Here is a 144179-nt window from a genome sequence, read left to right as displayed (position 1 = left end):
ACCTTAAAGGCCCAAATAAAGCCTGACAAAGTGTATTTGGAACCATCGCCACGCAAACTTTTGCAGTCATCAAAGGTAGACGACAACTTATTCCAGGTAGCCTTCCATAGATACGAACCCCACAGAAACATGTTCATTGCATTTAGGTCATCTACCAATAATATTAGGTCCTTAGGAATAGGTTGTCTGGCCTCTCTGCCTAAAAAGTCGGCATGCAAAAGTACTAAAAGGCATACTCGGACAACATCGACGTCATCCATCCGAGTAAAATCATCTTTCTTATTCAATAATATAGTCAAGTCGTCGACATGTAAATTCGGCTTCTCCATTGACAGCTCAGGAAAAACCCGGGATAACCATGATGGGCGGGTAATATGACTAGTGTATCGACCTACATCATCGTGTCCGAAGCGTAGACCAGTGATTAAGCAAAACTCCTCTCGCCAAAAAAATGTATACGCCGGTGGAAAATGAAACCATATCTCTTCATTACCACGTTTTATACTCTCGGGTAGATCGCTAGTCATGGTCTGAAGCTACAAATGGGTCAACATAGCATCTCCACCCGGATGTTGTACTTTCAGCCATGGCCCGAAGCAAGTATTTTCAAACAATTTTCTTTGTACAGGTGAAAGCTTCGACACAATTGTAGTGACTAGGCTTATTTTATTCCTTAAGGTCAATTGAGCCGAAAAAAAAGTTCTACAAAAACAATAAACATACCAAGTTAGATATACCAAAAACTACATTTTGAAGATATACCAAAAACAATAATAAACATAAAGAGTAATAGTAGTTTATTCTTTAAACTTAAATTTGCAACACTGTGAATTTCGTATTTGTCTTTGTTTTTTGGTTGAAGTAATGCAATTCATTCAAGTTTCAATTTGCAGAAGAATAATAGTTTCTGAAACTTAAAATCGCAACACGAAAATGACTATCGCAACGCGAATTTGACTATCGCAACGCGAAATAAAAATCGCAACGAGAAAATCACAACGTGAAACTAAAATCGCGTTGCGATTTTGTCGTTGCGATTTTCATTTCGTGTTGCGATCATCGGTTTCAAATAGTCATTGTCTAAAATTAAAACTTGAATGAATTGCATTACTTCAACCAAAAGACAAAACAAAGACAAATACTAACTTTACAGGGTTAAAGACTAAACAGTTTAGCAGTATTGGCAGCTATCGAATGAATTTAATAAGCAATCTAAGTGAAATGGTTAATCTATTATTGAAATTACCAATAAACTTATCATCAATTTTAATATGAAAAACTTAATAATAATGCAAAAATTTCAAAATAAAAATAATTAAAAAAACTAACCCTCGGTGGTTGATTTGGTTGGTTTTTCATTTCTGATCGTGAATGATTGTGAGGGTGGCTCTGAGAGATGGAGATAGACGGTTTTCATTGGAGTTGGGGACGGATTTTGTCAGAGATGGGGACGAATGTCGTCGTAGAGAGTGAGAGATGGAGATAGGACTGAGTTGTGATTTAGGGTTTTAGGTTAAGAGTTACGATTACGGGATATATTAATATTTGTGTTTAGAATTTAAAAATAAAATACGCGTTACGATACTAATGACGCTAATATTCTTAGAAATAATAATTTTACCTTGTAGAAATTGTGGAGTAGACAAAGTTAATGCAGTGACGAAGAAAGTGAGAATCTCTAATCGCATAAATGTTTTGACGTTTCAAATTTTACCAAATACCAGTAACCAATCTCAATCAAACATAGCAGTCAGCAGCCGTACCCTTTGATTACATTTTTAATGATTTAACTCATTTGAAATATACGATTGAGTAAGTCAAATAATTGATTATAATTTAGCTGTGCCTGTTATTAGGGATGGGCATGCATGAGTTTGGGTCGGATTTCGATCAACTCGATTCGATTTGAAAATTTTATATTTTTTATCCGACCTGAATTTGATTTGAATTTTTTAAGATAAAATTTAAATCTGACTCGACTAGAAATAATAATAAAATATTATTTTTATTCAATAAATACAATGATTTAATTAAAAAAATATATAGAGGGGTATTATTATAATTATTTTTAAATATATAAGGTAAAATTATATTTTTTTCTGAGTCGGGTATGATTGAATATTTTTCACTCTAAACTCGAATACAACCCGATTACTTTGCAGATATTAATTTTGAACGGATAAATTATTCACCTAATCGATATATTAGGTGAATGAAAATCTTGTCAGATTCTTTTTTCCCCCATTGTTTATTAAAATCACTTAGGGTGTGTTTGGTTGGGGGAATGTGAGATTTTCATGGGAATGAAATCCACATTCCCTTGTTTGGTTGGCCGGTAATGTCATTTCCGGTAATCTTATATTATCAATAGTAGATTTTTTGGGGTATATTATCGGGAATGTAATTACCTCCCTTTCTTTAGGTATTGTTGGATTACCGGCGTTTTGGACTAAAATGCCCTTAAAAAAATTTCTTTCAAAAATATCATTACTCTGTCATTGAATAATAAAAATTCTACGAAGGTTAAATTACGAATTTATCCTTAAACTATTTTAGATTTACAAAAAAAAATCTATAATTAAAATTTTATATGAAGTTCAGTGGTAAAATAAAATTTTACCAATTCATTAAACATTTTTATATTTTTAATTTTGTAAAAATTTATATAAATTTTATGAATTTAAATTTTTTAAAGAAAATATATAAATATTTTTCAACTTGTTAAAAAACAAATATATAACAATGACAATTTGGTCAAGTATACATTCTAATAATCTTTTATTCTTTTAACCAAACAAGGTAATCTTACATTCCTACTAAACCAATCAAACACAAAATACAACATTCTCAGTAATCCTATTCCCTGATAATCTTTTATTCCTACTGGTAATCTTACATTCCGTGAACCAAACGCACCCTTATATATTACATCATTTTATATATATTAAAACAATATTATTCTCTTTTGACGTAATTTACTTCAAATATTTTTTATATATTTACTTTTTAAAAAAGTTTTTTTAATTCTTTCTCGTAATTTATTGTATATTTAAAATTTAAAATCATCTTTGTTGCGCGATTTAATAAATTAAAGGGTAAATTATATCGTTCATCACTAAACTTCATTTTTTTCTCTTATTTTTCTCACCCAACTTTCAATTTACTCATTGAACTTTACAGATTGAATTATTTTGCTCACTCTGTCTCTAAATAGCTAACAGCATTATGACATGACAAGAGCATCAAAACGACGTCGTTTTGAATCCTATATTGAAAGTACGCTGAGTAAAATAGGAGAGAGAGAGAGAGTTAAGTTTAGTGAGGAATTATATAATTTACCCTTTTTCCTTCTCTTCTTCATTTTATCTCAGCCGTCCACCACGTCATTTTCATTCCAGCCATCGTCCACTGTCGTTGAAGGTGATCGTTCTGTCTCAAATTTCATGGGTCGGTTTGTCTCGACCCCTGAGTCTGAATCTGGTGGTTGTTTCACCGAAAAATATCCTAAAACCCGTGAATTTGGACTGAAATGTTTTGACTTCCTCATTTTTAATCCCAAATTCGTGGACTCTGGAGCAAATTCTGACAAAATATAGGTTGGATTCGGACTCAAGGTGTTGAGGCGAAGCGACCCATAAAATTTGGGTAAGGAAAATAGGAGAGAGAATATAGTTTATTGTGAAATGGTGTAATTTACCCTAAATTAAAAGATAAAGTATATAAATGATCCACTGACTATATGATGTTGCTTTGTTGATTCCCTCAACTATTAAAAGTTATAAAATGGTCCTCTGACTATTCATATGTTCTAAACTCGTCATTTTCTGTTAAAAAATTAACGACAATCTGAGGTGGACTTTAACTTGCTAACTATGATATGATAAAATTTGATCCCAAAATCTTAAATGACTATCATATCGCAGTCAACATGTTAACGTCCAACTTAAATTGTCATCATTTTTAATGACAATGTCGGGTTTGAAACATGTGAATAGTTAGAGGATCATTTTGTATCTTTTAACATTCAAATGACTCAACAAAGCAAGACCCTATAGTCAAGGGACTATTTTATAATTTTTAATAACAATAAAACTCAACAAAGCAATACCCTGTAATCGGAGACTATTTGTATACTTTACCTTAAATTAAAATTATTCTCGTTATACTATACATATAAACCTATAATATCATCAATTTAGTTTATAATTGAGGATCCAAATGAGATATTTTTTATTAATTTAATATATTACATTATCATTTTAATGATAATTAAAGATGTAATATTTATTTTGTAAAACAGTTAAGTGGTCAAATGAGATATGATGCAATTTTTAAAACTTTAATGTTCAAAATGATTATTTTAATACTTAAATTATTAATTTTGGTCTATTTTAGTACTTAATTTTTATTTTTTCAAAATCATACCTAACATATAATTTTTGTTTAATTTTAGTATTTCTCCGTTAAAAATTAATACGTTTAGTACCTAAACTATCAATTTTTTTATGTTTTAGTACCTAAACTTTAAATTCATTTCAAAACTTAATGTTAAATTTTTAACGGGTACTAAAATAAAATAAAAACTAAATATTAAATATAATTTTGGAAAAAAATAAAAATTTATAACTAAAATGGACCAAAAAGTAGTAGTTTGAGTACTAAACTCGTAGTTTACCTTAATAATTAATTAATTCAAAAGTCGGTTATCTTCTGGTTTTATTAGTGTGTATATTGGAGTTTGTTTGGACTGTATTCTGTAAGATCCGTATTCTACTGTCTGTTTTCGAGTGATTATCATTGTACTGCTTAGAAAAGAAGGCAAAAACCAAGCCGCCTTGGCCACCATGGATGTTGTCAATCAGTTGCGGAGACAGTTTGTCGACTACTCTACATCATTACACCGTGAGGTCGATTTAGTTTCTGCTTTTGCCTTTTTTTGCTTAGATTTGACCACTATATTTTGTATTTGCAGTAAAATCTCATGATGGGTCTTTGTTTTTTAAGCCTATGATTGTTTCCCGGGGAAAAAAGGTGGAATTTTTGTTATAACAAAAGCCAAATGTAGTGGGGACTTATCATGTTGGTTTCCCCCGGGATAATAGATCTGTTCCCTTGAAAAAGGAGGAACCTTTGTTTTTTTTATCATTACTTTTAACTGTTCTTTTATTCCTTTTTTGTATTTTCTAGAGGGATTTGGGGAGGTTTTGTGATCATGGGTTGCTGTTGTTTTTTGAGCAGGGAATTTTGGATGACCAGTTTACTCAGCTCCAAAAACTGCAAGATGAAAACAGCCCTGATTTTGTGGTTGAGGTTGCTTCTCTCTTCTTTGAAGATTGTGAGAAGCTTATTAACAATATGGGCAGAGCTTTGTGAGTTTTTTTTTGGGGTCCTTTTTCATATTTAGTTTCTTGATTTCCTACCAAAAGTATGAAAATAGTTAGTAACTGGGATAATTTCCATCTCTCTTCAGAGAGCAACAACAAGGGGTTGATTTCAAGCAAGTAGATGCTAGTGTCCATCAGCTAAAGGGTAGTAGTTCCAGGTATTCATATATGCATATTTTATATATGTATTCCCTTGATTTGTTAGCATATAATTGGGACATTTCCATCTCGAGTATTCCAATGATCGATGTAGAAAACCAAAGAATTGTTTATTGATTTAGCTATATATACTCATTAGTTTGAAAGTTTATGATCAGTGTTTATGTTTCAATGGTAATAGCATAGGTGCAATGCGAGTTAAAAACGTGTGCATCACCTTCAGAAGTTTTTGCGAGGCCCAAAACCGAGAAGGGTGAGTTTTGCTTTCCATTTATATCTTCTTATAATCACGTATGGTGCTTTGTTATATTGACGAATTGAAGGTTTTCAAATCTTTTAATGATACTTGGCTAAACCTGATCATTCCAGAAAGCTTTTCTTTCCCCTTTAGCACAAGCAATGTTTGGAATTCAGATTTTTTGGCTTAGTGTGTTGTTAGCACCATGAGCATTACGCTTTGCAGAATATTAAAATAGCATCTTACTGGTCTTTTTGGGAGACCCACACTAATTTGTATGTCTGGCAAGAATGATTAGATGAAGAAATATGCATTTTTTGATAAGAATAGGGGGCCTCATTAAAAACCTCCCTCATAGTTGGCTCTTGTGAAGAAGCAACTAGCGAAGGAGGAAAAGAGTACCCCAATATATTAATAAACAATACTTACATAAGATTACAGTTTACAAAATAACCACCCGAAATAAACATAACATAACCACTATAACACTAAAAACATTCAACCTATCCCCTCCTTGGCTAACTTGTTTGCCTCCCAATTACATGTCCTAGGAATCAGCCTAACTATAATGTCTCTAGCAGAAACTGAAGCCCCAATTTCCCCAACCAAAGAACTGAAAAACGAAGGGGCAGCAACAGGCCTCAAAATCCAATCCACTGCTGTTTTACAATCACTCTCTAAAATTAGTCTTCCCTTCAACACCCATTCAGAAGAAAGAAATAAATCAATGCCTTGTTTAATAGCTTTCAACTCAGCAAACACAGGAGGACCTGGTCCCACAGCATTAGAAAAAGTGATTAAAGTAATGCCATTCGAATCTTTCAACAATCCACCAATTCCACCCTGCAAACCATCACCTCTAACCGCCCCATCCACATTGAATTTATAAAATTCAGGTGGAGGTGGAAGCCAGCACTGATCCTTCTGCTTTTTAGGAGGCTTAACTGAAATCTTTTCTGCAAGCAGTGGATCCCCTATTAATAGATCAACCTGAATATTAGCCTTAGGGAATTTAGCTAAAAACCATTTGGCCAGCCTAAACCTGCAAATGAAGAACAGTGTAGAACTATCGAATTTCCAGTTTTCAAACACCACTGAGTAATTTGCATGAATATGGATAAAATAGGCACTATGTGCAACAGTGTACATTCAACCATTTCACCTGGGTAGTTTGGTTGTGAGTGAGGATGAAAATAAGATTCTTAGGGAGGGATACCTTTTTTTTTTTGTGAAAAATCAAGCTGCCGTGCTTGGAAAAGAGAAAGCAAACTAATTTCAGCACTGTTCTTGAGTGCAAGTTGCATTTCCTGTTTTCCTTAGCCAAGTATTCAAGTTTCTATCAATCACATATGGTAATTTTGCAAGTTGTCACACTTGAACCCTTTTGTAAAATTGAAAAAAGATGATAACTTTCACACCTTGCTGATATGATTTGTAAGTTTTTGCTTCTTGCTCCCTTAAATCGTACGATGAATGGGTGAGGAGCCTTGCTAGACTTTTTGCTTAACTCAATAATGTTGGGATAGGTGCTTGAGATGCCTGCAGCAGGTGATTCACGAATTCTCCCTACTGAAGAACAAGCTTCAAACCTTATTCAGGGTAAGTATAAGAAAATGCTGGTAATATAACCAAGTATCTTCCTGCATGGCTTCGATTATGCAAGAAGAGATTCCCAGTTTACATGAAAGTGCTTATTCTTTCAAGTCAACCAGATTCCATCTCCAACAGTACATTTAACTGGATTCCTTCCTGCTGTTTTTCTTTTCAGCTGGAGCAACAAATTCTTACAGCAGGCGGTTCAATTCCGGTGATTGAATAAAACATCATTCATATCATTCCTTGTAGTAGAACAAAGGAAAAGTAAACAGTTTATATTGCAGATACTGAAGGGTTTAGATTTGTCTGTAAATCCTGTATGAGGTTATGGTAATGCTGTGAATCAACTGCAAAAACATATATGTGATAGTTTTCTTTGTTGGCTAATGTCGAGATTTCGAACACAGTAGGATGTGCTCTTAGTTTGTTTATTTTAGTTAATTCCTCCAGAAAATCTTCACAATTGGTTTGTTTGGACATATTGATGGAATAATAGTTGGTGATTAAGTTAGAATTACAATGAACTCCTTGTGGGGTTGATATCTTTCTATACTACTTGTAGTGACACATACTCGTGTGTGTGCGGTATTGGCTACACAAAGATTGCGCCTACTTTTAGAACTGTCAAAGCTTAGAGTGAATGTTCATTTTTTTTGAACTGTTGATCAATTCTGTCAATTAACCTCGTCTTCGATTTCACCGTTCTTCACCAATCATGACTTTAGCGTAATGCCACTCATTCGTCACAGGAAATCCTCATCGTTTAAGTAAGCTTTTCCTCTCCTGACCTATTTGACTTCAACCTAAACCAAAGCATAATAGTAATCTTCACTGGACCAATTCCATCTTGGATACTCTTGATCGCACTTCGAACAAATTGGAGCCACGCCTCTACATTTTATCTTATTTTTGAATGATTTGAACTCCAACAGTCCACTGCACATCACGTTTGGCCTGAGCATGCATGTACCCTCTCTGACTGAATTCAAACTCCCACATCGTGTAACCACCAATTAGACCCCTTTGGAACTCCAAACTGAAATCCTCACACCTGAAAAGCATTGAAACCTCGAATTGTTTTTGAGGACCAAGATTAAAACTATAATAATTAGAGGTAAAAGACAGAATGTGTAAGTATTTTAGGACTAAAATTGTTGTTATACTACGTCATATCATTATTTTTCTTAAGTCAATAATTAAATCTAACACGAGTAATCTAACAAAACGTAATATTATATATGATTTAAGATACACATATAATTAGATGACTAAAACTGATATACACAAATAGATGGGTGACAAAATAGTGAAATAAAATATTCGAATCTAAATTTTAAAAAATTTATTATGTATTTTATTATATACAAACATTCTAAAAAAGTGAAATAAAATACATGGAGTATAAAAGAAGGGAAATCCTAGCATCAAAAGAAAAATTACTTAAGGTTAAGAGCAGCAAATATTTTCACTGATTTTCTTTTTTCCTTAAAAATTTGGGTAGTTATGTCGTATGGAAGTCTAATATACGGCTAAGAAAAAGGCGCTACCGGAAATGTTATTATTTTTTAATATTTTCGGTAAAACGGTACCTAAAACATTATTTGTTCTACCAGAAATATTAATTTTACTAGCTAATTTTCGGTAGAAAAATTAATGTTTTAGGTAGTGTCCGATATTAACATTTTCGGTAGAAAAAATAATGTTTAGGTAGCGCCCAATATTAACATTTTCGATATAACAAATAATATTTTAAGTAGAGCTTTACTGAAAGTATTAAAAAATAATATATTTGATAATGTCTTTTTTTAACCGTATATTAGGCTACCGAGACTTTCCTAAAAATTTATGTTCAGTTGAAAAAAATAAGAGAGGATGGAAGGTGATGATGTAGATGTTGATGTAGACATGGCTGTCGGATTTAAAACTAAATTTGTTCTAAATGTTCTTACTTTCTTTTTCTTTTTTCACTAAATCTTCTTAAATGATATGCATAATATTAAAATTATATTAATATTCATAACAATAATATATCATTTAAAAGTTAAAAACAAAATTAAGATATAATATTACTTAATTAAAAATTAAAATATTTATTTATTTACTATATTTTCTCCTTCTACTTCCTCATTCTCCTTCTTTCACAATTTTTCCTAAGATTTTTTTCTTACAATTTTAACTTCAATTCCTCCTATTTAACACAAATTTTAAATTTTAACCACATATTTGTTCATCTATCCAAAGCCATTCATTTCAGAAACTTTTAAATTTCTAATGACCGTCTCCCGCTGCCCTTACCGCCCCTGCTGCTGTTCCCCTACAAAGTTATTTTTTTATATCAGTATTAGTGAATAGTAAAAATGAACAGTATCAGTAACAGTGAACAACAATGAACAGTAAATAAGCAATAATTTTTTCTTAAAAATTTGAACAGTTAAGGCGGCTTGTAAGCAAACCGATTGAATTGTAACAAAGAATTTTTTATTGAATAGTGAAGACTCGTAAACAGATCGTCTCTAATTTTTATTCGAAAAGAATAAAATGAGCAGTGATGGCATCTTGTAAGCAAGACAGTTGTAGCAGCAAAGAGATTTTCTTTATTGCACGTCATGAAATAGGGTAGCGAAAAAAATATAATAAAATATACCAAATGATGGTAAAAAACTTAATTGTACAAATATAAAAAATAATAGAATTATAGTTTATGGAGTATAATTGATTGACATGACATTCAAGTGTTGCTATGGGACCAGCCGGCAGGACATGACAGGACAGGATAACCCAATAAAAAAACACTCCAAATCATCACAGACTTCGTCATTTCCAAAGGATCAGGGACATGGATTCGGAAACTTGGCATGAACTTTGTTAATCTCAGCAATAATCTCAGATGTGAGCTCCACATTGCATGCACTAATAACCTCTTGAAGCTGCCATGGTTTTGTCACTCCAAACACAGCACTTGCCACCAGAGGATGATTCAGAACAAATGCTGCCACAAAAATACATATATTAATAGGTTACATAAAACAGGAATTCCAACCTTATGGCTAACTAGTTTTAGAGCATGGTATGCTCGCCGATAAATGGATACATGTGATTTGATGGATGTAATTACTCAGACAACTATTGTGCGTGCGTGTGTACATAACTACATACTGATTGCAAGTGATACAGGATGAACACCGTATTTTTCTGCAATATCAATGTATTCCTGCAAAGACGGGGAATCGGAAATAAAACCTTGATCAATCAAAAATTCAGAAGAATTAAGCTTAAGAAAGAGGTATCGGGCATAAAAGTGAAATTGAACTCTAAAGAAGACTATATGCTGCCATGCAGAAAGCTTTCCACGTCAAACAATAAGCTTATACGTCAAACACTTCATATCATGAATCTACACACCCACCAACCAAATACACCAATATGCCAGCACGTTCACATTCCTTCAATATTCATCCATTTAACCCATTTGAATTAATGATCATACAATAACTCGTTACAGATCGTATAAACATATTCCATTTTTCCATTCTAACATAGAGTGCCGTAGAATAATCTCTAGGATCAAATTGCAGAATAACATAGTTACCATTGTAGCTAATCTTAATGTCTTTCTGGTCAGATTGTACCGGGATTCACCTTCTGAATACCTCCCTAGAAAGCAGAAATGAGATTAAGAGAAGATAAAAAAAAAAAAAAAAACTCGATGGTAATATTAAAGAATCCTTGGTAGTCAACCTTTGAAAAGATTTAGCCGAGCATCAGGAGGCGCACCATCTAAAGCAAAATACTTCCCTGAAAGTATGCCCATAGCAAGTGGACTGTACCCCAACAAGTTGATCCTGTAAAATATTGAGTAGGTATAAGAAAGGAAAAAAGAAACACGCAAATCCACTAATCTAGATGAGTAAAACTGACTAGAGAATTAACAAAGGTAACTTCCATTTGAATGTTCAGAACCGATTTTTTTTTGCAAAGAACAATTATACACGTGTTTTGCATGATGAGCAGCAAAAGAGCAATCTACAGCAAGCCAAGGAGTTACATTCTGGCATTTGTAATCATACATTGGTAATTTAATTATAGAAAAAAAGGCATATGATGCAAGAACATAGGATTCGTAACTTATCCATATCAATCCTACTTTTTCCAAAGATTGGTAATTGTATGATAATGAACTTTTCATTGAGATCCTATACATACATGCAATTAAAAAACATAATTTTTAATTTAGAAAACAAAAAATTCACAAAGTATACCTCTCATGATGACAGCACTCAGCCATTCCAGAATCAAAAGTTCGGCAGAGCAAGCTATATGAATTCTAGAAAATATAAGCTTATCAGCTCCATCCATAGAAAGTAGTGAGAGATACAGAGGACATATTGCTTTTAACCACAATTGCACAGACAACCTGCACGCATATAATCTTAGGGTAGCAAGCATTGTTTTCTGCAAAATGAAGGAACTTCATGACACCATATGGTGTTTCATTACTGAGTCCAATATATCTGATCTGCAACTCAAAACAATGGTTTACTAAATTCCAATGGTGAGATTTTAAAAAGGCAAAACACATAACATATCACTTACCTTACCAGCATCAACAGCTCTACTGAGAGCATCAAGTTGTTCCTCAATTGGGACAGAAGAGAATTGTCGAACCGGATCATACTCAGTTTCTCCAAACATGGGAACATAGCTGGAGACGCAACTTTGAATCACATTAAAATGATGGTTCTTGTATTATAGAGGAAAGAACTAACAAGGAAGATAAACTGTAGTTTGTATTAAATTTGACAACTCCACAAACCCAAACTGTCCCCCAGGGAAATAAACAAAGGATAGGATTTATATACAAACCGATCAGGCCAGTGGATTTGATAAAGATCAATGTAGTCCATCTGCAGACGCTTTAAACTGCGAAACTCAAACATGAAGCTGTTAGAGCATAAAGGAATACAAAATCACCCATACACAGGCACTCACAGCATTATTCTCCTAGAAATCAATTGCAGCAGTTATAGGTAGTGCACATGCATACACAAAATATGATGTCGGTTAAGTTAGATAACAATGCTCAAGTAACTACAGCTGCAGTAGATACTATCCAATCCACAAAAACCAAGTAATACAGTTTCCAGACTTCTAATCAGGTACTGAAGAAAACCAATTAAGATAGGTATATTTGCAAATTGCAACTGTAATAAACTATATCTATTACTAAGATAACATTCAGTCACGAAAATTTTGACCATCGGGAGTACCGAAAGCTATTGATTTCAAGTTCTTGCTAGAAAAAGCCAAGAAAAAGAAAACCAGATTCAGTGACGCAATAATTATAAATTAATCATAAGTTGCAGATTCAGCAAATAAAAAGCTGACCAGATTATAAAAAGATCTTTTTCAAGGTAACAAAATTATATACTTTTGAATTACATTATTTGGACTTGTGAGTGAGTGTCAGATATGAGTATGTTTCCAACACAAGTATGCTCAATTGTTCCAAGTTATATTTGAAGAGTTGTACTTCTATACTTATCTTCAAATATGTGTAGGACATTGGTACTTGAAGGAAAAAGAAGAATCAGCAAAATAGCTTTTAAGATTGGTCCTAAAACAAAACATAACATGCAAGGATGGCAAGGAACTGGAAAGAGAGTCCCCTTGCTACAAGTGATAATGAAATTCTACACAGCATAGTAGCATAAAACGTAACAATTAATGCAAAAAAATTTCAAAGAGGGACCAACCCAGAGTCATTTCCAGTGCAATTTATGACACAGAAACTGTGACGTCACATGGGACTAACCTTCCATCTATTGCCTCAGTGATATTGTTGGCATCTAAACACTTTGGCCCATCTCTAATCCAACTCATTTGACCAGATGGTCCGGCAACCTGTGTCATAACCACTTCTATGATCAATATTCAATGCAAAAACATTCAAATGTGTGGCAACGAATAATAGAGTGATCAATGCATCTTTAAGAGAATACCCATTTTGAGATTTTCCCCGCACAACGAAAACCATCATAAGTCCACACAGAAATTGCTATAAACTTCAAAACTACATCATTGTGCTGAGGATTCTATCCTGCTGTCTGTGGAAATCCCCCAACAACCAGAAGATTTTGTGTTCTCGGGGTGTCTCTGTGTGGTCAACTATTTTGCCTCCTGACCCTTAGGAGGGTTCCGGGAGAGCCTTGTGTGGCCCACTCTTGGTAGATTTGGGGCAGAGTGCAATGGGCCCAATGGTACCATTTCTTAGGGAGAATGGTAGCTGGGCCGTGGCTCTCCACCCAAATCTACCAGGGATTTGGGGAACTATTGTGGCTCTCTGCCTAACTCCCAAGGCTAAAACCACGTCTAGACACCCCGAGAACAGAGTTCCTTCCTATTGTAGGGAGTTCGACCAACAATATGGGAGATATGTGAACACACTGCATTCCTTGTGGAAGCTCAGGTCAACAGATAAAAAGATCTATTGTGAGGTAAAGGGGTGCCAATCATAAAAATGAATCTCATTTCAATTTAAACTTATTCAATCCTGGATTGAAATGCGCATATAACTCTGGTTCAAATGGAATTTCTTACTACTATTGTAATGAAGTCAAAACGAACTTTTTTCAAGGCAAAGATGGTTCAAATATCGAATGGGCAATAATTATTAAGAAGACATCAACCACTAGCACCTGATAAGGGAAGAAAAAGAGGTAACCTTAGTAGAAATGACAACACGATCACGGGAGATATTCCTCTTTCTAACCCACCGACCAAAGTATTCCTCACTTTTCCCTCGAGTCTCAGCACGCTGAGGAACTGGGTACCTACACTTACAAAACAGAATACAACATAAATACATCAACGTTTAGAAGCCAAAAATCCAATATGGGTTTGAAATGAAGCGTGAAAGAAAGTGTACATTTCGGCAGAGTCGAAGAAGTTGATTCCAGCTTCAAAAGCTTGATCGAGAAGACGAAATGACTGAGGAAGAGAGTTCTGCTCCCCAAAAGTCATTGTTCCTGAGTATAAAACCAAGAGGGAATTAGAGACTTCCAATTTGTTAGTTCCTTGATGGCGGCCGAAGAGAATAATCATGGACAAACCGAAACAGAGCCTTGAAACTGTCAAATTGGGAGCAAGGTTGAAGAGAGGAACGGACATTGCTCCTAATGAAAAGAAAACCACTAGAAAAATGGCGGCAAATTTCTCCGTTTCACAGAATATACGAGAGGATAAGGAGGTTCCCAGCGAACTTCCGTGCTGTGATTTTTTTTCTTCTCCTTTAATAGTAAGTAGGGTCTTACCGAGAATTTAAACATAGAGATGTGCTTTAAAACCATTTTAGATATTTATTGTCAAAATCAAATATCATATTTAAATATTTATTATTACAATTAATTAAATAATTTTGTTTTATATTTACATATTAAATTAATTAGACACACTTGATTTAAATTTCTAAAATTGAATTAAATTATCCATCAAAACTATGTAAACTTATAAAATAAATTTAATTATATCAACGATCCCTTTTATCTCTGGCATGCAATCTCCATCTATCACTCGCTTCAAGACAATAGTTTTATCTATTCCATAGATCAAAGAAAAGTTGATTTGAAGGAAAAAAACAACCGTTACCAACACATGTTTGGTCAGGTACAACAGAGATTATAACTTTAATTTAATTTTAAATATAATCGAAATCTAATATAATTATCCAACATCGAATTGCCTTTTTAACGTTGTCCCCTCAAAATCTTGTTTTTTCCCCCCACGAAATAGTAAACTTCATGATGAGAGAAGCACTTCACCTTTATGTGAAGTTATTTCTCTTATTTAATGTGTAATTGAACTTTATGAAGCTAATCAACCATGTTCGTGTTTGTCGTTCTCCTAATTGATTCCCCAATTGGAATGACATAACATAATGCATTGGTTTAGATCAGAGCACTGTATTCTCTATTTTCTCAACTTCGTTTAATACTCCAATGAATGTGGATCGGGCAGAGTCGGCCTTTGGACAGACCTTGCTTTGCTTTGATGTGCATGCATATAAACCCGACTATTATAATCACTTGAGCTGAACTCCACCAGCAATTAGCATTTAGCAATCGCAATAACCTAAAAGTATAAGGCATCCTACATAACATTTCTAACACAAACTGACATTTGAGGACTATATGTATCCGAATCCCTAAGTTATGATGTCATACATAATTCCAAAAAAGGATATATTAGATACTAGATGCTTCTCATGTATGCGACCTGCATTTTCTAGTTTCCACGGGTGACTTGGTGTTTGGTCTTTTGGCTGAAGATACGAATTTTACTGTGTTTATTAAAACGCAATCTAAATTCTTCTCTTTGGCCAAAAAATCATTCTCCAAGACAGTCATGGAAACTATAAAATGCATTCCATACCTCGCATATTTGAAGGGTTCATTATCAGTAGCCCTTCCAGAAGATCCAGTCCTTTACTTGTCTCAGTTTTCCTGTCTCGAGACTCGTAATGACCTCAACTTAGCAGAGGACTTGAGCGAATGTATCAGAGGAGCATTATCATCTTCCTCGTCATCTTCCACCTGAGCATCTTCTTGATCGGATGTGTTAATTGAATCCTCCTCTTCACTTGAATTATGCTCATCAAAAAGTCTCCTACCCTCAATATTTCGCCGCTTCCTAGGACGACCCCTCTTTCTTGCAGTAATACGTTCCTTCTCATCTGCAAAACAGCAGCATGATTAGCTTTTAACTTTAAATTCCAAAGAACAAACTCATTGCTCCACAATGATGATATTATCGAAAAATATATATGTTATTAGAAGAAAACGTCAATTGCTTGTTTGCACATGTTAAGTGATGTTATACCACATTTTTTGAGTATTTTGTTTTTTCTTGTGGACTTACAATAAAGTTAGATACCTCCACCTATGGGCAAATTTATACTTCACATGAGAGAGACCAGAGAATAATTGAAATGAGACTCGTTAGTACCTTGAACCCCGTCATTCTTTGCACACTTCTCCTGCAAACTATCATGAAATGTATTATAGGGGCGCCACCAGCTTGGATCCTCTTCTGTATTTACATTTTCTGTCCTCTTCTGGACATCTCTCAGACTATAATAATAAAGTATTAAGTATGCACAATGGTTGGTCCCTGCTTAAAGAATGAATATAACGTTTTACATTAGATCAGAGAAATTCTTACATGTCTCTGATGTCAGGCGGAGGAAGTCGAGATGCAAAATGTAGAACAGAAGCTTCCAGAAAAGACAGCTGTTTTGGAGCATTTTGAAAGGCATACTCAATGCCTTCCTAAACGATCTTTAAAATCTCGGGCCTGTGCTTGTTCCGAGCAGCACCAATGAATGTTCCAGCAAGCCGAGATGCCAGGTTCTTGCACTCCTGGAAAGACTCGCTTTTCAAGGATTCATCATCACTTTCGGAGAGTTCTAAATGTCGACAGTGGACCTGGTGAAAAAAAGTGAACCATTAAAAGGGATACACAAACAGAGACAGAAACATAACAACGTTTCCATCATATTTCAATTTTAGGATGGTCAAAGAAAATGCTCCTACCCCTCTATAATCAGTATACCACTCCTACAAATTCTGAAGAATAGATCTTTGATTTAAGTGAACAACACTGAAAACTCCAAAGAATAGCTTAACTAGTTTCATTCCACTTTAATTATTTAAAATAAGTATGCCAACCGTATCCTTAAAATAGAGCAAATAAGGAGATTTCAATGGCAAATATTTTGCACTTTTTTCCAATAACTAGTCTCAAACAACCTATCTTAAAAGCCCTTCAGATCATTACACCCAACAAGTAGCAGGCCTTTGATTTTTGCCTCATGTCTATGAACCTAAGAAATAGCTTTACTTGTCTGTTTTGATGCTGAACCCCAGGGCCATCAGGCACATAAGGTACTGCGTAACTGGTGATGGAAAAAAAACAAAAGCCCAGCGGAAAAACAGCATGAAAGTAAATGTTTTTCAAAAGACATGTTGAAATTAACCCAGGCAGAAAAAAAAAAAGAAATCGTAGTTTAACACATGAGATGTGTGGTCATTGACTAAATTTCACCAAAATATTTGAAGCAGAGAATTCTACCCTCTTCAAAGCTTCTAGAAAAACTCCAGAGACATCACTTTTTTTCTTTAGAACTGTGATCAGATTCTTTACGATCTCTGCAATGCCAGCTCCATGCATTACAAAATGAGAAATTATCGCACGAGCAAGATAATCCTGCAGTAAGATCCGACACTTCTCTAAATTAAGAAAATATATTATTGCGAGCAAAATTTTAAGCAGGCTTTAAGAAATCATAAAAATAATTTAAAGCAACAAAAAGTTTGCCCAGAATGCAAGAAACAGGTGTCAAATTCTGCAGCATACTGTTACCTTTGGGACTGTATCACTAGCAATCAACTTTGCAGCAACAAGCATGACTTTGTCTCCTCAATATACTCTTTGTTAACATCTTCATCTTCTGCATCATCTGAATATATGCATGCAAGGTTTAACCAAAATTAGTAAATAAACATCAGTGTGAAGTTTGAACAAGTTCTTATCAAAGTATGCAACCAACATCTAAAGGGTGCAGCAAATAACAAGCAGAAAGCAAATAAGAATTACTTGCTCCAATTGGTTTCACCTTAATGGTGACTGCCCCATTAGCAGCAAGTATTTCAAAGATTGAGCTCAGAAAAGGAAATGAAAGAACCGCCACCTGAAATTTTGAGCCACTTCTCACAAAGGGTCCAAAACTTACGAAGAGTAGGAACATCAGGACAATATCCTAATCTTTCAAGCATTGTTGACGAAAAAACCGTCTTCCTAAACAGAAACCAGATATCTGCTAGTATAATACAAACCTGGGTCATTACATAAACTTCATTAGATAAATCCGGATTTTTTAAATTCATATATTAAGGCAAAAGGATTACCCAGCAGGCTAGCTGATTTCCTGAATTGCTCCCTTCCCTGACTTCAGGAGGAGAAATAAGAAAATACTCAAGTTCCTCCAACAACGTATCACGTTTAGACAGGAGAGAGGATAAGATTCCTTCAGAGACAGATTCACGGTTTATAATAGAGTGAAAAGTCCAGGCTACATCCATTGACATATTCAGCAGCAGAAAACTAACAACCTAAACAACAATGTGCAGTCATCAGGAACAAATGCAAAGGACACAAAAAAGAAAAACAATTTTTAGAATTTGCTCATTTAACTTACTTCATCGTCCAAGTTTCTGAAGCTGTGCAAGATTGTAATACAATCTCCATAAATTTGCTCAATTGATGCAGGCCTTAACAATTGAAGCTCATACAACCTTTTTAAATTCACCAGAAGAGAATATGTGATGGTTGCAAGATATTGGAAATATAGAGAAGAGATTTCAGGAAGAAGAAGCAGAAGAGATATGAGAAATCAAGAATTCATTCAGAAAATATGCATAATCTCCCTTTACAGGTAAGGGTTATTTTTATACAATTTTACTAGAGAATCTAACTAGCCAACTGTCTGTCCTTTTTTAACTAATTTGGTTACTTCAGCATGACTTGGGCTTCACATTTGGGCTGCTCTGCTGATGGATTAATGAACCCGTGCCTCTCACGTGCCATTGCCAGGTATCAATTCTCAATTCTGCTTTCAATCCCTAACCCTTGACTCTCACTTTCCCCAATTTCCTCTTCGCTTTCTCTTCCTTCTCCCCCGACTATGACAATACCCGTCGCTGGAGAAGATCCTTGTCCCCAAGGATCAAAGTTTGGAAACTGTCCGCTGAGAACGGTATAGTCTTCCCAGGTATCATTCGTTTCATCAAGGTTTGTCCATCGCACCAGTAACTGCGTGACAAGTTTGTTTTGTCGATTCACTACTCTTCTGCCCAATATCTTATATGGCTCGATTCGAAATTGACCCTTTTCATCTACTGTAGGAGGATTTGTTGATGAAATTATTGAGTCCCCAATGTGTTTCTTCAAGAGACTCACTTGAAAAACCGGATGCAAACGCGATGTATCAGGTAAGTCCAAACGGTATACGACCTCTCCAATTTTCTCCTTGATTTTGTAAGGTCCATAATATCGGGCTGCTAATTTCAAATTTTTTTCGTAGAGCCAGAGATGTTTGTCGATAGGGTTGTAATTTCAGGTAAACGTCATCCCCGACTTGAAAAACCCTCTCATTTCTTTTCTTATCTGCTTGTTGTTTCATGCGATTGCTAGCATTTTCTAACTGTAATTTCACTAATTGTCTAATGTCTTCTCTGGTACGCATTAGATCACTGACAGAATGCTCTTGTGTTTCTGTTTGCCAAACCAGTGTAGGGGGTTTGTAGCCATATAAAGCTTGAAATGGTGTTAGTTTTAGGGCAGTATGGTAGGTGGTATTATACCACCACTCTGCATGAGACAACCATTTAACCCACTGCTTTGGTTGAAAAAAACATAAGCCTCTTAGATATTGTTCAAGACACTGGTTAAACCGTTCTGTTTGACCAACAGTCTCTGGATGTTAAGCAGTACTAAATAGAGTATTAGTATCCAGCTGCTTCATTAGTTCTCTCCAAAAGAGGCTAGTGAAGGTCTTATCTCTATCTGAAATGACCATTTTAGGCTGGCCATGAAGCTTATAAATATTATCCAAATACAATTTAGTTACCTCAACAGTAGAATAAGGGTATAACAATGCCAAAAAATGAATGTACTTAGTAAATTTGTCAACCACCACCAAGATACAATTCTTCTTCAATGAAGTAGGTAAACCTTCTATAAAGTCCATAGTAATTACCTCCCAAGCTTGTTGAGGAATAGGCAATGGTTGTAGTAGTCCAGGCTTAGCAACATGCTCCACTTTAGTTTGTTGACATACTGCACAAGCTCTTACATAAGTGGCCACCATAGCTTTAAGTCTAGGCCTATAAAAATAAGCTTTAATCCTTTGATAGGTAGCTTGAGTTCCTGAATGACCTCCATGAGGTGAATCATGTAAGGTTTGAAGAATCTGTAATCTAAGAGACCCAACAGTACCAATATAGACCTTATCCTTAAATCTAAGGATCCCCTTTGAATATTTTCACTTAGGATTAGCAGTGGGACTGACAGTTAAAATGGAAATCCATTCAGTAGTCAGTTGATCATCCTTATAACTTTCCTCCACTTCCTGAACCCTACTAGGAATGATTAAAGTAGTTCCCATAGCAAGACAGTGACCTTGATCTTCCCATTGTCTAGATAAGGCATCTACTACTACATTTGATTTGCCTTTTTTTGTATTGAATAGTGTAATCCAATCCCAATAGTTTAGTCAATCATTTCTTTTGAATTGCAATAGTTAATTTCTGCTCCAATAGGTATTTCAGAGGTTCATGATCTGTTTTGATAACAGAAGGATTGCTCTCTAAGTAATGTCTCCACTTAGAAACTGCTAATAGAATAACAAGATATTCCCTTTTATAAATGGAGAGGGCAACATGTCTAGGACTAAGAGTCTTACTAAGATATGCTAAAGGTCTGCCATCTTGAGATAAAACAATACCTATGTCTCCTAAGCTGGCATCTGTTTCCAAGTAAAAAATTTTGCCAAAAATCTGGTAGAGCTAAAACAGGGGCAACTCACATAGCTCTTTTTAGATCTTCAAAAGCAGTTAAGGCTGCACTGTCCCATTTAAAACTGTCTTTTTTAAGCATCTGGGTCAAGAGTTTGTTGATAGTGCCATAATCTTTTATAAACCTTCTGTAGTAGACTGTTAAACCCAAAAATCCTCTCAAAGATTTTAAGGATTTAGGCAGAGGCCAATTCCTCATTGCTTCCACCTTACTAGGATCAGTAGCTACACCTGCAGCTGAAATAATATGTCCCAAATACTCCACTTGAGTCTGTCCAAAGAAACATTTGGACAGTTGAAAATGAAGAATATGGTCTATCATAGAACTGCTGTAGACTAATATGTCATCAAAAAAACACCAAGACAAACTTTCTAAGAAATGAACTAAAAAAGTCATTCATTAATGCCTGAAATGTAGCAGGAGCATTAGTGAGACCAAAGGGCATTACCTTAAATTCATAATGGCCATGGTGAGTTTTGAATGATGTTTTGTAAATGTCTTCATTTTTAATTCTGATATGCCAATAACCTGATATTAGATCAATCTTTGAAAAATAGACAAAACCATGTAATTCATCCAATAAATCTTCCACAACAGGAATAGGAAATTTATCCTTGCTTGTCATACTATTCAACTGTCTGTAATCAACACAAAACCTCTAAGTACCATCCTTCTTTTTAATGAGAAGACATGGAGAAGCAAATGGACTTTTGCTAGGTTGTATAATAGAGGAGGATAGCATAGTAGCAATTTGTCTTTCCACTTCAACTTTCTGGTTATGGGAAAATCTATAGGGTCTTAAATTAACAGGCATAGAGTCAGGCTTAAGAGGAATAACATGATCATGGTTTCTTGTAGGGGGCAGACCTGTAGGTTCAGCAAAAATAGAGTTGTACTGCAGGAATGAGTTTTGAACTTTCTGTCATAGTCACCAGTACTACATGCCCCAATACAGCAGAGTCTGAAGTTGTCATTTTCAATAGTGTAGCCCTTGAAATTTGTTGCAAAAAATTTGAGGGTTGTTGACCATGCATAACAATTTGTTCATCCTGATGTACAAAACTTAGTGTCATTTTGTTAAAATCTATCAAGATGGGATTGAATAACTTCATCCAATCAACACCTAACATCATATCACTTCCCCAATTGAAGAAGTCTAAAATCATGAATAAAAGAATGTCCCTCCATCTACCATTCTACCTGATTACATCTTGTGGAGCTGTAGAGTTGTTGTCCATTAGCCAATGTAATAGCTAAAGGGTAAGGTGTATTCACTTGAATACTTGCATCAGCCCATTGTGGTGTTAAAAAAACTGTGGGTACTACCACTGTCAATTAAGATGTTTAATGGTCTGCCTTGAATAGTGCCCTGAATTCTAAATGTATTATGACTAATACATCCAGTGATAGCATTCATAGATATTTCTAGGCTCTCCTCTTCTTGCAACACTTTCTGATCTGCATCATTTGGTAAGGTTTCTAAAGGTATAGTAGTTTCATCTTCAGTCATCATGTTTAATTGTTGTCTTACATTGATGCCCTGGAGAAAATTTCTCACCACACTTAAAACATAAGTTATTCTGTCTTCTGTAGTCTAGAAGATTTTGTTTTGGAGGTATAAGGCCTGAACTCTTCTGTTGTGATGATGGAAAATTTGGTTTAGTAATAGGTACTGGGTTTGGGTAGGGTGGGTTTCTAAAAGATGTTTGCACTCGTTCGTTCTCAAATTCAACAAAAAGCTCATACAGTTTAGCTTGCCTGCAAGATTTAGAAAGTGCCTTAGGTTTTAGAGTCTTAACTCTGTGCTTAATATCTTCTCTTAATCCATTGTTAAAAAGAGAGACAAAGAACTCTTCACCAAGAGTAGGGTTTTGTAAGAGCATGTGGGGTTGTAATTCCTCAAATCTGTCCTGGTACTCCTCCACTGACCCTTTCTGCACTAATTTTGTAAACTCCTCAACTATATCAGCAAATGACCTATCACTGAACCTATGGCAAAGGTCTGCCTCAAACTCATGCCATGTCACATGATGCTTCTGCATTATGTAACCATCAAACCAAATTTCTACCTTTGCCATTAAATACATTGTGGCCACCTCCACTCTTTGTTCCTCCGCAATACTACATAGAGAAAAGTACTTAAGGCATTTTTGTATCCACCCTCATGGATTAATTCCTTCAAAAAAAAAAAGGCAGCTCAATCTTGGGTCTATGCCACATCAACCCTAAAGTATTAAAAGACCCTCTCATACCTCTTTTATCCTCCTCTAGGCCAACTATATTATTTCTAACAGCACTGCTCTCACCCATTTGGTTATCATTTTTAAAACTAGACAAATCTTCCGGTTTAGATCTTAAAATCCCAGGTTCATCAGGTTTATAAGTAAACTTGGTCTTATCATTAATCACTGTAACCTTTACAGGTTGTTTTCCATCTGGTTTAGAAGTGTTAGGGGTCTGTACCTGATCATTAGCAGACTGGTTCTGATCCCCGTTTCTGCCAATTAAAATCTTCAAAAATTCCTCCACGTACCCCTGATTTGTGACCATCCTAAATTCCAAAGAAGTCATACGATTCTCTTGGTTCTCCCATCATTTATGAATTTTATTATCATCTTGGGATTGTTTGACCAAGGTTGCTAATTCTTCAAGTTGTTTTTGTAATGCAACAAAATTAGGTATTTTACCTGGTTTGGGTTTTCTTTGGCATTCCAACGATGATTGTCAGGAAAATTTGGCTTTGGATAGCAAATTGTGATGGTTGCAAGATATTAGAAATATAGAGGAGATTTCAGGAAGAAGCAGAAGAGATATGAGAAATCAAGAATTCATTCAGAAAATATGCATAATCTCCCTTTACAGGTAACGGTTATTTTTATACAATTATACTAGAGAATCTAGCTAGCCAACTGTCTGTCCTTTCTTAACTAATTTAGTTACTTCAGCATGACTTGGGCTGCTCTGCTGATGGATTAATGAACCCGTGCCTCTCACGTGCCATTGCCAGGTATCAATTCCCAATTCTGCTTTCAATCCCTAACCCTTGACTCTCACTTTTCCCAATTTCCTCTTCGCTTTCTCGTCCTTCTCCCCCGACTATGACAGAATACTCATCCTCTCCATCCTGAAATTTAAAACTTGTTAACCTTATGATGATCAAGACCCACAATCAAGGGCAAAAGGCTTGGAGGAAACATACAATCACTTCTTTAGTTGCAGATTTAAGCTTATCAAGAAGCTCATCTTCTAGCTCCTTTAGTTTGTTACGAGCAAAATCTTGCAGCTCTCCTTGACTTTCAGTGGAGCAGAATGTGATAGCCTTAACACAAGATCTCCATGCAACCTTCTCACCATGCTTGAAAAATGCATCTTTGATGAGAAGAAGAGTATTTCTGAAATTCTGAAAGGGAAAACACATCAGTTAGTACTTGATTATTTACACTAACAAGCAACTTTATTCCCTACCTGTTCTTGTCTCTTCAGAGAATAAAGCTCAAGGTTCATATATACAATAATCTCGACCAATGATGAAATTTTAGCCTTGTCAGCCATGAATTTACGAAGAAGTAATGGGTAGTTCTTCATCATGGCAACAGTTATATCCCGCCTATTGTTTTCAAACATTTCCTGACATTTAAGAAAATGACAATTTGAGCTTTAGTCTTCGTTGTGAGTGGCACTACAGAGCAGAGAAATCATCAAAGAGTAATTCAAAATAAAACATAATATTGTAAATAAATCCTTGTATGTGCTGAGGAATCAGAATAAGAAATTAGATACTCTTTGAGCTTTATTGAAATATTGCTTTCGATTATCAGAAGCAGGCACAATCTTCTCTCCAACAGCCTTTCTAACAGAAGCAAAAAGAAGCCTAGTCAGGTTTGTTGCATCTTCATCAGTAAGTTCTATTAATGGATTCTCATCCAAAAGCATGGAAATGATACACTTCCAATCCTGTAAGGAAAAAGCAAATTACAAAATTGGCATAGATGGTATATAATTACGGCATATCAATTTGTTTAAAGATTTACTAATAATGAGGTAAATGTTACTCAGAAGAAAGAAGGCCAGATTATTCAGGTGGGGGCGAAAGCAAAATCTGTAAGTTCACTCCCAGGACAATCCATCTAATTAGTTTTATCCGTAATGAAACTTAAGTGACCATTGGGATTTTAAAAGATCAAAATAGAATACCTCAAATATTCGCATGCACCACAAGCCCGAAAAATGTCCTTCAAACATATAACTTTGTACAAATGAAACTTTCTAGAACTTGACTAATTAGTTTGCTAAATCATAAGAGCTACTTTCACTTTTCTTCCCCGTGAACTTGTATGAAACAAATACTCTACCCGACAGGCCTTATTGCCTCTCAACCCCAACCTTAGGATGGCAATACTTTCCGATATGTGTCTATTGCCCCCACTCCCCAGCCCGTCATCAATCAGATTGGGTAGGTTTGAACCTACGTCGCTCTTAATATTCATTTTTCTCAAAGCGTCCATGTTTGATATCCATGTTAAGACACATTCAGGATATGAATATGATGATATGACCCTCCAAGGACCCTCCAAACACATGGAAAAACTAGGAAGAAATTGAACATACCGGTTTCTAACATGTAAATTAGGCTAATACCTCAGTTTACCTATTCCAGAATTTTAGGAAAATTACAATATACCTTCATGGCCCTCATGTACTCCCAGACATCATCGATAACATATGCACTTAAAATAGGATCTGTTGAAAACTCCCGCAATATCTGCAACATCCTGCCAAGATGAACCTCACTCTCATTGCCTGGAAGACAAACATTTAGGAATGAACAGTGACTGATACAATCATTTGTGAACAATGGATAATTAAGTCTAAAGAAGAAGAAAACCTTTTGAGTCAGATTGGGAACTGTTGAATTTTTGAGCAATTAAGTGGTCATATACTAATTCTCCTATAGCACGCCTGATTTCTGGTGGATCATCAATAAGTAGATCATACAAAGAACCCAAGTCGTCATCAGGTATAAGCTGATGCCTGCAAAAAGCAGAAAGATGCAACTTCAGTGAGTGGGCATCTCCATAACAAAATTAACAATAAAACACAGGAAATACACACATATATAAGGAGGGGCTACCTAAGTAATTGTTTTACGAGCCCTATTGCGCATACAGCCACAGAAACATCAACGTCATCAGCAAGCTCAATCATCCGGTTAGAAAACCTTTCAGTAAAGAGACTAAGAGTGGGCACGTTATCCTCCACCTCATAGAGATTTTGCAAAGCAAGGACAGCAGCTTTTCTTACACCAGCACTCTTCAAAAGAATAAGATGAGAGCAAAAAATAAAAGCACTTTGGTTTATGGAGCATTCAGTGAGACTAGAAATCAAATATTAACCCAACTCAAGTAGCAAAATTTACTCTGTCATTTAGAGTCCATCCGAGGTACTTCAAGTATAGATCCTGCAAGAACAATGTAGGATATGACAAAATCCAAACACCCAGCGACTGTATGCATGACATTCGGATATTAGGATCAACATCTCTATATCGATGCACAAACAACCTTCAGAAAGCATAATGTGGAACGTTAGATACAAACAAAACTTGTTACCATACAGGAATTTATCAAGTGATACTTAAATTGATTAAAAATAAATAAATAAATAAATAAATAACTTACCCAGTGAAGATTTTGCGCATCATCTCATCTATTACAAGTTTCTGCTCATGTGTTGTTGACAACCTGCTATTTAGTGATTCCACGCGAGGTCCATCAGCTATTTTCTTCCTTTCAGCATTTAACTGTCTTTGAGTAGTATCACGCTGTACAGCGAGCCTTTTTGCGACAGATATGAAAGATGTGACTAGATGGAGACCCATCATGGAAGCAGCTTGACGGTAAACTCTTGGAGGCGTGCTGCTCCGTGTCAATAACAGGCAAAAATAAATCATAATAAGCCACCTTATAAATGCAGCACAAAAATATGAAGTAATGTGGACATACAATTGTGCATAATCAAAAGTTCAATCAAAAGGAGGAAAAATCGATTTTTTGAATTTCAAACCTAGTGAGAGTGGTTGAAGGTGATTTTATTTTTCATCCATCATTTCATCTTTACCATCGCCGTCCGCCAACGTTAATCATCACCGTCCGCCGTCCGTCAACCACCGTCCGCAGTCCGCCGCCACACTCCGTCATCCGTTCGCCGCCGTTTTGCCTCAGGATGTTCGTTTCCTCACTCTGATTCCATTTTAGAGGTTAGTTTTTAGAGAAAGTCAGCCTATCGGCGTAGATCTAAACGCCGGTTTTCACCGATTTTCGCCGCCGTCCGTCGCCAGTTCTCCGGTTTACCACTGGGCTCGCCGTACACGTGAATAAATCCCTTCTATACGAACATCCAGACCCGTGGCCAATCTCTGTGAATCAGTCTTCGATTGTTTTGTCAAAACAAAACAAGTCATGGGTCTGTCAAGTTGTTCTCCTGATCTAATCCATTTATGAGGGTTTGGTTGAAAGACAACTACGTAGTTTCATCTTTCCTCAGGTTCAAGTTTCTACCTGTTGGACTCTTTTCATCATCTCTACCCTTCTCTTCTTTGCCGGTAGTCACTACATTCATCATCGCCGGGCGCGCGCCATGAACTCTGTCATGTACCGAGTTGGTTAAAGCATGGTTGTTTTGATGTGTTTAACCTTGACTCTCATTCTGGTTTAAGGAAAATTCAGACCTAAGTTTTTCCGGAAGTTCAAGGACCGTCCCATTCAAGAATTGAAACATTCGAAATTCCAGTTGCCTAAGAGATTTTTCAGAAGGTGCAGAAAAAACAATTTATATTCTCATGTCGGGTACTGAACTTTTTCTCCAGCAGAGACCTTCGGTCCAAGCTCTTCCGCCCTCTGCAGCTGCGCCTTCTCCGTCATCTCACCCTCCTCATCATGACGTGGTTCGTACGATCTTCATTATGGGTCTGCCTGAAGATGTCAAAGAGAGAGAGTTGCAGAATCTATTGAGATGGCTTCCAGGTTTTGAAGCTTCGCAAGTGAGCTACAAGGGAGAAAAGCCTAAGGGTTTCGCTCTATTCTCAAATGCAGAATTTGCAGTTGCTGCCAAGGATGCCCTTCAGAAAATGGTTTTTGATGCTAAGTTGAAGTCTTTTCTGCACATTGAAATGGCAAGTAAGAATCTTGTTGTTAAAAGTGGATTAGTTACAGCATCTGATGGTTTAGACAAGTATGGATGTGATCCTGTTCCTCCATTACTGTCAATGCCAAATTCAGCTTCTGTAGCATCTCCTAGTTTTCATGTGTCTGGTAAAAATGGGTGTTGCAATGGAAAATCTGCAGTAGATGGTGTCCTCGAGGGAACCAAGGAGTCCATCACAAAGGGCTTCAGTAATGACAAGTATGGATGCTACACGTTATTTGTTGAAAATTTACCAGAAAAGATCTATTGGAAGAGGTTTGGATCTTTATTTTGCTCCCACGGTCAGGTACTTGATGCTTTTATTCCAAATAAAAGAAATTCAAAAGGAGTTCGCTTTGGTTTCATTCGCTTCGCTTCTATCGAAGAAGCAAGGAGAGTGACCTCAAAAATGAATGGCTCTTACATCGACGGTAGCAAAATTGGTGTTTTTTTGGCTAAATTCAAGCCTCGTCATTCCTATTGGAGAAAGTCTTCGACAGGGGTTCTCCGCAAGTCCGAGATAGAAGATGATTCGAGTAAGAATCATTATAAAGTTGAAGGCGTTATAGATGAAGAAAAACTTCAGGTGTTGAGCAATTGTCTAGTGGGGTGGTGCAAAGACTTTATCAAAATTGGTCATCTCGCTAGACAAATGCATGCAAAGGGCCTCAATGGCTTCTCCTTAATGAGAGCTGCTGGAAATGCGGTATTAATGATTTTCGAAGACTCTGCTTCATTGAGAAGTGTGAAGAACGATAAATCAGAGACTCTCGTAGAGTGGTTCTCCATAGTAGAAGCTTGGTCAGAGAGTTTGGTTTTGGAGTGTCGCCGAGTTTGGTTAGTCTGCGAGGGTGTTCTGTTTCACGCATGGAATTGGGATACTTTCAAGAACATTGCTGATAGTTGGGGTCAGTTGCTAGTAATCGATGAAAGCTGTCAGTCACCATTATCCTTTGATCGGGCAAAAATTCAAGTCCTCCCAAAGGTTGGAGCGAGAATTGATGCGACGTTGGAATTGAAGGTTGGTTACAACTCCTTCAAGATCATGGTGCATGAGATTGAGCCTTCATTCAAGCCAAACTCTTGGGCTCCTGAAGAAGACGAATCCCAATAGATCTCGTCTCTCCAATTGTGGTTTGATTTAGTTTATATGGTTGTAGGTGTTGCTTCTCTTTTTATTTATTATGTTCTCTTGCGTTGTTTTAATCCTATTGATGGAGGTGTAATTAGAAATAGGTGATTCAACTGTGATTTTGGAAGAGGTTATATGAGGTTAAGGTGTTTTGTTGTAATGGTGTATATCACCATAGGAGGATAATCCGGTGTTATCTTTTGTATTGGGTATTATTATTAATAAACTTTGAGGTACTCTTTTTTTCCTTCCAATGTTCGTTAACATACTTCTTAGTATGTGAACGAATACGAAGGGAGTTTTTAATGAGACCTCCAACTTCTATAAAAAAAAAATGCAGCACAAAAAATAACACTCACAATGGTACAATACTAACCATGACAAGGCAATTATATAGTCTATGAACTTGTCAAACAAATCCTTATCAAACAATGGCCCATTCTGGCACTCAATAACCAAAGTGTCCCAGAATGAAACAAGATTCTCCTTGAAATTCTTGAATTCCTTTTTTGAACTCTGATAATCTTCAACTTCCCCCTGAAGTTTCATAGTTAAGCCAACGCATTTCATTGAAGGTTCACATGCTTGAACTTAAAATGGGTTATTAATTCTTAGAAAAAGATGGCTATGAATTATTAGCAGCATTAATTAATGCAGAGAGCAGAGTTAAAGAAACAATGGAATAAGGATATGCTTTTAAAACTGAAAATGAGATATTTTGGAAAATGTTAAACCTAGAGAAAAATATTAATGTCATAAAAATTTCTGGGTGCAGAGCACTTAATACGTGCATTTTTAAGCAGATTACCATTACAGAAAATATATTGTGACTATATTACCCTTGTTATCAGTGAAACTCCACAATAACCCAACCACCCTCCCTCCAACAAGAAAAATGGGAATCATCACATAAAGCAAAGTAAACATGAATAGGATACTTTTCTAGCAAGGTTGACAAGAGCAACCACAACATCATCAACATCAGTCTCATCAAGAAACTCTTCCTTGATGTAATACTTTGCCCCGCATGCCTGTGGAATCATACTCATACATATTTAGTTTCAGTCATAAACTCCAAACTGCAAAAAAGGCATGAAGTCAAGAAAACCGAATTATGAGGAGCAGTGATTCAGAGAATTAAGAATGCATCAGGGATAGGTGGGAAGTTTACAATAAAGTTATAGATTAATATTGTGCGTACTGGGTACTCTGTCAGAAGTTCAATATTTACTTGTTTTCACTCCCTAATGAGTAGCATTACTCATGATTTCACAAAAATTACCTCAAAAAGCATCATTAAGAGTTCAACCATAGCAGGTTTCGGATTCCTCTCATATCGCTCAACCCAGTGCTTGACAGCTCGAGAAATATGTTTGCCATCACCTTTGATAACCTCTGATGACAATCACATCCGAACAAAAAGATTAATAGGCCAAATTCCAAAATCAACTATCTTAGTAACATCCCTAAATGAAATAGGCACAAGGAAAATACTCTTCATAAGATAACACTAAACTACAATACAGTACTTTAAAGGAATTTTATGAAAAGAGTAAAAAGTGCAAAACATGTAGAGCCAGCAGAAACTAAGATAATAAAGCTTCATTCACCCGTATACGTATCCAAAATGAACATAAAATTGAAACACTCAAAAACAAAAGAATATTTGAAGCCAGTTACCGATTAATCTCTCTTCAGATCTGTTCGGGATATCAGACGTCCCCTCAGCAGTTCGATGTCGCTTAGTTTTGGGACGAATTTCTTCAAAATCATCTGGTGATCCCTCCCATTCTCCTGGGTCGGGACTTCCGTCGCTGTTCCTTTCTTGATTCTCCGCGTTGTCACCGTTTGCCTCGTCGGGCTCGTCTCCGGCAACTCGAGCACCAACCCTAGATCGTTTCTATGCACACATAAATTTCACCAAAATTAGGTTTGCTGATATACTACAGCAATGGAGTTTACACAGCGGAGAAAGAGAGAGAGGGAGGGGAGTAGAGAATTACAGGGTGGCGAGTGGTGAGTTCGGAAGGTAGAGGCGCGTCGTCATTCATGGCCTGTAATTTTGAATAACTATTAAGAGAAGTTGACCGGAAATTTTGAGTGCGGAAAGAGAAAATTTTAGGGGACAATCGGAAATAGTAAGAATTTCCAGATTCTGTGATATATGATTTAGAGAGGAAAATTCAGTAAGATTTTCTCGTTTTATATGGAGGGAGGGATGTGCTTCTGGATTGCACAATACTGAAAACCCTAAAAATACAACTCGTATATACTACTATTTCACATCTCAGGTAAAGATTTAAAAAAATGTTGAGAATATTACACGTTTAGTTCCTAAACTATTAGTATTATTTCGTTTTAGTACTTAAACTATTATTCGTTTCAAAATTATACTTAATATATACTTTTTGTTTCATTTTGTATCTATTGTTAAAAACTGCACTGTATTTTTTGTAGGTAAATTATATTATTAATCATTCAAATATCTTTTCACTCATATTTTGATCATTAAAGTTAAAAAAATTCAATTTAAATACTCATCTTTCAAATTACTCATGTTTTAATCACTCTAATTTATTTTATCAATAATTTTTATAACATTATATTTTTATTATTATTTTATTAATATATAGTTAAAATAAAAAATTAAATTTAAAAGTTAGAATGATTAAATTAAGAATAATTTGAAAGTTAAACAATTAAATTAAAGAAATTAATCTTCAGTGATTAAAATAGAAGTGAGGAGATAGTTGAAGTTTTTGGTACAATATCAGTTAGCACCCTTATTCCCGAGAGTACTCAAGCCTCTCTTATCAGCCTCCAAGACGGATCTAATTTCCCCCGGTAGATTTTCTAGAAGAATTACATTCTCTGATTGGGTAGTGGCCAGGTTTGCTAAGCGATTTGCGTATTTGTTCCCCGCGCGCCATATATGTCAGATCTCACTAACTCATCCTCCTCTCATGAGTTCTCGGCAATCATTGATAAGAATATATTCTGGTTCCTCTTCCGTGTTTGCTCCGTTCAACGCCTCAATGACCCACTTAGCGTCAAGTTCTACGATTAAGCTTGGTATCTCCAATGATTTAGCTAACATAAGTCTTTGTCTTAACCCCCTGGTTCAATAGTCCCACTGTTAGTTCTTCTAATTTTTAACATGAATCCTCTCATCCAATCACCATTTTCATCCATGATTAAACCACATATTGTTGCTAAGCCCGTCATAGTTTTACAAGCTCCGTCCGAGTTCAGAATCTTTTGTCCCGCTGGTGGTCTCCTTCATTTGACCCAGAAAGGCTCCCTCATTACTGTATCCAGTTTTAGGGTTAATGTCGTTTTTATCTCCTTAGCTATTTTCCCTACGTAGGAAATCACACGACTATGATTCTCGAGTTTCTCTTCAAAAGTTCTTTCATTCCTATGTTTTCATAACCCCTATATAACTGTTGAGAAGATAGTACCCCGGCTAACACCCTCGTTGTTTTCCTTCCTCGAGCAGCAGTTTCCTTTCATCCATTCCTTGAAAGATTCGCTTTGCTCTTCATATCTTCCCAGACTTGGTTTGCTATTTGACACTTTCTTAGAATGTGATCAACGGATTCAATTACATCCTGGCAGACTTTATAGTTTTGGTCCTGGGTCATTTTCTTCTTTGCGTGAACCTCGTTTGTGTTCAATCTATCTAGCATGCACAACCAAATGAAGAAGCGTATCATTTCCGTTGTAGCTATTTTCTATACCCATCTTAAGGTTATCTCTGGTGATTCCATTAAGGTGATGGCTTTGGCAGTGGAGGCCACCGTGAACTTACCCTCCTTGGATAGGCCCCAACACGTTTTGTCTTGCCTGTTTTCACTATTTTTCAATGGCAAGGGATTCCTCGTATCTTCTCATTGGTTTCCTCCTAAATGATTCCTTGTAAATTTTGTTGGTTTCCCGAGTGAATCTGCCATTTGCATCCTCATTTTACAATTTCCTTCGTGCTAAGAATCCCTCTCCAAACAGAAGACTTATTAGTGTGATTCTAGGTTTCAACAAATTTGGCATCAGGTTGATGTTTGAAAAAAAGTTAACTACATTGATGGATTTAATATTTATATGAAACTCAGTGTCCTTTTAAATATTATAAATTAAGATAATATTTATTTAATTTGAATAATAAAAGGAGGAAATACAGGTTTAATACTTAAATTTATAAGATATTATTATCTGATTAAATTTATATATTAAAAGAGTTTTGGTTTGAGTACAACTTTCAGGTTTAATATTTTAAATTTAAAAGATATGATTATCTGTCTAAATTTCGATTTTAAAAGAGTTTTGGTTAGAGTAAAAAACTTATGTTTAATATTTTAAATTTAAAAGATAATATTATATGTTTAAATTTAGATAGTTTTAGTTAGAGTAAAACTCTTTCGAAATTCCCCTATAAATATGCAATCCTATCAATTTTTCATATCTCATAATTCAAGAAGTTTTCTTCTCTTTAAAATATTTTCTATCATTCTTAGAAAATATTTATTTTCTCTCTTAATTTTTTCGGTGATCGTCGAAGGCAAGGAAAGTTCGTGATCTGTGTTGTTCCTCTACTGTAGTAGATCATCAAGTTGTTGTATCTTGGGAAATAGATGATCAAAAGATCTCGAGCACCAAGGAGTGGCCGAAAATCTGTCTTAAGAAAACTGTGTAGCGATAGACCTCAACTGATTCCGATCACAATATCAAATATAAAAGAGTATTTTTATTTAATTTTTAATTCTCTTTTTTTTTATAAAGAATTTAATTTCTTTCTTGTACTTTTTCTCATGTTCCATTTTTGTCTCGGCTTGTTACTTCAATCAACAGTTAATTTTGCAGGCTCCAACTGTTCTTAGTCATCAAAGTTAAGTTCATGGCTCTCATTTTACGTATCCCAAGTCCACCATGTGTTTTTGGTTTGCATACTTTCTCCAAACTTACCAAGTGGTTACGAGTGTAGTCTGTTCCTCTTCCCCACAGGAAGTTCCGTTCTAGGCTGTCGATTTTGTCACAAACGGTCCTAGGTAGAATTGTTGTTTGCATTGTATGCACCAAAATAGCCTCCATAACAGATTGAATTAGCGTTTTGTGTCCAGCCATCGATAAAACTCTCCCCTTCCAACTAGCAAGTTTCTTCATCACCTTATCGAGTAATTGAGCATATGTATATATGTTGTGTCTCTTGTGGATGATAGGTACTCCTAAGTATATTCCTAGTTCGTTCGATAAAGGAATACGACAAAGAGAATTAGTGTAAGTTGCCATATCGTGGTTTATATTAGGTGAAACGAATAGCTTAGATTTTTGAAAATTTACCTTCATACCTGAAACCTTACTAAACTTATCCAAAAATTAGCTGACCCTTATTTTCATATGTAATGGGGTAAGGGAAGATAGGATAGTAGGCTGCCCCCAACGCTAGGTTGAGAGCAGTTTGTGGAAACCTTGCTAAACTTATCCAAGCTTTTCCTAATTTGTTCCACCTGTCTGTCTAGTATTTACCTCGACAAACAAGAGTAAATCATCGGTAAAAAAAAACATGGCTAATCTCTGGACCACCCCTCGAAGCTTTAATTTCTTTCCATGTATTGTCTTCGACCTTTTCTAGGATAATGTGCGACAATCTTTCCATAATAAATAAGTATGGGGATAACTAGTCCCCTTGGCTCCATAGTGATCGAGGAATGATTTTTTTTAGTAGTCTCTTCATTCCAAAGTGGCTCCATAGTGCTAGCTTTGATGCAAAACATTATGGTCTCAACCAGTTTCTCGGGGAAGTTGAGTTCTTGTAAGAATTGTTCAAAGAACCTCTAGTTAACGTTACCATAGGCCTTTTTAAGGTCAATTATCATGGTAAGCAAACCTTTTCTTCCCTTGGTTCTCATCATGGTATGCACTAGTTCTTGCACAACAATGACATTATCGGTGAAGCTCCTCCCTGTAAGAAACCTGTTTTGGTAAGACCCAACGATGCATTGAAAGATTGGTTGAAGTCTTTGGATGAGGATCTTAGAAAAAATCTTGTAAGACATATTTAGCAAGCTTATGGGCCGAAATTGGGATATGTCATTTGCTGTGGTTGACTTGGGAATTAAGACCAGGTAAGCCTTCCAGTAAACTATTTTCCATTTTGCCCGAGCTCAAAGTCGAGTTAGCAAAATTCAAAAGGGTGCCTTTAACAACGTCTCAATTCCGTTTATAGAAGATCGGTTGGATGCCGTCAGGTCCCGACGCTTTCAAGCCTTTCATGGAGAATAGGTCGTCTCGGACTTCATCCATGTATACGACTCTCACTAAACCAGTTTTTTCCTCCTCGCTAAGTTTGGGTCTGAAGTTATCATATGGTTTATGAAGGTTCTTGTGAGGCTTTGCTTCGAAGAGTCTCATGTAGTAATCAACAACGTGATTCTATAGTTGTTGATCGTCCGTTACCCAAGAATTCTCCATGAATAGTTCCTGGATTCTTTTATTTTTCCTTCTTATCATCGTTGATAGGTGAAAAAATCGGGTGTTGCGTTCCACTTATATAATCCAGTCAAGTCTGAATTTTTGTAACCAGAGTACTTCTTCTTGCCCAAGCACCAGCTGATACTCCTCAATTAAAGTTTTCTCTAGGCTCTGAAGATGACTATAGTGAAGGTAATTGAGAGCTTTTTAGACGCCATCTAGTCTCCTGCTTAATGAATGTTTACGTTTGAATATGTTTACAAACGTGTTCTTTCATTCGGCAATGTCCTTTTTTTCCTCGATAGCTTCAACAAGGGAAGTTTCCTTTCTTTTCCAAGCATTTTGGAAAATCATACTGAAATCTTCTTAAGTGAGTCACACTGCTTCAAAACGAAAGGTCTCATTTTTCTATCACCTCGATACTCTATATTTGTATTGATCATGATGGGGTTATGATCCGAATACAACCTTGTGCAGTTAATGACAAGCATATTAGGGAATTGGGAAATCATCTCAAATTTATAATGCATTCCAAGCGTTCCCAAGGGCCAAGGCCAAGGCTACTTCGAATTTTACAGCAACCTTTGACAACCTGAATTTCTAACCTCGACCACACTTGAATAGCCAAAATGTTTTATGATACTTGATGAATCATTAACTGTATCACATCTATTATATGTAAAAGTCCTAGCAATACTTCTCCTTGTTGAACACACCTTTGCAACTCCACCTTTCCATGGGAACACTTAACAATAACCTCTATTGCTAGCACTTATCACCTTATAAGTTAGTTTCTTCTTCACATATATGCAAACTTCATATACAGCATTACAATAATGAACACAACCACAATTAGTAATCATACAAGCAAAATTTACATGAATTGATATTTTTTCAAAGTCATACCTAAAATTTAGTTTTTGTTTCATTTTAGTGTATTGTTCAAAATTTATCATCAAGTTTTGAAAAACTTGAAAGTGTAGGTACTAAAATGAACCAAAATTGATAGTTTAGATACTAAATGCGTTAAGATTTTAACTGCGGGGTACTTAAAAGAAATGAAACTAAACGTAAGGCATGATTTTGAAAAAAAATGAAAGTTTAGGTATTAAAATAGATCAAAACTGATAGTTTAGATACTAAATACGTAATTTACCTATAAATTAAAACAATATCGGTTGAGATCTTCAATTAGGCTACTTATCCGCGATTTGATGGCGAGTTAAGTAATGCACCATTCGTATTGATTAACATAATTTTTGTATGACTTAACTCGTTGTTTGTTAAGTTTGATAAATTTTTTATTTAATTTGTGTTCGTTAAAAAAATTTATTCGACTATATTTGTTACTTGTTAAACATACCAATATTTTTATTTTTAACTATATGTAAAATCTAGTGAATTAATAGTTTAGAATTTTTTTTACTTATTAAAAATTTAAAAATAGTAATAATTTATAATTTATAATATTTTTATTATCTATTAATAAATTAATATTAATTAATTTTTTAATTAAATAACTTTTAAGGTATACAAAATATTGAATTGCTTGTAATTTATCAAGTCGAACTAAATTTTATTCGATTCAACTCATTAAAGTATCAAATTAAATTTAATTTTAAGTTAAATCAAAATCCTGCACTTAGAAATGCCTCTATCATGATTTAGTGGGAATATTAAACTCTTATACATTCATTAATCTTTTATTAAGTGAAAGTAAGTCTGTTGATTATGTTACATTACTAATTAGTTAAAAGGATTTTGAATATAAATTATAATCTGTCCCTGAAAAGTTTGCGCAATAGTTACATTTATTACTGTTGATTATGTTACATTACTAATTAGTTAAAAGGATTTTGAATATAAATTGATTTATTAGTAGGGATAGACGTAAAATTTTATATTAGAAGATGAAATTCTAAAATCTTAATGATAGACGAATTTATAAAATTTCAGAAAGATGAAAATATATTTTTAATAGAAAAAATATATAAAAGATCTAAAACATAAAACAATTTTAAAATTCTAGGGGATGCCCACACCTGCTCTACTCATTCCATCAACTTATAATTATTTCGTATTAGGAATATAATTGGATAAACTATGCATTTAGTTCTTAAACTATTAATTTTGATCCGTTTTAGTATTTCAAATTTCATTTTTTTTAAATCATATTTAATATTTAGTTTTTGTTTCATTTTAATACACCCGTTAAAAACTTAATGTTAATTTTTTTTAAAAAAAATTGAAAGTATATGTACTAAAACAGACCAACATTAATAATTTAGGTAATTTTTAATAACAAAATATTAAAATAAAATAAAAATTAAATGTTATATATGATTTTAAAAAAATATTAAAAGTTTAAAAATTAAAACAGATAAAACCGATAATTTATATATTAAATACTTTGGTAATAGTTTTAAAAATGAAGGGTGATAGACGGTGACTATTGAATTGATGAATAGGAAGATTTGAAATTCGAATGAGTAGAATCTTGTTGGAGAGAGGGAGGGAGGGGTTTGTCCTAAAATGGACGTGGGAGGAGATGGGACCCATCTTATGATCTCTTGTCTTGTCTCCCGAAAATTTTACCATCTTTGGCGGTGTCAGATCAATACAGTCGTAAACGAACTGGATTAAGTTTGAGTATAATTTGATTCAGAAAATTTAAAAATATTAAATTTCACCCAAATTTTAAATTAAAAATTAAAATTTGAACTCACTTTAAAAAATTTAATTTCAAAATATTCTTAAACCTAAATCAATTAAAATTCTAATTTAAATTTGATTAAAATTCGAACTCAAATTTGAGATTTGAAAATATGAAAACTTTATATTATATTTTAAAAAATATAAAATATAAATTTTAGTATTATTATTAATTTAAATTTTTAGTATATTATTTTAAAATTATTCGTAAGCTTTTTGAATAAGATATTAAATATTTTTTTAAATGTTAGAAATTTAAGTTATACACGTATAAATTATCTTAGTGGTTAAATAAATTGTTGTTATTCCTAGATATCTCGGGTTTAAACACTAGCAATTGCACCAAAAGTAATTAAACGTTTATTATCAATAAATACTTGAGAATATTTAGAATATACATATTTTGTAATCACATTAACTTAATAAAAAATTCAAATTAAATTTAAAATCGAATCTCTTTAATTTAAATATTAACTAAATCATACCAAATAACTGATAATCTCAAATTATACAGAGGCGGACCCAGAACAAAAATTTAAGAGTTGTACAAAAACCTCTTATAATATTAATTTTTTCTATAATAAAGAGCATCAATTATATGTAATATTAGAGGTGATATTTGTATTAATTAAAAAAATTTAAAAAAATTAATATTAAGGCTTTGTTTGATTCAGGTCATGTTTAATTCCTGTTGGTAATTTTTTTTCCGGGTAAACATACCCAAGTGCAGGGAAATAATAATTACCAACAGTGATTTTTTTTCTTACTTTCCCAGGAATGTTATACCCTTCTCTGTTAGGTATTTGCTTATTCCCGGTTCTTTGTCTCACCCTTCTCCTTCTTGGTTATGACCGAGCATAGTTTGGCCCTGTCTCTTCTTCTCAGATTGTTTTCCTCAGTTTTCTCCAAGAGAAAAATGGTTATGGTTCTCTCTTATTTTTTTTAAGCTCATGTGAAAATCTGGAGGCCAACAAATGGTAATGGTCAAAGTGAAAATCAAAGTGAAAATCATTTTAGTGAAGCCAAGTTCTAGAGTTATCCAGAATATCGGTTCGGGCTGGGTTGAATCGGAGACTGTTTAGTTGTTGATTTGGTTGAAAGATGGCTATTTTGAAGAGCTATTGCGTATGCTTGAGGGAATCTACGCCCAAGTTTCTCCGTCCCAATCTCTGCGATAATTACAGGAGGTTTTGACGCTCTATTTACGATAACATATTCTTTTTTTAACCAATTTGTTTTAACCATTTTGTTGGCTGATTTGGGTATTAACTGGAATCTCGTTAATGCTTCGAAGAACTAGGTTTGAAATGACCTATTTGGCTGTTTATGTCTTTGTATTTGCTTGATTTTTTTTCTGAGTTTTAACCAGAAGCAAGGTTAGTCTCTATTTGCATATTCCATAATCCGCTCAACATCTTATTTGTTTGCTTTGTTTCAGAAGGAATGCAAAATGGAAATCTCCACAAGCAGCTGTTATTCCTTATATCCATCTCCCAATGCGTAGTTTCGAGGTTAAAAATAGGTAACTAATACCTTTGTACTAGTATCCGAATCTGATTGCGGTTTAAATCGGTAAAATCTCTTGTTTGTTATCGATCTTGGTTATGTCTTCGTGTCTCTTTGTCAAATGTTCTGTTTCTTCTTATTGCTTCTGTAATGAATTTGCTTTGGATGTGCCGAGACTTTTTTCTGTTATTCATACCTTTATCAACAGTTTTAGTTTAATACTCTTAGAGTGCATCTGTGCTTGAATCTCGAATATGTGTTTTATGCAAAGATAAAATAATTGAACACTTTGGTTTTGATCTGTGATTATGGTATAGTTCTAATGCATATGCTTGGAGGATGTATATGATTTTCACTTTGATAAAATTGTGGTAAATGTTTAATTTGTTGGCCTCCAAACTACGCTCTAATGTGAGAAGAAGGAAAACACTTTGGTTTTGATCTGTGATTATGGTTTAGTTTTCTCCAAGAGAAAAATGGTTATAGTCACTAAAATCTGGCTCACTTAATAGCCTGAGCTGCTCAAGCTCTAATGTGATCGAGTTTGATAATCCATTTTTTTCGTTTATTGTAATTATTGTTATCGTTTCTGATATGTGTTTTCTTTCTCCTGATCTTCTTCTTCATTTCTTTTTCTTCTTTAATTAGATTTGTTTGGGATTCAACTACCAAGACCCTGAACAGAGGTATCTCGGAGTTCGTTGTGATGGCTGCGAATACTGAGCCCCTTCAGATTCTGCTCCACCTTCCTTTGCTTGCTGAAGATAAAGTAATTGTTCTATGGAATATGCATATTTTTGTTTTTGTTTTTTCTGGTATAGACTTTTTGATTGCTTAATTATTGTTTAATATGTGGGTTTACACTAGGAAAAGTTATTGCTAAGTGGTATTTTAGTTGTTTTAAAATTTATGTGGATGCAAAGTTAGGCAGGTTAAAATTGCTTGATTGAATGGGATATAATATAAGTTTATGCTTTGCCTGTACTATTTGAACTGTGTACCTCACATAATAATGTGGGAAAACTACCATATCAAGCTGCAAACTTGCTTCTAGTTGCCAAACTCAACTGTAATTTACAAGTTGGGTGACTATATGAAGACATGATCTTCAGCAGTTTTGGAGTTTTCTCCTCTTTTGTTTAGTACTTATGAGTGGTATATGTATTTGTTGTCGATGTGCTTATGGTTGTGTATGTGCTGTTATGTTCCCCAACTTTAACGTTTTAATTAGTCGTATCACTGCTGTAATATTTAGCTTTGGGTTTAGGGTGTGACTAATTGTTTTCTGGGGTGTCTGATTTTATTGCTTCAAATCAATGGTGTACTCACTAGCTGTGAATTTGAAGCATCTTTGACTTAATGTTATACACTTTGTTTAATGTAAATTGTTTCCCACTTTTGAGCTTGGAAGCATTCCTATAACACATCATCTTGACTTCTCAATTTAAAGTAGTTCATCATAGAAGCAAAATCTTAGCTACAACACCTTGATTCATTACCTAGATTTTGAGCACAATAGTTTACTTTGTATTTGATTTTTTGCATAATGTCCCCTATGTATTTGTTCCTTCAAAGCAAGCACTTGGACGAGCATGTGGGGTCACAAGACCTGTAATTTCCTGTTCTGTCACAACAAACGAAGGAAGCCAATTGAAATCCCAAATACAACAACTCAAGGTACTTTTGTTACCTTGTAAAATTAATGATATTTTGCACCCTTTTTGGTTGAATCTACTTCTGCATCTGCATCTTCTGTTTCCATTTGTGAAATGTAGGATGCTATTGAGAAGCCCTTGATCTAGAATCTTATGAAACTCATTTTCGGTGTGACGGGCCTCTCGGATTGTGGTGGTCAGTCCTTTATAGGCTTTGACTGATGAAGTTGTGCCACAATTGAACAACTCTTTTATAATTTGACCTTAAATGCGATTGTTATGTCGTTTATGTTTTCCTATGAATTGAGAAAACAAAGGATAATCTTGAATCGATATTACGGCAGCTTAGTATGAATGATGCTATTGCTTAAATGTAGCCTGTTCAATATGCATTTGAATTTCTGTTATAGCTTATATACACACACAAGCAATTGCATTACAATTTTGATAATAAAAAAATTATTGTTATTTATTAAAGTATTAAATTTAAACACTAGAAATATTAGAGGTATAAGTTTTAAGTTTGAGCATAAAAAATATTAAAGGTGTAAGTGTTTAATATCAACTGGTTGAGTTATTTTTTAATAGATATTGTCTTGTACTTATTTTAGATTAATCAAACTGAATATAAAAAATAGGATAAATTTTGCATTTAATACCTAAACGATCGATTTTGATTCATTTTAATATCTAAACTTTCAATTTTTTCAAAATCATAAATAAAGTTTAATTTTTATTTTGTTTTAGTGTTTCGCTGTTAAAAACTTTAATTTTTGTTTCATTTAATATCATGTTTGAAATTTAATGTTAAATTTTGAAAACATTAAAAATTTAGATACTAAAACGGATAAAAATTGATAGTTTATATATTAAATACGTTAAGTTTCTAACGAAGGGGTATTAAAATAAAATGAAAACCCGAACATTAGGTATGATTTTGAAAAAAATGAAAGTTTAGAGACTAAAGTATATCAAAAAGTAATACTTTAGTTATTAAATACGCAATTTACCCTATAAAATAAGATAAAAAAATTGGATATCATTATTCGTCCAGTTCTTCACCAATTAAAATATAATTATATTTTAATTAATGATTAATTGACCCTCAACACATATATTAATGGGGTACGATAAATCGACTGATTTGAATAGATGGCATTCTCGTAATATTATTTCAAAAAGAATGTAGATAAGAAATTTCACAATATAAAGTTAAAAAGAAGGATGGAATTTTGAAAAACAAGTGTCCGTTAGCTAGCAGGAAAAAAAAGAAGAAAGAGAGACTTCAAAATAATAATATTTGCAAAGGCTAAACTCTCTTGAATGCAAGTGCAACATAAGAAGAGAACTCCCACACAAAATTTAAAGAATCGTGACATTCCAAGAGAGAGAAACCAACGGCGATACTTTAAATGACCGGTCTAGTAATGGTGACCAAAGGGGGTGTCTGTGGCGGCGGGAAGGGAGGAGCTAAAGGAGCAGTCAAGAGCTGCGAGGAAGAGCAGCAGAATCAGATATCTGTTCTGGCGTTGCTCTTGGCTGCTTTGAGGAAATCTATGGTGCCTTGTCGCGTCGATAGACAAGAGGATGTAATGTCTTCCACCACCGTTCATCATATGGAAATCGGCTGGCCAACCAACGTAAGACACGTCACCCATGTTACCTTCGATCGTTTCAATGGCTTCTTGGGCCTTCCCGTTGAGTTCCAAGTTGAAATCCCGAGTCGGGTTCCAAGTGCCAGGTTAATTCCCTTTTCTTCTTCTTCTTCTTCTTTTTTTTCTTTTTTGGGTCAAAGATTTCTGGTGCGTTTTGGTCCTCCTTTTAAATTGTTTAAGTTGAAATGTTTGTGTTATTGTGCAGTTTAGATCTAGTAGAGTAGATGAGTAGATTTTTAGTTAAAAAATGATTTTTTTTGCTTCATTATAGCCGAAATGAAGGTCTTTTAAGAGATTTTTGAAAGATTTAAGCTCTGGAGAACTATAACCCAGAAAACTAGAAAGCTTTTATTTTCTTCAAATTTTCCATTGCAAAGCGGTAAAAAATGGAACTTTAGAGTTCTAACCGGAGCTCTTTTGGCTGTAAATGATATTATTTTCTGAAGAAAATAACATTATGTTTTTCACTGTTTTATTTCCAAAATCTTATTGCCAAGATATTTGGATTTTTGTAGGAATTTTCCTCTGATAGTGTCATTTTACTATATGCGCATTGGATTCTGTCCTTTTTGTTGAACTGATACAAATTTCCTGTTTATCATCTTCTTTGATTTATACAATGTGGTCCTTAATTGCACGTCTTTTGTATTACAGTGCTAGTGTTTTTGGGGTCTCAGCGGAATCAATGCAATGTTCCTTCGATTCCAATGGGAACAGCGTCCCCACTATACTGTTGCTGATGCAGGAGCGGCTTTATTTGCAAGGAGGATTAAAGGTTTTAATTTTGATATGTACATGATCTGCCGAATCCGGTTAACATCATAGTGTATCCGATATATCTTATTCTCCGGTGATCTGTTTTGTAGGCAGAGGGGATTTTCCGGATAAATCCGGATAACGGCCAAGAGGAGCATGTAAGAGATCAACTGAACAAGGGCATCGTGCCTGATAATATTGACGTCCACTGTCTTGCAGGCCTTATAAAAGCCTGGTTCCGAGAGCTTCCTTCGGGGGTTCTCGATGGACTTTCCCCCGAAGAGGTTCTCAAATGCAATACCGAAGAAGAATCCGTCCACCTAGTGAAGCAGTTAAAGCCTACTGAAGCTGCACTGCTCGATTGGGCTGTTGGTCTTATGGCGGACGTCGTCGAGGAAGAGGAATCGAACAAAATGAATGCGAGGAACATTGCTATGGTTTTTGCTCCGAATATGACTCAGGTATGAAGGCACTACTTTCCTCAAATTTGTAAGAATTTTATGATGTGTTAGTTCCGGTAGAGATGCATTCAACTCTGGTTTTCTATTGAGCAGATGTCTGATCCATTGACGGCTCTGATGCATGCTGTTCAAGTGATGAACTTGCTCAAGACATTGATCATCAAAACGCTACGGAAACGTGAAGAGATGGCAATGGGAGGGTATTCGCCGATGTCAGCTCATTCTTGCAATGGCCCTACAGATGAGGAGTTTGATAGTCAGCGTGAGACGGATACGAGTTGTGAACTGAGAGGACCGACATCTGATTATGATAATGGCTTTCACAATAACTGCAGCGGAGATGAAGATGCTGATGTCGAGTCATTGTGTGAAATAGAGGAGTGTGTCTCAAGTCAACCGGATGCAAACGAGAATGTCACGCATAGTTTCTTGGAGGAAACTGCGGAGGAGTCGCAGAGAGACCACGCAAGTCCAAGAAGTTACACGGGATCGGGTGTTTCCTTTACACATAGTAATGGGGAGAAGAACACTGGCGACGGGGATAAGATAGACAAACTCGATGATGAGTCTACGACATCGGACGCGTCGTCTATGTCTACTGCCGACTGACTGATGATTGGGCCCTCAGATTATTTAGAGCAACACTTGCACATTTTGGGTTGTCTCTCTTCTTGTAAATTGACAAAGTAGGCTTTGGTTGAGCATCGACTTTTGTGTGGTTCAGCAAGGGCTGAACCTGAAAGCAAAACTGATCTTGGTGTTTTTTTTGTATGCTTATTTAGGACCTCGAAACTGTTGTAACATCGACCAGCCTTGGCTTCAGCTTTCATTGTATGAAAGCTGTGATTTTTAAGTACGGTTGACGCTGAACTAATATACATCCCTAAACTTTTGAATATGTTAATTGGATTCCTAAATTATGATTCCAATTCTAAATTGGTCCCCAAAATATTGAAGATTCAAAACTCATCTTCAAACTATGATCCTTATTCTAAATTAATCCCCCAAACTTTTAAACATTCCAATAATATCCCCTTAAATCATTCAAAGCTTCAGAGCTGAAATTAGAATATTTAAAAGTTTGGGGATCAATATAGAATGAGGGTTATCGTTTGGGGATGAATTTGGCATGTTCAAAAGTCTGGGGACTAATTTAAAATGAAAGCATAGTTTCAAATATTCAAAAGTTTAGAGTCCAATTTAAAATGAGAATCATAGTTTAGGAATATATGATGCAATTAACTCTTTTTAATATATAAATACTTTTAATAATAAATGCTCAAATGGATTTTGAAAACCATCCGGACATGGACATAAAATCAATGAATGTGACTTGAAGAATAAACTTAAAGAAATGTATATATTAAAGAAAAATAATAATGACTCGTGACACACATCACGACATACAATATAATTCACCTTTCGTCAGAAAAATACAAATCCTAAGGTATACATATAAATATTGACGAGAAAAATAATTGAATGGCTGAAAACAAATTGTAAACAGTACATTTAGGGATCATGGAATGTCCCCAAAAAATTATACTATGAACAGATAAATCTCAAGGAAAAATCAATAAATTAATAATTAGTGCTTAAAATGGAATTTTATGATACATGCGGTACAAATGGTGCAAGGCACGGTTGCGCCATGAATTAGTTTCTGGGATTTTGATCCCATGAATCAATTACAAGGATGGGTTGAAACCTATAACCACAGGTTATCCTTAACCCAAAGTGATGATGCTGGCAGTCGGTCGATAAATCCGAGTCCCTTGCGGCCATGCGTATGGACATATTATCGGCTTTATTCCATGACTCGGCTCTGCGTCAATAAGGTATTTTCTGTTTGTTGTCCCTCTTAAGCTGGACCTTCAGTTTATTGCCACCTAATTGGCATACGTTCACCGTGTTTATCGCATTTTTGAGCGGCTGCCGGAGAGTCGTAACTTACGAATCCTGCAAAGATGGGGTTCTTTGTTGGATCATAAACTTGATTCCATTATGGGAGCCTAAACACAAACTCAAACTAAATTGATGTCATTGCTTACATCATTTAAGTAAAGATGTCATTGCTTACATCGTTTAAGTAATGATATCATTGCTTACATCAATTTAGTTAGGTGAGAATTATGTATTTGTAGACTTTAATGGTTTAAATTAGTTTATTTGTGTGGTGTATGATTGTTCTTGAGTAGTATAAATACCCCTCCCCATTTTAGTTTTAAGCATCAAGAAAAGTTAAGAGCTTCTGAGTGAGTGAAGAAGCAAAGTCTTATAAGAGTGAGTTGTAGTTCTTGTTTTTGAGTGAGAGTGCTCTTATAATATTTGTTTGAGTTTCAATAAAAGTTATTTGTGTGAGTTTTTTATTTCCAACAAAGTAGCATCAGAGCGAGTTGGAAAGATCGAAGGTCTCGACAAGAGGAATCCGACGCCACCAGAATTTTCTCAATCTGAGTTCTGACGCACCGCCACGCATCGCCGGAAGACTGCTGCCAAAAAATCGAGTTGACTCACCAAATTTAGCCGAGTCAGCCGAGTTGGAGCCCTTGACCGAGTTTTCCAAGTCCCTCCCAAGGGTTTTTCGGCGTTCCGGATTCATTCGTGCAATCGGATTTTTACAAAATCTCATTATATTGAGAGATATGGCAAATGGTATGGCACCATTCCAAGTTCCGACACTCAACAACAACAACTACGACAATTGGAGTATCAAAATGAAGGCACTTCTTGGATCACAAGATGTGTGAGATATCATAGAGAAAGGCTATAATGAGATTATGGATGATGATGTTTTTGTTACTCTTACACCAGATCAAAAGACAACTTTGAAGGATTCAAGAAATAGAGACAAGAAGGCTCTCTACCTCATCTACCAAGCATTAGATGATTATGGTTTTGAAAAGATTTCAAGTGCAAGCTCTAGCAAGGAAGCATGAGAGAAGCTGCAAACCTCTTACAAAGGATCCGAGCAAGTGAAGAAGGTTCGTCTCCAAACATTAAGAGGTGAATTCGAATCCTTACACATGAAAGCATCTGAGTCTATTTCAGATTATTTCTCAAGAGTAGTAGCTGTTTCTAATCAATTAAAAAGAAATGGTGAAAAGTTAGAAGATGTGAGGATAATAGAGAAGATACTCCGTTCGTTGGATCCCAAATTTGAACACATCGTCGTGACGATTGAAGAAACTAAAGACTTGGAAGAAATGAAGATCGAGCAGCTCCAAGGATTATTGTAAGCATACGAAGAGAAGCATAAGAAGAAGCATGAGTTTACTGAGCAACTCCTCAAGCTGCAACTCAAGGATATGCATGAGAGCCAACGCAATGATAGAAACCAACGTGGCCAAGGCAGAGGTAGAGGCCATGGACGAGGTGGAAGTCGAGGTCGTGGACGAGGCTGGAATTAAGACAATAACAATTCCAACAACAACTATGAGAAAGGAGAAAGCTCAACACGAGGCCGTGGAAGAATTAATCCAAACTCAAAGTATGACAAATCTCAAATCCGATGTTATAATTGTCAAAAATTTGGGCATTATGCTTCAGAATGTAGAACTCCCAACAACAAAATTGAGGAGAAGGCCAATTACGTGGAGGAAAAGACAGATGGCAAAGAAACTCTTCTTCTAGCACGAAAGGAAACTGATGGTGGCCAAGCAAATTCCTGGTATCTTGACAGCGGTGCAAGCAATCACATGTGTGGAAGGAAAGACATGTTTGTGGAGCTAGACGAGTCAGTAAGCGGAAATGTTTCGTTTGGAGATGATTCCACAATAGCAGTGAAAGGGAGAGGTAACATTCTTATCCGTTTGAAAGATGGGAGACATTAATTTATTTCAAATGTCTACTATGTGCCCAATATGAAAAGTAACATCTTAAGTTTAGGGCAACTGGTAGAGAAAGGTTATGATATTCATATGAATAATTATAATCTTTCTATAAAAGATGATAAGAATAACTCCATTGCTAAAGTGTCGATGTCAAAGAATAGAATGTTCTTGATCAACATACAAAATGATGTTGCAAAGTGCATGAAAGCTTGCTATAAAGATGCATCATGGCTTTGGCATCTTCGATTTGGGCATCTCAATTTTGGAGGTCTAGAGCTGCTATCTAAGAAGGAGATGGTGAAGGGACTACCTCGCATCAACCATCCTGATAAGCTTTGTGAAGGATGTCTAGCTAGGAAACAATTCAGGAAAAGCTTTCCAAAGGAGTCAGAGACAAGAGCCAAGAAGCCACTCGAGCTCATCCATACCGATGTGTGTGGACCGATTAAGCCGAGCTATCTCAGTAACAGTAACTATTTTATTCTCTTTATTGATGATTTTTCAAGAAAAACATGGGTATATTTCTTGAAACAGAAGTAAGAAGTTTTCGAAGTCTTCAAGAAGTTCAAAGCAGCAGTGGAAAGAGAAAGCGGTAGAAAGATCAAAGCCATGAGATCCGACCGAGGTGGAGAATTTACTTCCAAGGAGTTTCAAGAGTTTTGTGAAGCAAATGAAATTCGTCGACCAATGACAGTTCCTAGATCCCCCAGCAAAATGGTGTGACAGAAAGAAAGAATAGAACAATCCTCGACATGGCACGAAGCATGCTCAAAAGCAAGAAACTACCCAAAGAATTTTGGGCGGAAGCAGTATCGTGTGCAGTTTACTTGTCAAATCGATCTCCAACAAGAAGTGTATGGGGAAAGACACCACAAGAGGCATGGAGTGGAAGAAAGCCTGGCATTTCTCACTTGAGAACCTTTGGAAGTATAGCCCATGTTCACGTACCAGACGAGAGAAGAACGAAGCTTGATGATAAAAGCGAGAGTTTTATCTTCATCGGCTATGATGCTAATTCGAAGGGCTACAAGTTGTACAATCCAGACAATAAGAAGTTTGTGATTAGTCGAGATGTGGTCTTCAACGAAGAAGGAGAATGGGATTTTAACTCTCATACAGATGACTTCAATTTCTTTCCTCAGTTTGAAGAAGATGAGCAGACAATGAGGGAGCAACTAGATGAATCTCAACAGGAGCTTGCAACTCCACCCACTTCACCAACATCAACCACTCAAGGAGACTCATCACCTTCATCATCGTCAAGTGGGAGTCAAAGTGAAAGAGTTGTGCAATGCACAAGAAGCCTTAGAGATCTCTATGAGGTAACTGAACGACAAGATAATCTTACATTATTTTGTCTGTTTGCCGATTGTGAACCAGTGAGCTTTCAAGAAGCGGTACAAGAAAAGAATGGAGAGATGCGATGGATGAAGAAATCAAGGCCATCGATAAGAATGACACATGGGAACTTACACTCACTTCCCAAGGGACATAACATAGTATAGGTGTCAAATGGGTGTACAAAACAAAGCAAAACGCCAAAGGAGATATTGAAAGGCACAAGGCGAGGCTAGTTGCTAAAGGCTATAGTCAAAAGGATGGAATTGACTATGATGAGGTATTTGATCATGTTGCTCGATTGGAGACTATCAGACTAATCATTTCTTTGGCAGCTCAAAACAAGTGGAAGATACAACAGATGGATGTAAAGTTCACCTTCCTAAATGGAGTTCTTGAAGTGGAAGTTTACATTCAGCAACCACCAGGTTATGAAGTCAAAGGGAACGAAGACAAGGTGTTGAAGTTGAAGAAGACTCTTTACGGGCTAAAACAAGCACCAAGGGCATGGAATATCCGAATCGACAAGTACTTTCAAGAGAATGTCTTCAACAAATGTCCCTACGAGCATGCTCTATATATCAAGATCAAAGATGGAGATATTTTGATCGTGTGCCTCTACGTGGACGATTTGATCTTCACTGGAAGTAACCCAAGCATGTTTAATGAATTCAAGGATGTGATGATGAAAGAATTCGAGATGACAGACATGGGGCTCATGGCGTACTACATTGGCATTGAAGTTAAGCAACAAAATGATGGAATTTTCATTTCACAGGAAAGCTATGTAAATGAGATACTGAAGAAGTTCAAGATGGAGAACTGTAAGACAATAAGCACACCGGCAGAATACGGGATCAAGATAACCAAACATGAAGAAGGCGAAAGTGTAGATCCAACATTCTTCAAAAGTTTGATAGGAAGTCTACGCTATCTAACTTGCACGAGACCCGATATTCTTCATGCAGTTGGATTGGTTAGTCACTACATGGAATCTCCAACAACCATCCATTTTAAAGCCGCGAAGAGAATTCTTCGCTATCTGAAAGGTACAATTGACTTTGGCTTGTTCTATTCAGTTTCTAATTATTACAAGCTTGTTGGATATAGCGACAGTGATTGGGGTGGAGACATAGATAATCAAAGAAGCACTACTGGATTCGTATTTTTCATGGGAGATATTGCGTTCACATGGATGTCAAAGAAACAACCGATTGTCACATTGTCCACTTGTGAAGCGGAATATGTTGCTGCTACCTCATGTGTTTTGTCATGCAATTTGGCTTAGAAATCTATTGAAGGAGATAGGTTTGATACAAGAAGAGCCTACCAAGGTTTGTGTCGACAACAAATCAACCATTGCCTTATCAAAGAATCCAGTATTCCATGATCGAAGCAAGCACATCGACATTCGCTACCACTATATAAGGGAGTGTGTTGCAAGAAACGATGTGGAAGTTGAATACGTGAAGTCACAAGATCAAGTTGCCGATATTTTTACCAAGCCACTGAAAAGTGAAAACTTCATAAGATTACGGAACCTACTAGGGGTCACGAGGTTTAAGGGGGGGTGTTGGATCATAAACTTGATCCATTATGGGAGCCTAAACACAAACCCAAACTAAATTGATGTCATTGCTTACATCATTTAAGTAAAGATGTCATTGCTTACATCATTTAAGTAATGATGTCATTGCTTACATCAATTTAGTTAGGTGAGAGTTAGGTATTTGTAGACTTTAATGGTTTAAATTAGTTTATTTGTGTGGTGTATGATTGTTCTTGAGTAGTATAAATACCCCTCCCCATTTTAGTTTTAAGCATCAAGAAAAATTAAGAGCTTCTAAGTGAGTGAAGAAGCAAAGTCTTATAAGAGTGAGTTGTAGTTCTTGTTTTTTGAGTGAGAGTGCTCTTGTAATATTTGTTTGAGTTTCAATAAAAGTTGTTTGTGTGAGTGTTTTATTTCCAACATTCTTGAGAGAGAGACAACTCTTTACTAGCATCAGATTGGGAAGTAAAATGAAATGCACTCACCAAAACATTTACTATCCCCCGTAGCTTTGTCGACGAAGACCTTTGCACTTAAAACCCTGCCGAAACCTTGAAAAGCATTAGCCAATTCTTGATCACCAAACTCCCGAGGTATGTGATATATAAATAGATTTGCACCAGGTGGACCTAGGGCAGAGCATAGACTAATAAATCAATAACATGCCACCACAAAGAACCTATTTTTAGAGAAGACAACAAAACTTAGATGAAAATAGATAGCAAACCTTCGATCTAACCTCCCGAACTTGTACCACGCTGGAAGATGATGAAGAATTACTGCTTGTATTTGCTTGTGGCATTGAACCAGGTGAACCGGTCAATGGACGGTGGCCCGTGACTCCTCCAGGATACGCCAGACTGGCGCCAATAACTGCTCTTCTTCCTTCCAAAAGCACTGCACGTGTGTTCCGCTAGCAACTTGCACGCCGAGTAAAATATTTTTACAGCTAGTGAGAACTGTAAAGTTCAATTCTAGTTTTCTTACACTACGCTGAACCAGTAGATTCGGACAAAGGACAGACAGAATGTGCAAAAGCATCGGTGAGATAATGACTTAAATTTATTGAAAATAAGTATATTTAGTATATTTGTGGAGGGAGACAGGATTTTATTTTATGATATATGAACTTATAAAATTTTATGTGAACGAAAATAAATTTTTAGTAAAAAGATATAACAAAAATTGTAAAAGTTTAAAATATTCAAAGTACAACTGCTTTCATATATCCCTTTAATCTATCTCTAATTATATTTTTGTCGCCACTCCTAGGTCAAAATGTCGAAGTATTGAAATTCTTTCTATTAGTTCAACGGTTTTGTACTATCATTACACTTCTATATTTAGCTGAATTTTTGGTAGATTTTGATTGTAAATTGCAACGCTGTTGGAAGTTGCTGACAGAGTATGTGCTATTTGTGAAGAAATGAAATACTAGAAGCTGCCGTTTGATGATTTCTCATTTATGCATCATAATATGATACATATGCTTAAGGACTCTTTTGAGTAGCCTTATTTGTTGCATCTATTTGCAATTGCAAGTACGTTCCATCACGGGCATCTCTCATTCGTTTGCATTTAGAGACCATTTCATTCTCAATGGCTCAATAGAAAAGCTTATATATCAAAGTGTTGAGTTAATCGATCGACAAATATATCCAAGAGGGGGGTGAATTGACAATTAAAATTTTAGTGGAAGCTTTTGCAGAAAATTGAAAAATATTTGCACAACGATTTAGAGTGGTTCGACTTTCTCAACCAAAGTCTACGTCCACTACCTTAGCTATCCACACTAAGGATTTTCCACAAATTCACTATTTTGTCTTTCTTTTGACGACAAAGAGTAACCTTACAAATCCCTCAAGAATTATACCCCAAATTCTTGAGAACACTCTCTCCCAAAGAGAACAGTACAAATTTTGCAAACTTACAAGAAAATCCTCACAAGGAAAGATGTTTGCACAATCACTACAGCAAAATGGGTTAATAGCGACATTTGTAGCGGCATTTCTAGAACAAACGCCGGTAAAGACTCGTACTATAGCGGCGTTTTTATAAAGACGTCGCTAAAGACTAATTTAGTGGCGTTTTTGTACAAACGCCGCTATAGTACGAGTCTTTACCGGCATTTTTTTATACAAACGCCGCTATAGACTCATTCTATAGCGGCATTTTTACAGAAACGCCGCTAAATAATTTACTTTAGTGGCGTTTTTATACAAACGCCGCGAAAGACTATAATTTAGTGGCATTTTTAGAACAAACGCCACTGTAGACTTGTGATTTAGTGGCGTTTTTTATACAAACGCCGCTAAATACTCGTACTATAGTGGTGTTTTTATATAAATGCCTCAAAATAATGTACTTTAGTGGCGTTTTAAGCATAAACGCCGCCAGATACTCGTACTTTAGTGGCGTTTTAAGCACAAACACCACTAAATACTCGTACTTTTTAATCCGTACAAATGAAACTTTTTAATAAGAATTTTTTAATCCTCTCCTCAACAATGCAACATTTGCATACTCCATCCCAAAACCCTAACGCTCCGAGACTAACAGACCCATTCACTGATTTAGTGGCGAAAAGAAATGCCCGGCGTCTCGTCAGATTCTGGCAGAGGTGCTTTAGTTCCGATTTGTACAGATACCCAGGGTTCGGCGGTGTATCCCCTCCGTCATTGTCTCAAGTCTCCAATATCTAGGCTCTCCGTCTCATGGTCACGCGGCCACTACCTTCGGGTCTCGGTTTTCGCCGCTCCTTCCTCCGTTGAAGACGATGCAGAAGGAAAAATAGTGGAAGTGAAGCTCAGTGGCGGAGACGGCGAAGTCAGTGTTGCTCATTGGTGGAGGGTCGCATACGGTTCGGTCTCTCCTTTTGCTCTACTCCAAAACAGAAAAACGCCGTCTCCAGCTTGTTGAAAATATCAATGAATTCCTCACCTTACGATGCTGATTGGTAATTAGTTTTCAAATTTTCATTTTTATTAAAATATATTTGGAGTTTATTTTCTTTTGTTCTGAAAAATATTGAATTTGTTGTGTTCAGGTGGGATTACATAATGAATGATTCTTTAAAGGACGTGAAGGTTTGGCGGATTAACGCTATAAAACAACTGTCTTTCTTTGCCTTTCCTACTTTTTTTCTTCTCAACAGTAGTAAAGCACTTAAGCCTTTGAGTTTTTCTTTTGCATGGGAATTGAAACATTTTTGTTCATGTATGTTTCTGGTTGAATTTTTGAGGTGGGTTTTGCTTGAATTTTGAATTAAGAGAGTCAAAGAACAATGGAGAGAGATTTCCTGGGTTTGAATTCAGAAGAACCGTGGGTTATGGTTAAGGAAGAGCTTAACACTGATGGGTACAAACAAATAGGTGCATGTGCTCTTCTTTTTTCTCTTTTCCTGGAAACTCTTTAAAAGATTGGTTCTTTTGTTATGATGATTATCTATAAATCTATTACTGAATTGGAATCATGTAAGCAATTGTTTGTGAAAGAAAAAAGCACAAGAAGATATATTTAGTTAGTGGTGATTGTTTATAAACAAAAAGAGTTGTGCCTGTTATAGCTATGCATTTATCTAATTTTACTGGTGTTTTTATTTTCCTTTTTTATCTGGGATTTTAAGGTTTTACTAAAAGCTCAGGGATACAATGGCCCTTTTCAAACAAGGTTTCTACTGTTCCACGGCTGATGAACTTTAATTTTGCTAAAGGGGATAAAGCTAAAAAGGTTGGATATGATCCAAAAGAATCCCCTATGTTCATGCCCACCTCAACAATGAATGCTACTGAACTTCAGGTTTGCCACTATCCCCTTGCTTTCACTGTTGTGGATTAGGCTGATTGATTTTCATTTCAATCAAGTCTGTTAGGAATTTGTAAGTGGAAAACAAACAATGTGAGATGAAATAGAAATAAGACACCATTTCACTATGAAGAGAGAGATGCACCTTAATTTACATGTTTTTTTGTTGGAATGCTTTTTTTATTTTATTGGCTTCTGATGTATCGAATTGATATTGTTTTCGTATTTACTATCCAGAAATCATTCTACCATTATAGGATAGGAGGGAATTATTTTTCATCGACACCTTCTTATGTTCAACATAATGGTAAGATGTTTTTGTCCTCAAACCATGCACCGTTTATGGAGAATCATTATGCTACTACCGGTTAAAATTTTCCTGCCAATAGCATGAGACCACAATTACTCGGAGGGATTCCGGTCATGAGCCCACGTACGATTCTTCCCACACTTGGTTCTGTTGGTGGAAGTGTTGAACCATGGTAAACTTGAAAATTCGTATGCTTTAGTTCAGTTACTGCAGCAGTATTGTTGACAATGAGATATTGAGACTTGGTCCTAAATTTTATTTTTATTTTATAATTAGGAAAAGCATCAAGACCTCTGGATCACCTGCTCAACTGACGATCTTTTATGGGGGTGAAGTGAATGTCTTTGATGATATTACACCTGAGAAGGTGCTCTTCTTTCTTTCCCAAAATTACTTTGTTTTAACGACCTTTAAGTCAGTGGAAAGCTTCGAAAGTTAACTTCATTTAATCATTTTTGTATCTTTATCCAGGCTCAGGCTATAATGTTCTTGGCTGGATCTAGTTCGGCTTATCCAAAACCCCAAGCCCAGACACATATTTTGAAGCCAGTTCAAGTTGAAAGTGTTCCTGCAAACCAGATCATAAATACACAATTAAACTCTGGTGCATCGAACCCTCACGCCGTTGCTGCTCAGTCCGGGAGTGGCTCCACTAGTACCGAAGATCAGATGATATGCAAAACCTCGGGAAACCGAACTCCATCTACCCCTATTAGCAAATTTGAGCCTCCGAAATTACTGAATACCATGGGATCTGTTGCTGCTACTGGCATGATGCCTTCTAGTACACTCTCTCATGCTCTTACAAGATTTTTCCGTTCTTGCATGCATATTTTTAGCTAATTTTTTCTGAATACCGTGGGATCTGTTGCTGCTACTGGCATGATGCATTCTAGTACACTCTCTCATTCTCTTATAAGATTTTTTTGTTCTTGCATGCATATTTTTAGCTAATTTTGTTTACAACTTACTTTGAATTGTTTGCCCCTAGTTCCACAGGCTCGCAAAGCTTCCTTGGCTCGGTTTTTGGAGAAGCGCAAGGAAAGGTTAGTTCGTAGGCAAGATACTTTTGTTCTTGAAACTATTTCAAACTGCTAGTTGACCATGTTTAGATTGCATTGTCGTAGAAAGCCAAAAAAAACCGCTAGATATGTGGGATGCGATATAATAGTCCTTGTGAGAAACTAAGAGAGAGACTTCAGGGTAGCGTGAAAACTATTGCTATATCGATTGCATATGCAATAATGGTTAAGTACAATAGATCAAAGCTCGATGTCTCGAATAAATCTCTGTTATTTGCTGTTGTAGGGTAATGAATGCAGCATCACCATACAATTTTATCAAGAAGTCTATAGATTATGCAACTACCTTGGAATCAAGCGCATGAACGATGCCACAATCCTATTCACTCCAAGGTTTATGATTTGGCATTAGAAGGAAATGAATGGCATGAACTTTGACTATGCTTAATTGCCATCAACTGCAGTTTATTCAGTAATTGGTGTAAGTTTATATTATTAATATGGATGCTTTAACTACTTTGCAACCTCGTTCAATTGTTGTTACATGGTAGAAATAATGCATTAGTAAGAGTATGGATATATAAACCATATTTTATATATATTCAGCTCGGTGCTTTTTTGATTTTATGTGTTTTTTATTAAGAAAATTTTAAATAGATATTATATTATAATTATTTCATACTAATAAATAAATAGCCCATTACGTGGCACACATGCAGTGTGTTAATTTTATTACGTTTTTTTAATTTACAATCTCTGTTAAATTCTCCTTTTCCTTCCTTATCTTTAAGTTAGATTGTGCTTTTGTCTGTTCTCGGGTTGTTTTAGCAGAATGCTTGAAAGGATTTGGTCCTTGGTAAGCTGTCATATTTCCATCTTTATATCTTTCTGTTTGTTAGGAATGCAGTTTTGGAGCCTTTTTTTGGGTGCTATTGATTTAAAATATGTTTGGTCCGATAAGCTGTTAGAAGTTATCATGAAATTCAAGCTTGGATGTTTATGCACAATTATTAAGATCTATCTCTATATTTTGCTTATCATCATGATGGTTGCCCATGCCATAGAGTTGTTGACTGCTGGGACTGACCATGCAGAAATGTGTTGTTAACTTTTTTAACGTAAGATATAATGGATTTTCATATAAACTGATGATTTATTTGGATATGAAACTAGAGATCGGGTTTTCATTGCCATGGATGGGGCCTTTTCAAGTGGCATGCCAATTGGAGTAAGACCTCATGAAGCAAAATATATGTGCAAGAAATGACAGGACGATACTAGCTCTGCATCATTGTTTTCCCATATAAACTGGATTTATCTCTTTGAATTTAAGCGCCTCATTGTGACGAAGAGTTTTGAAGAATGTGTAAGATTAGAAGCAAAATATCTTAGATATTATTATTTATTATAGTTAATAATGTTGAACTATATTATATTTTACGTTAATGTAAACTTTGATTTATTATTATGGATTTCATTTTTCTTGTTATGGATTTTAAGTTTGTTGTTATGGATGTCAAGTTTATTGGAAAATGATACAGGTTAAATTTGGGTAATAAAAGAGTAGAAAACAACATTTGACAAATTAGTTTTAATTTGCAAAATCAATTTCTTTTAGCTATAGAGAGGTAATTAGCGGCGTTTGTATTTTTTGAAATGCCGCTATAGATATGACATTTTGCGGTGTTTTTTTAAAAAAACGCCGCTATATACCAGATCTTTTGCGGTGTTTGTGGGAAAAACGCCGCTAAATATCAACACCTATTTCGGCGTTTGTTGGAAAATGCTGCTAAATCTCAACACCTATTCCGACGTTTGTTGGAAAAATGCCGCCAAATATCAACACCTATTGCGGTGTTTGTTGGACAAACGCCGCTAAATATCAATACCTATTGCAGCGTTTGTTGGAAAAACGCCGCTATATATCGTTACCTATTGCGGCGTTTTTTGTTACCAAACGCCGCGAACTTTAGTGACGCTATTTGCAGCGGCGCTTTTTGCGGCGTTTGTCTTAGCGTCGCAGGTATTTTTTGCGGTGCTTAAAAACACCGATATAGGTAAAAAAAACGCCGGAAATGTACAGTTTTGCTATAGTGAATTCTAGAACAAAGAAAGAACACTCAAGAATAATACAATTGAGTACAATAAGTGTTCTTGAAAGCAAAGATGAATATTGAATGAAATAGGCTTGAAAATACTCAAACTTAAGGTTTGATGCTTTCTCTTTGATTCTCTCTTGATTCTTGATAATTGTTGTTGATCAATGCTTCTAAGCTTGTTTAAGTACTCTTTGGGTCATTTCTGAACGTTGGGGATCATTAGTGGAGTTAATAGAGCCGTTAGTGTGTGAAAATAATTAATAAAATCAGTTGGGAGCGTGTGTGCATCGATGCATAGTTAAGGTGCATCGATGCATAGTTAAGGTGCATCGATGCATCAAGTGTAAAATTCAAATATTTCGACTGTTGAAACACTTAGTGTATCAGTGCACTAAGGGTGCATCGATGCATAAAATGCATTCGATGTTTCAAACAAGCCTGGAGTGCATCGATGCATGGTTTGTGCATCGATGCATAAAATGCATTCGATGTTTCCATTAAATCCTGAGTGCATCGACGCATAAAATGCATTCGAAATGGTGTGTGCATCGATGCATCCCTTCACAAATTTGATTTTTGGCTCGTTTTTTGTTCGAAATACTTTGTGAAAAATGTTTCAAAAATATTTTAAGTATAAAACACAATTTACACTTTAGTAAGGATTGAAATTAAACTTTGAAAGACTTGGGGTAATATTTTGATATTCAAATAATTGTATCGAATATACTTAGAAAATCATTTGTAAAATCTTAAAATTTATTTAACTTACTTTGTTATATCGAAACTTCAAAATGTTTTCAACAATCTCCCCCTTTTTGATATAATAACACATTTGAGTAAATTTAAGATTTTATATGAAAATTTTATTTTTGAAATCAATTTTAAAATTACTCCCCCTTACTGTAATACATCTTAATCTTCTCCCCCTTTTTGTTAAATAAAAAAGACTCAATAAAATGTTTATAAAGAAGAATTTTGAAAAACATAGCCAATTGATTAAATATAGCGTAAGCTGCTAAGATCACAATCAAGAGAAGACGTTAGCATTAGTTTTATAATTCAATATTCAAAAATAATGTAAAATGGCAAAATTGGTCATATATCTAAAATGATGTAAATGATGCACAAAATGAAATTTAAGCCAAACCAAATAAGTTTAAATATCTAAAACAAATTTAAAAATTCACAAATTCAAACATCCATAAGCATCAAAATGTTAAAGCAATAAGTTTGAAGTTGTATCTAATAAAGCTAAGCAAGAAACAAGGCCTAATCGTCCATCGATGGATCAGTAGGAGATAAATGGGTCCAAATGTTGGCCACATCACATGAAAGTGCATCGACCCTTTCGTCCAAATAGTCGAAACAATGATTCATCGTTTCGTTGTTAGCAGTCAGATGTGATTCTATGGATGCAAACCTCATATCAAGATTCTCCATAAATGATCGAAAGTATGGAGGCACTTGATCTTCTTGTTGTGCTTGTTCCTCGTGCTGCTCCGGCTCATCGTTGGGAACGTCATCAATATCTTGCATCAGCTGTTTAAGTTCAAGATCATCATCCTCAGCCTGTGCCGGTGGAGCTCGTGAAGAACTAGCTCCCGGAGTTTGCTCACTGGTACGAACCCATTGACCAATATCTTCATTTATCTTCCATCCCGATTTAGTTAAGGATAAGAGATTGATTTGATTTTTTAGAGGAAAAGAGGCATCAAGGTCAACCCTAAGCTCAGCTTTAGAAAAAAGATTACTCAGAATACAACCGTAAACTAGAGATGAACAAAGTTTCTTATTAGGAACAAGGTTTACGATTTTGATAAAGATAATATGGGGTATGTTTATTTTAAGATTATTTTGGATACAATGTATCCACCAAAGATCCAAGGCTCGAAGAGTGAAGTATCTACCTCCGGATGGTTGAAACCACCAAGAGATCATTAAATGAAGGAAACGTTCATGGAGATCTAATACACTCGCACTATCCCTTCTTTTATAATGAGAACCTACCATTTGTTTTTCATTGTCAAAGCCTTCATTATCTAATCCTAATGCGTTGGCCATGTATTCCGAGTCAATATAAAAGAAATTTCCTAGAAGATATGATCGAATTCCTATGGTTGCAATTTTAGCTCGATTTTGAATGCAAACGACATTAGAAGAGAAAATTCGAACGAGTTGATGATAAACTATTAGTTCGAGTTCAAAGAGTTTATCAAATTTCCACTCTCGTAGGGTAGGAAGATATCTAAAATTTATGTCTAACATAGCTTGAAGAGATAAGATTCGTTCTTCCCTAATTTTGTATAACTCAAAGTATAGAGAAAACCTAAAGAAGAGATTTTGTCTACGATCCGGTTCATTGAAGCATGAATTAAGAATGATCATATTTGGATCATCGGGATTGGGATTAGGAATTTGTTGGATAAGACGTGGATTTGGAGGTGGGTTTGGTGGTTGGTTTGATCGACTAGAGGATGACCTAGGGCGTTTGTGAGACATGACTTAGGGGAATCGGAATAGAAAGAGTAACCTGCAATTTTAAACACATGTATGCAATATAATCAATCCCAAAACTCAATTGAGCCCGCAATATTTCAAGGTTCTCTAAAATAATCCTAATGGGTAATTTTGAAAACTAAGTTTGAAAACAAGGTTTAAAAATCAATATACGTATAGTTTTCATAATAATAACATAATTAAATCAAAACACATCAATTTGATTTTTTTATTTCGAAAATTTTAAAAAAATTGACAAAATTTGTGTTTTTGATGAAATTAGTTGTAGATTATAGTTCTAAACCAAAATCTAAGCAATGCCCAATATCTATTTTGACCTAGAACTAATTAAAACTAGTCCTATGTTTAAAATTAATAAAATAGTGGGTTTAGAAAAATTACCTTGAAAGATGAAGATTGCGTGGATTTTAATGTTGTTTGCACTAATTTAATGATGCTAGCAGGTTTAGGAGATGAAAAATGATTGAAAATGTAACACCCCAACCCGTACCCGACCCGAATACGAGTCCGAGGTGTCACATTGACTTTTAAAACCTTGACACTTAAAGAAAATCCCCGGGAATTTAAGAAAAAACTTTGTTTAAAACAAAATACTTTAATTTACATAGAAGAGACTACAAAATACAAACTCGATCAGAGTGCTCATAATTAACGACTTATTACATGCCAACACTCTATACACAACAAAATACATTCATTTTATCGATTACTTCTGATCTGATCTTCTAGTAGTGATACTGTCGTTGCCACATCTATTACTGCTCTTCTTGTTTCTTGGTACCTACGTGTAAATCACTTACACGCTAAGTCATAGACTTAGTGAGACAATAAACGAACATATAACAATAGATTCATAAATATGCATTCTTACCATTTGATCATGACATTTCAATATGCATATATATATATTTCATGACATATATATAATCATGTCATGCACACATGAAACTTACCTTCTTGTATCACTTTCACTTTAATTTATCTTTCAATTGTATTGCCCATGTATATATTATTGAGAATAGAGGTATGTGAGTACATTGAGGTTGTGCACCAATGCTGTCACCACAGCTCGTATAAATTCCCTCATGGGGCACCGAACATTTGTTCAGTATTCGTCCCGAAGGACTGCTATATATGTCCTGTAGGACCACTACGTCCCGAAGGACTACGTCCCGAAAGACTACAATACCCTCGACTCTTGGCATGCCAACTATACCTATAGCTCTCGTATCATATACTATGGGCATTTACGATGAATACTTTTCTCATCACTTGTTCTTTCTTTTCTGTCACATACCACATGTATGTGTAACCATGTATTTCATATCATATCACATGTATCACATATTGCATATTCATATATCATTTCATATATTCACATAACTTATCTCATTTCACATTGGTCATGTCTCATAGCATATATCACATATGCATATAATCATGTATATCATATCATATATCTTATGTTTTATGCTCTTATGTTTATGCATATCATGTAACATATATAATAACCTATACTCATTTCATGTATTCATGCACATATAAGAATCACAAATTAAATAACATTTTAGGAGTCACTTCTTACCATAGTAACTCCATCACTGGCTCATCGCAAGTCAATGTCCGTTCAATAATATAAGTACAATTAAAATTGTACTCACCTTAGCCTTGTTTTCTTTGAATCGATCATAATCCTTTTATTATTCCGGAACTTGTTTAGACTCAATATCTACATAAATATAACATTTCAAAACAACTATCAGAAGCCTAAACCTTAAACTTGATGTTAACAACTTAAGCCAGATTAAAGAACCAAATTTCATTTTTCATTTAGGGGGGAATCGATACCCCCCCCAGGGGGAATCGATACCCCCTGGACATTCTGGAAATTTTCGTCCAAGAGGGGAATCGATTCCCATTCATAGGGTATCGGTTCCCTCTACCCAGAAATTGTACTTTAACACCGAAAATCATCAATTCTTCACTTAATTCTTCTATTTTAAACCCCTATCATGTCATTAAACTCAACTACCATTACTTAAACCAACTTATATCCATGAAAATCATCTATGACTTCAAAATCCTATCATTCCTATGAAATTCAAGAATCATACTCAAATTTCAATATGTTCTAAATACAATTCTAACACTTCATATTCCTTAATTATCATGATGACAAGTCAAATTTAACTTCAAATTCAACTTATCAACTATTTTCCATGATTTCATATAAAAACTCGTTTTCTTAAATCTCTTATAACTTCTTCATCTTTTGATTATAAGACAACTTAAGCTTTCCTTAAGCTTAGTTATTATCTAATGATCAAAACCTAACCTTTAATTTAACAAATAACCAACAAATAAGAAAACCCTTACCTTTGCCTAGCTTTCACGGTTGGGAGAAGAAGAAAGGAAGAAGAAAGAGTTTTCAGATAACTCTTTCCCCCATCCCACGTGATTCATTCATATAATTGGGAGAAAAATATCTTTCATGCTAAATGACCATTTTGCCCTTTAATTCTTTGGATAATTACTATAAACTTTTAGGAAATATTTTTGAACCAATCATTGAACTATTCAAATATCCAATTTAAATCACCAAAATCTGAAGTTTTATAATTTAGTCACTAGCCCGTATTTTGGGATGTTACAATTCTCTCCCCCTTAAGAAAATTCGTCCTCGAATTTTCACTGTACAAATAGATGGATAACTATATACTCATTCTTATTTTCACTTCTCTGTTATATTACGAATCCACCTCTTTTAAAGATCCATAAGGTCCAATGAATGTAGGACTGAGCTATACTAAACAGAAAATCTTATTCAGAACAAGATATTAAGAAATAATTTATCACTTATCTAGAAATTCCATTTTTTTTAAATAAGTGTAGAACTTCTGTTAACTATCCATTATGTAATTTTTTTCCCCACTTTTCTTCAACTTTTTTTTCTCCAATCTGTCCATACCAAATCTCAATATTTCTATTCAACTAACTTAATAGGGTCCATCATTTCTTTTACACAACTTCACAAAAAGCTATTTTGATATATTTCTTTACTTGCGGACCTACTACTCATTAAACAAACTCAATAATAACTCTTTCTATGACATGATAACATTCATCCGACTTTAAGTCTTTAACTTTCCCTTCGTGGTTGCCATTACTAAACTTATTTTCAATCAACAAGGAATTACATTCATTCATATCTTTTCACTCATTCGATTCTACACCTTTTAATCTTTATAAATTCGTATAAATATAATGTCGCTCATCATTTGAAATAATAAGGTTCCATCCATACGGTAATCTCAATCTTTGTCACTCAACATCATGAGTCCACTGATTTCTTTCATCCATCTCTAATGACTTACAACATAAACCAAACATTTATTCTTATACCATCTTCATTCAAATTACTATACACATTTCTTTCTAAATTTTACTCATATTAATCTTGAAATTGATGTCAATACTCTTTTTATCATCTCAAAATTAACATACTTATCTTTAACAACTTGATTAGAGAGAATACTATCATTCAAATATATCTCAAGTTTCCTTCATACATATAAATAAATCCTTATCTCTTTGACTATATTTACATGGCTAAGAAACACAACCTTAAACCAATACATGTTACACTTGGTTAACTGAGTCTGACATTCTTTTTCCGATCTTTTAAACTCTATTATACTCTCCCCTTTGCATAATAATTTTTTTTCTAATACGATACTTTAAGAAAAACTTTATCGTCTTCATGAAATTCAATTTATTTATGCCTCAAGTCTGCCTAATACTTTTGTCGATCAGATGTCATCTTGAGATTATATTGAATTATCTTTACCTTATCTTCAACCACTTTCAATAAATCCTGGCAAATAAAATTCTAATATTTTAACTTGAACCAAATTAATGGTGTCCGACAATTTTTCCCATATAAAACTTCATAACTCTTTATCCTTTCCACTTAGAATTGAAAAATTTCTTACTTTTATACCAAACTTATACTTTACACCTCATTCTAACCCTTTTTAATAAATCTTTCGTGCTATCATATCCTTCATTTCATTACTTTAATTCTTTCATTACCTTTCTCCTCTTATGCTTTTACCTTCTTTTCATATCATTTATACTTATCCCTCTTTATCATTTTAACTTTTCTATCAATCCTTTGTTTCCATCAAACATACAAATCCTTTAACTTAATACATTCACTATCACATTACTTTATTAATCAACTTATTTCTTTCCATCAAAACGTAAACCTTCATCGAACTATCCATATGTGTATATTTTTTTTAGTAAAAATAATTCATTCTCTATTTCCTTCACTTATCAAACATTCATTCTCACTCATCCATAATACGATTCCTTTGGTTCAAAATTAACTATTCCATTTACCTTTTTATAATTAGTATTATCTTATACATAACTAAATCATATCATGTCCTTTATACTCACATGCTCTTGTATATCACATATATTTATCCTTAACTATCACTCTTTATCACATTTTCCTGACTTTGATAGTCATATCTACTAGCACAGAACTTTATTCTTTATTATTCTTATACTTGTATCTTTATTCCTCAAAGCGCATTTTAAAACATGTAAATACTCTTCTCATTGTCTTAATATATATATATATATAGGATCTAAATACCTAACCATATTCAAATCCATATCATACTTGATTAATTCACTTTATCTTTTCTTCTAATCTTTTAACTCTATCACCTTTACTCTTACGGATAATCAATAACAACTGTTTAATCTAGTGCACAAGTCCCAATTAATTAATCATATACTCCTTTTCCAATCAGAATTATCTCAACAATAATTTACTTAACTTATCAAATCCACATTCATTCTCATGTATCATGAAATTTTATTTGTCACTCTCAACATTTCAACATCTTTCATCTTATAAAATAATTACTGACATACCTATTTCTTAAATTTTTTTTCCGAAACAATATTCACATCAATTAATCTTCCATTATTCCCATTATAACATTTATTTACCATATTTTATCTCAACCGCATAGCAACTAAATTATCTCATCTAAATTCTCCACTTTAGAATAGTGGATATCCTTTAACATTATTTAATAGCACATTCAATTTTTTAAACGAAATCTTTAACTTTTAATCTAGGGTACAACCCTTATCCACTCAATCATATACCATATTTTCAATCAATTTTTTTTTATATCTTACTTATCTTTTCAAACTCGGACTTTTACTCACACGCAATATTATTTTTCTGTTTAAAAAAATCAAACGTTATAACTTTCTTTATCTTATAAATTGTTCACCCACTTACTCATTCTCAAACTTTTCTATTACTCTATATCTTCTCTTGAACATTCAAATCCTTATCTCATATACACATACTTAAACTCATTATATTCCTTTAAAATAATTTTTTTTCCTGCTTCAATTTTCATAACTTCTAACAGAGCTTTTAACCTAATTCACAAAGGTTGTCTTTAACCCTGACTTATTATCAATTAACTCCTTGTTTAATCTTTCAAGATCAAACCCTAATGCTTGAGTTTGTCGGACTCTCATATGATTTGATTTTCTAACGGAGAATAAAACTAATTCATATCTGGTTTAAAGTTGAAAACCAAAATCTCTATTTTTCTTTGATAGTACTTAACTCTATAAAGCACTAATTCTCTTAATCATCTGAGATTTTTGTTGTCCAATCCTTTTATTCTTAACTCTCCCTAGAGCTTTAACACGATTAACCATTTCTAGAAATGAGAACAATTTCAAAACCAATAACATTTTTTTTAATTTAAGGCGCAAGCCCTAAACAACCAATCACATGTTCTTTCTTATCCTTCTTAATCAAAATCAACTCAAGAATAAATCTGTTTAATTTATTAAACTTATATTCATACACATGCATGTGTAATTTCCTTGTTTCAATCTCATATATTTGAGTTTCATTTATTTTTATGAAATGATCATTCATGTACTTATTCATGAACTCTTCTATAAATGATAACCACATCACTTGATATTTTAACATTCTTATGGTAACATTTGTTCACCATACTTCTAACTTATCTATGTAGTAACAAAACTACTCAATTTAACTTCTCCACTTTGGAGAAATGAAAATTTTCTAATATTATCTTCCTATCATTTAATCAAATTTTCATAACAATGAAACATTTCTCAAATTCACCCTTGAACTCGGGTGTTCTCAACTCTTTTCAATACATTCATTTTATGAATTATAGAAGTATAAAAGTAAAACACATCATAATATCATTCTTTAATCTTATTCAGGCATTCCCTGAGGTTTTCGCTCTTCTCCCTGCCTGTCCAGGGCAGGTGAATGCTATTACCTTCAGGTCTATCACCTTGTATTTCACTTTAGAAACTCTTATGATCATATATCTAATATAACATAATATTTTAATTCTATTAGCAAGACAGTACACTTACTATTCCATCAGATCAGAAGTTTTCACTATTTTGTTGGCATGTATACCTTATAAAACACTCTAGACTCCGGTTTATGCCGAGAATCGACTAAACCTTAGCTCTGATGCCATTAACTATAACACCCCAACCCGTACCCGACCCGAATACGAGTCTGAGGTGTCACATTGACTTTTAAAACCTTGACACTTAAAGAAAATCCCCGAGAATTTAAGAAAAAACTTTGTTTAAAACAAAATACTTTAATTTACATAGAAGAGACTACAAAATACAAACTCGATCAGAGTGCTCATAATTAACGACTTATTACATGCCAACACTCTATACACAACAAAATACATTCATTTATCGATTACTTCTGATCTGATCTTCTAGTAGTGATACTGTCGTTTCCACTTCTATTACTGCTCTTCTTGTTTCTTGGTACCTACGTGTAAATCACTTACACGCTAAGTCATAGACTTAGTGAGACAATAAATGAACATGTAACAATAGATTCATAAATATGCATTCTTACCATTTGATCATGACATTTCAATATGCATATATATATATATTTCATGACATATATATATAATCATGTCATGCACACATGAAACTTACCTTCTTGTATCACTTTCACTTTAATTTATCTTTCAATTGTATTGCCCATGTATATTATTGAGAATAGAGGTATGTGAGTACATTGAGGTTGTGCACCAATGCTGTCACCACAGCTCGTATAAATTCCCTCATGGGGCACCGAACATTTGTTCAGTATTCGTCCAGAAGGACTACTATATATGTCCCATAGGACCACTACGTCCCGAAGGACTACGTCCCGAAGGACTACGTCCCGAAGGACTACAATACCCTCGACTCTTGGCATGCCAACTATACCTATAGCTCTCGTATCATATACTATGGGCATTTACGATGAATACTTTTCTCATCACTTGTTCTTTCTTTTCTGTCACATACCACATGTATGTGTAACCATGTATTTCATATCATATCACATGTATCACGTATTGCATATTCATATATCATTTCATATATTCACATAACTTATCTCATTTCACATTGGTCATGTCTCATAGCATATATCACATATGCATATAATCATGTATATCATATCATATATCTTATGTTTTATGCTCTTATGTTTATGTATATCATGTAACATATAAAATAACCTATACTCATTTCATGTATTCATGCACATATAAGAATCACAAATTAAATAACATTTTAGGAGTCACTTCTTACCATAGTAGCTCCATCACTGGCTCATCGCAAGTCAATGTTCGTTCAATAATATAAGTACAATTAAAATTGCACTCACCTTAGCCTTGTTTTCTTTGATTCGATCCTAATCCTTTGATTATTCCGGAACTTGTTTAGACTCAATATCTACATAAATATAACATTTCAAAACAACTATCAGAAGCCTAAACCTTAAACTTGATGTTAACAACTTAAGCCAGATTAAAGAACCAAATTCTATTTTTCATTTAGGGGGGAATCGATACCCCCCCAGGGGGAATTGATACCCCCTGGACATTCTGGAAATTTTCGTCCAAGAGGGGAATCGATTCCCATTCATAGGGTATCGGTTCCCTCTACCCAGAAATTGTACTTTAACCCCGAAAATCATCAATTCTTCACTTAATTCTTCTATTTTAAACCCCTATCATGTCATTAAACTCAACTACCATTACTTAAACCAACTTATATCCATGAAAATCATCTATGACTTCAAAATCCTATCCTTCTTATGAAATTCAAGAATCATACTCAAATTTCAATATGTTCTAAATACAATTCTAACACTTCATATTCCTTAATTATCATGATGACAAGTCAAATTTAACTTATCAACTATTTTCCATGATTTCATATAAAAACTCGTTTTCTTAAATCTCTTATAACTTCTTCATCTTTTGATTATAAGACAACTTAAGCTTTCCTTAAGCTTAGTTATTATCTAATGATCAAAACCTAACCTTTAATTTAACAAATAACCAACAAATCAGAAAACTCTTACCTTTGCCTAGCTTCCACGGTTGGGAGAAGAAGAAAGGAAGAAGAAAGAGTTTTCATATAACTCTTTCCCCCATCCCACGTGATTCATTCATATAATTGGGAGAAAAATATCTTTCATGCTAAATGACCATTTTGCCCTTTAATTCTTTGGATAATTACTATAAACTTTTAGGAAATATTTCTGAACCAATCATTGAACTATTCAAATATCCAATTTAAATCACCAAAATCTGAAGTTTTATAATTTAGTCACTAACCCGTATTTTGGGATGTTACAGAAAACCGACTAGAAATCGTTGTTTTTAAGTGAATAGAAGATTTAGGGATGATAGAGAGTGAACGACATGAGTATAAAGAAGAGAGAGTTTGAGAATAAGGGTTCATTTGGGCGTATATCAACCAGACCCCATAGAGGGTATCGATTCCCTAAAGGGGGAATCGGTTCCCATTCAAAGGGGGAATCTGTTCCCCTACAAGGGGGTATCGATTCCTCATGCACTAAAATTCAAAAATTTGTGTATAAACACTCATAAAGCTAAATTAATCAGCTTTAGTGGTATTGACAACTCATATTACGAAAATTAACAATGTTCAATCAATGTAAATCTATCCTTAAACATTATTTGAACATATAATTATTTCTCACTAAGAATCATAAACTCCCCCTAACTAATAGCAAAGAATGCAAACAAAAGTGTTATTTTTATAAGCATTTTCCAAAACTAATTAAAAGTGTTAAACTTATTTTAAACACTAAGTCAAGGTAGGTTGGTCAAACCTAATTCTCTCCTAAGTGTCCACAAACGTTCTTTATCTAAGGGTTTTCTAAAAATATCCGCTAATTGATGCCAAGTATCAACAAATTCTAGAACTACATCTTTCTTAGTGACATGGTCTCTAATGAAGTGATGTCTAATTTAAATGTGCTTAGTTATAGAGTGTTGGATGAGATTTTTAGTGAGACAAATAACACTAGTATTGTCACACTTGATAGGTATGGTACCTACTTCAATTCTATAATCAAAAAGTTGTTGTTTAATCCATAAAACTTGTGCACAACAACTATCGGCTAAAATGTATTCCGCTTCAGTGGTAGATAATGCAACACAATTTTGTTTCTTTGAAAACCAAAAATCAACATATTTCCTAGGAATTGGCAAGTACCAGAGGTGCTTTTCCTATCTATTTTGCATCCTCCATAATCCGCATCAGAGAAAGCATGCAAGCTAAAACTATAGTCTCTAGGATACCAAAGTCCTAAACTAGGAGTGTCCTTAAGGTATCTAAAGATCCTCTTAACAGCTAGTAAATGTGATTCCTTAGGGCATGATTGAAATCTAGCACATAAGCAAACACTAAACATAATGTCTGGTCTACTTGCGGTTAAATAGAGCAAAGAGCCAATCATAGACCTATAAAATTTAACATCCACACATTTACCTCCTTCATATTTGTCAAGCTTTGATGATGAGCTCATTGGAGTGGCATGAGGTTTCCCATTTTCCAGTCCAAACTTCTTGAGCATATCCTTGACGTACTTAGCTTGATTGATGAAGATGCCATCTTTTGTTTGCTTGATTTGGAGTCCCAAGAAAAATGAGAGCTCCCCCATCATGCTCATCTCGAATTCACTTTGCATTAGCTTAGAAAAATCTTGGCAAAGAACATCATTAGTAGAACCAAATATTATATCATCAACATAAATTTGTACTACTAATAAATCTTTACCTTTATGCTTTAAAAACAATGTAGTGTCAACCTTCCCTTTTGAAAAGCTTTTTTCAATTAAAAAATTTGACAATCTTTTATACTAAGATCTAGGAGCTTTTTTTAAACCATAAAGAGTTTTTGTCAATTTAAAAACATGATCCGGAAATTTTGAATCTTCAAAACCTGGAGGTTGTTCCACATACATTTTTTCTTTTATGAAACCATTTAAAAATGCACTTTTAACATCCATTTGATATAATTTAAATTCATTAAAACGTGCAAATGCTAATAATATTCCAATTGTTTCCATCCTAGCTATGGGAGCATATGTTTCATCAAAATCTATGCCTTCTTCTTGAGTATACCCTTGAGCAACAAGTCTAGCCTTGTTCCTCACTATGTTACCACTTTTGTCAAGCTTATTCCTAAATACCCATCTAGTACATACAGTAGATTTATTACTAGGTCTTTCAACTAATGTTCATACTCTATTTCTCTCAAATTGATTTAATTCTTCTTGCATAGCCATTATCCAATTTTCATCATTTAATGCTTCTTTAATATTCTTAGGCTCTATGCATGAAATAAATGCAACATAATTACATATATTTCTAAGAGAAGATCGAGTTGTTACCCCTTTGGATGGATCACCTATAATTTCACCATCCTTGACATAGTTGTACTCTCTTGGGAAATATATCTCCCTTTCTTCAATGGTTGGATTCTCGAGGGGATCGTGAGTTTCCTCATCATTCATTTCTTCAGTTGATGATGGTTCTCCAACGTCATTTGAATTTACTATACCTAAATCATCATTTACACAAGAATCCTTCTCGGAATGGGATTATCATCGAAAACAACATGTATAGATTCTTCTATTACTAAAGTTCTTTTATTAAATACCCGATAAGCCTTAGAATTTAAGGAATAACCCAGAAAAATTCCTTCACACTTTTAGCATCAAATTTGCCAAGATTATCTTTATCGTTGTTTAAAACAAAACATTTACATCCAAAAGGATGAAAATAGCTAATGTTAGGCTTTTTATTTTTGAAAATTTCATATGGAGTTTCTTTAAAATTGGCCTAATCATTACTCGATTTATAACATAACAAGCGGTATTTGCGGCTTCCGCCCAAAAATATTTTGGCAAATTGTTTTCACAAAACATAGTTCTAGCCATTTCTTCTAAAGTTCGATTTTTCCTCTCAACAACTCCATTTTGTTGAGGGGTTCTATGTGCTGAAATTATGACTAAAACCATTAGAATTACAAAAATCGGTAAATCCAAGATTTTCAAATTCAGTGTCATTATCACTCCTAACACTAGTGATGGAGTAACCTTTTTCATTTTGGATTACTTTTGAAAACGTGATGAAATTTTCTAATGCTTCATCTTTAGTACTTAAGAATAGAACCCAAGTATATCTAGAATAGTCATCTACCAAGACAAATGCATATTGTTTTCCACCCAAGCTAGTAGTTCTAGTTGGCCCAAAAAGATCTATATGGATCAATTGTAATACTCTACTAGTTGATACATCATTAATGGACTTAAAGGAAGCTCTAACTTGTTTTCCTTTAGCACAAGCATCACATATTTTATCTTTATCAAATTTTAGCTTTGACAACCCTCTTACTAAGTCTCCTTGAATTAGTCGTTGCAAAACACTCATACTAGTATGCCCTAGTCTCCTATGTCATAACCAACTATCATGTTCATCCTTAGCAACTAGACATAAATTTGTCATATCAATGGAATCTAAATGCACCATGTAAATGGTTCCTATTCTATGACCAATAAGCATAATCCGATTAGATGCAATGTCGATTACTTTACAACCATTAATTTCAAATATGACATTGAATCCCTTATTGCATAATTGACTAATACTCAATAGATTATGCTTTAATCCATTCACATTTAACACATTTTTAATTTGTATAGAAAATGTATTACCTATAATACATATACCTTCAATGTAACCTTCTGAGTTATCACCAAAGGTCACCACTCCTCAATTTTTGGCGTTAACCGGCTCTTGTCTCCGGTTATGTGTCTTGAGCATCCACTATCAAGGTACCATGAGTTTGAATTTGTTTCCCGTCCCTTGTAGCAATGCTCATTTCCCTACAAACATAGATTAATTTCTAATTTTTGGTACCCAAAGTCTTTTGGGTCCATATTCATTAGTACTTAAAATCCTAGTCCCCTAGGGTATCCATTGATGTATGATATTCTTATCTTTAGTAGTAATGAGTTCTTTAGGAACCCATATACTCCTAACAATTTTACCATTTAAGGTTCGTTGAGAACTTCTATGGCTGTAGTTTCTAAAACGTTTTCTAGCAAAGTTGGATTTTGAATTTTCTCTTTTTTTCAAAACGTTTTGTACCAACTTTATTAAAAGAAGTTTTAAGGTCATCAATTTCTTTTTTTATGATCATCATGAACTTTTGAAAGTAAGTTATGCAAATCATTATTTTTCTTTTCAAAATCATCAAGTTTGATTTGCAATTCTTTAATTTTACTTTCAAGCTCATTGTTGGTCTTGGACATAAGACTATTTTCGTTTTTCAATTTTGAAATATCATTTTTGTATTTTGAAAATAAAGTCTTATAATCTGAAGTCAAACCATTATAATCCTCTAATAACTCATCATAAGATAAATCATCTGAATCAAATGAGTTAGAGGTTATCTTAGAGCTATCCCCGATGGCCATCAAGAACAAGTTTACAACTTCTTGTTCCTCTTCATCGGAACCTTCCTCATTACTCCATATAGCCACATGAGCCTTGTGTTTCTTCTTGGATTGACCATTTTTCTTTAATTGAGGGTAATCATATTTGACATGCCCCGACTTTTTGCATTCATAGCAAATAATGGGGTTTTTCTCCTTCGGTTCATTTTTGAAGCCTTCATTCCTTTTGAATTTTCTTCCTCAGTTGGGCCTCATCAATTTTCTGAACCTTTTGGCAAATAATGTCATTTCTTCATCATCGTTATCTTCATCCGAATCACTCTCATCTCTTGTAGATTTGAGAGCAACTCCAACATTCTTCTTCTCCTCCTTCTCTTTTGGTGTCTCGTCAATCTTATCGAGGTCTACCTCATCTTCAAGCATCATTTCATGAGTGAGGAGGGAACCTATTAGTTCTTCAAGGGTTAAGGAATTCAAGTTCTTAGCCTCGATGATTGCCGACTTCTTTGATTGGCACGATTTTGGAAGTGAGTAAACTAATTTCCTCACGAGCTTTTCATTTGGAATGATCTCTCCATATGATTTGAGATCATTTACAATCGTTGAAAATCTATCCGTCATAGCTTTGATATCTTCATTCGGTTTCATCTTGAAATTTTCATAGCTATGAGTTAGAAGACTAATTTTAGATTCTTTTACCTCGTCCGTGCCTTCATGAGTGACTTGTAGTTTATCCCATATCTCCTTGGCGGTTGTACACGATGAAACACTTCCATATTCATCCGGTCCAAGTGCGCAAAATATGATATGGATGGCTTTGGAGTTGAGCTGGAACATTCTTGTCTCTTCTTCACTCCACAATCTTAGGTGAGTGGAAGGTTTGATGTATCCATATTCTATGATATTCCATGCTCCCATGTCACTTGCTTGAATGAAGTACATCATTCTATTCTTCCATAAGCATAGTTAGCTTCATTGAAGAAAGGAGGCTTGTTGACGGGCATTGAATCGAGAACAAAGTCGGAGTTTGAAGCGTCGGTCATTGATGACTTGAATATTGATGTAACTCTTCCCAGATCTACTCAAGAGGCGATTAAACCTTCAAATCAGTCAAGCTCTGATACTATTTATTGAGTTAATCGATCGACGAATATATCCAAGAGGGGGTGAATTGGTAATTAACATTTCAGTGGAAGCTTTTGCAGAAAATTGAAAAATATTTGCACAGCGATTTAGAGTGGTTCGACTTTCTCAACCAAAGTCTACGTCCACTACCTCAGCTATACACACTAAGGATTTTCCACAAATTCACTAATTTATCTTTCTTTTGAGGACAAAAAGTAACCTTACAAATCCCTCAATAATTATACCTCAAATTCTTGAGAACACCCAAGGAGAACAATACAAATTTTGCAAACTTACAAGAAAATCCTCACAAGGAAAGATATTTGCACAATTCTAGAACAAAGAAAGAACACTCAAGAATAATACAATTGAGTACAATAAGTGTTCTTGAAACCAAAGATGAATATTGAATGAAATAGGCTTGAAAATGCTCAAACTTGAGGTTTGATGCTTTCTCTTTGATTCTCTCTTGATTCTTGATAATTGTTGTTGATCAATGACTTCTAAGCTTGTTTAAATACTCTTTGGGTCATTTCTGAACGTTGGGGATCATTAGTGGAATTAATAGAGCCGTTAGTGTGTGAAAACAATTAATAAAATTAGTTGGGAACGTGTGTGCATTGATGCATAGTTAAGGTGCATCGATGCATCAAGTGTAAAATTCAAATATTTCAACCGTTGAAACACTTAGTGCATCGGTGCACTAAGGGTGCATCGATGCATAAAATGCATTCGATGTTTCAAACAAGCCTGGAGTGCATCGATGCATGGTTTGTGCATCAATGCATAAAATGCATTCGATGTTTCCATAAAATCCTGACTGCATCGATGCATAAAATGCATTCGAAATGGTGTGTGCATCGATGCATCCCTTCACAAATTTGATTTTTGGCTCGTTTTTTGTTCGAAATACTTTGTAAAAATTGTTTTAAAAATATTTTACATATAAAACACAATTTTACACTTTAATAAGGATTGAAATTAAACTTTGAAAGACTTGGAGTAATATTTTGATATTCGAATAATTGTATCGAATATACTTAGAAAATCATTTGTAGAATCTTAAAATTCATTTAACTTACTTTGTTATATCAAAACATTAAAATGTTTTTAACACAAAGTTCTAGGCGAGAAAGCAGTTTACAAAGCGAGCTTCTAGCTTAAAAGTTAAGACTCACAAGGCTTTGTTTTATACAATAAAATAACAAGAATTTAATAAGTATTTAAATTTTGAAAATTTAAAAAAATAAAAAGTACTTTTGACTAATATTTAAATTAAAAAATGACCTAAAAATATTATTATACTAAAAATCACCTTTTCAATGGATTCATCCTTAAACCTTGAGATGTACTACCAGATTTAGAATATATAAAGTGCATGCTGTTAATATCGACATCGAATGTGACCGAAATATTATTTATAGTACCACTAATTTCAAATTTATGTCAAGATAATTGTCTTATTAAAAGAGTTAATCCATTCATAACTTATATAGAGCCTCCGTTAATATTACACTCGAACGATGAAAAATGATCATACGTTGAAAATATTATTGTTTAAAGGGTAATCTATGTTAAATACCACTCACCTTTAGGCTCGGGCTCGTTTATGCTAGCAACGTTTTAATTTTGCCAATTTTAACACTAATGTTTAAGTTTAATTGCAATTATGCCACTCCACCGTTAATGGCGTAACGACGCGATGACATGGCACATCCGCCCCGTGACGTTGTTGACGTGGCTCCCTCATCAAAACGACGTCGTTTTGGCATAACTGTGTTGGTGCTAAAAAAACCTCGAAACAACGTAGTTTTGTTTGAGAAAAATTAGTAAATAATGCATTTGAAGGGATTTGAACCCATAACCTTTTGAAATAAAGATCACTATGCCAACTTAGATTTTTTAATATAATTCTATAAACATAATATACATAACATGAGTCAGCATTCGAAAAGTTATTTTCTAAAAAACCCATAAAATTATTAAAATTCCAAAAAAAAACCTTAAATTCCATAAAATTTCAAAAAAAATCCTAAATTCCTAAAAATTCCAAAAAAAAATTAGGGAGTCAATAACATAATATATTTGAACAGTTTGATACATTGAACTTGTATTATTGATTTAATTCCCTACGAAGCATGTTCTAAATGCTCATTTGGAGTCAATAACAGAAGTGACATCAATAGTGTTTGTGTTTAAAGTATATTGAATAACATGAAAATCTTGAATTTTTATGTTGTTTTAATGATTCTAATTTAATTTTAATGTGTTAAAATTATTGGTAAAGTATTATAAGTGATTAGATTTAATTTTCCGGTCATTAAGAGGGTTAATCTCGTGTTTTAAGTTGAAAACAATGTGATGTTTGGAATTTATTTTCTTACCAGTTTTACAAAATGTGCAATTTAGTCCATGAACTGAAATTGTTTAAAATGACGTATAACTTCTGGTCCTTTTATTTTGGAAATTTGCAGAATGATTTTTAAGTTCCAGATTATTATGTAAACTTTATGATTTTTTGGGATTTTTAGGATTTTAGGATTTTTTTAGATTTTCTGGAATTTAAGGTGTTTATTTGGGAATTTTAATAATTTCATGGGTTTTTTTAGAAAATAGCTTTTCGAATGATAACTTATGTTATGTATATTATGTTTATAAAATTATATAAAAAATCAAAGTTGGTATAGTGGTTAAGTATTAACCTTTATTCCAAAAGGTTATGAGTTCAAATCCCTTCAAATGCATTATTTACTAATTTTTCTAGAACAAAATTACGTCGTTTTGAGGTTTTTTTAGCACCGACACAATCATGCCAAAATGACGTCGTTTTGTTGAGTGAGCCACGTCAGCAATATCACGGCGCGGAGGTGCCATGTCATCGTGCCGTTACGCCATTAACGACATAATTGTAGTTAAACTTAAACGTTAGTGTTAAAATAGATAAAATTAAAACGTTGCTGGCATAAACGAGCCCTAACCTAAAGGTGAGTGGTATTCAACATAGATTACCCTAGTTTAAATTATAAAAATGAAAATAGAAAGGATGACATAAATTGTGATAAACAAGATAAATAAAATAGAGTAAATAACGTAATTTCTTTCAGCACCAACAAACATCGCATTTTGTTCTTTTTCTATACATGCTCGGGACGCTGGAATAGGCCGAAACATCATAGGAGAATTGGAGCTGGGCAACCTATAAGGAGAGAATCTTTGCTGTTAAGAGAGCAAAAGCCAAAACCATCCTTCCACGTTAAACGAAGTTGTCTCCGTATTCCTCGTCATCTGTCTCCATCGGAGTTTGTTTATCTTACCATGTTTTTTTAAATAAATTTAGATGATTATAGAGTAGTATATGTTTTAAAGGTTTTAAATTATTTGACATTAAAGTTTAAATACCTCCGTAGACGCTATGCTCAAACTCGGGAGCTTTAGGAAGATCAACATCTCTTATAATTAAAATCTAATGGTTAAAATCTTATAATTTGAAATCACAAGATTACCCTAGCAAATTGCTGTGAATAGAAAAATGAAGAAGTAAAGAATGAAGTATATTGAAGCCAAATGAGAAGGTGATGATGACTGAAGATGAGAAAAAGATTGCTTAGCTGGGACTGTGAAAGAGAATTTTTACGTCCACTGGACTGGTCTAAGTAATGAGTAGATTTTTTAATAGGACAAAGATAATATTTCTTTTGAATTAATAACTGATATTTAATTTATTGACCGGTAGAGACGAGAGCGACCCTTCCAACCCAGTTCGCTCTATTCGCAAACGCTAGGATTCGAACTCCTAACCATGATTAAGAGACCTAGTGCCTCATCTAACTAGACCAACTTATTGTTTGTTAAAGATAATATTTTTTTAATATATAATCAAAGTAATTATATGTTCATAACTTCATGGATCTTAAATATAATATTTAACTGAAAAATAAAAGAAATGGTTAAGACAGTATGAAGTATCCTAGAATTCAAAGCACAAAGACACTGCTCACAAATCACAATCATAACAAAGATCCAAAACTTCTCCCTTTCCCATACTGTCATTTGTTTCTCTTCTTCTATCTCCCTTTTTAAAATCACATGTCAATTATTCATCTAATCAATAACCTTTATGATTAAGCGTCAATTGAAAATCAGTCACTGTTACTGACTTTTATATTACAAAGGTAAGGGAACAGAAGCTAGAAAAACCAGGTATTACTTTGATCAATTAAATACATATTAACTTCAACTTTAAGCTCCATTGTCATGTCTTGAAAGTTCCTTTCTTTACTTTTTTTTTATATAAAAAAACAAATGAAAAGGGCACCCTATGTTCATATGTTCCCGCCTCAACACAACTACATAATCCACATTGTCGTGTAGCATATCAGTGGAGTTGTATTTTTACCATAAAAAATAAGTTTTTGCCAACCGTTTTTTGTCAGCAAACACATAGCTCCATCTGTTTTTCTCTTTCTCCCAAGTCCCCACCATCACAGGATTTTAAAACCTTCGTCATGAATCTCATCACATTCTTCTCATACACCTTTTGCATAATCTAATCTCCTCTCTCCCTTTTCATTCTATATATTCGTCTATTGAAAAAACTTTCAAACTCAATCTCGATATTTTCAATGGCTAGTGCTTCCATTTGGTCATTCATGATGTTCATGGCTTGTTTTTCTTCACTAGCCTTGTCTTCGTCTCAACTCCGTGTTCAATACTCAACTATATCGGCTGCACGGGCGTTCTTGCCGACTGCTCCGAGTTTATCTCCGGAAATTGAGCCTCTGTTCCCTACTCCTAAAGGCATGTCACCGGCTCCAGCTGATTCATCGTTCCCCACTATTCCTTCGAGCCCCAGCCCTCCTGACCCCGACAGTGTGTTGGCTCCTGGCCCTGGTTTTGCACTTGCACCGTCTGGTTCTTTGCCGGTATCCACTTCGGTTTCGGATGGAGCTCTGAAACCGACGTTGTTGCTTGGTTTGGTGGTCGCACTTTGTTTATTGCAGTAGGGTGGAATGGAAACCCCAATTATTGTTACTAGTGGAGTACTGGTTTCTCTTTTTATTTTCTTAATATTTTATATAGTGTTCCTTTATTTTTGTTTTTGTAATATATTACTTTTGTTTGATGTTAGGTAAACCAAGTGGCATTCCACAAACTGTTTTTTTTTTATTCAGATAGAATAAAATCCTGAAGGAATTGTAGGTTCAAAAACAGAACATACATTGGCTATTGCTTCTGAAATGTTCAAATCCAACTGTTGTACTTCGGTATAACATTATAACTAACACCATATCCATCCCATTGCGCACGCCAGTGGCTGGACAGCGGTATAATGGTCGCAACGATGTCCGAAATCTATATCACAGAAAATAATAGTATAAAGTGAAATTACACCAATAACGATGGGTCACGGCCATATTTAACGAGTAGCGGTTAATCGTGGCAATAACATATCACTATTTTTTGTTATTTTAATTTAAATTTTTTTTTTATAAATCAACTCATTTAGAAAAAAAAATCACAAACGTCATACCCGTTATGACCGTAATAACATCCGTTATATTCGTAATCGCAACAAACGCAACGCGATTGAAAACACGGCCACAACTGCCATTTAAATCCTGGCATGGTGTTAGAGATATAAACACCCATACAATGAAGCAATGGCGGATCCAAAAATTTAAGAATGAGGTATAAAATTTTAATTTTCATTTTTTTTAAATAGAGGACATACAAATTTTCTTTTTCCCTTTTTTCCTTAACCCATTAGATTAAATTTAACCATTTTTTTCAAAATAATACGATACAATTAACTCCTATTAGGGTTTAATGCATCCGCCCCTACAAGGAAGGGTGAAAGAATCTGAAACCCCACACCCATTATTTAATATTGTCTTCTTCAATCTCTCTCTCTTTTCTCCCTACTATTCCCTGTCTAATCCAAAAATAGTGAAGTATCTAAAATCACTATTTTTCTATTGAGACCATCAACAATAACTTGATGGCATCAGAGTCAAATTAACACTAATAATGGTTGCTTTTGTTGAAATAAATCGAATTTTGCCATGTTAAAGAAACGAAAAATGAAAATTGAAGAAATAGATATAAAAAAACTGTTAAGAGAATGAATGATGCAGTTCGTGAGAAAGGAGTGTGCGTGTGTGTAGTGTCAAGCATGGCTCACGTTTAGTTCATGCATAGTTGGGTATGGAGAAGTTCTAGAAGACTAGGCTGTTATGAATTTGTTTCATTTTGTTAATTTGTTACAGGAGGTTGTTGTATTGTAGTATAAAACTATAGTACTGCATATTGTAAATGTAATTCAATTCATCCAATCAAGAAAGTATTCACTATTGTTATTCCTTTGCATTTCTGCAATATTCCAACATGGTATCATTCGCTTTCGGTCTTGGAGCTCTCTGCTGAGTTGCGATGGCTCTCTTTAGTGATTCCTCCTCGTCGTCAGCCCGTATGTTTATCAATAAGCGAGTAAATGTGGTGCTCGATGTGATGAACTTCCTCCTATGGAAGTAGCAGGTTCTACTTACAGTTCGCAGCCACCGTCTTGAAAGGTTGTTGAATGGCTCGTTAACACCTCTTCTATAGACGGTTGTTGATGCAAACGGCGAGACTGTTGCCAATGAAGCCTATGAAGATTTTATAGCCCAAGACAGTGCCCTTGCGTCTTGGTTCTTATCCACGATTAGTGCTCCGTTGTTGCCATAATTTGTTAGTGCCGAGTCAGCCTCTGCAGTATGGAACATAGTTCAACAATATTTTGCTAATCGCTCTACCACCACGGTCATGAATCTCCACTACAAGCTTCAGTCTATGAAGAAAGGTGAGGATTCTATGCGAGTTTATGAGTGCTCATATTGATCAAGGAAGAGTAGCGGCTGGCTCGTCTGAGGCGCCTCGTGGTGGTCGTTCCGGTGGGCATGGTCGAGGTCGTACACGGCTTCAATGTCAGTTATGCGGTAGAAATGGTCATTATGTCGATTGGTGTTGGTATCGCTTCGATCGAGACTTCCCTGGGATCAATGCGGGTTCTGGTACATCACGAGCCAGAGATGATTTCAGTACTGTTAATTGTGCAACGCTCGACTCGTCAGGATGCTCATGTTGCACTGCTAAGCAGCATCCCTCTTCGAGTCAGTCCCAAGCGAACTTGGCAACAGGTGAACATTGGGTCGTTGATTCGGGGGAAACTCACCATGTCACCCCAGACGCATCCAGGTTGATGCATTCCTCTGAATTTCTTGGCCCAGGTAATCTCCTAGTAGGTAATAGTGTGTCATTAGGGGTAAATTCAATTGGTAATACTGTTTTGAATGCTTCCTCTCGAGCTTTAATGTTAAGCGATCTGTTACATGTACCCAAAATAACGAAACATCTGCTCTCGGTTTCGAAGCTTGCTAGGGACAACAATGTTTTCATTGAGTTTCATACTGATGAGTGCTTTGTTCGAGATAAAACAATCGGTGTAGTGGTTCTTCGAGGGCAACAACATGAAGGGTTGTACACCTTTGCTATGGAACCTAAAGTCTTTTTGTGTAATAAGTCTAATGCTGTTGGTCCTAGTATATTTGACCTTTGGCATAGGCGATTAGGATACCCTATATTTCAAACATTGCAAGATGTATGTCATTCCATCAATGTTAATATTTCAAAGAATTTAAATACCACTTGTGTTGCTTGTTGCATGGGAAATAGTCACAAGTTGCCTTTTAATTCTTCTACTACTGTGTACAATGTTCCATTTGAACTTGTTTTTACCGATCTTTGGGGTGCTGCTAATGTTTCATCCTGTGGCTATCACTATTATGTTTCATTTGTGGATGCATGTACACGACATACATGGATGTATATGTTAAAGAACAAAGCTCAGGCACTTGATGCATTTCGACTGTTTCAAACTATGGTCACCACTCAGTTTTCTTTGCCTATCAAGTCAGTTCAGAGTGATTGGGGAGGCGAGTACAGACGGTTTTCATATGAGCTAACTCGTGCTGGCATTTTACATCGAGTCACATGCCTTCACGCCTCTTAGCAAAACGGTGTCGTTAAACACAAACATCGTCACCTGGTAGAATTGGTACTCGTGTTGCTAGCTCAGGTTACTCTCCCGTTTCAATTCTGGTCGTATACTGTGGCTACTACATCGCATTTAATTAATCGTTTGCCTACCAAAGTGTTAGGTAATCTTTCACCTTTTGAAAAGTTGTTTGGCTCTAAACCTGATTACACCATGCTACGAGTGTTTGGGTGTCGTTGTTTTCGCACTTGAGGCCATTTTAACAACATAAATTAGTGTTTAGATCAGCTCATTGGGTTTTCTTGGGGTACAGCTCGCAGCATCATGGCTTTTAATGCCTCGCTCAGGATGGTCGCGTCTATATCTCGAGGCATGTTAAATTTGACGAACATGTGTTTTCCTTTGTAGATATGAAACAGCCTGAGTCTGTGCCTCATACTAGTGCGTGGAGGTCTCCTCCTTTGCAGGTTGTTCCTCATCATGTGAGGGTACAAGCAACGACTGGTCTCTTCACACGCTCTAATGAGTCTTCACATGCACATGTTGATAGTGTTGACTTCAGCATTCCGAGTGGTGGTGACCCTACTCCTCAAAATGCTACTAATTCAGATATGGATAATGACGAGGCTGAGTCGAGTGGTCCTGAGTCCACACAGTTATCCACTGCAGTACCTGAAGGTGTAGCAGATGATGACTTGCAACCACCTGCTAAACAGAATGTAGTTTCTGTTAATCAACACCCTATGTTGACGAGAAGAAAATGTGGGGTCTTTAAACCCAAGGTCTTTACTAGTTCGTTAAGTGAGGTGCTTCCAGCTTCGATTAATGAAGCTCTACAATCCAAGGAGTGGAAATAAACAGTACATGCTGAGCTTACTGCTCTTCGAAGTAATGGCACATAGACGCTTGTTCAGTTACTTGTAGGACGATCTACTATTGGTTGTAAGTGGTTATTTAAGGTTAAACGTAACTCTGATGGAACGGTTCAAAGATACAAGGCTAGGTTGGTTGCTAAGGGATACTCTCAAGTGCCTGGGCAAGACTTCAAGGAGACCTTTAGCCCAGTGGTGCGGTTTGCTACGTTAAACATTATACTTGCCCTTGTTGTATCTGGAGGGTGGTCACTAAGGCAAATCGATGTCAATAATGCATTTCTTCATGGTGAGCTGAGTGAAGACGTATTCATGCATCAACCGTATAGTTTTGAACAATACACAACTGATGGTGTAAAGTTGGTCTGCAAGTTTCAGAAATCTCTCAATGATTTGCGGCAAGCACCTTGAAATTGGCATGCAAAGCTAAAAAGCAGTCTTGTGCGTCTTGGATTTAAGGAGTCCAAAGTTGATACTTCCCTTTTTGTTCTGGCAGCAGGTGAAGTGTCAACATATATTTTAGTATATGTTGATGACATAATAATAATCGGGCAGTCGTCGAGTGAAATTGAAAAAGTGGTCAGATTGTTAAAAGATTATTTTTCGTTGAAGGATTTAGGGGAACTACATTATTTTATGGGCATTGAAGTCAGGAGATGTGATAAGTTATTGGTGCCTAGTCAAAAGCAATATACTTTAGAATTACTTTAGAAAGCAAAAATGACTAAGGCCTCGTGTACCTATACTCCTATGGTTACATCCTCGCAATTGAATAAGGATGAAGGACAATTATTAGCTGATGCACGAGAATTTCGGAGTCTAGTAGGAGGGCTTCTCTATGTGTGTCACACAAGACCCGACATTGCCTTTAGTGTGAACAAAGTCGCCCGATATATGCATGCACCAAGAGAGCAACATATGCTTGCTGCTAAACGCATCCTACGTTATTTAGGTGGGACATTGGACTATGGTCTGGGATTTGTGCCAAGCAAGTTGCATATATCAGCTTTCTCGGATGTCGATTGGGGAAGATGTGCAGATGATAGACGGTCGATGTCCGGCTACTGTGTTTTTGTTGGAGGAAGTTTGGTGACTTGGAGTGCGAAAAAGCATAAGGTTGTGTCTCGATCAACCATGGAAGCTGAATACAGGAGTCTTGCTGACACAACAGCTGAAGTAGCGTGGGTTGATGCTTTGCTCACTGACTTGAAGGTATCACAATGCAATTAGCCAACAATATGGTGTGATAATACCAGCGCTATTGTGTTAAGTGCTAATCCAGTGTATCACTCGCAGTCCAAGCATGTCGACTTAGATGTGCACTTTGTTAGGAAAAAGATAGCTGCAAATCAGCTATGTGTAAACTATGTTCCAGCAGCTCATCAAGTTACTGATGGCTTGACTAAACCCTTAGCAAAAGCTGCATTTGCCAGCTTTCGTGACAAGTTGAATGCGTGCTTGTTTTTCTAAAGAGGGGAAGAAGCAGGGAGAATGTTAAGAGAATGAATGATGCAGTTCGTAAGAAAGGAGTGTGCGTGTGTGTAGTGTCAAGCATGGTTCACGTTTAGTTCATGCATAGCTGGGTGTGGAGAAGTTCTAGAAGGAGGAGTTCTAGAAGACTAGGCTGTTATGAATTTGTTTCAGTTTGTTAATTTTTTACAGGAGGTTGTTGTATTGTAGTATAAAACCATAGTACTTCATACTGTAAACGTAATTCAATTCATCCAATCAAGAAAGTATTCACTCGTGTTCTTCCTTTGCATTTCTGCAATATTCCAACAAAAACAGATGTTTATTTCGTAAGGTAGCATATATCAAGTAAGTTACAGTTCAAAGGGTGAATAATACAACGCTACTTGTAATCTGATTCCCATAGGATCACTACAGCAAAAGTGGCTTGTTGCGGCGTTTTTTTTTACTTATAGCGGCGTTTTTAAGCGCCGCTAAAAACACCTGCGGCATAAAGACAAACGCTGCTAAAAATAGTACCGCTAAAGTTTGCGGCATTTTTCAACAAAAAAACGCCGTAATAGGTGACAACATATAGGTTCAAACGCCGCAAAAGGTATTGATATTTATCGACGTTTTGCAGAAAAACGCCGCAATAGGTGTTGATATTTAACGGTATTTGGCAGACAAACGCCGCAATAGGCGTTGATGTTTAGCGGTGTTTTCTTCACAAACGTCGCAGTAGATGTTTATTTTTACCGGCGTTTTTCCTACAAACGCCGCAGAAGATGTTGATATTTAGCGACGTTTTCCTACAAGCGCCGCAGAATATGTCTTGAGATTTAGCGGCATTTTCGTCGAAAACGCCGCAATATGTCTTGAGATTTCGTGGCGTTTTTATCACAAACGCCGCTAAATGTATGGTATATTGCAACATTTTTTGTTACAAACGCCGCTAAATAACACAGAATTTAACAGTTCTAAAAATTATGCTTAATACCTCAAATCTGTTTTTTCAACCTGTTCCATTATCCAACAAACAAAACAGCAATAACATCAAATCCAATATAATAAATAAAAATTTTCATTAACGTAATATAAGTTAAGTTAAACACGGTTCAGTAACATTAACATAATGCTCATAACATAAATGAGGCTACGATGGTGGATTCTGAGGTTGCGTTTTTTGTATCATCAGCATCATATCATTGAGTCGTTTTTCAAATTCTTTACATCTCTGCTGATATATTACTTCTCTTTGTTCTGCCGCTGCCTCTCTCTGTGCTGCCACTGCTTCTCTCTCTGCTTCCGCTGCTGCTCTAGCTGCTTCCGCTGCTGCTCTCTCTACTTCCCTTGTTTCATTTTCCGCTTTCAAGTTAGCCATTTGTTGATCCATCTCAGCCAACTTTTCTTTTAAACGACCAACTTTTAATTGGGAAGATCGAGACTGTGATGACATGTATTGTGATGAACTGGATCCAAAATATTTGGTGGGAGTAACGAATGATCCTTGACAGCGTACCCGACCATATCTTTCAGGACCCAAAACGTCATTAATAGCTTGGTTTTCAATGTCATCATCATTAACAATACCTTGACTCGAAGCAGTAGCATGATACTCTGCCCTTTTCTCCCTCAATTTTTCCTAATAATAAAGTGAATAATTAATTAAAATAAAAAATATCATGATACAAATATAAATAAAGTCAGGTAAATTTAAAACATCTACCCAATAAACGTACCATAATTTCTGCAGCATCAGCAGTCATAGGAGTGCCATCCTTCTTCTTATGCGTCATGTCGAAGAGTTAGATTCGACCAACTTTAGAACCGGATGTATTTTCCTACAATGTACCATAATGTAATTACTATGAGTTAGTATGTACATGGAATACAAAAAAACTATTTCAATAATCTATAATACCTCCTCATGAGCTATACAAGCAAAGCTCTTCGATCCAGCCGTGTGCGTAAACTTTTGTTGTTGCCTGCTAGCAACACCAACATGCTCTCGGTCCTACAATGTCAAACAACCACTTATAATGATGATTTAAATTTTGTTACAAGTATTTATGAAAAATACATCATACCTGTCCTTTTTGAGAACTCCAAAATCTGACTGCATCTTCTCATTGGTACCTGAGCATTCCTGGTGGGACTGTTTGCAACTTCTCTTCAAGGCTGAGATCATTCTTAAAGTATTTCTTCTTTAAGGAGCTCTTGTAGTCCCTCCATCTCTTCCTAACGCTTGCTTCACATAATCGTCAGAGACCTCTAAAACAAATTTCTCCTATACAGCAAATAAGTATGCACCGTAAGTATAAATTAGTATTGAATTTATATATAGTATCTATTATAATGACATTATTACCTTAACAAAATCCAACGCTTGATTTTTGTTACTATTAGGCATTTTGCGCCATGACTCATAATTGATCGGTAACAGATTCGCATTACGTCCAACTATGCCTAAGTAACCTGCTAGAAGACGTGATTCTGGGCTAATAGGTTGATCGGCATCGTTTCTTGAAACTTTGACACGATGCCCAGGAGGAAGTTGGTATAATTCCTTTAAAGTTGTACGTCCTCGAGTCTTGCGCGTTCCAGCATTTTCAACTATATAAAAAATTATTAAATGTCAGTTTTGAAAATGAACAAAGTAGTAAATAAAGTTTCGAAGATTACCTTGAATTTCTACTTCTTCAACAGTTTCAGGAACTTTGGAAGACTCAGGTGCATTCATTTCCTCGTTATTTCTTTCTTCATGGTCTTCAAAAGCTCGAACAACCCGCAAATCAGATATTTTTCTCCTCGGCATTATATCTGTAATAAACAAACATGAGTAATAAAAACGATTTAATTAATGAATACATTGAAAGACAACATGTCGTTAACAGAACCAAAGATGGATCATTGATTAAGAGTTAACTGGACATTTCTTCTGACTCTTCATTTGTTTCACACCTCCTCTTCAATTATAAACATGCAGTAATCGTACATGATAAACATGATTACTAAACAAATATTATAAGATTCTTAAATAAATTAAACAAATGTATCTTATAAGCGAAAGCCATAATATTTCTAACCATCAAAACGACAAAATGAGAGTACATAACTTGAAGATAATCCAATTCCCTACCAAGTTAATATTTCAATAGCATACACACAAAAACAGAATTAAAACAATAAATACATGAGAGAATAAACAAATCCCTCTTTTCGAATTCAAGCTCCTAATGGAGCAGCACAGCAAAAGTCATATGATTATTCAATTTAAACAAGGAATTTAACTGGTTTATTAAGTTTATTTCACCCCTAAACCATATGACAATTCAATTTAACCAAGGAATCAATTTAAGGAAGTTAACATTTTGGCATCCTCTTTGTGTTCTTCACCACTAAAAATTGCTTTGATTTTAACTCATTCTCTATACGCGACACCATGGGTTCATAAGCAAAATTATTATTGACTTCCTGTTTCGATGCACATGTTACTGTTGAGGCAAACAAACTGTTTTTTTTTTAATTTGGACTTCCATATATATATCAGTGTTTGACAAAATTTTGAGGAACAATGTATGAAACAGAGGAAACAAACTAAAATAGTAACTTCCTCAGTTTAAACCAATCCTGGTGCAGAATACAAAATGTCATACATACATGTTCCAAATTATACCAATTTAATCAAGTTATCTATGTGCTATACAGAACCAATTAAAGCCAGTATCACACAATACATAGAGATCAAATACATGTCAATTGCCTTTTGGGCTAATGCAATTATACAGTTTGATGGTGTATGATAGAATTCATGAAAATTCTTAGAATATACAAGTTTTCCTTGAAATTCAGTTACTAAGCTAAGCATCTGGGTGTTGAACACAATAGAAACAGTAAATGAGCCACCAAAAAATATTATAGAGGAAGCGTACTTGTATTTCAAAAGAACGTTTTGTTGAAGAATCTGAATGTTTGTCTTCGGTTTCCTCAGTGCTTGAAGCTTTTGAACAATAAAATCAAACACCTGCAGAAAGATAAACACATATGAGAGATTCCTTTATACTAATTAGTTCGTAGTAAAAATTAATTTAAATAATATGCAACAGATCAGTACCACATTATCAATTAACATTTTTGAATTTTGATAGCCAAATACCATATTACCATCAACATAGTAATCAGAAAACATATAAATAAACTCCAACATATTGTAAATTTCAGTCTACGCTCAACAAAAACTGAACATAAGCATTGTATCTGGTTAAATACCAACAGAAGATTCCAAAGAAAAAAAACAGCAAGACCTTCTAACTCTTAGTTTTCGTCAAGATCAATGTTATAAAAATCTAAAATCTGTAGAACAAGAAGTAGGTGCTAAATTAAGTTAACATGCATCGTTCGTAAATTTAAATGACATCGTGAAGGGGTCCTAATTGTGCGAATTGATTCTGAACCTGACATTTCTAACCATTAAGAGAAAACATCATTTCTAATCCAGACATGAATATGTGGAGGTGGTTCAGTTTTTAAATAACCTATAGTTTATATTTTTCATTTCCAATGCAATGGATCTTAAAAGCCTACCTAGATAAACTATATTCACATTTGAAACAGAAATCATTTGTATATATGATAGCATTGGTAAACAAAAATTGCAGATGAATTTTCCAAATATTGACATTTCATTCCATATATGTAATGAACATTGAACTATTAATTAACGATAAAACCAGAAAAATTATTTCAGTTTCTGAACAAGGGATAGGTTCTTTGCTAAACACTAATAAACGCAAACTACTAGTGTCAAAATCCCAGATGCAGCATCAAAAGGTGTATTACCTTTGGCGCTGTTTTTGGGGAAAACACAAACAATTTCAATTCCTGGAGCTGGACCAAAATTGGACCCAGATAAATTGGAAAAGAAGGGAGAAAATAGTATATAATAGAAATTTGTGGAAAACATACCTCAAAATCGGCCAACGTTGTCGTGACCTTAAACGGCCAACAACACCGACAATTAAGGAGAAAGCAAAATCCAGAGGCTCCCACGACGAACCAGAGCCGACCAGACGCGAACCAAGTCGGCTAAGCCCTACCTCGACGAAAACCTAACCCTACGGTAGCCTTAATCGGTCGAAAAACACCCCAACGACGGTGATTGTGAGCCAAAGCTGTTGGTTTCTAACAAAAACGCCACGATTGATAAAGCCTATTGCGGCGTTTGGAGACAAACGCCGCTAAAGTACACTTTATAGCGGCGTTAAATACAAAAACGCCACTATGAATGAATCTATTGCGGCATTTTTAGATACAAACGCCACTATTGATGAAACCTATTGTGGCGTTTGTATAAAAACGCGACTAAACTACTCTTTATCACGGCGTTTATTGGAAAAACGCTACTAAAAACTAACCCTATTACGACGGTTGTACCACAAACATCGGTATATTACTACTCTATCGCGGCGTTTTTTAAAGAAACGTCGCTATTTGATAAACATTAAATTAAATGTATGGATGTACCTATTGCGGCGTTTTTTTATAAAAACGCCGCTATTGATAAACCTATTGCGGCGTTTATTGATATAAATGCCGCTAAATACCTTTATTTATATAAGATTAACATATTTTAAATATTTCATTTCTTCTCTAGATAAACTAAATTTACTACCATGTACTTTTATGTAATTAACAACAACCATGCATTTTAATTAAGAAAGAAGTTATGCATAAAATACTTAACAACAAAATACATTAAAATTTAGAAACATTAAAGTTATGCATAAACAGTCTTCACCCATATTGTTCACTACAATTTAGTCTTCATTGCTCATTCGTGGGGAAAGAACGTAGGAAAGCGATTTTCCTTGTTTGACGACGCATCGTTAAGTTTTTCCTCCCTGTAAACTCTATATGGAGAAACTGTTCATCCATTTCACCAAATAAATCCCCTACCTCCGGTTCACCAAGAAGACTCTTTGTGCGCTTCAGTGCTTCACTTGAAACAGATAACGAACTTCCACCTACACTATGAAACTTGATTGAAGGTGGCTTGGGAAATGAATCAAACATTAAAAATAAATTTAAATAGATGATATAAAATATTTACTTGGAGTAACAGTAGAGGAGACATCGTCATCATTGAGGATACATACTGCTTTTGCAATTGAAGATTCTTTCAATGCCACAGAGTTACCAAATTCGGTTCTAAACATCGGGTATTTATCAACTCCTCTATCATATTTCTCAATAAGCTTCGAAGATCCTACATGCGTACGATCTATGAAATTTTAGTGACCATAGAAAAATAGTATATAGCGGCTTAAAGATTTATAGATTATTACCTTCAAGTACGAGATCGGCCATGGAAGGGTATGGAGTAATAGAAATTCCTTTTGGGTCATCATCGAGTTTCAACGGCGAGACCGGACATTCCTATCATTAATTTCTCTTACTCAAGGCAGACATTCCTACGATAATTTCTCTTACTCAAGGCAACACATACTCCTTTTTTTCCAATACGTTAGCTTTCTGGGTTTTCACCATTTTCAGAATACCCACAAAAATGAAAATGAAAAATGTCATTAATTTAAGAGGGATCAAACCGTGCAATTGTGTTATAGTTCGTCGATCAAAGGGCCAATTTGGTCGCCGGGACATTCAAAAGACGACGTCGCTTGGAATCGTGCTCAGCCTGTTGTTGTATCAAAGAAGAAGGTTTGAGGGAAGAAGAGTTGAAATGATTTTAGGGTTTAAGAAGGAGAAAAGGAGGATAGTATATTTAACATTTTGCGGCGTTTTTAATACAAACGTCACTATATCACATACTTTTGCGGCGTTTATAAAAAAAACGCCACTATTGATTAATACTATTGTGGAGTTTGTCTAAAAATGACACGAAAGTATTAATGATTGCGGCGTTTGAGGTATAAACGTCGCTAACTTACCGCTATATTGTGGCATTTGGCCTAAAACGCCACAAAATTTCTTCTCTATTGCAGCGTTTTTTGTTAAAACGCCACTATATGTCCAATATATTGCAACGTTTGTACATAAAACGCCACTAAAAACAATAATATTGCGGCGTTTATCAAAAAATGCCGCACCATTAATACTCAATAGCGGCGTTTGTACAAAAACGCCGCTAAATGACTACTCTTTTACAGCGTTTGTTGATAAAAAGCCACAATAAATAACTCTATACCGGCGTTTGTGCCATAAATGCTGCTAGATTACCACTCTATTGCGGCGTTTTTTCAAAAAAACGCCGCTATATTATCATGTGGCGGCATTTAGATTATAAACGCTGCTAGATTTCAAAATATTGTGGCGTTTACTCTCCAAACGCCGCTAAAAACGCCGCTACAGAACACTTTTGTTGTAGTGGATTTATAATACTTTGTATATATGTATATGGTATTTGCTCTGTAGGCAACTAAAACTAGAGAGCAATTGCAGTAGCATGTGACATGGAAGATCCATTGAATAACATCCCCAAAAATCCAGCCTTTGATCTGTTGAATTCCAGGGGATTCCGTTTCCTGCTTGGGGTGGATGATTGATTAGCAATACTCTTCTTGAGCTCAATATTATCATCCTTGAGCACTTGGACTGCCAAACTCAGTTCTCTAATCACTTGTCTCTTCTCCTTATCTTTCTGCAACAATTGAGCCTTCTGGTTCTTGTTCTCTTCTTTCAGCCTTTCTATTTCTTCCTTCAACTTCATTATTTCATCATCTTCGGATACCCCACTTAGAACTTCGTATATTACGTCATGTTTAGGGTCATCAACTTCGGATTCGGGACCGTCTTCGGAACCGGAAGTGTCGGGGTGACGGTCGTAGGTCACGTTGACTGTCTTGTCTGAATTGGACTTCATGGATGAGGATGATCCTAATCCTATGATGCCTGTCTTAACCTGATCGTACCGTTCGGCCAGTGAACGGTGGGCTCGGTAGAGATCTTGAACCAAGCTGATTAACTCCGGCCGCTTCTTGTAGTACATTTCTGCACGTTGCGCAAAGGAATCTGCATCTTCCTCGATCAATTTCAGCATCGTCTTTGTCTTGTACTCCAGTTCTAGCATTGGTATAAAAAAACACTTCATCATTTAAGCAAAATGGGTATGACAGAGAAACTGAGCATGTGGGAATAAAATATTGGGGTTTTACCAGAAAGAGTGGAATGAAGCCATGGAGAGCGCTTCGATCCGCTTTGATGACTATCAAACCACCACCACCGTGGAGCTTCCTTCTTCATCGTTTGCGCCATTTCTCCCTTGTAATAAAAAGTAGGTTCAAACCCAGAAAATGCCAAAGCACAGTGAATTTGTCAAAGGTAGAAATGTATGATTTATTACATTTGCAGTGAATGAGAGGATGGACAGAACTAGCCGTCCATGGGATTTTATAAGGGGAGGGGAAGGCTAGCACAGTGAATTTAGAAACAGGCGGTAATTTCAATATTCAAACCCGCCATTCAAATAATAGCCACAAACTTCACTGAATGCAACACATTTATATGGAAAGAAATCATGAGTTTCCACCTACTATTAGCCCTTTCCAAATCCCATGAAACACAAAATCCAATTCCTGACATGAAAAACGCTTTCTATGCGGTTTGATGTTATCTTCGTTTCTTAGTAGTTAGTAAAACTCAACTTGAATTGAGTTTAAATTGTAATTCTATAAATTTGATTTAGTTCGAAAAAAATTAAATTTAAATCGAGTTGTAAAATGTAACTCGAATAATTTAAATTTTTTAGTAATTAGTAGATTTATTTTTAAGTTCAACTTGAGTCTTTGGATTTTATATGACATATTTATATCACATATGAATAAATATATTTGTGTTGAATATATGATTATAGAAAGTCAATTAAATTTGAATCAAATAATATTATAATATTATAAATGTTTACAATTAAATTTAAACAAAAACTCGAAAAATCAATTCGACTAGACTAAAAAAATTCAAATCAAATCCGAATTGTAAAATAGGACTCGTTAACTCGAATAACTTAATTTTTTTCTCGATTCGACTCGATCAAAAGCTCACCCCTAATTAGGATTGTGGTATGTCCAATATCCTTCTACCACGTGTCATATATGTCGTAAATTAATAAAAAGATTTGACTAATATAATGTAAGTATATTTCAAATATTATTTTAAATATATCTGATGTTACCGACGCTATTAGGTAACTTCATTGATTAAATGAAGTTTTATTTTTTTAGAAAATATTAAGTTCGAACAATTTATATATATATATATATATATATATATATTTTGTTAATAATTAAAAAAATATCATAAATAAATATTATTTTATAATCACTATATATTATTATTAAAATATTTAAGTCATAAATTTTATAGTTAATGGAATACTGATGGGTTTACCTAGAAAATGAGAATTAACTACGAAAAATACTACATTTTTTCCTTAGAAGAAAATGGAATGCATCGTGGATGAAAATACCGAGGTTTATAACACGGGTGAAAGAATAACGGTTTGTGGCGGTATAATTTCGTGGTCGGTGGATCTATCACCCCAAAATCTAAACCCTGGGTTTTTTAACTTATACTGCAGGCAGACCAAAAATATAATTGGAAAAATATGATTTTTTAATTTGAGATATACGATATTTGGTATAGTATTAAATAGATTCATCATGTTGAGTTGATGAATTTATTCTAATATTTTTTTATTTAAATTTATTATCTTAAAGTGATGAGTTTTAATAAAAAATATTTTTTTATTAAATTTTAAAAACTAGAGGAGTAGATCGATTTCGTGCATTGCATCAAAAATATTGTATATCCTAAATTAAAAATCTGACAACTTTATTTTATTAATTTTATTTTAGAACTATCGTATTGGGCCAAAAAACCCTAAATGAGAATTGCCAAAAGCCCAAAAGGCTCTTTGGTAAGGATATGTTTCGAGATCTTGAAAATAAGTTTAAAAGTTTAAATTTTGATGTTTATTAATAGAGTAAATTGAGTTAAGACGATCATCATTGTTTATACTATATTTAATATGAATCATCGATTAATAAATTAGATATCGATAATTATACAAGAAAAATATTTGTAACTTGAACACTCTCACGTATAATTTTTAAAAATTAAAAAATATTTTATTTTTAATATATAAAAATTATATAATTTTATAATATTTTACCCATAAAATCATGAGAAATAATGCAATCGTTTTATTTTTCTCTAAACTAATCATTAAATATAAAAATGTACTACAAATAGAGACAAATAAATAAATTGTTATCAAAATTAAACTATAATATATTTTATAAAATAAGACAACTTATAAAAATTGGTAATAAACAAGAATGGGCAAAAAGACAACTTTTGAATCGGTACAAGGAGGGCTCGAGCCTCGAACCTTGTGGCTAACAGCCACACGCTTTAGCCAACTGAACTATTCTAGCAACTAACATGAACTTGCATTTACAAGAGTTCTTCCAATAAATTAATTTTATAGAAAGATTAATAGACGCATCAATTTTATTATTATGAAATTAATAATAAGGTAACCTAAAATAATTATTACATAAACATTCGGTATAAAATACTATCTCACATAATTTTATTAAATTGTAATTTTTATATTTTTATATTTTATAATAATAAAATTTATTTCAGTGTTTGATTAAATAATTATTTTAATCTTTACTTTTTAAAATATTTTTTATTTGCAAACATTTCATTTTAGATTTAAATGACTAATACTTAAATAAAAATTATTAATTAACTAACAATCAATATTAATAGTCAATGTGACAATATCACTTGTACATAAGTGATAATGTGTTATATAACATAGATTCAAAATGACTATGCAACATATTTATTACATCAACGCCGAACAACAACAGTTAGTCAACTATCAATTTTCTTGTAAAATCACTATTTAATTTTTTTTATTAGTCTCAAATGATTAAAAGATAATATTTGTTCGAAAGATTTTTGATCATTTAATAATAAACGCTAAAATATTTTTGCAAACGACATATTCGAACTTAAAATCTTAAGAGATAATAAATATCCCTTTAATCACCAAAATTATTTAATTGATTAATTCATATAAAGTAACTATCTAATTAAGTATTAGGGCTAAATTTTATCATTATACTAAAAAATATTACCTTTTAAAATTAAATAAAGTTTTTCTTATTCGGAAATACAAGTCAGTGAGGTTCATAATTGGATAAGGGAAGATGAAGATGGGACCCTTGGGTGGGCAGGCATTCAATCACAGTAAAACTCTGCTCCAAGTCCTCCACACATCACCAGACTAACCCGAAAAAAACGCACCAAACGCAACCAACTTTGGCAACTTAGCCTTAAATCTTTCCCCCATCTTGCACCTGCAGGCTTCTCACTGCCCAAGGCCAAAAACCTCAGATACCATCGACCCCATGATCCTAAAACCTGATACTTGTTGACCCGGATGTTATTCCATGTGCTTTGATCTTTCATCTTTGTTAAGGTTTGATGTTTTTCACAATTGTCTTGTTTCTTATTATTTGGTAGTTTGATGGGTCCTGGTTGGACTTAGGATAAGAAGAGAGATCTACAGGTGTTAGTTTGAATGTTGTTTCCTTTTAAGCTTTTTGATCTTTTTTCACGGCTAGCTTTTTGTTTAGATTTATTGGCTGATGGGTAAATTTGGTGGTAAGTGTTGTTTCTTTATGATATTTTTGGATGCCAGTTATGGTAATCTACATTCATTTGGAGGAGAACTGATGATTAGGGGCGAAACAGTCACTTCGGTGTTTGGAGTCAGCTTTCAATCTTATTAGACTTCTTGTTCTGGATCATGTTGTTTAGTGCTCATAGCTTATTTGTGTATGAATTTTGATAGCTCAGCTGTCAATTTCAAATCATTAGTGTTTATTCGGTTATGCGTCTGCGATTGTGAGCTTTGATTTTGGAGATGTTAGGTTGTACCGTGGAGCCGTGGAGAGATTTCGAAATTTAATGCTTTTAGGTACATTGTTTAGTCATTGGAAATTTTAGAGGTGAAGTGTATTGTTAAGTTATCATTGGATTTTAGAGGATTAGGAGGCATAGATGTCGTTTAAGAGCATTATCAAGGACATGAAGGGAGAGTTGGGGAGTATATCGAGAAAAGGGTTTGATGGGAAGTCTGGGTTTGGCGTGAGATCGAGGTCACACAGGGTAGTCGCTTCCAGTTGATGTGTTCGGGCAGAGCTGTTGGGCAAACATGCAACCTGAGCTTTTGAGGGATTTGTTGATGAGAATAGAGGCATCGGAGATTACTTGGCCTCCACGGAAGAATGTGGTTGTTTGTGCTGGTGTATGTAGGAATTGGAGAGAGATTATGAAGGAAATTGTGAAAACCCCAGAAATGTCTTGCAGTTTGACATTCCCAATCTCATTGAAGCAGGTACTAGCTGCATGCCTGTCCTTTTATTCTTTTCTGTTAAGTGAATTTTATTTTTTATTTGATCGAATTGCTTTTCACTTGGTTATTTATTGACCTTAAAGTAATTCTATTATGCTCTATCTTTAAATCTTTTTTTCCTTATACTAATCAACTGCAATGGCATCCAAGTCAGGATTATCTGGAATTGTGAACTATTCTCACCTCATTAGGATAAAGTGTTATAGCTAAAGAATGTGTCAGAGTTCCCATCCCTCATAAGGAAAGACCCGGATATTGAATTAAGGTTACAGGTCAAAAAGGTAGTTTCTTCGTCTAGGTGTCATGCTATAAATGATCTGGTACCTCTTTCCTTAAGCTCCATTTAAGATGATTACATTAAAAATTCCTACATCCTGGAAAAAATTATTCATTCTTTTATAGCCATAACTTAAACTCAAATACATTAAAAATAGTTTTTTCCTAACAATAGTATCTATGATCCGACCATCTGAATCTCATAAAATGGCTCCCAGGCCCGCCAAGTGCCACCAAGTTGTTCTTTGCTTGTGCAGCATTTACATTTACTCAAAAAGCACCCGTAGGTGATGAATCCACATGGTGGGATGACCGTTCTAGTATGTCTTCTTTTTTCCTTTTCCCCTTTTTCTTTTTCAAGTTTGATTTAAGTTAGGACAATTCCCTAGCATTTACAAAATTTGTCGCACTCCCTTTCTCTTGTTATACTCTCCTTACAGGTGTGCTTTCATAAGTAATGGTGGGTATATAATGTGAAAAATGAGGGGCAATATCTACCTTCTGCTGATTTGTTTAAGTTGAGATGTGTCTTGCATTCTAGGATCGTCTTGTCATACTCTGTAGGAAGTTTAGAATCTAGAGTTAGAAATATGTTGAGTGCTGTTTATCATGCTGCATCACAACAGTTTTCTTTTTCATAAGTGACCAAATAAAAAATCTTGAATTCTAAAGGCAGAAATTCTCCTGAGATGAATTGTGAACTTGACAGTTACTTGGCTGTATAATTGCTTTAAAGGCACCTATCTAAGATAATAGACTAGAAGCTATATGTTTCTACTTGGAGCAGTTTTCATTATTCATTAAGTATCCATGATAAGTGAAAAGTTTGGATATATATGTTCACAGTATTTGTTATTTGCTTTTGCAGCCTGGTCCAAGGAACTCCCTTCTTCAGTGTTACATAAAGCTTAACCGTAGCAACCAAACATATTATCTTTACCTTGGCTTGAATCAAGGTGAGCTGCTTTTATTTATTTGTCTTTCTTTTGAGGTGATTGATTAGTGCCTTGTATCTCTTTTGGTATCTTTTCTTAGTTATGTATGTAAAACTGTTTTGCTTTATGTATTTACTTGGCAGCTTCAAATGATGATGGAAAGTTCCTTCTCGCTGCAAGGAAGTACCTCCGTCCTACCTGCACAGATTATATAATCTCATTAAATGGCAATGATGTGTTGAAAGGAAGCAGTACCTACGTTGGAAAGTTGAGGTACTGTCCAGTGGTTTATGATTTTGCTGATACATCATATGTTAGTAATTTCAGAATCTAAACTTACCTTGATTTGCTTTAACAGATCAAACTTTTTGCGGACCTTGTTCACAGTCTATGATGCACAGCCTCCAAATGCTGGAGCCAAGGTTACTAAAAGTTCCTCCACCATGCTAATTAATATGAAGCAAGTTTCTCCATGTGTCCCAGCTGGCAACTATCCTGTAGCTCAGATCTCTTATGAGTTGAATGTCTTGGGTTCTAGGTAAGGAGCATCTGGAAAGTTACTCTTTCTCTCTCTCTCTTTGCCTCGGGGTGGTCATCGTCTATCACCTAGTTTTGGTATGCTTACTGAAATTAATATATTCTGTACTATAGAGGACCAAGGAGAATGCGGTGCGTCATGGATGCCATCCCAGCCTCTTCTATTGAGCCCGGAGGTGTTGCTCCCACACAGACTGAATTCATACACAGTAAGCTGGATACTTTCCCATCACTGCTGTTCTTTATATCAAAATCAACCCGTTCAGTGAGTTTCCGATCCAGACCTTTGTCTGAGCAGAAAGATGAAATGCTGGTATTGAGGAACAAGTCACCCAGGTGGCACGAACAACTCCAGTGCTGGTGCCTGAACTTTAATGGACGGGTGACAGTTGCTTCAGTAAAAAAATTTCAACTGGTTGCATCTCCAGTAAATGGAGTTGGTGAGCAGGAGCATGAGAATGTCATACTGCAGTTTGGGAAAGTGGGGAAGGATGTATTCACTATGGATTATCAGTATCCAATCTGAGCTTTTCAAGCATTTGCTATCTGCCTTAGTAGCTTTGACACTAAGATTGCTTGTGAGTGATATGCGAACAGGTATGAGTTTAACTTACCTAACTTTTGAACTTTTGACATTTTTGAAAATCAATACAAGCATATACTTTTTATCAATGTCATTTTTGTGTTCTGGATTGTGGCAAATAATTAAACCTGCTTTGCTGGCCCTTGCGAATTTCAACTTTGTTGTAACAGATTATCAAGTAATCGGTTTACTCCGTGTTAAGCCTAGAATTCCAGGATACTCGTAGAATCTGTCGTATGGTCATGCTAAAAAAGAAAAAAAAAATCTGCCCTGTAACTTGGTCACTTGTAGTATTGACTTGCCAATCATGCCGATACAATTCCAATCGACTGGTTAATCTTAACCCTAATTTTATTTATGGATCTTGAGAAGCTTAAGCTCCTGGTTTTGAACTGCAGGTATTGTTAGACGCAAAATAGTTTGGTCTTTCTATGGACTTGGCATGTTCTGCTAAAAAGTTTCTTGGTACTTCAATGCTTTCCGGTTTCAATATGAGCAGTTAGGATTTAACTTCTTTTTAATTATTTTCTGTACATATTAACTGTTTGTATTGAGAGCTAGACATGACCAATTGACCACCATGTTGGTTGTGTGCTTTGTTAACATGATTGTTTCTTTTAATTCTTGTGCAAAAAGAAGCTGAAGAACTGTGTGAATGGATTGCGTATTTGTTAAGGAGTTCCCTTGTTGGAGACGTTTATCCATTTTTTATCTGCACTTCCTCATTTCTCAAATTGTGCCTTCTAAATGTTCATCGTATGTTCCTTTTTAACAGTTTGAAAAACTGTTGATATCCGCTTCTAAAGTTGTGGGTGAAAATGTGGGCATACTAGTGTGGACGATAACAAGGAAATTCCAACCAGTCTATAACATCATTTATGAACGCTGATAAAAGTTTACAGGGAAATAGAAGAAAATAGTAGGGAAAACAACAATAAGAAGCAATGACTAGATTGTAAAGTTTATTAAAAGGCATTACACAACACAAGCAGGGCAGCAGGCAGCAGGCAGCAGGTGAGAGAGGATTAGAAAGGGGGAGGGCCATAGCCACGGGGTCCGCCAAAGCAGTCTTGCAGTAGCCAACAACAGCAGAGGCAATAGAAGCTTCAAGTCCAAACAATGTAAAAGCTCAATCAAAACGCACTCAACTATACATGGGAGCAGAATTGAGTAACAACGAGATTGCTTACCATGAAGATATCATGTTGCACAAACCATTCGCAAAGCCACCAAAGAAACCACCAGGACCTCCTGGCCCTCCAAATCCAGGGCCCCAAGGATCTCCTGGTCCTCCTCCCGGTCCACCAGGTCCCATTGCTATCCGGAAGCTCGGCCTTCAATCAGTGTTCACCAGAAAGGTGTTGCCGAAGAGATAATCGGAGTCTTGAAACAGAGCTATTCTGTTGGAAGGGCCAATCCTATTGGCGAATGAATGAATGTTTTGGAAGTAGCTTGTACGCAATATGTAGTTATTCTGATAGTAAGTGTTGGGTGTCTCGTACAAGTCAAAACCAAGAAGCCTGCCAGTCTTATCTTTCAACTACTCTTCTTTTACAGACCATTTTCATCTATCATTCAACGTTACTCCTGACAAACGTCGAGAGCCCATCGGTTGTTAAATTGAGAATTAATGTCACCAATGTTGTTTACATTTTTTTTTATTAATTTGATGTTGTCTTCAGTCATCTTTTCATGAAAATATCGATCGAGACAGTTTGATCTTTTTATTGAATAGAGAAATCAAATCCGTTTCTTTATTATATATACAATAAATGCATAATAAAGCAAACAAGTGACATTGGTTGAGTGAATGTGGATCCACAACATATTTATTATTTGGTTGCTTGAGGTGTGACAGTTGGGTAATTGCATATCGTTCAACGTTCGCTGGCAATTGACTGGGATTGTTGTAACACATTATTCAATTAATGCCTCTTTAAATTCTTTGTGAAATTAACGATGTACAAATTATACCCCAACTGAGCCTTATATCACAAATAATCGAATACACAAATGATTTAAATAATACAACAAATGTAGGTAGACCACTGTATTACTGCAATTTCTAAGTGCCACATGTGTAGCAGCATGGATTTCGGTCCACCATCAATGCTAACAAAGTAATACTTAAAATACTAAAAGATAAATTAAATTGTTCATCATTAGATTTAATTTGATTACTCAAATTAAAAAATAATAACTTGATAATTATATTTTTAAAATTTTCATATTGTGATCATACAAACATTAAATCGTAAATATTATGACGTGGATATTTTTATGCTCACATGAAATGTGTTGTTCACTTTCCCATCTTCTTACCCACAAAGATAAAACATAGACTTTCGCCCTATATATGTCACATTGATGTAAAAATTATTATTCATCAACCTATTGTTTATTGTTATTCAAAATATCGATGAACTTATCATTTTCACGTATTATTCTATCAATTGATTTTTTGAAAAATATCTTTTAAAACTCATGAAATTTAACTTAGAATCTATATAAAAAATATAACTCCACTTACACACTCTAGCGCCTAATCAACGTGAATCAAGACATAATTCATATTTAGTGGCGATTTAAAAGAAGATGTTCTTTATCACCAAACATTGATCAATATATATGACTCAAATTCTTTTTTCTACCTTGTTGGTAATACAAAGAATTTTACATTGGGTATGAACCTTTTGGCGTTGTATGATTTGATTCATATGTATTTCTTTTTAAATAAGATCTTTCTAATAAAATATTATTTATCAGAGTTTATTTTACCGTTTACAATCGTTACAAAATATTAAATATAATTTATGATCATTAGAATAATGTTTATGACAATTATTTTGTAACTTCTATTGGATCTTTTACCATTTTACCCTATAAATGGATGTTTAATTTTTCATTTCATATGCGCTTCAACAGAAATCATCCTTAAGCAAATTGTTTTAGAAACACTATTCTTGATTTTTATAAACTTGTTCGGAGTGTCCGTTTTGAATTTTGAGATAAGAGTAGTACTACCAAGTCCACTCCATATTTCGAGTATACAGAATTTAGGGAGTCGTGCTAACCTCGGGGATCATTTTTCCACTGTAACGATTACACACATCAGAGCGAATTCACTTTTAAGGCAATGGCTCATATCACGACACAATTAATCTATTCTTCATTTAAATATTTCATTTAATATTTTTCAGTCATTGCTAACGCATCGTTTTGCAATAGTTAAATTTTCCAACAATTTAGAAGCGAATTCGAAATTGCTGTTCATGGAAAAATATTAACGAATTGCCTAATAAGTGAAGTTCCTTCTAAATCTTGAATGCAACATTGATATGCAAATGGTGGTTACGAACGACCTCAGTTACACATACATCTTGAAAAATCAAAATTTTAAATTCTTTTACGAAAAGGTTGAAAGAATGATTAGCAACAAAATATTATTAGGTTTTCATGCATTTGCAAGTTTACTTTAAAGAAAATGTTTAAAAAATCGTAATAATATGTTCTGAATGGTTTTTAATGAGTTTGTGCATAAAGAGAATTTAAAGCAAATCTTATAACTCTCCCTGTAATAACTCGAAACCCGGGTGAACAGTTCGGGTCAACCCGAGACCCAAAGATGAGCCCAAAGAACCTTATAAATTAGTGGACCAAGTTTATTATTTTTGGGCTTGAGTTAGGGCCCAAGAGTTTTGGTTGATGGTTATGGGTGTTATGTAATTTAGAAATTTGAGGGACTAAAAGTGTAGTTTACCCATGGTTAATTTTGAAAGCTGAAAAACCCTCCCATATATTATTTTTTTACGTGAACCACTTCCCCTTGTCTTCTCACCAGCTGCTCTTCTTCTTTCTTCCATAATTTATTTCTTCCCTCTTCCATTCCAAGTGAGAGTTCAAGCATTTCAAGTCTAGTATGGTAAAACTAAGGTGAGAATGGCAATCTTCATACTCCAAGCTTTGTTTTAAGTTACATTTCATTAGTTTTTATGCATAGAACAAAAAATGGGTCTTGAGAGATTTGTGGGAATCTACGAATTCTAACTAAGTTTTGAGTTATAGGGAGTTTGTTTAGATGTTATTCAACCCATAGATAGATTGGTAATCTATTTTCTCATTTTGTTTAGTGAAGGAGATAAAAGAAAGCTCAAGAGCTAAAGGAAAAGAAAAGTTGAATCTTGAGTGAGTTGAGAAAGTTTATAGTTATCCAAGGACCAAGGTAACACCTTTACAACTCTTCTATACTCATAGTGAGTCATTAGAAGTTCCGGATAGTTTAAATGATTGAGTTGAGCATGATAAGCATTTTCATGGTGAAATTCTTATTTTAGAATTATAAATGTGTTTAAAGCCTCTATTATGACCCTTGTTGATTAAATAAAACTTTAATCGTGTTTGGGGACCTCACTAAGATCTTTGGGGTTGAAAAATGGAGTTTTTCATATGTGTTTTATGACTCGAGGGTATTAGACTCGACGTACCCCAACACTTCATTTTATCATCAAATAAGACTACAGGTGAGAATATTAATGATATTAATATTACACTTAGAAACAAGATCAATTAGGATGACATAAAATAGACTTGGATGATGCTCGGGAAATAATCAGGACACCCGAGTTCCTTTAGAAAATGCTAGCATTATCGAAAGTATAGTTCAGTCTGGATATATCCTTAGGTAGTGCGCGAGGCACTTAAAGCTAACTAGCTTGGGCGCAAGGTCCGACACTCGAAGAGTGGGATAGTCGAGGAGGTTGACCAATGTAGAGATTCTGGACAACCAACTAGGGCTGAGCAACGAAACCGAGAAAACCGACACGAACTGAGTAAAACGGTTCAGTTCAGTTTGACATTATACGGTTTGGTTTTCGGTTCGGTTTAAAATCTTCATTCTTTTGATTCGGTTCGGTTCGGGTTTTCCATATGGAACCCATTTGTTCCATATTGAACCGAATAGGCAATTTTTTTAAAAAAATATAGTTTCAAGTGATTTTTTCATTGAAAAATTGATAAATCGAACCGAACCAAACCGAAAAAACCAAACCGTTAAAAAATCGAACCGAATAAACCAGTTTCGATTTTTTCAGTTTTTTAACCATTCGGTTTCGGTTTAAATTTTGAAAAACTGTTTATTTCGGTTTGGTTCAATTTTTGGTAAAAAAACCGAACCGAATACACCTCTACAACCAACCTCAGTAGACTAGAGGGGTGTGTGAGCTCCGAGATGCAAAATCCTTACCCGCACCATAAATGCGGGGTGTCTTAAAATGATGATTAAAGTGAGAGAGGAACCTAGTTGACCCGCTTACTAATGATTAAATTTAGAAGCTGGTTCTTGATTCGTTGAGGGGATGGGTATAAAGTTCATTGGTTGAGAAATTCATGGTGGATACTCAACTTAGTTATCTAAGTTCAGTATGGTCAAATGATGACATGAAAAGACTCATACTATACATTTCTACCTCCATATCCCAGGCTTTGGGTGGTCTTAGTGAAAAATACTTGATGAATTTTTCGATTTTGGTTGAATATATTTTCTTAATAAGCTCATAACCTACTGTTGAGTGGGTAGTCCTAATCGTGGATGACTAGATGAACTTACCGCTAGAAAATATGAGTTTTATTAAAACTCTTTATGAATTCAAATCCAAAAGTTTGGGTGTTCCTGATGATAAAGACATTAAATTCACCGATTAATGAGGTTAAATATTTATTCTTAATGATTTCTTATCCCAGGGTTTGAGTGGTTTATTTAAAATTAATTTAAAGAAATCCACCTTACCTATTGTGAGGATGAGCTATTGTAAAGCTCTTAATTATTTCATAACCCGATTTTGGGTGGTTTATGTTGAGATAAACATGATGAAATAACCTACGTAAGTGAAAAAGATTACCCTCATTCTATGAAAAATGTTGGACCGTTTTTCTAGTATACTTGTTAGAATCCTGAGGAAATAGGGTTGTATATATACATTCGTATATATACTTTGTAGACACATCAATGACTTTGGTGGATGAAAGAGTTGTGTGTTATGAGTTCACTTTAATCTTAGAAAGTTCAAGATTTGTTCACTTATTTAAGAGAATAACTACTCATCGTTACTATTGCTTTTCTCGTGTTTTGACTTCAAATTTCTCATTTTTACCAAATAATTTTTTTTTGTATTAGTGGGGGAATGTTGGTAATACAAAGAATTTCACATTGGGTATAGACCATTTGGTGTTGACCGATTTGATTCATATGTGCTTCTTTTTAAACAATATCCTCCTGATAAAATATTATTTATCAGAGTTTATTATACCATTTATTGTCGTTGCAAAATATTTAATATAGTTTATGGTCATTAGAATAATGTTTATGACAATTAATTATTTTGTAATTGATATTGGATATTTTACCATTTAACCCTATGTTGAGACTATAGATGGATGTATAATTTTCCATTTCATATGCACTTAAAGAGAAATCATCCCTAAGCAAATTGTTTGTTTTAGAAATATTCTCATTGGTTTTTATAAACCTATTCGGAGTGTCGTTTTGAGTTTTGAGAGAATAGTAGTACCATCAAGTCCACTCCATCTTTCGGGTGTACAGAATTTGGAGAGTCGTGCTAACCTCGGAGGCCACTCGTCCATTATAACAATTACACACATCGATGCGAATTTGTTTCCAAGACAATGATTAATATCACGACACAATTAATCGATTCTTTATTTAAATATTTTTATTTAATATTTTGTAGCCAGTGCTAACGCCTCAGCGGCAATTAATTTTTCTAACATACCTTTACTCATGATTTATTCCCATTTAATGAAACAATTAGTTTTACGCACATCACAACCTAGCTCTTTGAGTCCCCTCGTTATAGAGTATTATTTTGTTGAGTCTTATAAAAATGATCACCCTAAATATTCACATGTTATTAATTTTTTAACAGAAAAAGATGAATTTATAACATATAAATAATTGAATGACTAATTTATAACTTTTAATAATAAAATGACTCAATAAAGTAACATCTTATAGTCGATAAATCATTTTGTAACTTTTAATAGTTGGGAGACTAAACAAAATATCACCTCATAGTTGATGAGCATTTTTGTACTTCACCCTTTTTATTATTTATTGGATTTAATTGTTTTAGACTAAACCACTATCAAATTATCACCAAAATACGTAGATATTGATTTTCTTTTTGATGTAGGGGATCCGAGACAGATGATGCTGAGCTGTTAGATTGCACATTGATGGCGCTGAGATAGCATGAGTTGACAGATCAGCGCAAAGGCGGGAGTTGATTGTGATATGTTCCTCATTGGGGCCGTTTTGAGTGCGTTTCAGTCTTTTGGCCATAACTTTGGCTACAGGTGTCGAAATCGAGCATAAGACCCCAATCCGGAAAGCCCCTTTTGACGCGCACGCTGTCCACATAGAGCATGACTCCATGTTGTTCGACTTCAAATTCTGCCGTTTTCCCCTCCGAATCACTATTTTTATTTATTTTTTACTATTTATGGTAATATTTCGTTTGTCAGTTAGGAAGTCAATTTAAATCCGATTTGGGCCGGATTTTTTGCAGATTGTTTATTTTATTTCAAATTTCAATTTAAAGTGATTTTCGGGATTTTGTTATTTTTGGCAAAATTCGGATAAACATAATTTTTGGCTATAACAGTCCAACTTGTGGACTGATTTTGGCATTGTTTGATTTTATAATATTTCGTTAAACCCTAGAGACTTGTTTATTCTGGTTTTGGGCGAATTTTCTCTTGTGAATCATCTGTTGGAACCAGCCTACAGGAAAATCTCTATCTTGTCTGACGTCACTTTTTCATTTTTTTTCTCGTGAAATTTTAGCTATAAATTATAAATTTTGATGTAAATAATATATATATATCATCGTGATTCATTTGTTTTTATCAACGAACTGTATTGAAGAAAAGAGTTTGTTTCGAACTTAACTATAATATTTAGGGGTGTTTAAATAACCGAACTAATTTGGTTAACCGACCGAATTGAATTAGTTCGGTTACCGAATTAATTCGGTCGGTTAACGGTTAAGAAAATTTTTAGAATTCGATTAACGGTTAATTCGGTTCGAATTCGGTTAATTAAACGAATTAACCGAAATTAAATTTTAAATATTAAATATATTATATATAACATATGGGCTTAGCCCAAACCATTTAAAACCCAATTAATAATTTAAGATCCAAAAACTTTTAAACTTAAATCAATATTAATTAATTAAAAAATTTATATAAATTTTTTATTTTATAATTATATATTATTTAAATTATTTTTTAATTAAAAAATATTAAATATATTATATATAACATATAAGCTCAGCCCAAACCATTTAAAACCCAATTAATAATTTAAGATCCAATAATTTTTAAACCTAAATCAATATTAATTAATTAAAAAATTTATCTGAAATTTTTTTATAATTATATATTATTTAAATTAATTATAAACTTTTTTTTAATTAAAAAAATTTAATTTTATATAAATTAGAAATTTTTTAAAAATATCGATTAAGTCGAAAATTAACCGAAATTTATTCAGTTCAGTTAATATTTTTGAAAAAAAGTTCAATTCTATTAACCGTTAAAGAAAAAAAATTAATTAATTTAGTTATGGTTAATTCAATTCAATTCGATTCCATTTTAACTGAACGAACAGCCTAATAATATTTATAAAAATAGAGCCAACCCTATGGTCCCACTCAATTCTCACATGGACACCTGTTTTCTGCGGCTCCGCTTCGTCGCCTACGGATAAGATCGCCATCAGCGGTCCACATCTCTTCTCTACCACGTGTCATTATCTTAAACGTTCATCATTCCCTACGTACCTCTATTCTTTCACATGACTTGTTTAACCATGGTTAAAGACTAACCCATCTTCCCAACGCACAGAAAATTAAAAATCCTTATCCTATCATTTATCTGTCTTTTCACTTCACTTCACTTCACTTCACCTTCTCCATCTCTACCTCCCTGCTCCCTGTAAGCTTCGTTAATGGCGTTTCAGATCTAAAAAAAGACAAACTCTTTGAGGTTCACTAAATTAAGTTTCACTCGAACCAAAGAGCTTAAAGAAGAACAGGCATTGATCTTTTCCAATCAAAAGACTGATTTTTTGTGTCGTGCGTGCTTTTATAACTGATGCGTAAGAAAATTATGTATTCCTTTCCGGATGAAGTGCTGGAGCACGTCTTCTCTTTCATCCAATCCGACAAAGACAGAAACGCGGTCTCGGTGGTGTGTAAATCGTGGTGCGAAATAGAACGTTGGTGTCGGAGGAAGGTGTTTATCGGCAACTGTTATGCCGTGAGCCCTAGGATGGTTATTAAGCGGTTCCCGGAAGTTAGATCCATTGAGCTGAAAGGGAAGCCGCACTTCGCGGACTTCAATCTGGTCCCAGACGGTTGGGGTGGCTACGTTCTTCCGTGGATCGTCGAGATGGCTGGCGCCTACCCTTGGCTCGAAGAGATTCGGCTTAAAAGGATGGTAGTTACGGATGAAAGCTTGGAGCTTATCGCTAAGTCGTTTAAGAATTTCAAAGTGCTGGTGCTTTTTTCTTGCGAAGGGTTCTCAACCGATGGACTTGCTGCCATTGCTGCTGGTTGCAAGTGAGTTTCATGAACTCTTTTTGTTTCTTTTTTTAAAAAAATTCATTTGGTTTTGCAGTGATAAAAGCTTTGCTACAATTTGCTTTTGTTTTAGCTAGATTTTTGGGTTCAATGTTACGTAGGATTGTAAATTGAGTGGAAAATGTGCTTCTGGATGCTTTACTTGTAGATTCAATGCTTAGCCTTTTTGTTTTAGTTATTTCTTCCTTGTATTTTTTCTGCTTCTGGTTTTCTCAGATCTGAGGTGAACCGGTTATTTTTATTTATTTATTTATTTATTCTTGGATACCTTGTTGGTTTTGATTAGCAGAGTCGATTTAGGGTTCTTTCAGAATTTTGATGATTAATTCCTTCGAGATGCGGTCTTGTTTTTGCTCTTTAATTAGATTCCTTTTCTCTTGATTTATTGTTATTAATGATGGATTTTTTGTCAACGTGATTGATGGGGGAATAATTTTCCAAGCTGGGTCATTACTTTTCTTTCATTTTACTCGGCTCTTTTTTTGTTTGTTAGTCGTAAATTCCCTCTTGTTTAGTGATAGTTTTGGCTGACTGAGCAATCATACACGTAAAGAATATACAACTTTTCTTGTAAGTTCCATTGTAGGGAAAAGAAGGTAAATTTAGCGTGGTAGTCTAGTCGTTTTCAATGACAATGACAGTAGTGAGCTTCTAATTTTGTTCAACAACATGATTTTCCAAGTTCACTCTAGGTTTTTTTTTCCTACTTGATTTTGGGTTTTTCTATTTTTAGAATTCAGATTGTCGTTTTTATTACTCCCGCGTCTTGTATGTTGTTTTTGTGAACCAGTCTACTTGGTAATGCAGGAATCTGAGAGAGCTGGACTTGAGGGAAAGTGAAGTGGATGATTTGAGTGGGCATTGGCTTAGACATTTTCCTGAGACGTGCACATCCTTACTGTCCCTAAACATTTCTTGCTTGGGATCCGATGAAGTTAGTGTCTCAGCCTTGGAGCGCCTGGTGGGTAGATGTCCCAACCTGAAGTCTCTTCGGCTCAACCGTGGAGTTACCGTTGATAAGATTGCCAACATTTTACATCGTGCGCCACAGTTGGTTGATTTTGGCACTGGTAGCTATTCTGCTGAGCTACGACCTGATGTCTTGTTGAACTTGGCTGGAGCTTTTTCTTGTTGCAAGGAGTTAAAGAGCTTGTCTGGGTTTTGGGATGTGGTCCCGGCTTATCTTCCAGCTCTTTATTCCGTGTGCTCTAGATTAACATCTCTGAACTTAAGCTATGCTACCATACAGAATCCTGAAATAATCAAGCTTGTAAGCAATTGTCCAAATTTGCAGCGCCTTTTGGTAAGCTTATTAATCTGGCATCATTGTTTAATAAACAGATTGAGCACTGCTGGGTTAGAATTGCTATTTTAAACGTGTTGTGCACATAAAGCGGTTTCAATTTCAGGTACTTGACTACATTGAAGATAGTGGCCTTGAAGCACTTGCTTCTAGTTGTAAGGACCTACAGGAATTACGTGTGTTCCCATCTGACCCATTTGGTGCAGAGCCGCATGTCTCCTTGACAGAACAGGGCCTTGTCGCTGTTTCTTTGGGTTGTCCTAAGCTACAGTCAGTTTTGTATTTCTGCCGTCGAATGACTAATGCAGCATTAGTCACCATAGCCCAGAATAGTCCAAACTTTACACGTTTTCGTCTTTGTATAATTGAGCCTAAAACAGCTGATTACCTGACCCTCGAGCCACTTGATGTTGGTTTTGGAGCCATTGTCGAGCATTGCAAGGATCTCAGGCGGCTTTCCCTCTCTGGTCTCCTCACAGATCGTGTATTTGAATATATTGGGACATATGCAAAAAAACTAGAAATGCTGTCCGTGGCTTTTGCGGGAGATAGTGATTTAGGACTCCATCATGTGCTTTCCGGCTGTGAAAGCCTCCGGAAGCTAGAGATCCGGGACTGTCCCTTTGGGGACAAGGCTCTTTTGGCCAATGCTGCAAAGCTGGAGACAATGCGATCCCTTTGGATGTCATCTTGCACCGTGAGTTTCGGAGCTTGTAAGCTAATAGGGCTGAAGATGCCCAGGCTGAATGTTGAAGTTATAGATGAGACGGAACCTCCAGATTCAAGACCCGAAAGCTGCCCAGTTGAGAAGCTCTACATATATAGGTCTGTCTCTGGGCCAAGGTTTGACATGCCTCCCTTTGTTTGGACAATGGATGAAGAACGTAAGGTCATGCATTGAAGGCTTTGTTCAGGCATCATCTATGAGCTCAGTTGATTTCAAGAATGAATGTATCAGGTACACACCCTCCTAGTCATCGTTCCGCCTTAATTTATATGTAGCTTAACATAATTGCAGGTTTGATTGGAGTGGATGAGAACATAGCATGTAGAGGGTACCAGATTTTTCCATTGTTTCTCCATAGTTATAATGTATACTACTACGTTTACAAGACTTGTGGATGCTTATGCACTTGATTTTTGTATCGTCTTTTTCGCGTAGTAATCATCTTCCGACCTGAAACCGTCATCGTTAGCCTAATGGAACACCGTAGAAGTTGCAGCGTTTGACATCTTTTCTTGTGTGATGATGGTATAATGAATGCATGCCCAAGCAGTTGTTTTTCGTTTTCTTTGTTCATGGAGTAAGAATGAAATCTCTGACGACTCCATTGTGGAATCATAACAGTTTCCCCATCATTAGATCGGCTTTGCATCAGTAAGAGTTAAAAGACAGCGACAATAATAACAAGACACTAGCAAGGCTTGTTTTTACGGAGAATCATTGCATATCCAACACTATATAATATAATCTAATCTTGTGGTAATTATGAAGCAATCTAACAATACGCATTTATGATTTTATTTTTACCTTACAACTTTTACTGGGGAATAGAGAAAGAGAGGCATGACATGGTAACTTTGAGGGCATATACATATTATTATGAGGGTTGGTTCCTCGAATGTTGTGCCACGTGATAGACACTGACAACCTTTTCGGCTTCTTTCATTCACGCTCTCTTTTCTTTTTCTTTCGCTTTCTACAGTGCCCACCTGCTCTCATCTCCACTCTTTCTAATTTGTATGAAAAACTCCTCGTTTACCCTTACTCGCTTAGGAGCTGCATAGTTGAGGAACGTGAGATTTTTATACGAATTAAATCTATATTTTTATGTTTAATTGGTTGGGAATTTCATTTTCGATAATGTTTTATTATTAATAGTTGATATTTTAGGTATATTATTGGGAATGTCATTACATCTCTTTAGTATTTTTGGATTATTGACGTTTTGAATTAAAATATTCTTAATTTTTTTTCTTCAAAAATATCATTCTTCTGTCATTGAATAATAAATTTTTTACTAAAATTAAATTATAAATTTATCCTTAAAATATATTTTATATAAAGAGAATTATCTCACACCATTATTATCAGCAAATATTAAATGAAAAAGAAAAAAAGCAGCGGCGGCGGAGGAGAAACGAACAAAGTTGGGTGTAATTAGAGAATGAATGATTGCACTGCCAAAATGATTACAACTACTACTAACTACTATTACTGTCAATGATCAATGCCAATCATAATGCTCTGCGTACGTGAATTCATCCATTTTTACCTCTCCATTCACTTATTGTTTACTTTTACCCTAATTAAAAAAAACCAAGAAGATGGTTTGAGAAATGGAGTCTTCATTTGTAATGAAATGCCACGTGATAAGAATCATGGTTCTCCATCTATGGCAGTCGCACTGAATCTGTTCATTTGCTTGTTTTCGTCGTCTTTATCATACATACAACTAAACCTGGATACCATTGAACTTGTTGCACCAGTTACCATCTCACCTGTGTGTGTCAAAAGGTCATGCAAAATTTATCTTACCCGGGACCAACTTTTTCCAGAATCGACTTGATTCTTTTCGAGCACTTGTAACATATGAGGAGTTGATTACCCTAAAACATTACAGATAAAAGTTGATACCTGTTAAGCAAATCACTCGCTCACATAGAGTTAATTGAAATTGGGGACGGATCATGTAGAGAGTAGAAGAGTTTTGGCCCTTTTAAAATTTCTAGTTGAAATTTAAGTTAAACTAAATGCGTTTCTCTAGTATTTTTACATCGAATACTTCATGAAATTTTATTGTTTTAGACTCAAGTAATCACTACTCTTAAAGTTTGATCCTAAATTCGTCCCTAATTGATATTATAAAATATTAAAAAATACTTTATATAGGTAATTACTTATATAAATTTAATTTTTATTCAACCAAAAAATTTGAAAAATATTTTATGAATTGCAATTGCTTCTGCTCCCTCTATCAATTTTCTGAATTGCAATTGACTCAATTTCATTAACATATATATAGTAGAAAGATTTTTTTTAATGTTTAACTTGTTCTTATAGGGTATAGGTCAGGATAGGAGTGCAGGAGTATGGGTTACACTTTTATCATTTCAATGCCATGGACTTTATCGGCCACACCAGGGACTCGCGAGACGCATGTTGGAGATGTACCTACGTAGGAACCGACCCCCCTTCCCCTGCTCTCTCCCCTCTGCTACTGTTGCCTCTGCATGAGGAATTCACAAGTTCAGTGGGAAAGACGCATGGAAAGCCTACGTCGGTAAATGAGTCTTTCATGAATCGTGCATAGCCCATGCATGTGAGGGTGTATGGGTTGAGGATATTACCTACATCGGTAAATGAGGGGGAAGACGCATGGATTACCATGTAACTTCGAGGGGCTTGCACCGGCATCTTCAAGAGGTTTGAGTAAGTCGCTTGGACTCCAATGCATCTTCGGAGTTTACTGTAGCATTATCCTATTTCACGAAATAATTTGTCGACTGCATTATTCAAGAAAATAATTTGTTCCACTACATTATTTGATAAATTCATCCAGGTGAACCCTGTATAGACTGCAAGATATGCTGGATTCTATATTTCATTATAGGCTGACCATGTCTTGTCTTTTTGAACATCTCCTTCCTTTCTACCTTCCTCTGGGCTTCAACTTTCTTTCTCTGTTCCTTCTTTGCTTGAATAGCTGCCTCTCTCTCTATCCTTTCCTTTTCTTTCTCCCCCCACTGCTTCTCATACACTTTTTTCAAACTGTGAGAACTATTCCTCATCTTCTTTGAATTTTTCATTTTGTTTGTCCTACTACCCTTGCTGTCTTCATTCTCATCCTGTAACAATCCTTGCATTATCAGATACTATGTCTGCTCTAAAGTACGTATTGAATAATTGTCTAGTTGCATGCAAGGAATATCGATATAGAATTTGGATTACATGTTTCCAGCAGAAGCATGTAGTCTATCCTGCCTCCCTCTGCTAAACATAAAAGGATTTCATAGAATATGAATTAACTTTTGAAAGAATCATATTCAAGAAGCAATCTAAGATTTTGGAACGCAATATCACAAATCTATATTCCATCTAGCGAAGCCCTGAATAAACCATCAAATACTTAGCCACTCATCTAGTGAAACTTCTTATAGCATGGTGCTGCCAATAACGCAAAGGTATTATTGTCCTCCTTGGGTGCCGCTTAAAGAGCAAAACACCCTCAAGATTCTATCCACACCCTGAAAAGAGCTAAAGGCGACTTTTGATGCAAAAATCAGGTTCCCTTAGCTCTCCTCAGAGTGTGTCACTCTACGGCAGTACCAAGGAGGTCGATAACTATGCGCCATATCAGCAGAATGCTTTAACGGAACTCCATTTATAACTACAGCTAAAAACGAATTACACAGTTAAAGGTCGTATAAGGATAATTGTAATATTAAAGTAAGGGTGTGTGTTTAATAATCAACCAAGTGATTCTAACCTTAATATTTATCAAAGTATTAATGAATGCTCAACCAAGTGAGCCAACCTCACATCCAACCTTTCTTTTGAGTGTCATCATAGGCATTAAAAAGTAGTTTTAAATGAATTTGGTACCTTTTTCAATAATTTCCAAAATCAGATTACTAAAACGGGTAGTAATGATCTCTTTTATGATCAGCTCGTCAAACGAACCAAGTAGGTCTCTCATCAACCAAGCAACATAGCCAGTCACTGTTTTTCTCATCGGATACCGCATTGCATTACTCAGGCATCTAATACACATTGTAAATGTAGGGTTGGGGTTGTGCAGGACGCTGGATCGATACCCTGGCGCAATAATATTCGACTTCCTGCTGGTTTTACGTACACATCTTCCTCCACTCTAAAGACACTATTTCACTGACCTCCTTTAATGCCGCCAGCCAGTTGCCTTCAATGCATCCTCAACTTCCTCCTTTATTCCAACCTCCACTCCATTAACTATCCCCATAATTCACTCTTTTCTAAACCCTTTCCGTCAACCCTTTCTGTACCTCAATAACCCTTCTCCATTAGCTCAAGTTTTCTTTCTAGAGATTAAGATGGATGGAATTGGGAGCAGCTTGAAGGTGGTAGAGAGTTCAAGGAGAATTAGATACTGCGATGGATTATTAAGGGTTCTGGTGTTAACTCTGACGTTGGTAGCAGCCATTTTAACTGGTGTGGACAAGGAGACCAAGATTATTCCTATAACTATCACAGAAACCTTACCCACTTTGCACGTCCCCGTCACTGCTAAGTGGCACTACATGTCTGCCTTTGTGTGAGTTTTCTTTTAGTTTCTGTTCCATCCATCAAGATTCTGTCTGTCTGTATGTAATGTCCTGCTTACGTAGATATCACCCATTACGGTATTTTTTTTCCTGATAAAAAAATCTTATGTTTTAGTCTTAGATCTTGATCAGTAGTATCTAGAAATATTTTTAATTAATAAAGTTTCAGGATGAACATAATCATTAAAATGAATAACTAACAATTGAAAATTTGGATTTCAAGCCATCTTAAATTAAACATGTTCGACACTGATCTCGACGATCTTATTTGAAACATAAAATGTCTGACTCAGCCGTATATCATTTTGTTAGGTACTTCCTGATATCGAACGCGATAGCATTTTCATACGCAGCAGCATCGCTGGTAGCATCAATGGCAGTTCGGGCATCCAAAGAAAAGACAGGTATAGTTCTGGTGGTTCTGGACATGACCATAATGGGGTTGCTCTTGTCTGCGAATGGGGCAGCAATTGCCGTTGGGGTCTTAAGCCAATATGGTAACTCGCATGTGCAGTGGAAGAAGGTTTGCAATATGTTCGTTGGATTCTGTCACCAAATGACTGCTGCTATAATATTTTCTTTGGTCGGATCATTGATTTTCTTTTGGCTGGTAGCACTGGCCATTCTCAATCTTCACAAGAAATCAAGGTAGATGATGGGAATCAAGGAGGTAGAAAGGGAGCCGTTGGTGGTATTAATGTTTAGTATCTACTTGTAGCTTTAGCTAGTAGGAAAAGGAAGTTGGACGCCAAGTACATGCGTAATTAAGGTTTGGATGGTGCTAAATTTGAAGCCAGCCTGGCTGGTTTACTGGATGAATTTCATTCTAGAAAGATCAAATTTTATCAGGAAAGTGAAACGAGGTTATCAATAGAAAGTACCTAAATTTTTAGGGGGCAATGATCCCACCAGCTCCCTTGATCCATCCCCACGTACATGTCAAGATTGGTGATTGGATCACCCCACTTTAAGCAGGCAAAAACAAAACTAAAAATACGAGACAAACTAACTCCTACATACACGGTGTACAGTTTTGATACCTACTCTTCAGGCAACACATTGGGTAGAAAACCTATACACACTATTTCCAAAATTCAAAGGAAGAAACCTGGTGTACTTTAGACTGTTACACTATACAAGCCTTTGTCTAGGCAGTTTGATGTCTTTTTCTTTCTTTTTTTTCTTATTTCAGTTAATACTTCATAATACAGATTAAAGATGTCATCATTGATTCTACAAAGAAATAGTGAAGCAATACCTTTGAAAGTGCTGACATGGTTCCCACAGCAAGTAGATGTAGTTGGTCTCGAAGACTATCATTATCATGCATAGTCATAGTAGAATCTAGATGTTTACAAGTGAACTACATATGATAAAGCATACAATTAATATTGGCATTTTAGTTATATCATTCATGTGCAAAGCATTGGTAATTTGCCCAAATTAACATTATCTCTTTGCCAAATAGATTTCATTAGCCTCTATAGGGCAAATGTAGCTTACACAAAATTTGATTTTCTGATAGCCTAATTTTACCGGTAGGAGGATGGTTACAGAGGAACAGTGTACCTGAGTCCTATTGTTAAAAGCAGCCAATATTCAGATGAACGCCATTTCCAAAAGCAAATCAGACAGAGACAAACTAGAGGTATAATCGTGAAAAGCTAGATCATTTTCAACTAGCAAGTTGAAAACTATAGAGGATGTTTCTGGATTAAAGAATAATACATCCGCATGGATTCAGCTTCTGCAACTCCTCTTTGTTATTTGCTGCAGTGCACCAAAAAACAAGGACAATAAACCAGGAGAGAATACAAAGTTATAAACTCATTCACCTCTTTAGTTAAGAAACTCCAGTGACAGTGAGTGTTTTCACTTTTCAATAAAAAAAAAATATTAAATTGGTGTTTTGGGGGGGGGGGGGTTGTCCAAAGGTTTATATGAATTCAACAAGGATCTATATAAAATCTTGATCGTGATGAAAATAAAGAAATCTTGTGCTTTCAAGAAAGAGAAGTTGACGAACCTGTCTTGCGTTTTGATTTAGCAGGCTGCACTAGCACGTGCATGGTGATAACATCTTCGGGAAAGTCACCAACTGTATTTGTGCAACAAGCGAGGGTTTTGTTGTTTCTCAGAATTTTACCACCATGTATGAGTTTCAAATCGTTTATTGACGGTGGTGTCACCGTATTGCCTGAAAATACACGAGGGTCAAGGAGAGGAGGATCATCCATGATATTTTAAGTTAAATTCCATTAAGAACTTTAACAATTAACTTGCCATATACATATATTTCACACATAAAATTGAGGTTGTGGTTCTTATCCTTGAGGTCGTGGGATCGAGTCACACGGAAGACATTTCATAATTTGGAGGTCTCCCACGGAAGCTGCTCTCAACCTGGCGTTGGGAACAACCTACTATCCTACCTCCCCTTATCCCATTACATATGGGAATAAGGGTCAGCTAATTTATTCACACATAAACACTGGCTAGACAAATTTACATCATTCAAAAATGTTTTTATATGCACAATGTGCAGGCAATGCTGAAATCAACCCATGATCCTCAAATTAAAAGATAGAAACAACATTAACAAAACAAATCAAACCGATGAGCACCAAAGATCTTTAATCCAGTTACAGAGTTGAGGTAGGAGTAAAATCAGAGGAGGAAACAAGTAAAGAGATAGAATATAACCTTGGGGCCACTCAGCAACAATCTTTTCCTTAAGAGTTGAAACTGTCATAGAGGGCTTGTAATTACCGCGTGCTATATCTTTCCCATCACACAAGCGGAATCTAAGCTCAATAAGCCTGTCGTCCTGGGCCACAGTAGAAGGTTTTGCTCTCCGTTTCCTAGCTTGCAGGTTGAAGTGGAATGTCATAAAAAATGATAGTTTTGTTGGAACTAATGGACTGAGATAATTATTATTTTATATAGGTGAAACAATAGCAATTACACACTCACTTAAAATTTGAACAGGAATATTCAGAATTATGCATTTTCAATCATGTATATGTTCAGCTAGACTACAGAAAATGAAAAACTTCAGATTTCATTCTTTGAAGATTGTTTCAAATTTAGAGAGAAAAACGCATACCTCAATTCAGATGGTATTATTTTAAACTAACCTCATATCCTCAGAGAAATTTGTCTAATAGTAACGCATATAAATCAACTTCCAAAACCTCGCCAACAAGGTGAGAACGCCATATGATCTGATAACTGGTAAGGTTCCTCGTCAATATAGCTAACTCTAAACCAATGTTCCTTTAACAAAAATGCAGAACTCAAACTCAAGAACCAGTAGAATAATAATAACAAGATCTTAATATTCTAGTAAATATCTAATTAAGGCTCACGCAAAAGAATCTGAAAAGAAGTGTAATTAAATAAAATCTAATCTAGATTAATTTAGGTAAGATTTTCTATTTCCCGTTCATCTTTCCCTTACTTTTTTATGAATTTGAATACCGAAATCACAAGAATCATCGTTTATTTCACCTATTATTTTTCGTACATTTTTTCTAATTAGCCATATACAACATGAAAGGATTGGGGAAATCACCGAAAATGATAAAGAAAAAAGAAGAGTACAAGTCGACAGAGGAAATAGAGAACTACCCGATCAAAAAGCCATTGATGGGAAGATCAGTGAGAGAAAATTGAAAAAGGAAAAAAAAAACGAAAACTTCTTCGAAGTGCCGTGTCGTTGCTCGATATATATGTGTATATATTAAGGGAAATGAACTTTTTCCGCTTCCCGTTTCCTTGTTTGGTAGTTAAAAACAATTTCCCATTTTTTAATTAGGAAAACTACATAAATGGTCTCTAATATTTAAGTAAGTTTGTAATACCCACATATCGATACGGGTTATCCGATCTGATTTAGGTGTCACATTAGAGTCACCGGAGCGATCCATCGTAAAAATCTCAAAAAATTTAAAACTTTTATTAAAACATGTGAACCCATAAAATGATTTATGAATACAAAATAAAATTTATCAGTATTCAGAAATAAAATATATTTTCAGACTCGTATATAAAATAAAATACAACCTAAGGCCCCCTAATCACATGTACTATACTCTACAAGCAACGTCGGAGAAACTCCCTTACAGATGTCTATAATTGCACTAATTCAATCCTTTTAACCTATAATAGTGAGTAACAAAGTGAGCTTTGGGAAGCTCAGTAATACAGAACTACCAGATGATGTTGAAGAACATGCACAAAACATATAAACATATGTTTCTTTATTGGTTCAGACATCTATAGATTTTTAGGCTGAGCTGAGGTCCCATTGATATCTCAGGTAGTAACACACATTAAGCTTCCAGTTCAGAGGAAATATTTTAGATGACTAGGTTCAGGAGATCAGAATAGGTTGTCTAGTGTGTTCCCACAAAACTAGTGAAAATATATAAATCTTTTAAAATCATAGTAGTCCCTCAACCGAATGCCAATGAAGTTCCCCAGAACTACATAACCTAAGGGAGTACCTTGGGGCCTGCGAACCTACCCAAGAAAAATCTCAGGGCCACTAAGGCCTAGCCAAGAAAATCTCAGTGACGCAGAGCCTACCCAAGGATCGCCTTAGGTCCATAAGAAATTATCAGTCGGTGCAGAACCTATAAAAGGAATTAACCGCAACGACTGAACCTGCTAGAGTCTTCATACCAGATCCCAGAGTATCCCAAATAAAACATTTTCATTTAGTAAACAGAAATAAGAAATCATAACATAATTCAGATCAGATATCATATAGAATCCAACTCAAAAATCATAACAGAAATAAGATAAAACATTCATGTGATTAGGGAATACACTAGAGGTTCTAGATATGGTTCGGAGATACTGGATAATCTTATCGGGAAAAAAAACACTGATCTTCAATATATCAATAGAATGCCGGAAGTTAGAATCACTATTAGAAGAGTTTATTAGCTGATGAAATCATCAGTTATCCAAGATGTGATTTATTAGGATCATTTAACATTCAGACGTTTTTCGGAGGCACTAAGTAATAAAAAGGGTATTCAGAATTCTTTACATATGAGTTACTTGTGTTTTCAGATATGACCAGAATGATTTGAGTTGATAAAGGAGAACAAAGATTCAAGACATTTACGATTTATGTTGACCTATCGAAATATCGAGTCAACCCGAACTGTACAAGTCCCATAAATGATACTTATCGACCGATCAAATTGTTGTACTTCTAGAGTATTCACTTTTTAATATATACAATTCTTGTCAATTTGATCATCTTCATAATCATAGTTGAATGTAACTTAAGAAGACGAACATATATTTCAATGGTCTTTATTTCATTTTCACGATTTAACTATATCAAGAAATATCGACATACTTGATTTGTGGTTCATAACCCATAGGGATGGTACACCATGTAAGTTCATCCGAGTTTCCAGACTTATCCAATTCACTTACTTAATCCTCAGTCAATGAGGTTATTAGTTCATTTCAGAGCTCAGAGTATTATCGTAATTTTATTCAATTCCGTAAATAGTATTACTTCGAGTAAATTAATCTTGAAAGTATTTCAGTTCCATTACAGTTCAAAGTATTACGCCCATTTATTCACTGGAGGTTAATTTCACCACTAGGGGAAGTCTTTGTCCTTTTTTAGTACAAGAGCAATTTCGTAATTTAACCATGACATTCTTTTCGGTAATTTCATATCCAAATATTTCATATATTTAATCCTTAATGAGATTAATCAGAAATTTCGCGTTCAGAGATTGTTTGATTTACTAATTTATTCATTGAACTGAGATTTGTTTCCGATCAGTATAGTGTTCTGTCATTAATCTAATTTCTGTATGAGTCCAAAGATAGTTAACTACCTTAACGAACCTATTATTCCAATCAATCATTTACCATCTATCCATGAGTTCCGAAAAGCATACAAAAGGTAGTAAAGTATTATCTCGGTTTTCGTGACATACCGATCGACCATTTAACTCCATTTGATTTCTCTCGAACTTGAATTCAACATCCAATAATTACTCGGATACATAAAAATTGAATTTATGTCAAAAACTGAACATAATCAGAAAACCAAATTTGATTCCGAAGATAAATCACTGAAAAATGGCTTACTGAGTGCGAATTTGGTGAAACGAGCTTCAAACCAACAAATATACAAACTCTAATCCAAAATAATTTTCTTCTCAATAAAAGTAACTTATTAGAATCTAAATAATAATTTGGAGACTCAACTGATACAATTAAAAACTAATTGTTCCATCAAAATATTTAATTACTTTAATTAATGACTAAATTGATATTATGGAAACTATCATATCATAACTATAACCACTTGAAAACTAAGAGACAAGGTAAAGATCTCACCAAACTTGGATGACTCACCTTGTGATTTACCCGCTTTTCACTTTATCAACAATCACCCAAAACCCACGTCATTTTCTATTCCTTCACTCCATATTTTTTCATGTTTTTCATTTCCTAGCCATCTCCACCGAAGCTCTGTAGTTGATCAAAGAAGATTCACCGACCGATCTTCAAACTCAGTGACCGTCGCGTCGACCAGGGTCTTTGGTCACTGCTCGAGACCAAATTTCACCACCAAGCTCGACTCATCCCCCTGATCAGGAATATAAGGTTCGATTTTTGAAACTCACATTCGTTGGGCTTAGATCTGAGAAAATCTTTTTCATTTCTATTAGTGAAAAACCCATATATCGTCTTTGTTCTCCGTCTGATGATGTTGATTTCGAGTTATGTGTTTCTCGTTGCCAAGAGGAGTGTTCCCACCGTTGGGATCTCTAAAACAACGCCCTTAACATCAAAAACTAAAACCATGATTCTCACCGATGTTTTACTTTCTCTCCATATTTTATGTATTATTTCTTGGTTGTCTTTCTTGGTTATTTAGTTTGTCACCTTTATTAAAAAAACTCCAAGTCTTATACTGTTTGCCAAAATATCTTTCAAGTGGGTGGTTCACCATCTTTACAGATTATTCTAATGAGAAAAAAAATCATATCAAATAAAACTTAGATAAATCACGTAAATTTTAATATCAACTAAATTTAAAGAAAAATAAAATTATAATTAGAGTTGTTAATATTCTCAAAATTTCTTATTGATCCAATATTTTAGTCAGACTATTTTTATAAATATCATACGAAATTTTAACTCTAGATTGGGTGTTACAAAGTTTTTTCTTTTATTGATATTTTAAAATTAATGATTAAGTTACTAATGTTATCGATATATAATAAATCAATCACTTTTCTTTAACAGATATTATTGAGGTGACAGAATATTAATGTGGCATGTTAAGCCAACTAGCTTGACATCATTTTGTCACGCGAGACTAATCATTTGACTCCATGAAGATGCTGAAGTGGGTGAAAACTTTACCACCAACAATGACATGAATAAAAGTGATACCGATAGAAAAGTCAATGTTTGAGAAGATGGTGAGTTGGATAACCATGAGAGACAACTACTTGTAAACATTGGTTCCATCATAAACCATCGTTGAAAGTGATGATAGTTTCGAGACAAGAGCTTATAATTTTGATCATATCATTGTGGATGGCTGCTGAAGAGATGGTTTAGGTAACAAGAGATACAAACGACCGATCTCGCATGGGAAGATGATGCTAAATTAATAAGGTTAATGTGCCACATAAACATTTTATCACTCTCAATAACGACTGTTAACGATAAGTGACAAGTTTATTATAAATCGATAATATTAATGATCAAATCATTAGTTTTAAAATATCAATAAAGAAAATAGAAACTTAATTAAACATTAGTGGCCAAATATATAGTTTATCCTTTTTAATGCCATTTTCCCGAAATTATGTTATAAGTTGCCAAAATCCATATTTATCTAGACAGTGGAAGGAAGGTCCTGAAAGTTTCGCATTCAAAGCTTCCCAAAGTGAAATAAAAGAAATGGTAGAATGATGAAATTACCCTTAAAAATTTAAGAAACGGGCTCGTGGACCCTGTTTCTACATTATTCGTCCATTACATCTGTCGGTTAATGAAGCCCAAACTTTTCAGCCCGTGCTTTTACAACCCTCTGAATGCGTTTTTAGCCTCCGTTTCATCCGGAAATACCTTAATCTCATTAAATCAATGATGTAATCTTCGATTTCTTCATCCTCTGATGTCCATGGTTCACTGTCCAATGGGCCTGAAACTGTACTATGTTTGTCGACTCGTCATTCTCTCATGGTTAACCATTCGGATTAGTCATCCATCCACCGGAGCTATGCTCTGTCAGTCCGTCTGTTAAGTTTTTAATGGTAGGGGTACTAAAATGAAATAAAAACTAAATGTTAGGTAAATTTTGAAAAAAAAATGAAAATTTAGGTACTAAACGAACCAAAATTGATATTTCAGATACTTGACTATGTTGGTCAACTCGTCATTCTCTCATGGTCCACCATTCGAATTGGTTGTTCGTCCACCGGACCTATGCTTTGTCAGTCCGTCCGTTAAGTTTTTAATGGTAGGGTACTAAATTGAAATAAAAAAACTAAACGTTAGGTATAATTTTGGAAAAATGAAAATTTAGGCATTAAAATGAACCAAAACTAATAGTTTAGATACTAAACACACAGTTTACCCATAATTTTAACCCACTTGGGTATGTTTAAATAGAGACAAACTCACAAACTCAAATTATATATAAGCTTGCGAGATAGGTGATCAGATAATTTGATGATTCGAACGTTAAATTACTAATAATTCAATGATCATTTATATAATTTATCCTTACATTTTGAAGCCAATATAAATCAATACGGGATCTAATCATAGGAAAATTAGTATTACATAGTAACAAACACAAAAATTGTAAATTAAAAAGAAGTATAAATGACAGAAGAAGAATGAGAAGTATAAAGAAACATTGAAGAATAGATAAAGATTATTGTTTTTTTCATTGAATAATATATAAGTCGACCATTGCTCGGAACGGACCCTTGAAGAGGTGAGGCATATGGGAAGTGTGTAATGATTTGGTTGAGTTAGAGTTTTTGCTCCCTCGTAGCTTTTCATGTCTCTTGATTGGCTTTAGACCAGTTGGCTTTTGTGAAGTTCTTTATCTCTATAACGGCCTTTCACATTTTGCTTTCCTCTTAACGTTGAGAAGAAACATTAGAAAGAAAGAATAATATGGGTACGATACGTGTTAAAGACAAATAATCAGATGAATAAAAATATGAACACAAACCAATTTAGACAAATAACGACAACATGTAAGATCACATCATATTCAACAAGGAAGAGAAATGTCGATGATCTCTTATGAACTTATAAGAATTTATCCCATTAGGTCATTTTCAAAATTAGTTTGGGATTTATAACAAATGAACTCATCATATTGATGTGATAAATTCTAATAAATATATTTTTTTATTAGAATTTATTACATCAAGGTGAAAATTTTGAATAAAAAATATATTGTAGTATTTTTCGCAAATCCCTAAATAATTTGCTTGGTGTTATATTCAATTAAATAATTAACCCGCCCACAGATATTTTTTTTACATGGTTATTGCTAGAACCAGATGGCCTTTGCATCTTTGAGCATTTGTTTCAGTGACCCATCTACATGAAGGGATATGACATCTTTTGCCGAGCCTACAAATCTTCCACCAATGAACACCGCCGGGACAGAGGGATCACACCTTAGTCCTCGTAGAGCCCGTTCCATGTCTAGACCATTAGGATCGTGGTCGAGCTCGTGGATCGCCGGGCGTAAAACAGTGTCTTGATGCTGTAACACATGAAACACGAGCTCTTTGTGAATATCACAACTGCCTTCTTCGATGCCAAATCTCTTACCTTGTCCATTAATGCAGCTAATAAGTAGCAAAAGAAGCCGAATATTGAAAAAACAATGAAACAGGCAAATAAGTGAGCAGGCTTAGGTCTGGTGGAGTTTTAGATTGCATCATCTCGTATTTATAAGGCGTAGGGAGAGAAAGTTGGATGTTTCATTAATTGTTTAATGCAAGCATAATAAAAAAAACAAAGTAAAAGTAGCATAAAAAGGAAGGAAGTTCCTTAAGAAATAAGATTTTATATGACAGTGACGACACTGTGTTATAAAAAACGAGTTGAAATCAGTAATCATAAGCTAATCTTTAAACTATATCAAATATAAATAAAAAAGCACTTTCGGCACTGGCAGGTGGCAATAGCAAGAGTAATAAATATTACAAAATGATTTAAAATTCAACGAGGGAGACAAGAATAATGACACTTCAGTGGTATCAAATGATAAAAAAAAATTAGTAGATTGATTGTTATTCTCACTGCAGTCAATTCAGAATGTCAATGATCTGGAATGGAATAACTACTTTTTCCTCGTGTTTGAGATATAATCGATTTTATCTGCAATTTTTTTAATGAGCACGACGATGATGCAGATGATAACCGAGAAAAAGGTTCTTATCCCCCACCATCAAGATGCCATTCCCCCCTGCAAAGTTGTCTTGCTTTCATGGATTATGGCATTTTAAGTTTACTAAGCGCATAACAGATTTTTTGTTGTACCTCCGGACTAATGGAGTTCTCTTTCTTCAGTTTCGATGCGATTTCAATAAAATCTGATGACTAATAGCCGTATTTATATAACAATCTACTAACAGTTACGATGACCCTAGGTCCGACATCAACCACCCTTTGATCGAATGTTTATACTCAGAGAAGGATTGAAAAGAGGATCTTCATCAAAATCTATCACTTTCTTTGCAAAACTCCTTTACATCATCCTGTAATAGAGGAGTTACGTTGGTTCCCATCAACATTTTTAAACTGCCTTTCTTTTGAGTTTCATGGGTACTTTTTTGGTAGCTTATCGTGGTGAAATTGGTATTTGCTGATGTGGGATAGATAAGAGTTTATCCAATTCGTTGCCACTTTCATGCATCGGTCCCCTTCAATCCTCGTTTCAAAACTCATGTTATACGAAAATATGTATCCGTGTGTGTGTAAAGACAGCAAGATTTGAAGAGGACAAGGGATCTGACGAAAGCAAAATATCATGAACAAAGTAGCAAAGACCCATGCTTCAGTTGTGGGGGCTGGGATATTTTGAGGCTTGTCCATGCCTAATAAATTGGAGGGATAAATAGAATTGTCTTTGCAAATATAGCAAAGGCCAAATACTTTAGCAACACTTGGAATGAAAAAGCTAAGGAGAACAAAATTCAAGACAAGCTAAAGCTACCTACTTGGCCCCTCCATGACCATCCGAATCTCCATTTTGGCTTTAAACAGTAGTGCATTATGAGTAGGTGCTAGGATGGACAACAAAAATAAGAGTTATCATATTTTAAATTTTTTAAAATATCGTATATTTAATTACTAATTTATTTTCACATCCTCTAAAACTTTTAAAGTTTATAACTTTTTAAATTTTTTTAAAAATATCTTTTAATATAAAATCATACGATAATCTCTAATAAGATATATCGTTTATTCTTGAAATAATCATTAGCTTTTACCATGCAAGAATCCTTGTTTTTTAGACTGCACGTGACCCGGCCTCCTCGCCCACTTCAAGCTCCGATTCTTGCGGTAGACATCCATCCATCTATACGATAGATTTTCATCACCAACATTCTTTCTTTAAACTAAAATTTTAATATATATTCACGAGGATTTGGTTTAAGGACATGATTGGGAGTTAGGATTTTAAGTTCAAATCTTATTCTATATAAATTATGTGTAAATTTTATTAAAATACATTTTAGCTTTTAATCTGACCGTGTTATAATATTATATTCGAATTATGAGTAACAAAAGAAAACTGTACGACGAAGTTACTCATATACTTAAAAAGCCGCCCACGTTTCACAATTGTAACCAGCCGTCCTCTTCAAAAGGTCATGGTGAGTATAGCCATGACCATTTAAGAAAAGTTCAAAGCTTTGATTATCCATGCATGACATGGACGTGCATATATATATACACACGAATATATCGAAATTAATTACGAGAAAAGAAAGAAAGAAAGAAAAAGTTCTTTAAGCTGTTGTTAGGATGACATTAGCAAACAGAAAGAAGAAAAAAAAAGGTTAAGCTTTAGAAATGGGTTACAGGAAATTAAATGATTGGAGCAAGTTGCGGATTTGAATGTTCAAAGATAGACAAAATCAGTCATTTAATGATGGTGTAATAATTATTTAGGTTTTTCGGGTGATTAAAAAATTAATTATCAATCTATTATATTTATTATAGTGTATTGAAACTCGTTATGTGTATATGATGACTTCCAATAAAATATATTTTTTTATAAGAATTTGTTATCTGGATGTGACAAATTTTAATAAAAAAAATTATATTTTTCAAGAACTCGTCAGATTCACGTGACGAATTTAAATAAAAAAAATATTTTTTTCAGAACTCGTCATCTCCACACTACGAATTTACCCTTTACTGTAATAAATATTGCAGATCCCAAAAATAAACTTTGAGTTACCCTATTGAAGTAATAAATTTATCCACCATCATTGTTGGACTAAAAAAACCTCAAAGATAATCTCCTTTTTTTTAATAGCTTTTTTTAATTTATCAAACATAATATTTAACACACATCTAATGAATAAGTTGATTAATTTAAATTTAGATAATAATATTTTAATCCAATGTAAAAAAAATAACTTTCACATAGATTTCGTTTAGTTGGGGTTAAAATCACATTTTGAGTCAAAATTGTTGGTAAACAAATAACCTTTTTCTTTAAAAAAAATGTTTCAATCCAAAAGTAAAACTAAAAATTTAACATCTACATTTGAAAAGTGTTTCTTGAGCTAAAATTATAATTATAATTTTTATTTGTTATCGTATAATGGAGTTATTGATTTTTACTATCTTTACAGAGAGTAATTTAGCAAACAAAGAGTGTTATTGAGATTTCAGGTGTTTTTACAAAGTGACATACTACATGTGTAAACACTAGTTTTTCATATTACTTAAATTATTATTATTTTAAAATTATTATTATTATTATTATAATATATATTATTAATATTATTAAATTAAATATTACAAAACCCTAAACCCATTTACAAGGCCCATTCACTGTTGGCCCAGACCAAAATGAAACCCTAAACATTTGGGGTTTCAGCTAGAGTTTCTAAACCCTAGCACTCCAGCCGCCTCGGATGATCTCAGTAACCAGCCGCCGCTCCAAGCTTCCAGACGCCTCAGCCTTTGATGCCAAGTGCTCCAATCGACGCTGCCGACACCTCCAATGCCAGGTGTTTCAACCATGGCGCCACCGCCTCTGACGAAGTCTCCATAAGCACCAGATGGCCGCCAACGTCAATACTCTAGGGTGAGTCACCACCCTAGTTTGGTGACTCACCGAAAGACGCCATTTTTACCCAGACCGAAGGGAGTTCCATGGTGGCTATAAAAGCCATTGAAACTGCGAGAACAAAGAAAAACCAACAGAGAGGAAACAGAAAGAGAGGAGGCAGAGAGAACAACCAACGCAGCAACAAAGAGAAGGACAAAAACCCAGCAAGCATACAACAATCAACAGACATAAAGCAAGCAAAAACCCGAGAGCAAATACAAACCGAGAGAAAAAAAACCCGAGAGACTTACCACCGAGCAGAACTCTAAACGTTGTCGGAAAATCAAAAACCGAAGGTAGTTTTTTAAGATCTACGTAAATCCGAGACTATTTAAAGGAAACGGAGGTCTAAATCGGTTTTAGGTAGTACCGATCTATCTTTTAAGGGTTTTTTTCTTTTCCGGCCACCGGAGGCGGTGGTCGGCACCGGAGCACGGTTGTCGGGCGGAACTTTAATCCCTCCGATGAGGGATTTGAAGAGAGAGGCGAGAGAGAATGTTAAACTCTCTCAGTTAGAGAGAAAAGAGAGAAAGAAGAAATGAGGATGCTGGCCCGAAGGGCCAGCCGTTTAGGGTATTTAAATACCCTCTCCAAAACGATGCCGTTTTGGGGAGGGTGTTTTTGTAATTTCATAAAGGGTAAACCTCATCCGCAGTGCTCCAAGTTTGTATACCTTGCAATTTAGTCACTGAAAGTAATTTTTGCCTATTATAATTTAGTCTTCGAAGTTTATTTTATTTTATTTCAGTCATGTCCAGTATAATTATATATTTAGGGTGAATACTGAATTTAGTCCCTTATAGTTTAGTAATTAATATTTTAATCACAAACAACATGTTTTAATTTTTTTTAATTTAATATTTGAATTTAATATAATTTTATTTTAGTCCATAAATTAATAAATGAGTAAAATAACATGTTTAATCTCTGTAATTTTAAATAATTAATTATGAATTAGGTATTTAATTCTATTAGGTTATAATTTAGTCACTAATTTCAATTTTTATTTATTTTTTACAAGTTTTATTTATTTTAAATATATAGTTTTAATTTTATTCATTGTTTAGTTATATGTTAATTTTATATGTCTACTTTTAATTATTATTATTATTATTATTTAGCCAAAAATATATATATTTATATAATAAATAATATTTATTTTATTTATTAAAATATTATTTAATTACTTTTAACTTATTTTAATCATGTTTTAATATTTATTTATTTTTCAATATTAAGAAAGGACAGTCTTAAAACAACTGGATGTCCATTTTCTGATATTTTTAAATAAATAAATATCATATTTTATAAATTATATATTAATTGTTTTAATTATTTATTTATTTTTTAATATCAGAGCTGTCTTAAGACACCTAGAAGTCATTTTCTGATATTTCTAAATAAATAAATATTTTATTTATAAATGTATATAAATTAATTTTTTTTCATAATTATAATTTTGAAATAATAGGATTATAAATTAAATATATTTTGAATTTTTAAATTTCTAATAATAGAGACAATTTATAATTAAAAAGTACCAATTTTGGGCGTTGTAGGGGTGCTAATCTTTCCCTAAACGTAACCGACCACGAATCCCTTTTTTATTATTAAAAAGAACAATTTTTTGGCTAAAACGCAGATCAGTTTATCTTTTAATCGACGTTTTCTGAAAAACTCTTTGAAAGGATGATTTTTAGGTATTAGACCTACCTGACCCAAAAGGCCGATGGCGACTCCCAAATTATTTTAAAAACCATTTATTCACATCACTTTTCCCGCCAAGTTAAAAATTCATGCCCGGACGAAAACCGGTTACGACAGCTTGGCGACTCCGCTGGGGATTTGGTCAAACTTTAAAATCAATTATAAATTGTCTCTATCAATTAGAAATTAAAAATTCATATTTATTTAATTTTTAATTCTTTTATTTAAAAATTTTATTACTTATTATTTTCATAATATTTTTTATATTTTTTATTTATTATTTTATTTTCAAATATTAAATTTCATTATTTATTTGTTTGTCAGAGGTTTGAACATTTCTCCTCACACACAACACTTGCATTGCATAACATAAGCTTTCTAATCAAGCTTGTCCCTTTTTAAGTGGGAGTGAAAGCGACGTCTTCGTGATAATTTATTCTCCGTGTCAGACCTAGCAAGTAACTTTTGGGGTTCATATGCTCTATGTCTTCGTGAGAATTTATTCTCTGTGTCATGCATAGAGAAATGTGTCCCCTCGAATTGAACTCGATCCGTTTAAGTTTGTAATGGACTAGGATTGAGGGTTTGACAGCCCAAGGGGGCATCAACAAGGACAGTTCGAGTACCTTTACTCCTAGAACTGAAAACCTGCATATAATAAACCCTAGAAACTCTCCCGATCTGAAACCATTTTGTCAGTAGGTATACACAAAGGAGAAATAAGCTCTAGCTTTTAATTTATTTTATTTCCTTTTCTTTTTCCTGAATAAATACATGCGAACTAGAAATCACGCGGTTAGGTTAAATTTTCCAAACAAAGCATGGAACTAGAAAGCATGAGGTTAAGATTTATACCTTGATAGATAGATTTTTTTCCATTAGTTGGTACTAACTATTCTATTTTTTCTTATTTTTCATGCATGTTACATTGCTCTAATCTGTTCATGTTGATTTCTTTTGTTTGCATTGCATGATCATGGCATAACCAAAAGGTGTTTACTTGAAAGACTGTTCATCATATTGGAAAGAAATCGTAAATGGACAAAAAGTTTTATGATCAAACAAAATATGATGCGGCCAAGAAAAGACATCCCGAGGGAACTCTGAAGATAGAGGAGAGCTATGCACCCAAAGATCGTATGCCCATTGAAGAGTAAAAGGAGATACGAGAAATAAGAGAGCAGATGTCCAAGATGATGGATAGAATATCTGTTTTGGCCAAAAGAGAAGAGATTCCTGCACAGAAAGAGAGAGAGCTCAATGAACTTAACCCTGCAATGTCAGATACGCAAGGGACTTCGGGTCTTAACCAACTTGAGAAATTACAGACAGTCATCATTTGTATTCACAAATCGTCTAGAGATACCAAAGAAATGGTGACCACTGTAAAAGTTCCCAGAGATAAGAAGAAATCATGTAATCAGAAATCATCGAAGTTTGGTCTGCTCCCGACGTCTAAAACTCAGGTTCAATCCAAGACAAAAGTTGGTTCTCATTTTGATGTTATCCCCATATCATATAAAGAATTATATGAAAAGTTACTTGAAGCACGAGAAGTAGCTCCATATTACATAAAACCATTCCAACCTCCGTATCCAGATTGATATGACATCAACGTTCATTGTGAATATCATGCCGGAGCTCAAGGACATACTATTGAGAATTGTATTGCCTTCAAACGTCGAGTCCAAAGTCTTTTGGGTCATGGAACCTTACAATTTATAGTAAATGATCGACCTAGTTTGGTAACCGAAGGTCCTGCTAGATTAATACCAAAAGTCTTCAAAGGTAAGAGTATCAGTAGGTGCGCCCAAAAAGAAGAAGATTTACTGAGGTTTGAGGCTCAAATACGTCATTTGAAGATTGAAAACGATAAATAGAGCACCAAAATGGAAACCATGCATGAAGATTTCCAGAAGGTCAGTCAAGCCTTTCAAAATGCTGGCATAAAAAACACCCCAGAAGAGTGGATAACAGGGCTCACCAAGCTGAAAAAGAATTACAACATAAATGAAGGAAGAACCAAGAAGTTTTCTCATGATTTACGAGTTGTAGAAGAAAGATTCAATACAACTATCATTGAATCGAGAAAATATCAAGTCGATAATCAAAGGTTAAATAGTACTATGACCAATATGGAAGCATCATATCAGATCAATCAGCATGAGATTGATATTGAATTAAAAGCCAATATAGACAAGAACAAGACATTGAAGAAATGTTTAGATGATTATGGAGATCTTGTACGAGAACTTCTTGAACATAAAGATTCTCTCACAAGAAAAAATGAACAATATTGTTTACAACTTCGAGAGTTAATGCAAAAGATAAAGGAAAAAGACAATATCACGAAGGAAGCCACAGCTCAAGCAAACAATGTGGCTCATAAGCTGGTGGACTTAGCTGGTTTCACGAGAGAGTTAAGGCAGATTGATAACTCCACAACTGAACATGAGTGGAAGTTAAAATGGATTTTAAGGGAAATAGAGAAATTAGGAGTAAAAGCCATCCCCTACATGTAAAAGTTTTGTTTAATGCACGGAAACTTTTGTGTTCAATGAAATCTGTTCTAAGATGATCACTCTTGAGTAACACCTTTTCATACATGCATTTGCATTTCACATCTTTGCATTTTCATTTTGTATTCATACTTTTATGTATGCTTTTACATTGCACAGTTTGCATTCTTATTTTTACATTTATACATTTTTGCATTTACATTACATTTATTATTTAAGTATTGTTATATACATTAATTATAAAAACATGTAAATAATTCATGAAATGTTTTGAAACAGTAAAATTGAGATCATTCATTCATATTATTGTACCATCATCATGAAAACAATGGAGCAATTTTATGAGGGACTACAAGATCAGTGACCATAACAATTGACAGGGTTACCTCAGGATATAAGGAAATAAGCATTAGATTCAGTACCAGATGGATCAAATCAAATTATTCAGGGGATGACATCTGATAAAGAAGAGATAATAACTGATAAAGAGCAACCATGTTGTCAGATTAAAGAGTCAAGAATGATAACGTACCCTGGGGCATCCCACTCGAACCCAAGGAATAGCCTCGTTAATTATTCACAGTATGAGGAAAGATTCAAGAAGATGGATGAAGCAATCAGAATTATGAAAAGTGTTAATGCCTCCCACAAAGAAATAGAAGCAAGAGAGCTCATCTTGGTTCCACACTTGGTTATTCCCCATGAATTTAAAATGCCAGATTTTGAGAAATACAACGGCACTAGTTGTCCCCTAATCCACATCAGAATGTTTTGCAGAAAAATGGAATGATATTTAAGTTCTGATGATATGTTAATTCACTCTTTCCATAATAGCCTCATTGGCTCAACAATAGTATGGTATAATCAGTTGACCCAAGATCAGATCAAGAGATGGGTTGATTTAGCTGATGCATTTTTGGAACAATATCAGTATGTTAAAGGCTTAGCTCCAACACGTATGGATCTTTGAAGAGTAAAGAAGAAAACCAATGAAAGATTTCAAGAATATGCCTTAAGATGGAGAGGAGTGGCAGCACAAGTTCAACCTCCCATATTAGAAGAAGAAATATCACGTATGTTTCGTGATTCCCTTCCAGCGCCTTTCTTCGAGTTAATGCATGCAAATCCGACAAAGGAATTTGGGAATCTTGTGACAAGTGGAGATTTAATTGAGAATGTAATCAGTGAAGATAATTCAAAAGTCACATCCAAGAGCCCGACTGATCAGAAAACAAAAGCTGGTGATGTGAATGTATGTCGCATCCAAAATCCCCGCAACTGCAAAAGAAAAAGAGCAAATAGTTGTTCGGATATACCAAAGAAAGTCATGCGATCAAGAAAAACTTTGGAAGTGTTCCAAACTTCCATTTCAGACTTGTATCCTCATTTGGTTAAAGATCAATACATCACACCAAGACCAACTAAAGTGACATCAAACCCTTCTGCTCATAGCTATGATCAAGATAATGTTTATAATTTCCACTTGGGGGTAAAGGGGCATTCTACAGGCAATTGTAGGCCACTGTTAAAAGAAATTGAGATGCTTGTTGACAAAGGGGTTTTGACACAAGAAATGATCAAGAAATGGGGGGCAAATAAAGAAAAGAACCCTGATCCTATTACATACCCAACATTATAGGAATAATGAGGCATGATGCATAAACAAGTGGAAGTGTTATCTACCACTGTAGTACTTTCTATTTTCAGCATCTTGTTTGAACTTGTTTTTTTTGTTCATTTCTCCACCTTTTGTGCAATATATAAATGTGTATTGCTTTTATGGTTATGAGCAAGGAATCAAGTTTTAACCTTGAGATTATTGAGTATCAAGTAGATTAAATATTCTTTTAATTTTTCAAAAGTTATAGATCTTTGGCAAGTGATAAAATTATACCTTCCATCCAATGCCAATTACTTGATCCTTATTAAAGACCAAATTTTGACCGTACATTTATCTGAGAATCTGAAGAATGTTTCCACCTGTTTTTGAGACACCAACTCTAGATGTTTACTTTTTCGGGTAGAGTTGATTGATTCATTATACTACATTCCACCATATATACGACTTCAAAAATTACACATTTGTCCTTCCAAACACAAAACCATCATAAACCAAAAGACCTCAAAAGAACCAAACTTTCAGTTATCCGTGAATTTTCCTGCAAGAAGAGATGAGATGAGGCATCATGGACCAACTTATCGAAGATAATTTCGAGTGATTGGGACATATTCAAAGAAGAAGGAAAAAGTGATTGATTGAAATAAATATATCATGCATTAATTACATTTTTTCATGTAAATAAAGTTAATCTTGAATATTCATCCCCCTGTGGATACCTCTTTTTACAAAGGTTTCTGTGTATGAGATGATGAACGGCATTGTTTCATTTATCCTTTAATATATATATATATATATATATATATATATATATATATATATCCTTTGTTGTCCCCATTTGAGCCTGAATAATTTTTCTTCTAATTCAACCCTAACCAAGGATCACCCTCTATATTGGGGGGCAAGGTAAAGGATATTGGCTCACAAGAATAAATATTGTCAATACAATTTTATTACGAAGATAAGTTTCCATGAAGTCAAGAAATTTTTGAACTACAAGGTATGTCAAATACAGAGTGCTTGAAGATCAATCTAATCAAGAATAATGGAAAATCTCCAAAATGCAAATGAAAAATGAGGTGCTCAAAGCAATTGAAGTATTATACTCATCCAGCAAAGAAGGAAAAAAGAAAAATCCAGCAAAGAAATAAAAAAGATGAAAAAAGAAAAAAAAAAGAAAAAAAAGGAAAGAAAGAAAAATAAAAAAAACAAAAAGGAAAAAAATTTGAATCAAGATGGGTGAATTATTGAGCCTCAAGTTACAAGGTTGATCAAGTACAAACAAGAAGAGCAAGAAATGCTGAAGATATGAGAAAATGGAAATGAATCCAAAATTTAGCAGTCTAGAGGGATCCAGATGATGGAAAAATCCCCAACAAAGCAGATCCAAATTAAGCAAGGCAAGATTGAGGGCATCAGAATGAATTGATCCTTGGTTTGATTACCCTTAAACATTTATTTGGGCCTTTTTTATCCTTTTCTTTCGTAACCATAAGCCATGGCCTACGTTACGTACCTAAAAAGTCCATTTTAATCATACATGGATTTCTAAGTAAAAGAGAATATCTTTAGAATTTATTCCGCCTCTCAAGATTGATTTTTATTTGCAAAAATTGGTTTTTAAAATCTTTAATGCATGATATGAAAAATGATAAAAGGGGGGGTTCAAGATGTAAATTTTTAAATAACATCTTAGAACCAAAGGAGGATTCGAGTTGAAAACCTGAAAAGGCGGCTCGAATATTGAATGGTGCAACAACGACATAAGAGACGATCTTAAGCTCTTAATGAAGCACCACACATCTCAAAGACGTTCTTGATATTCTGGAATTAAGAAGTATCTCTACGAGATGAGCATAACAACCATTTCTTCAAGTTAGTGGAAGCCCGAAGCGACATACTGAACCAACTTAAAAGAACCTACTTTACCAAAATCAACCTACACCTCAAATCAGTCAATAATTTTGATACTTGCTATAGGACTATATTTTTGAATGATTTAAAAGTGTAGTTGATTTATTTGATATTCATTAAACTCATTGTTTATGATTTGATTATATTGTGAACTTGAGAAGTGCATTATTTTGCAAAATTCTTTCATTCTTCGATAAAGAAATGAGAAAAAACATTTTCAAACAGGACAGTCTCAAATGAGGAAGGTCCTTGAAGCAATTGTTGCTTATTCTACCTTTGTTGTAGAAAAAGAATGAACGAGGCCAGAATAATGAAGCACTTCACATTTTTGAAGGCAAGTGGTCCAAGAAGCCAGAAAGTCTGGAGAATTGAACTTGTGACACTCTCCTATGACATTATTAATAGCTCATCAAGAAATATTATCGTTTATCTCATGCTGAGGGTGATAAACATCACCAGACAAATTATTTTCCCCAACCATCAATTCATGTTCTCTAGAAGATTACATCATAGAACCATGAACAAGTCACTACATGCACTCTGGTTATACCGTGATACTGGTTCAAGTCTTGATGTATCATTGTTGCCTCTTCCATGCCGATTATTTTCCTTGACAGTATTATATCCATTATGTCCTTCAGAAGATTGCTGAATTTGAAATTGAGAACTTATGGCACAGAATAAGACATTGGAACATGTTCTACACTTGTATGCTGTACAAGATTCCAAAAGTTGAGATAACCAGTTTTACCATCAACTAAACCTTTCCATGGTTAAGTAAGAGTGGGATATGGTAGTGTGTATTTTGGAGCAGCAGAAGAGACAGTCATTGTGGCAGTCATTGCAAGGAAATGCACCAACAAAAATCCTCGAGTCCATCTTGATGGTGTTTAGTGCTTCCATTAAGGTTGTTACACGGGATGCTACCAACAACAAGGTCGAATCCGCCAAATCTACTCATCAATTGCTCCAACCGAACATCATTCAGTTCTTGCACATCTGTTTTCAAAGATATGCTAAGACAGTAGAAGGCGACCTCTGCATCACTGATCCTAGAAAAAAAAAAGACAGGACATTGATATCACCGGAGAACATGTCTCTAATATCTCCTCATGTATGGTTTTTAGGGAAACCTAGAAGCATTTCCACCTCATCAGGTTCAAGTGGAGTAACTTTATTCTTTCCAACCTATACCAGATTCCATTTTCAGCACTCATCAAGAACATACTTATTGACACTCGAAGATGGCTCATCGTCATAAGCTTCAATAGCCTTACAGATTCTTTCTGTCAATTTGACACTTCCTATACATGTTTGTAAACAGTTCAACTTTGTTCTTGGATCCCAAGAAGGCCATTATTTCTTTTTCAATGAAAAAATATCATGTATAGTGCGTGGAGAAAACAAGATAAGAGGAAATTTGTTCTCAATTGGCAGATTATGAATATAGCCCCTTTTCAGTGTAGCAGCATGAAAATACTTCGAATCTACAAATTCTGGCTCTACATCGAATAAGTACTGTGATATTCCAGTCCAAACATTAACTGGAGCAAGTGCCACGTTCTCGTAGTAGAAATAAGGAGACCCAATAGCATCTTCTGGAAGTGTTCTTTGAGTTATCTGATCTAATTTGGTATGAACCCCAAAACCAATTATTGGATTTGAAAGATGAATTTGCTCATAGTAGAAATAAGGAGACCCAATAGCATCTTTTGGAAGTGTTCTTTGAGTTATATGATCTGGTTCAGTAGGAACCCCATAACCAATCATTGGAATTGAAAGATGAACTGCATGATCGTCTTCATTAAGAAGCTTCTTTTCGAGCTTCCTCTACTTCTTCCTTTTCAAAAATCATATCCCAAGTTTCGCCTTTGCTTGTAATTGGGATCATTGCATAATGACTTCTTATCTTCTACCATAAGAAGTGTGTCAGTAGCCTTAGCCATTTGAGCATCATATATAAAATCTGTCAACTCTTTAATTGATGAATCTGGACTACATCTCTCCATGGTTATTGAAGCCTCAGCCTCTGAATATCCTATTTTTGTCAAGTATAATAGTTTATTCTCCTCATCAGAATCAGAATTCAGGATTTCCTCGGTATCAGAAAGAACTATCAATATCTGTGAAATCATCCTGAAAGATCGCTTTATAATCAGATGAGTTGTTATCAGAATCAACATGTTGCATGGGTGTGAAATTTTCAAGAGCCTGTACCACTGTATATATAGTCTTGCTATTGCATCAGATTACTGTTCGCATAAATTAATTTCTCTCCCACAGAAAAGTATATTTCATAGATGGCCTTCACTGAAAGATGATAAGCCACTGTGTCAGCCTGGAACGGATTACTAAGCTATTTATACTGCTCTGTCTGATTAAATCCCTCCAGATACAGAAAATGGTCACCTCATTCAGAATACACGTATCTCAGACATTTCTGTCATAATGATTGAGTACTTCTTAAGTTTGTGACAACATGAAGAGAATTTCAGTTACTTGATAACACTACTGTTTAGTGACACCAGAATGAGAGTATTCAAGATAAATAGATTTGGGGCACGAATAAAGCTACAATTACCTACAACAGTTCATTGTCAAAATTGAACCTCGTGGGGATCATGAAATTTCAGTCAAACAGACATTGAGAGTGAATTGGACATATCTAGAGGGACATCTTGAGGGCCCATTTCAACCAGAAATAGAATATTGGGGCATTTTGAAGGCTCACAACAATATGAATATTTGGGCATTCTTGGAGGCTCATCTCAACAAGAAGTAATGTTGAGCACACTTTTAACATTTGTATCAGTAAATGTTGGGGCATTTTAAAGGTTCCTTCAGACAGATCCATGTGGGGCATTTCGAAGGCTCAGATTAACAAAAAGCAAATATCAGGGCATGCTGAAAGCCCATTTCAATCAGAATTAGGTCTGTTGATGCATTTTTGAACACTCGTATCAGCAATGCTGGGACATGCTGAAGGCCCGTATCATTATGTGTTAAAGATCATTACCTTGAACAAATATTTCCAATAAGACAGAAAGATATGAAGAATGAAAATGATAAAACAATAACAGTCGAGCTGACTATATTGCTTCGTTCATCAGGCAGTTGCATTAGGGTCCTGTTGTTGAATAAATATTTATTCAACAAGTATGGTTTCAAATACCCAATCTTCTTAAACCATGTGTCATATGACAGTGTGTTCTTTGTTAAGATACATCACGGTTGCATGAATAAAGATGGTCCCCTTGTAGACCATTCGATCCAAGGATCAGTTCCTCGAGACCTCGAACTCTGAATTTGGCCTATTGTATGTTGGTGATAATTGAAAATATTTCTTTGAGATTCCTGTCAGTTAGTTTCAACCATACTGTTGAGGTTACGAAGCTGTTTTTCACATCAGTTTTGTTTACTTGATGACATTGAAGAGAGAAGCTCATGTATATTGCTCTTTCCCGATGTTACTGGGGTTATCATTGCCAGCTAGACTGAACTGAGTTTTCATCTATTTGGTTTATCATGTGTGTTTCATCCCCAGCGTCAAGAATTCTATGTATATCTTTCCATACATGGCTCTTATAGTGGGTGTGTTTCTACTTCTTACAACGTCCATTACAGAAGAAAGCGCGATCAATATCACACTTACCCTTGCCTGAGACAATATCAAGATCAATTGGTATCTCTTATTCAATTCATCACTAGCATATCTTGAGAATTTGATCAACTTTTTGGTCACACCAGCATCTCACTTGTATTCCCATTAAGTTTTGTTCTCAAGTGGTCTTGTGACGTTATACGAAAGTTCTGAGCGCTACGAAAGAGCCTCCCTGACCAGAAATCCGGGCAGAAGCCACAAGAAAGGAAGAATGTGTTTTCAAATGTTTTACATCTCGACAGAAACCACAGGAAAAGATGAATGTATTGTCAAATGTTTTACGAACTAGTAATTATGGTGCTGAGCCAATGCTACAGATCATATGGCGTTTTCATTTATTGATCCAAGATGAAGTTTGTCTTCTTCAACACCAAGCTTTGAAGTGAGATATGACGAAGATTTCTTTCCACAGAAAAGAAGCAGAAATTTTAACAACAAGAAACTAGTGGAGCCAATTATGGTTGAACGATAGGTTGTTATTAAGCATCTCGACGTGATATGGTCCAAGTTGCCTTATTCGAGATCTGATTATATGTGGAGACATGAAAGGAATTAGGATAAATCTTCCTTATGATCTGTTTCAAGAGTCAAATCAGAACAGACTCTACTCTCCTAATTAATCCCTGCTGAGTCAGATATATCTATATCTACACTCTTCAAAGATGATAGATTCTCTTTTCAAAGATGATAGATTCTCTTTTTAAAGATGATAGATTCTCTTTTCAAAGATGAAAGCTTTATTGGATTTCTACACAAGTCCAGACAAAGAAAACCGGTGTTACCAAAGACAAAATAGGGCATCAAAATCCTAGTTCTGATTACAGCAAGAGTTCCACAAATGAAACATTTCTTCTGAGACTTAAATGAAGCAAAGAAGGCACCAAGATACAAGTTGATCAGATGATTCTGCAGAAATGCAAGCTTGATAGCATAAGTTTCTACACTGATATCCAGAGGTAACCCTGGCAATAAATGATGAAGTGAAGGAAGACCTAGTTCACCACTTTAAAATCAAATGAAGATTGCATCAACATTTATGCATTCATAAGAATATCATTTACACAATAGATAATGCATTACATTGATACATATGATTGCGTTCAAACATAAGGTTTTGCATATCTTCATATGAAAAAGAAGATTCATGATGAACAATACCTTATAAGAAGAAGGTATTCAAAACCGCAAATACAAGAATCACGCAAACATCTGAAGAATAGATGGACGTAATCCACAAAAATAGCCTTATCTTAAGATTGGGCAATCAACATGTTATTTTGAAAAATAATGAGAAAACGATTTCCATAGTTTCTCATTCAATCTTTTCTAAAAATGAAATTGTTGAAAAGTAAGAAAACGATTTTCATAGTTTCTTACTTAGTAAACTATTTCCCACATCTGTAAGTCCTGCAGTGCATGATGTTTCCAAAAAGCCTTCGGGAGCTTTTTGGATGTTTTCAAAGCCTTAGGGTCATCTGTAAGTCCTACAGTGCATGATGTTTCCAAAAAGCCTTCGGGAGCTTTTTGATGTTTTCAAAGCCTTAGGGTCATCTGTAAGTCCTACAGTGCATGATGTTTCCAAAAAGCCTTCGGGAGCTTTCTGATGTTTTCAAAGCCTTAGGTTCATCTGTAAGTCCTACAATGCATGATGTTTCTAAAAAGCCTTCGGGAGCTTTTTGATGTTTTCAAAGCCTTAGGGTCATCTGTAAGTCCTACAGTGCATGATGTTTCCAAAAAGCCTTCGAGAGCTTTTTGATGTTTTTAAAACCTTAGGGTCATCTGTAAGTCCTGCAGTGCATGATGTTTCCAAAAAGCCTTCGGGAGCTTTTTGATGTTTTCAAAGCCTTAGGGTCATCTGTAAGTCCTACAGTGCATGATGTTTCCAAAAAGCCTTCGGGAGCTTTTAGATGTTTTTAAAATCTTAGGGTCATTTGTAAGTCCTACAGTGCATGATGTTTCCAAAAAGCCTTCGGGAGCTTTTTGGATGTTTTCAAAGCCTTAGGGTCATCTGTAAGTCCTACAGTGCATGATGTTTCCAAAAAGCCTTCGGAAGCTTTTTGATGTTTTCAAAGCCTTAGGGTCATCTGTAAGTCCTACAGTGCATGATGTTTCCAAAAAGCCTTCGGGAGCTTTTTGATGTTTTCAAAACCTTAGGGTTATCTGTAAGCCCTTCAGCGCATGATGTTTTTTAGGACCTCTAGAATGATGTTTTCAACATTTCAGTCCTACTCAAAAGAAGAAAAATGAAAAATTATTGTTTTTTTTCGTCTTTGCTCTATTCTTGTTAACACAAGAATGAGCAAAGAGGGGCAGCTGTAAACACTAGTTTTTCATTTTACTTAAATTATTATTATTTTTAAAATTATTATTATTATTATTATTATTATTATTATATTATTAATATTATTAAATTAAATATTACAAAACCTTAAACCCATTTATAAGGCCCGTTCACTGCTGGCCCAGACCAAAATGAAACCCTAAACATTTGGGGTTTTAGCTAGGGTTTCTAAACCCTAGCACTCCAGCCGCCTCTGATGATCTCAGCAACCAGCCGCCGCTCCAAGCTTCCAGACGCCTCAGCCTTTGATACCAAGTACTCCAATCGATGCTGCCGACACCTCCAATGCCAGGTGTTTCAACCATGGCTCCACCACCTCCGACGAAGTCTCCATAAGCACCAGATGGCCGCCCACGTCAATACTCTAGGGTGAGTCACCACCCTAGTTTGGTGACTCACCGAAAGACGCCATTTTTACCCAGACCGAAGGGAGTTCCATGGCGGCTATAAAAGCCATTAATACTGCGAGAACAAAAAAACCAACAGAGAGGAAACAGAAAGAGAGGAGACAGAGAGAACAACCAACGCAGCAACAAAGAGAAGGACAACAACCCAGCAAGCATACAACAATCAACATACAGAAAGCAAGCA

The 144179-nt window shown here is 34.8% G+C and overlaps 9 protein-coding genes, 1 long non-coding RNA gene and 4 pseudogenes across 11 annotated transcripts; 8 read left to right on the top strand and 6 right to left on the bottom strand.

Annotated features, from left to right (window-relative positions):
* Window positions 1-4739: 4739 nt before the first annotated feature.
* Window positions 4740-7836, top strand: LOC120133106 (histidine-containing phosphotransfer protein 5-like). Its single transcript, XM_039149756.1, has 6 exons — window positions 4740-4907; window positions 5239-5369; window positions 5471-5542; window positions 5725-5796; window positions 7308-7380; window positions 7550-7836. Exons 1-6 carry the CDS (start codon window positions 4845-4847, stop codon window positions 7598-7600), a joined length of 462 nt encoding a protein of 153 aa, XP_039005687.1. The 5' UTR covers window positions 4740-4844; the 3' UTR covers window positions 7601-7836.
* Window positions 7837-10179: 2343 nt separating this feature from the next.
* On the bottom strand, window positions 10180-14623 carry LOC120133107 (protein tas-like). Of its 2 annotated transcripts, none has more exons than XM_039149757.1 (12): window positions 14487-14623; window positions 14303-14402; window positions 14099-14207; window positions 13190-13278; window positions 12241-12297; window positions 11971-12079; window positions 11789-11893; window positions 11637-11701; window positions 11116-11219; window positions 10967-11031; window positions 10534-10588; window positions 10180-10366 (listed from the first exon to the last, which is right to left on the bottom strand). In XM_039149757.1, exons 1-12 carry the CDS (start codon window positions 14542-14544, stop codon window positions 10206-10208), a joined length of 1077 nt encoding a protein of 358 aa, XP_039005688.1. In that variant the 5' UTR covers window positions 14545-14623; the 3' UTR covers window positions 10180-10205. The 2 variants fall into 2 exon arrangements, with proteins under 2 accessions (XP_039005688.1, XP_039005689.1); XM_039149758.1 differs by having other exon boundaries at window positions 11792-11893.
* A 994-nt stretch (window positions 14624-15617) lies between these two features.
* LOC120133192 lies at window positions 15618-31552 on the bottom strand (annotated as a pseudogene).
* Window positions 31553-39303: 7751 nt separating this feature from the next.
* LOC120133109 (NHP2-like protein 1 homolog) lies at window positions 39304-42005 on the top strand. The gene is made up of 5 exons (XM_039149760.1): window positions 39304-39684; window positions 39936-40019; window positions 40652-40772; window positions 41579-41680; window positions 41779-42005. The coding sequence occupies exons 1-5, from the start codon at window positions 39599-39601 to the stop codon at window positions 41803-41805; spliced, it is 420 nt and encodes a 139-aa protein (XP_039005691.1). The 5' UTR covers window positions 39304-39598; the 3' UTR covers window positions 41806-42005.
* Window positions 42006-43055: 1050 nt separating this feature from the next.
* On the top strand, window positions 43056-45352 carry LOC120133148 (rho GTPase-activating protein 2-like). Its single transcript, XM_039149799.1, has 4 exons — window positions 43056-43399; window positions 43968-44088; window positions 44180-44530; window positions 44624-45352. The coding sequence occupies exons 1-4, from the start codon at window positions 43071-43073 to the stop codon at window positions 45137-45139; spliced, it is 1317 nt and encodes a 438-aa protein (XP_039005730.1). The 5' UTR covers window positions 43056-43070; the 3' UTR covers window positions 45140-45352.
* A 9089-nt stretch (window positions 45353-54441) lies between these two features.
* On the top strand, window positions 54442-56829 carry LOC120133088 (annotated as a pseudogene).
* A 22654-nt stretch (window positions 56830-79483) lies between these two features.
* On the top strand, window positions 79484-80213 carry LOC120133142 (classical arabinogalactan protein 26-like). Its single transcript, XM_039149791.1, has one exon. The coding sequence runs from the start codon at window positions 79654-79656 to the stop codon at window positions 80032-80034; it is 381 nt and encodes a 126-aa protein (XP_039005722.1). The 5' UTR covers window positions 79484-79653; the 3' UTR covers window positions 80035-80213.
* A 12615-nt stretch (window positions 80214-92828) lies between these two features.
* LOC120133189 (protein NETWORKED 3C-like) lies at window positions 92829-93663 on the bottom strand. Its single transcript, XM_039149834.1, has 2 exons — window positions 93559-93663; window positions 92829-93466 (listed from the first exon to the last, which is right to left on the bottom strand). The coding sequence occupies exons 1-2, from the start codon at window positions 93656-93658 to the stop codon at window positions 92829-92831; spliced, it is 738 nt and encodes a 245-aa protein (XP_039005765.1). The 5' UTR covers window positions 93659-93663.
* Window positions 93664-96672: 3009 nt separating this feature from the next.
* On the top strand, window positions 96673-100757 carry LOC120133188 (annotated as a pseudogene).
* A 250-nt stretch (window positions 100758-101007) lies between these two features.
* Window positions 101008-101610, bottom strand: LOC120133190. The gene is made up of 2 exons (XR_005517074.1): window positions 101360-101610; window positions 101008-101273 (listed from the first exon to the last, which is right to left on the bottom strand). It is a non-coding gene; the product is annotated as an uncharacterized LOC120133190 (long non-coding RNA).
* Window positions 101611-104136: 2526 nt separating this feature from the next.
* On the top strand, window positions 104137-117132 carry LOC120133224 (CASP-like protein 1E1). Its single transcript, XM_039149854.1, has 5 exons — window positions 104137-104141; window positions 104385-104391; window positions 110715-110716; window positions 116200-116428; window positions 116751-117132. Exons 4-5 carry the CDS (start codon window positions 116208-116210, stop codon window positions 117088-117090), a joined length of 561 nt encoding a protein of 186 aa, XP_039005785.1. The 5' UTR covers window positions 104137-104141; window positions 104385-104391; window positions 110715-110716; window positions 116200-116207; the 3' UTR covers window positions 117091-117132.
* LOC120133223 (protein TRANSPORT INHIBITOR RESPONSE 1-like) lies at window positions 109142-112324 on the top strand. Its single transcript, XM_039149853.1, has 3 exons — window positions 109142-109810; window positions 110639-111134; window positions 111241-112324. The coding sequence occupies exons 1-3, from the start codon at window positions 109344-109346 to the stop codon at window positions 112033-112035; spliced, it is 1758 nt and encodes a 585-aa protein (XP_039005784.1). The 5' UTR covers window positions 109142-109343; the 3' UTR covers window positions 112036-112324.
* Window positions 117133-117868: 736 nt separating the features above from the next.
* LOC120133225 (membrane-anchored ubiquitin-fold protein 3-like) lies at window positions 117869-119350 on the bottom strand. Its single transcript, XM_039149855.1, has 3 exons — window positions 119142-119350; window positions 118465-118635; window positions 117869-118208 (listed from the first exon to the last, which is right to left on the bottom strand). Exons 1-3 carry the CDS (start codon window positions 119326-119328, stop codon window positions 118153-118155), a joined length of 414 nt encoding a protein of 137 aa, XP_039005786.1. The 5' UTR covers window positions 119329-119350; the 3' UTR covers window positions 117869-118152.
* Window positions 119351-125996: 6646 nt separating this feature from the next.
* LOC120133226 lies at window positions 125997-126311 on the bottom strand (annotated as a pseudogene).
* Between the last annotated feature and the right edge of the window lie 17868 nt (window positions 126312-144179).

Source organism: Hibiscus syriacus, unplaced genomic scaffold (assembly GCF_006381635.1).
Source record: "Hibiscus syriacus cultivar Baekdansim isolate YM2019G1 unplaced genomic scaffold, ASM638163v2 tig00110577_pilon, whole genome shotgun sequence".
Lineage (NCBI taxonomy): Eukaryota > Viridiplantae > Streptophyta > Magnoliopsida > Malvales > Malvaceae > Hibiscus > Hibiscus syriacus.
Note: the sequence above shows the minus strand (reverse complement) of the source record. Positions and strands in the feature narration are given on the sequence as shown.

Excerpts from the sequence above, each read along its gene's own strand:
- LOC120133224 (XM_039149854.1), top strand. The coding sequence starts at position 116,208 with ATGGATGGAATTGGGAGCAGCTTGAAGGTGGTAGAGAGTTCAAGGAGA. Across the intron at positions 116,429-116,750 it reads CACTACATGTCTGCCTTTGT|GTACTTCCTGATATCGAACG; the intron begins GTGAGTTTTCTT and ends TCATTTTGTTAG.
- LOC120133142 (XM_039149791.1), top strand. The coding sequence starts at position 79,654 with ATGGCTAGTGCTTCCATTTGGTCATTCATGATGTTCATGGCTTGTTTT.
- LOC120133106 (XM_039149756.1), top strand. The coding sequence starts at position 4,845 with ATGGATGTTGTCAATCAGTTGCGGAGACAGTTTGTCGACTACTCTACA. Across the intron at positions 4,908-5,238 it reads CTACATCATTACACCGTGAG|GGAATTTTGGATGACCAGTT; the intron begins GTCGATTTAGTT and ends TTTTTTGAGCAG. Across the intron at positions 5,797-7,307 it reads GAGGCCCAAAACCGAGAAGG|GTGCTTGAGATGCCTGCAGC; the intron begins GTGAGTTTTGCT and ends ATGTTGGGATAG.
- LOC120133223 (XM_039149853.1), top strand. The coding sequence starts at position 109,344 with ATGCGTAAGAAAATTATGTATTCCTTTCCGGATGAAGTGCTGGAGCAC. Across the intron at positions 109,811-110,638 it reads GCCATTGCTGCTGGTTGCAA|GAATCTGAGAGAGCTGGACT; the intron begins GTGAGTTTCATG and ends TTGGTAATGCAG. Across the intron at positions 111,135-111,240 it reads CAAATTTGCAGCGCCTTTTG|GTACTTGACTACATTGAAGA; the intron begins GTAAGCTTATTA and ends TTTCAATTTCAG.
- LOC120133225 (XM_039149855.1), bottom strand. The coding sequence starts at position 119,328 with ATGACATTCCACTTCAACCTGCAAGCTAGGAAACGGAGAGCAAAACCT. Across the intron at positions 118,636-119,141 it reads TGTTGCTGAGTGGCCCCAAG|GCAATACGGTGACACCACCG; the intron begins GTTATATTCTAT and ends GTGTATTTTCAG. Across the intron at positions 118,209-118,464 it reads TAAATCAAAACGCAAGACAG|CAAATAACAAAGAGGAGTTG; the intron begins GTTCGTCAACTT and ends GGTGCACTGCAG.
- LOC120133189 (XM_039149834.1), bottom strand. The coding sequence starts at position 93,658 with ATGGCGCAAACGATGAAGAAGGAAGCTCCACGGTGGTGGTGGTTTGAT. Across the intron at positions 93,467-93,558 it reads GCTTCATTCCACTCTTTCTG|AACTGGAGTACAAGACAAAG; the intron begins GTAAAACCCCAA and ends TACCAATGCTAG.
- LOC120133107 (XM_039149757.1), bottom strand. The coding sequence starts at position 14,544 with ATGTCCGTTCCTCTCTTCAACCTTGCTCCCAATTTGACAGTTTCAAGG. Across the intron at positions 13,279-14,098 it reads GTGTTGTCATTTCTACTAAG|GTTGCCGGACCATCTGGTCA; the intron begins GTTACCTCTTTT and ends GTTATGACACAG. Across the intron at positions 12,080-12,240 it reads CAAATCCACTGGCCTGATCG|CTATGTTCCCATGTTTGGAG; the intron begins GTTTGTATATAA and ends TTGCGTCTCCAG.
- LOC120133148 (XM_039149799.1), top strand. The coding sequence starts at position 43,071 with ATGACCGGTCTAGTAATGGTGACCAAAGGGGGTGTCTGTGGCGGCGGG. Across the intron at positions 43,400-43,967 it reads AGTCGGGTTCCAAGTGCCAG|TGCTAGTGTTTTTGGGGTCT; the intron begins GTTAATTCCCTT and ends TTTGTATTACAG. Across the intron at positions 44,531-44,623 it reads TTGCTCCGAATATGACTCAG|ATGTCTGATCCATTGACGGC; the intron begins GTATGAAGGCAC and ends TCTATTGAGCAG.
- LOC120133109 (XM_039149760.1), top strand. The coding sequence starts at position 39,599 with ATGGCTATTTTGAAGAGCTATTGCGTATGCTTGAGGGAATCTACGCCC. Across the intron at positions 39,685-39,935 it reads CTCTGCGATAATTACAGGAG|AAGGAATGCAAAATGGAAAT; the intron begins GTTTTGACGCTC and ends GCTTTGTTTCAG. Across the intron at positions 41,681-41,778 it reads CCCAAATACAACAACTCAAG|GATGCTATTGAGAAGCCCTT; the intron begins GTACTTTTGTTA and ends TGTGAAATGTAG.